This window comes from Hyperolius riggenbachi, chromosome 1 (genome assembly GCF_040937935.1).
Source record: "Hyperolius riggenbachi isolate aHypRig1 chromosome 1, aHypRig1.pri, whole genome shotgun sequence".
NCBI lineage: Eukaryota > Metazoa > Chordata > Amphibia > Anura > Hyperoliidae > Hyperolius > Hyperolius riggenbachi.
In genome coordinates, this window is record NC_090646.1 from 50,815,804 (window position 1) to 50,959,982 (window position 144,179).

The 144,179-nt window shown below is 45.4% G+C and overlaps 2 protein-coding genes across 2 annotated transcripts; both read left to right on the forward strand.

The window, feature by feature from the left end:
• The first annotated feature begins 40,074 nt into the window (after window positions 1–40,074).
• LOC137551286 (vomeronasal type-2 receptor 26-like) lies at window positions 40,075–102,884 on the forward strand. Its single transcript, XM_068271336.1, has 5 exons — window positions 40,075–40,311; window positions 48,774–49,064; window positions 59,878–60,105; window positions 73,942–74,065; window positions 101,980–102,884. The coding sequence occupies exons 1-5, from the start codon at window positions 40,075–40,077 to the stop codon at window positions 102,882–102,884; spliced, it is 1,785 nt and encodes a 594-aa protein (XP_068127437.1).
• A 17,894-nt stretch (window positions 102,885–120,778) lies between these two features.
• On the forward strand, window positions 120,779–121,582 carry LOC137551444 (vomeronasal type-2 receptor 26-like). Its single transcript, XM_068271345.1, has one exon. The coding sequence runs from the start codon at window positions 120,779–120,781 to the stop codon at window positions 121,580–121,582; it is 804 nt and encodes a 267-aa protein (XP_068127446.1).
• Window positions 121,583–144,179: the final 22,597 nt, after the last annotated feature.

A 144,179-nucleotide genomic window follows, 5' to 3' on the forward strand; every position in this document is an offset into this window, starting at 1 on the left:
GTCCACCTAAACTCACAGGCCGAACAAGGAGAGCGCTGATCAGAAATGCAGTCAAGAGGCCCATGGTGACTCTGGACGAGCTGCAGAGATCTACAGCTCAGGTGGGAGACTCTGTCCATAGGACAACTATTAGTCATGCACTGTACAAAGTTGGCCTTTATGGAAGAGTGGCAAGAAGAAAGGCATTGTTAACAGAAAGCATAAAAAGACTCATTTGCAGTTTGCCACAAGCCGTGTGGGGGACACAGCAACCAGGTGGAAGAAGGTGCTCTGGTCAGATCAGACCAAAATGGAACTTTTTGGCCACAATGCAAAACGCTATGTGTGGCGGAAAACTAACACTGCACATCACTCTGAACACACCATCCCCACTGTCAAATATGGTGGTGGCAGCATCATGCTGGGGGGGGGGGGGGGGGGGTGCATCTCTTCAGCAGGGACAGGGAAGCTGGTCAGAGTTGATGGGAAGATGGATGGAGCCAAATACAGAGCAAACATGGAACAAAAAACTTCTTGGAGACTGCAAAAGACTTGAGACTGGGGCAGAGGTTCATATTCCAGCAGGACAATGACCCTAAACATAAAGCCAGTGCACCAATGGAATGGTTTAAAACAAAACATATCTATGTGTTAGAATGGCCCAGTCAAAGTCCAGATCTAAATCCAATCGAGATTCTGTGGCAAGATCTGAAAACTGCTGTTCACAAACGCTGTCCATCTAATCTGACTGAGCTGGAGCTGTTTTGCAATGAAGAATGGGAAAGGATTTCAGTCTCTAGATGTGCAAAGCTGGTAGAGACATACCCTAAAAGACTGGCAGCTGTAATTGCAGCAAAAGGTGGTTCTACAAAGTATCGACTCAGGGGGCCGAATAATTACGCACACGCCACTTTGCAGTTATTTATTTGTAAAAAATGTTTGGAATGATTATGATTTTTAATCCACTTCTCACATGTACACCACTTTGTATTGGTCTTTCATGTGGAATTCCAATAAGATTGATGCATGTTTGTGGCAGTAATGTGACAAAATGTGGAAAACTTCAAGGGGGCTGAATACTTTTGCAACCCACTGTACAGGGTCAAAGTTGACCCTAATGGTGCACTATGGGGGTGAACTAAACTTCCGGGAAAGTTCGTGTTCCACCCAAAGTTCGTCTGGAACCGTTCGCCGGTGAACCTTTTGGGTCATCTCTACCTGGCGCGCACACACACACACACACACACACACACACACACACACACACACACACACACACACACACACACACACACACACACACACACACACACACACACACACACACACACACACACACACACACACACACACACACACACACACACACACCTATATTTTCAAATAATATATTGTTGCCGTACATTGTTATATGGACATGATTTGAATGGTGTAATAATTGGGACAAATGGTGAAATAAAACATGTGGGTTTTCATTATGGTAACATTTTTTTTTTTTTTTGAAAACTATAATGGCTGAAAACTGAGAAATAATATTTTTTTTTCATTTTATTTATATTGTTTCCCTTAAAACGCATTAATAAATAAATAATTCTTAGCAAAATAGCAAAATGTACTACCCAAAGAAACCCTAATTGGTGGCAAAAAAAGCAAGGTATAGATTATTCTATTGTGATAAGTAGTAATAAAGTTATTAGCAAATAAAATAGAGGAGTGCTGAAAGGTTAAAATTGTTCTGGTCCGTTAGTATACAAACCCCTTGGGGGGGGGTGAAGTGGTTAAAATACCAGATGAAAAATTACCTCCTAGTAGAAAACTTAGGACTAGAGGAAAAGTAAATTGCATATGGACCCAATGTTATGATCATGTCTGCAGCATGTATTGTTGGCTGCAGTTTGACTGAAGACAAGCAGTTTTTGATGTCATTACATGCATTTGCTTGCATAGTTTGGTTTGCACTTAAACTAGTTGCTGACTCTATCTGCAGTGGCTCTGCAATGCTGGCCAGCTCAGGATTGAATAATTACCATTCACCTGTGTGGGAATCTGCATGTCTGCTCCCATTGGATGACCTCAGTATAAAGATCTGCTTCCTGCAGGGCTCTTTGGGCTATCATAACTTCAGTTAAGCCTGTCTTGCTGTTGCTTCAGCCCCAGACCGTGTTTCTTGTTCCAAAGATACTTTGCTGGTCTTGCATCATATATTGGTTCATTGCCAATATATATGCATACCAGCACCTTTGTTATTTTCCTTGTATTTGTGTTACGTTGATACATCAGTGACGCTGATATATACGTACACAAACTGTTTTTATCCTGTGTTCAGTTAGTCAGCTTTTCAGCACGTTTTGGTAGTTTGCGCGTATCGTGATCACCCATGCTGAGTTAGTTATCCTGCTCCTGGTTCTGTTGTGGATTGCATTCATCTCTGCGAAGAGATAACGAATCCTTCTGAATCCTGGTCTGTTACCGTTTGTGGATTGCGTTCATCTCTGCGAAGGGATAGCGAATCCTTCACGCCATCGCTGCAAACGCATTGGCTGCCTCATTCCAGTCTGTCTTGTTGTGGACGCTTGCTGTCACTAAGTAGTGGCTGGTTAAGCAAGCATTCATTCTGTCTACCTGCCCTGATCTCCTCAGTTCTGGTTTATGCGCTCAGCGCTTCTTTGCGCTGAGACGTTATCACAAAAGTATTGTTTGTGGCTGTTCGGATCTGCACCGGCTCTGTGCGCCACAATCTCCTATTTGAGTCAGTCCTCTCCTCCACTAAACTGGGGATATCCTGATTCCTTGTGCTGGTGTGTGTACCTCCTTCACGTCAGCTTATGTGTTGCATGCTGACTGTGGAGAATACACCACCAAGCCTAACATTAAGATAGCCCCATTACCAATCCCCATTGTGGGGGGGATTTCCAGAAATTATGACACTGTTTGTCAGGGGTCCTGCTCCTTTAAAAAATTTGAAAAGCTTGGTCCTGAAGTTACAGACACATTTATATCAGAATTGGTTAAAGTTCTGGCCAATCCCGACTTTCGGGCTTCTGCAATTTCTACCTGGTCTGATTGGATCGTTTGCGCTCTTTTTAAGGGCAAGCTTTTTGATTGGGCAATCGATGTCTTAGATCACACTCAGTTTAGACAAAGTCCTTTGCAATTTATAGCTTTTGTAATTCACAATTGGTTGCGCATAGATCCATTGCCTTTTCCTCTTAATGAACTCCTGGCAGCAGGCCAATCAGCTGCTCCTTCAATTGCTTGCAAAAATGATCAGCAAGCAGAGAGTGTTACTGATAATTTTCCTGCAGCTTTGAATAAATCACCAAAGGCAGCAGGGTCTAAGGCAAAACGCAAACGTTCTAAGAAACGTGTCCAATCAGCAGAATCGTTATTTTTAGCGACTGGATAATGAAATGCAATTGTCTTTCAGGGGAGTTAAATTGACTTATGAAACTACTAATGAACTTTCATCACTGGCTAGGGAAAATAAAGATTTTTGTTTAAAAGAATTATCTGAGTATGATTATGAGGATATATTACAGAGTATTGAACAGATCAATCTATTCGTGCAGCAAGGAACATTTGCATACACTACAGTCCAACACTTGCTACAGGTATTGGAGATCCTTAGGAATAAGAAATCTGCCAATCGCCTGCTAATTAACCCAATACATGTTTCTGCCACAACCACATTTGCAAACTGTGATCAGCCTGTTAAGTATGCATGGGATCCCCCATTCGAGAAGGAAGAGATGGAAGCCCTGGTCTGTGAATTGAAGAATGATTCAAGTTCATTTTGTCAATTTTACAGTGCAAAAAGTGAATTAGTATTGAATGCATGCATTAAGTCTGCCTATAACCTAATAAAAACTGGTGTGTGTGGGTATGACTTTGTGGCTCCATTGATCGATGTGTGGAAAATGATTTTGGACGATTTTTATGTGATTCAATCAGTTGATACCAGGGAAGACACACTGTCAATTGGAGACTGTCCCACTTCTCCAGTTCCTGAGTCCCTACCTTGTCTTGTGAATGTTCCTGTAACTCCACCCTGTACCATGGATAACTCAGTTTTACTTCCCAGTAAAACAGAAGCCACTGATACTTTCTTAACCTTGCCCTGCACAAATTTCTCAGCAGAGAATCCAGAGGTCCTGCTGACTTCTGAGTCTAGCCTAGCCAGTACTCATGAGTCTTTGTTCAGTGAAACAGACACCAGAAAAATCTTGCCTGCCTCTGCAAACACTTCTGCAGAAATTACCTGTGTTAATAAAGTTCAACTCCTGTCTGATCCAGCAGATGCCAATAGATGCACTACATCAGTTTCCGAGTCCCAGCAATCCTGTCCAGAAACCTCAGAACCCCAGCATCTGAATTTTCCAATTTTACAATTGAATGGTGATTCAGATGCGCACACATTGTGTCTTGATCTTCCTGTTTCTACACCTCGCTCTAGTTTCGTGAATAGCTCAGAGCGTCTGCTATGTGAATCCGAAATCGCAGCATTATTACCGTGTTCAGAAAATGTTCCAGTAAATTTGCCCTGTACCATGAATTGTGCAGTAGATCTCTCCAATGAAACTCAGGTCACAGAATCATTATGCTGTCCAGTAGGTGCTTCCATGGTTTTGCCCTGCAATATGGACTGTTCAGTGATCCTGTCCAGTGAAGCTGTGGTCGCAGAGTCTTATGCTTCACCCAGTACTTTGGATACTTCAGACCCTCTAGTAGAGGAGTCTGAGGCACTGCTTACTTCAGTGGGTGTTGTAGTAATATTCACTTGTTTAGCAGCTGTTTTGGAATTACAGTCTGCTCTAATAAAACTTGATGAATCTCTGCCCAGTGAAGCAGAAGCCATTGAGACATTGTCTTTGTCAGCAAGTGTTGTTGATACCTTGCTCTGTACACAGTCTGATTTAGCTAATGATGCTGAGTCCCTCTCTGATATTATAGTAGCTAGGAAACTTCAGCCCTGTCCTCTGAATGTTTCAGAAGTCTTGCCCTGTAACATGGATGATTCTGATTCTCTGGAAAGGGTAATAGAAATCTCAGAATTTCAGTCCGGTCTGATGAGTGTTCCTGAAACCCAGCCCTGTATCCTGAAAGATTCTGGTTCTCTGGCCGCTGTGGCAGAGGTTCCAGAGTCCCCTTCCTGTCCAGGGAATTCCTCAGTTTTGCCTAGTCCAGTGGGGGCTGCTGCAATACTGACTTGTTCTGCAGCCCCTCATGAGCTCCAATCCAGTGTATTAGATGAGTCTCTGTCCAGTTCAGAGGTAGTTGTGGAGTCCCTGTCTGGTTCAGTGCATACATCAGAAGATTTGTCCTGTCTTGTTAGTGCCCCTGAACCTGATTTGTTACTGACTTTGCTGGAATCAGCGACATCTAAGTCTGATCCTGCATTCTTGTGTTAAAGTCCAGTAGTTGCGAAGTCTAGTCATGATGATTTTTTTTTGGCCAGTCCTGGTTTCGGTCCTGTCTTGGCTGACCCTGAGGCTCACAGTTCCTTGACATGCCCAGAGGTTTCTCTTGTGCCAGTGTGCCCAGATGTTCTTTGTGTGCCAGAGTGCCCAGGTGTGTCTAAGGTGTTAGCATGCTCTGATGCTTCCTTAGTGGGAACATGTTCTGATGTTGCCAGTTTGCCTGCATGCCCAGAGATGGTTCTGGTCCCTGAAAGCCCTGATCTTGATGTTTGTCCTTGTGGCCCTGACTCGGGAATTGCTCTAGGTTCCATAGGGGTTCTTGATAGTTCTCCATGTGAGCCTAAGGGGCGTTCTGACCTATGGGGATCTCTTTGGAGCTTCGAAGTGTTCTGGGAAATCTCTGAGGAAACTTGTCCTGGTGCCTTGGACTGGTTCAACAGTGGGTTTTGTATTGGTAAAGACAGTTCCGGTGGGCATTGCAAAGGCTTTGGCATTTTTGAACGGTTCCTGGAAGGCGGTGTTTATCGCTCAGAGAGTTTCGGAGGGCTTTCTTCTGGAAATCATGGTTCTGATGGGTGTCACACTGGGACTTGTAGTACTGATGGGCATGGTTCTGTAGGTTCTGGTTCTAATGGGTCCAGTCTTGTGGGGACTGATTCTGGAATTTGGTCTTGCCGGACTGTCCCGGTCATCATGAATTATCAGTCAGATTGTTTTGTTGGGAATTTCAGTTTTGAAAAGCGTCTGGTATCCGCTTTTAAGGGGGGGGGGGGGGGTAATGTTATGATCATGTCATCTTCATGTCTGCTCCCATTGGATGACCTCAGTATAAAGATCTGCTTCCTGCAGGGCTCTTTGGGCTATCATAGCTTCAGGTAAGCCTGTCTTGCTGTTGCTTCAGCCCCAGACCGTGTTTCTTGTTCCAAAGATACTTTGCTGGCCTTGCATCATATATTGGTTCATTGCCAATATATATGCATACCAGCACCTTTGTTATTTTCCTTGTATTTGTGTTACGTTGATACATCAGTGACGCTGATATATACGTACACAAACTGTTTTTATCCTGAGTTCATTTAGTCAGCTTTCCAGCACGTTTTGGTAGTTTGCGCGTATCGTGATCACCCGTGCTGAGTTAGTTATCCTGCTCCTGGTTCTGTTTGTGGATTGCGTTCATCTCTGCGAAGGGATAGCGAATCCTTCTGAGTCCTGTTCCCCGTATTGCTCCAGTCCTAGTCAGTGTTCCTGCTTATGTCATATATCGGTTCATTGCCGATATATACATATGTTAGTCAGACGTTACAAATAGTTTCATTGATAGCTGTAATTGTAATACGCTAGGAAGACATACTTATTGTATATTTGTCTGTGTTATGTTCATCTACCTTGATCCTGCTATTTCCTGACTATCCTGTCCTGTCTTTGTGAGGCACGCCATCGCTGCAAACGCATTGGCTGCCTCATTCCAGTCTGTCTTGTTGTGGACGCTTGCTGTCACTAAGTAGTGGCTGGTTAAGCAAGCGTTCATTCTGTCTACCTGTCCTGATCTCCTCAGTTCTGGTTTATGCGCTCAGCGCTTCTTTGTGCTGAGACGTTATCACGAAAGTATTGTTTGTGGCTGTTCGGATCTGCACCGGCTCTGTGCACCACAATCTCCTATTGGAGTCAGTCCTCTCCTCCACTAAACTGGGGATATCCTGATTCCTTGTGCTGGTGTGTGTACCTCCTTCACGTCAGCTTATGTGTTGCATGCTGACTGTGGAGAATACACCACCAAGCCTAACACCCATGTTTTCATCATCATTACAACTTTGGATGAGTGCAGTTTCACTCTTCCCCTCCCCCTCTCTGCAGCAAGGTCAGACACCTCCAGCTCGTACTCCACCACCTGCAAGTCCTCCTTCTCCTCAGAGGGGTGCCTGCCCACTCTGCTGATCTAGCTGTTCCAAGGCTGCCTCTCCCTGTTTCATCAGATCAGACAGTGCCCTGTCCAGTAGGAAAACCATGTCCAGCCACCCGCAGATGGACACGCTCTTCCAGCTCACCATGTTGGTTTCTTGTGTATCTCCCTTAAATTTGCAGCCCTCAGCACCCACAGCTCTGGGATGTCGGCAACATCTTCCTCCAGAACATACTTATTCACAGGCCTCCTGTACTGGATCATTCACTCTAACATCACCAGGGTGGAGTTCCAGCATGTGGGGCAATTGCTCATGAGCCTGTTGGATGGCATGCTCTGGTGCTGCTGCAGCTTGGATGACAACATACTGGCAGTGGGTGAATGGTGGAGATGAGCCACAACCTTTTGTGCCTTTTTCAGGCTATGTTCCAATCATGGGTAGGTGCGCAGGAAACACTGCACCACCAGGTTCAGTACATGTGCCCATGTGCCAGACAGGGCACATGACTGAGGTTTTCAATGTGGAGAGTGTACACCAATTTTGCGCTTTTGTTGCAAACCACATTACCAATCTGGAGGCCTCAGGAGGTCAGCACCTGCTCTGGTTAGTCACCAGAGGCCATCAGTCTCTCGGTCCCCAGGGTCATCACCAATTCTATCAGCACTTGGCAGTGGCGATGCTTCACACTGCTGCTGAGGTGGGCATGCTTGCAGGGTATGCCCATGCTTGCGGAGGGAACAGGATCAGAGAAGGCTGTTGGTTTCCCTTGACCATGCGGGGTGCCACCACCAACTGTGCTGCTGCTGCTGCTCCAATAGTTGCTGTGGCTGAGGCCACACCTCCTTCCACTATGGTGACTCAGAGACAGGAAAAGGACAGGTAGTGGACTTGTTCATAGCAGCTGCTCCAGGGCTCCATAGTCACATGGACCCTTTCACCCACAGAGTGATCAAGTGCACACTTCCCATTCTTCACTACAAACTTTTGCAGATTGTTGGGATCGTCGTGCAAGAGAAGTAGTGGTGGCTGGGGATGCTCCATTCTGGAATTCCATACTGCAGCAGCGCACACATGTCACCCCCTCCTGCACAAGCAAGTATGGGAGGAGCTGGGTGCAAATGGCATGTGCCAGCATCTCGTTCAGCTTCCAGATGCACCTAGTGCTGGAAGTCAGAGCTTTGGTCACACCCACAAATGTGTTGAAGATCATAGCCTGCCGCTTAGCTGAATGGGAAGCTTTGGAGGGTGCTGAGGAAACCAATGAGGAGAAAATGAAGGACTGACTATCCTCAACAGCTTTCATTTCTGGGGGAGCTGTGGAGGGAGCACTGGAGGGTTGGATCCTTTTCCTCGCTCCTGCTGCTGGACGAGCATGGGGAAGGGATGCAGCAGCAGAGGGCCGTACAGTGGTACTGCTGCTCTGACTACCATGCCGCAGCATCTGAAGATGCTGGTGCTCCCTCAAGTGGTAGATCTTCAAGTGGGAATGGAGGCCTCCAGTTCCCAGCCTGGCACTATCTTTCCCTCTCTACACAGGCACTTGGTATGCATTGAAGATCGCAATGCATGGGTCTGTGCCATGGAAGATTGATGGAAAAACTGCCACACAGGTGCCATGAAAACCCCTTATGACCTGAAGGGGGTTGTGTGGTGTTGGTGGTGTCTTCAGCAGTGGGCTGCAGCTGATGGCTTCCAAGCCCCCTGCTCTGGATGCCATGGTGCACTGCCCCACCTTCTGGCAATTTGCTTTCTGTGCCTCCTCCACTTCTGAGAAATCATTGGAGAATGTAAGAAGGTTCTGTACACTCATCCTCTAACAACTCCTCTGACCCCTCCTCCTCTTTTCTTCCAACTTTTCCTGCCGCCATATGCTCCTCCCCTTCCTCAAAGAGAGGAGAACTTGAGGGAGGACCTCCTCCTCCTGCACTTCCGCAACCTGCACATCCTTGCCACCAGACCCCAGCATCAAGTCCACTTTGTGCATTGCTTCCCACAGCATACTCCCTGACTCTGGGATGAAATCTTGTTGACTTTTTGTCCAGCGAGCTGTGCACCATTGGGGTAGATGTGAGTTGCTGGGGTCGTTGGCTGCTGCTGATAGAAGGAGAAGAAGTCATGGTGGAGGACGGTGTGGCACTGCCCTGCAGTGTCAGCAGCTACACAACAGCCTCCACCTGCCTCTTCTAAAAGGGCCAATGACCCTGGGGGCAAAGTAGGTTGCAATCTCTTGCGCCTCTGTGCCTCTCCTCTCAGCTTCCACCTCAGTGGACACTGGCTGGAGGAAGACCAACCAGGGAACCGGAGACAACACTGCCCCTCCTGCCTCTGCCTTTGCCCCTGTCAGACATCACAAAATAAATAAATAATTGTATTAAAAAATATATATATATTGTTTGTGTGGTTCTGTTTTTCATGGTAAATGTACTGCTGAGTTTTTTAAACTTTTTTTTTAACAAGCAAACACAGAACCTACCTTGCTAACATGACCACTAAGCGCAGGTTGCTAACTTACTAACTACACTATAACGCTAGTATGTAATGCTGGCTAAGCTATCTCTCTGAGACAAAGGGAAAAAAAAGAATATAACAGACAGTATGGGCTTGATTCACAAAAGCGTGCTAACACTTATCACGCCCATGCAAAGCTGCTTTGCTCGTGATATCATGCGCGCAACGCTTTACGCGTGAAAACTAATGAATTTGTGTGAAGTCGATAGTTTGTGCACGTAAAACTTTGCGCGCATTACATTGCGTGCAAACCAACTTAGCACGGGCATGCTAAGCATACACTCTAATAGGTTAGCACGCAAAGCGCCGTAGTTATCACGTGGAAAGTGCACTTATCGCGCTTATGACACAACGCCGTACATGCGATAAAAGTTAACACGTGAGCGCTAAAATTTTGAACGCACAACACGCGCGCAAAATGGCTTGCACGTGCAAAGCTTTTAGGCGTGATAACTCAGTTATCACTGTTTTGTGAATCAAGCCCTAAGTGTCTTAAATAAGTTGCTCACTGTCACAAATAACGGCTGCAGTGACAAACAAACTGGCTACTAATAGTAAATGACAGACCAGTGACACTAGTAATAACTAGAGGTGTCGCAAAAATAGAATTTTCCATTCGCAAACAGCAAACTCGAATTTTCTCTGAAGTTTTAGACCCGGCTGGGTGCATTGGGTGCCAGCTTGGGTGAGGGTGATAGGTGTGGGCAGGTGGAGAGGACAGCGGGGGCTGAAGGCAAAGCTTCCTCCAAGGCTTCCCATTAGTTCCTTAACCAGCCTGGCGGTATGGACGAGCTCAGCTCGTCCATCACCGCCGGAGGCTGCCGCTCAGGCCCTGCTGGGCCGATTTTCTTCAAATAAAGAGCAGCACACGCAGCCGGCACTTTGCCAGCCGCGTGTGCTGCCCGATCGCCGCCGCTCTGCGGCGATCCGCCGCGAGCAGCGGCGAAAGAGGGTCCCCCCAGCCGCCTGAGCCCAGCGTAGCCGGAACAAAAAGTTCCGGCCAGCGCTAAGGGCTGGATCGGAGGCGGCTGACGTCAGGACGTCGGCTGACGTCCATGACGTCACTCCGCTCGTCGCTATGGCGACGATCTAAGCAAAACAAGGAAGGCCGCTCATTGCAGCCTTCCTTGTTTATTCTGGGCGCCGGAGGCGATCGGAAGAACGCCTCCGGAGCGCCCTCTAGTGGGCTTTCATGCAGCCAACTTTCAGTTGGCTGCATGAAATAGTTTTTTTTTTATTAAAAAAAAACCCTCCCGCAGCCTCCCTGGCGATCTTATCAGAACGCCAGGGTGGTTAAAAGACCAATGGGAATCCTCCTGATCTCCATTGGTCTTTTAATGAAAAAATGGGGAGCCTCGGAGGGAAATTTAAAGATGCTTTTGCTCTCAGCTACTCAGCTATAGTATGGCTGGGAGCAGTGCTTGGGGGAGGGACGTGTGTGTCCGTGGTGCACGGCGATCTTCAATCAACTTAAAAGGAGGTTGCAAGTTAGAGGATATTGGTGTGGGACCTTTTCCGAGGATGTTGGCGCGGGAACTTTTTTTAAAGGTTCAGGTAAGTATTTCTGGTTAATTGAGATTAATAAATGACTTTTTCATTGTTGTGTTTTTTTTTTACTTAACCCTTTGTGGAAATGGGTAAGGGGTACTTTGTACTCCTTATACTCATTTCTCCTGGAAGGGGGGTGGGCATCTTGGGATCCCCTGTTTAAAGGGGACTCTCAGATGCCACCATGAACCCTCCCCAGGGAGTCGTCGCCTCCACCTCCTCCTGGGTCACCGGAGGTGGAGAAGATCCCCCTGTCCATAGATTAGACAAGGGCTTGGGGGGGGGGGGGGGGGTCCTTGGCTGCCCCTCCTGCCCCAGAGCCCCCCCATACCATGGATAATGTGGGCTGGTATAGCTCAGGGTGCGAAGTCCCACACTCAGCCGGAGCTCCCCATTCTGGCTATCCCAGCCTGCATGGGGGACAAAGGGTTATCCACTTGACCACTGAGGGGTTTCAAATAAACTTTATTTATTATCTTAACATCCTACTAATCCTACTAATATTATAAATTGGAAAGTTTGGATGTTTGGATGTTTGTTACTCGATCACGTAAAAATGGTTGAACGGATTTGAATGAAATTTGGCACACACATAGTACATTACCTGGAATAAAGTATAGGATACTTTTTATTCCCATAACCAAATACTGGGTGGAGAAAAATACAAATTTCACTGGAAAAATATAAACAGCAGCCATTCTTACACCGTTATTGGTAGGTTTCTCAAACTTTGCACAGTTGGTTACTGGGTGCCTGGGATTAATATTCAGAAAAGTGGGTGGAGCCTACAAAAGCCAATCAAAATTCACCTATTGATTTTCAAGGGGAATATTTAATTGCGGCAATTCTCGCACTGTTATTGGCACACGCCTCAAACCTGGTACAGTTGGTCATTGGGTGACTGGGGTTCAAATTCAGAAAAGGGGGTAGAGCCACAAACAGCCAATCAGAATTGTTTCATTTCAATGCAAATTATTAATGCCAAATAATTTGGCATCAATAATTTAGCATCTAACAAACTTGGACATTCAGTAATTGAGTAATTGTGTGTTAGGGTTAAAAAAAGTGGGTGCAGCCAAAACCAGCCAAATACATAAGCGGGCAAAGCTGGCTCATCTGTGGGTGGGGGCAAATACAAAATTCACTGGCAAAATGTAAACGGCAGCCATTCTTACACTGTTAATTGTAGGGTTCTCAAACTTTGCACAGTTGGTCACTGGGTGACTGGGATCAATAATCAGAAAAGTGGGTGGAGCCTACAAAATCCAATAAAAATTCACAGATTGATTTTTAAGGAGAATATTGAAACTGCTCCCAACAGTTGCTGTCATGCAAGGAGAGTCCATACTGTTTCTAATGTGCGCAGTATGGATGTACACCCAAGCAATGCCAAGAGGAATGCCATTAATCTAATAGTTGGCTATGAACAGGGCCGTTTCTACCCCCGTGCGGGGCGTGCCGCCGCCCGGGGCGCTGTTAGGAGGGGGGCGCTATAATGGAGGGGGGAGCCGGAGCCGCGGGGAGGGCAGCCTGACCTCTCCCTCCCTCTCCCGGGCGCCCTCCGTGCTCCCCCCTCAGATGCAGAGCGAGCAGCCGGGAAGCGCTGTTTGCAACTCACCTGCCTGGCTCCAAGCGCTGCTCTCTCGCCGCTGGTCTGTCTCCTCTCTCTGCATACTGCGGATACACGCGGCTTCCTGTTTAGCCGGAAGCTGCGTGTATCAGCATGTATGCAGAGAGAAGAGACAGACCAGCGGTGAGAGAGCAGCGCTTGGAGCCAGGCAGGTGAGTTGCAAACAGCGCTTCCCGGCTGCTCGCTCTGCATCTGAGGGGGGAGCACGGAGGGCGCCCGGGAGAGGGAGGGAGAGGTCGGGCTGCCCTCCCCGCGGCTCCGGCTCCCCCCTCCACTATAGGGGACAGCTAGCTATCTAACCTATCCTGGGGGCACCTACCTTATCTAACCTACGCTGGGGGGCACCTACCTAATCTAACATACACTGGGGGGCACCTACCTAATCTAACCTACACTGGGGGGCACCTACCTAATCTAACCTACACTGGGGGGCAGCTACCTATCTAACCTTCACTGGGGGGCAGCTACCTATCTAACCTTCACTGGGGGGCAGCTACCTATCTAACCTTCACTGGGGGGCAGCTACCTATCTAACCTACACTGGGGGGCAGCTACCTATCTAACCTACACTGGGGGGCAGCTACCTATCTAACCTACACTGGGGGGCAGCTACCTATCTAACCTACACTGGGGGGCAGCTACCTATCTAACCTACACTGGGGGCAGCTACCTATCTAACCTACACTGGGGGGCAACTACCTATCTAATCTATACTGGGGGGGCACCTACCTAATCTAACCTATGCTGGGGGGGCACCTACCTAATCTAACCTACGCTGGGGGGCAGCTACCTATCTAACCTACACTGGGAGGCAGCTACCTAATCTAACCTACACTGGGGGCAGCTACCTATCTAACCTATACTGGGGGCACTTATTTAACCTGTATTGGGGGCACCTACCTAGCTAGCCTATACAGGTGGCCACTATACTGGCTACCTATATTGCAGGCACCTACCTAAATAACCTGTACTGGGGCACCTACCTATCTAACTTATACCGGGGGCGCCTGCCTATCTAACCTATACTGGGGGCAACTATACTGGCTACCTATACTGGAGGCACCTACCTGGCTAACCTATAGCGGGGGCAACTATACTGGCTCACCTATGCCTGGCTACCTATACTGGGGTACCTATTCTTGGCTACCTATACTGGGGGGGGGGGACCTATACTAAGTTAGAGTGACCAGACGTCCCGGATTGCCCGGGACACGTCCCGGATTCGGGGTCCGCTGTCCCAGGCTTAATGAGGTCCCGGGAAACGTCCCGCTTTCAGCAGCGGGACGTCCCGGCCTCGGGACTCTGGCCACTCTCTCCTCAATGAACTGGCAGCGGCGTCTATAGACGCCGTGCCAGTTCATTGCCCGCAGCCCCGCTCCAGCCTCCTCTTCCGGTGTCTGTTTCCGACACCGGCAGGCGAGCAGGGCTACGGCAAGATGGCTGCCGAAGCCCTGTACTGGAGACCTATTTGTGTCACTAGTACAGGGCTTCGGGCGCCATCTTGCCATAGCCCTGTCAGCGCGGGAGAGAAGAGCAGGAGGAGGAAGACGGTCCCGGGACGGAGCAGCGCGCCAGAGGCCGGACACTTCTGCCAGGTGAGTAAATGCTTTCTTTTCCAGGTGAAATGTTTGCCCGCATTGTTTCTTTTCCAGGTGAAATGTTTGCCCGCATTGTTTCTTTTCCAGGTGAAATGTTTGCCCGCATTGTTTCTTTTCCAGGTGAAATGTTTGCCCGCATTGTTTCTTTTCCAGGTGAAATGTTTGCCCGCATTGTTTCTTTTCCAGGTGAAATGTTTGCCCGCATTGTTTCTTTTCCAGGTGAAATGTTTGCCCGCATTGTTTCTTTTCCAGGTGAAATGTTTGCCCGCATTGTTTCTTTTCCAGGTGAAATGTTTGCCCGCATTGTTTCTTTTCTGGCGAAATGTTTGCCGCAGTGCGTTTCTTTTCTGGCGAAATGTTTGCCGCATTGCGTTTCTTTTCTGGTGAAATGTTTGGCCACAGTGCGTTTCTTTTCTGGCGAAATGTTTGCCCGCAGTGCGTTTCTTTTCTGGCGAAATGTTTGCCCGCAGTGCGTTTCTTTTCTGGCGAAATGTTTGCCCGCATTGCGTTTCTTTTCTGGCGAAATGTTTGCCCGCAGTGCGTTTCTTTTCTGGCGAAATGTTTGCCCGCATTGCGTTTCTTTTCTGGTGAAATGTTTGGCCGCAGTGCGTTTCTTTTCTGGTGAAATGTTTGCCCGCAGTGCGTTTCTTTTCTGGTGAAATGTTTGGCCGCAGTGCGTTTCTTTTCTGGTGAAATGTTTGCCCGCAGTGCGTTTCTTTTCTGGTGAAATGTTTGGCCGCAGTGCGTTTCTTTTCTGGTGAAATGTTTGCCCGCAGTGCGTTTATTTTGTACTGACATGTTGCCCGCATTGCGTTTATTTTGTACTGACATGTTTGCCCGCATTGCATTTATTTTATACTGACATGTTGCCTATTGCGTTTATTTTCTGGTGTCCGGGGTAACTGTTACTGCATTTATTATTTAATGGTCATAGATGGCTATGTTTGCTGCTTTGTGGTTACGGTATACTATTAGCATCACACAGTTTCTGCACACCAATGATACAAAGTCTCGTTTGTCCACATCATGGCGTAAACACTGCTTTCTTATGCCTCGCTGTTACATCATTACGTTAGCTCCGCCCATACAATGTCATGGCCACGCCCATTTTTTCGGCGCGGCGCGCTGCGCGCGCCGCAGCCCCCCTCCCCCAGTCTTCGCCGCTGCGTGCTCCTCACTCCTTCCCACTGTTCGACGCGGCGCGCTACGCGCGCCGCCCCCCCCCCCCCCACGCCCCCCCCCCCCCCCCCCGTCCCAGGTTGGACCCACAAAAATATGGTCACTCTAACTAAGTGCAACTAGACCTGGCTAACCTATACTGTGGGCACCCATACCTTGCTCGCGGGGGGGGCGCAATTTTTACACCCTCGCCCTGGGTGCATTATAGCCTAGAAACTGCACTGGCTATGAACCACACCTGAGTAGGGATGGTCGATGAGAAGCAAATAATTCTGACTTTATGTAGAATTATTTATGAATTCTTTTTTGGTTAAAAAAAAAAAAATTACAGCAGGAGGTTCCAGGCAGCTGTCATGAAGCTGCACTTGGACCTCCCCATAACTTGGACAGCTCTGTTTTCAACCCTGACATCCCCAGAATTAATGCAATACATTTATTATGTCTGCAGAAGCAGGGAATGGCTGCAGCAGAGCAGGTTGTGGACCCTGCCGGTTTAAACACAGCAATAATTACACTACATTTTATAATCAGCATGATAAGGAATTGGTGGCAGCAGAGTAGGCTGTAAACCCAGGTGGTGGAAACACGGCAATAATTACACAAAATGATATAATCAGTAGGAGGAAGTACTGGTGGCAGCATAGTAGGCCGTGGACTCTGGTGGTGGGAACACAGCAATAATTACAACAAAGCATGTGAGTTTTGGGTATTGTTGGCTGCTGCTGCTGGTAGGAGGAGGAGTAGTCATGGTGTAGGACTGTGTGGAACTGCACTGCTGTGACAGCAGCTCCACAACTGCCTCCTGGGGGGCAAACCCTGGGGGGCTAATCAGGACACAATGTCTTGAACCGCTGTACCTCTCCTCTCAGCTCCCTCCATAGCTGAGTGGCCACTACCTGGCAGTGGACCAGCCAGGGAGCCAGCAATAGCACTGCCCCTTCTGCCCCTGCATCTGCCCCTGTCAGACATCATGCAAGAAATAAACAACTTTATTAAAAAAAATAAAAAATCTTGCATGAGTGGTGTTTTTTTCAGGGTAAATGTGCTGCTGAGGTGTTTTTTTTTACTTTTTCCTTAACAGACATAGAACCTGCCTTACTCACTGACATGCTAGTCACTAACTTACTAACTACGTTATAACGCTAGTATGTAATGCTACACTATGCTGGCTAAGCTACCTCACTGACACAGGGGAAAAAAAGAATATAACAGACTGTCAGGGCTCGTTCACAATAGAGGCTTTTTTTTTGGGGGGGGGGGGGATTTTTAAGCGCAGGTGATTTGTACAAATCGCCCTAAAAGCGCTTACACTATGCTTTCCAATGAGATAGTTCTCATTGGGGCGTTCTATTTGCTTGCCGCTGACAAAACCGATGCATGTACTATTTTCAGGGTGATTTGCCCTGAATGGAATGTATAGGGAAATCACAAAACGCGTGAAAAAGCGCTTTGTATAGCAATTTCCCCAGCTCTTTCATGAATAAATGCATTGTATTTATTCATCTCAGGGACAAAGTAATCGCTTCCTGACTGACGCCAGGAAGTGATTTAAATAATTGCTCTGCTAAAGTGCTTACAAAATAACATGCAGAGCAGAGTGATTAGGAAAAAAAAAATAATAATCGCTCAACACGGGCGATAGCGCGAGCGCGACACAATGTGAACAAGGCCTGAGTGTCTTAAATAAGTCTCTCACAGCCACAAATAATGGCCGACCAGTGACATTAGTAATAGCTAATTTACTCACAAATAGCGGCTGGAGTGACACACAAACTGTCTGGCAAGGCTACTAATAGTGAGTGAGTGAGTGACAGCAGTGACTGAGGAGTGACAATAGTAATAAGAACTAATTTGCTCACAAATAACGGCTGGAGTGACACACAAACTGAAAAATGCTTCAGAAGCTTCAGTTAAGTAAAGAAAAAAAAAATATTTTCCTGGTTTAGGCATGCTTTTATGATTAGCTTCTGTATAAAATACAAATTACAATCATATTGAAAAGTTAAAAATATTATTTTAAAGGGGCACTTAAGCCAGGAATAAAAAAAACAGTTTTACTATTCCTGGGGCTTCTACCAGCCCCCTCCAGCCGTCCGGTGCCCTCGCCCTCACTCACAAAGCCTCCGGCCACCAGCTAGTTTCGTTTTCTCTGACAGGCCCGACAGGCCTGGCCACACGTATTTTTCTTTGCGTTCCTGTCCGCAATAGAGTCCTGCACCTGTGCAGGATGCTACTGAGGATGGGAACATGAAGAAGGAACCGCTTGGCCATGCCTGTCCAGTCGCAGAAAGCCAGCCGACTCCCTGTCAGGGCCTGTCAGCAAAACAAAACTATCTGGTGGCCAGGAACCGGAGGTTGCGTGAGAGACTGCAAGGGCATGGGACGGCTGCAGAGGTCTGGTAGAAGCCTCAGGCAAGTAAAACTGATTTTTTATTCCTGGCTTAAGTGTCCCTTTAAGTCCATCTTTAAGGCTACTTTCTCACCAGGACGTTGCGTTTTAGGGGGCGTTATGGTCGCATAATGTGCCCCTAATGCAACGCCTGGTGGTGTTGGATGTGGACGTCAGAGCGAGCCGCGTTGTGCAGCTCACTCTGGTGTCCGTGATGCGTACTCTTGGATGCATGCGGCATCACGTGGTCCTGCCAGACAATCGCCGCACAGAGCGGCCACTCCAGGAAGTAAACACTGCACACGTCACAAAGTGCAGTGAATATTAATTAGCCATGTGCCTGGCCGCTCTCCCCTCCTCCCCGACATTACTGAGCATGTGCAAGCAGTATAACGCGGCTTAGCCGTGTATAAAGTACTCCATGCAGTTCATTGTCTTGACGTCTTGCGTTACAATGTAACGCAACGTGGGCACTGTGAACAGCCCATTGATTTTTCATTACTGTGCGGTGGGCTGCGTTACAGGCTGCTCTAACATGTGCCTGTAACGTCCCACTGTGAAAGCAGCCTAATAATTGTACATAAAGAGTAAAACGGTACTTTTCCTTTAGCCGGGTGCATCCGGCAGGTGGCGCTAATTACATTAAAACTTCACATTAAAGAGAACCCAAAGTGGGGTTCTGGGAATGAAATCTACATACTGAGGCTGGGTCTGTCTATAGAGCCCAGCCTCTGTTGCTGTATAGATTGCTCCTAAGCCCCCCCCCCCCCTGCGGTCTGCAATACCCCATAAATCACAGCCGCGCTGTGCAGGCTGTGTTTACCTCGCTCCTGTCAGTCTCGGCGCTCCCCCCGCCTCCTGCAGAGCTCCGGTCCCCGCCTGCATCCCTTCCCTCCAATCAGCGGGGAGGGAAGGGACGCAGGCAGGGACCGGAATTATGCAGGAGGCGGGGGGAGCGGCGAGAGTGACAGAGGTAAACACAGCCCACTCTGACAAGCTGCGTGTCAGCAGCGCGGCTGTGTTTTATGGGGTATTGCAGAGCACAGGGGGGGCTTAGGGGCGATCTAGATAGCAACAGAGGCTGGGCTCTATAGACAGACCCAGCCTCTGTATGGGGATTTTATTCTCAGAACCCCGCCTCGGGTTCTCTTTAACCTCCTTGGCGGTCTATTAAAACCGGCAGGGGGCAGCGCAGCACTCATTTTTTTAAAAAAATCATGTAGCTAGCCTAGCGCTAGCTAAATGATAGCCGCTGTGCAGCGGCATCCCCCCACCCCCTCCGATCACCTCCGGCGATCAGCGCAAACAGGAAATCTCAGAAAGGGATTTCCTGTTTGGCTTCCCCCATCGCCATGGCGACGATCGTCATCGACGTTGTGACGTCATCGGGAGCCCTGATCCACCCCTCAGCGCTGCCTGGCGCTGATAGGCCAGGCTGCGCAAGGGATCTGGGGGGGCAGATAGCAGCGAATCGTCGCGGAGCGGTGGCGATCGGGAAGTACACGCAGCTAGCTGCGTGTACAAAAAAAAAAATATTTGCAAATCAGCCCAGCAGGGCCTGAGAAATCCTCCTGCGTGCATAGCCCGACCTGAGGTCGGGCTTACCGCCAGGGAGGTTAACACAAAAGTGTTAATGACACCGCTTGTCGGCAGGTGGCGCTAATTAAATGAATACTTCACATAACATAAAATATTAATGTCACCGAATGTATTGTGTTTGAAGTGGCCGGCTCGCTGCGGCCAAATGTATATTAAAAAGTGAGTGAATTGAATTAAAAATAAGCCGGCGGCAATGTAACAGATCAAGCCGACGGCTTCAGCTCTCGCTCTCCTCCCCCTTGCCCTGTCTCTTCTATACAATACTGGCAGCCCTGGGGGGAAGGGGGGACACGCGTGTCGTTTGTCGCTGCAGGGAATCCTGGTTGTTTTATTGCAACGAACGACTCTGGGGGGACACGAGCAGGGCAGCCATCAGGGGGGACAACTGACACTGCAGTGAGGGGCCAAGGGCTTCTGGGGTAACACAGGGGGATAAAAGAGGCACAGGGGGAACAGAGACAGACAAAAGAGGCACAGGGAGAAAAGAGATGAGACAGGAACATGAGGTCACACAGAGGGACACAAAAGAGGCACAAACTGAGGTGAGACAGAGGGGGACAAAAGAGGCACAGGAAGAAAAGAGGGGGACAAAAGAGAACTAATAAAGGATAAGAATGGACCTACAAGTCCCTATCTCATTTGTTAACCGGGGACAACCTGTATTTTGCTGGTATTTGGCTCCACCCACAACATGCCATGGTTACGCCCACTTTTTTGCCGCATCACGCTGTGCATGCTGCTTTCTTCAGTGTCAGAGCCATGCACATTTTTTGCTGCAGCGCACTTCGCGCACGGACACAGGGGTGGGTGGCTAGTGGGCGGGCACAGCAACCAGTTGGTGGGCCCAGGGAGGGGCCCCAACATTTCTGATGGCGGCCCTGGACACGAGTGTCCCCCCCCCAAGGGCTGCCAGTGTTCTACAGGAGAGAGGCAGAAAAGTGTCACTTGTACCAAATAGGCAGAACGAACGACTCTGGGGGGGACACGCATGTCCCCGCCAGCTGCCAGTATTGTATAGAAGAGACAGGGCAAGGGGGAGGAGAGCGAGAGCTGAAGCCGTCGGCTTGATCTGTTACATTGCCGCCGGCTTATTTTTAATTCAATTCACTCACTTTTTAATATACATTTGGCCGCAGCGAGCCGGCCACTTCAAACACAACACATTCGGTGACATTAACATTTGATGTTACGTGACGTATTTATTTAATTAGCGCCACCTGCCGACAAGCGGTTACATTAACACTTTTGTGTTAATGTGAAGTTTTAATGTAATTAGCGCCACCTGCCGGATGCGCCCGGCTAACGGAAAAGTACCAGTAAAACAAAGGTAAGTAAGATGTACAATGATTTTGCTCAGCATCCTATTTGGGTTGTTTTTTATTTATTTTATTTTACTTTTTCTGGTATGCAGTTCTCTGTAAATTTATCTTCTTTGTCTTTATGCTATGAATGTCCCATTTTACATGATATAATCCCCTCTGCAGACAGGCAGAAGCTGTCACTGGCACTCCTGTCAGCAGACTGCAGCACAGCATCCTCTCTACAATGGTATTAGAAAGTAATCGAGACAAAGATACTGACACCTCTATGATTCAAGAATTTCAAGACTTCTCCAGCAGTTTGCTCTCCATAGTATTCTGGATGCTGATCCTGTGTGTCTCTCCGGCTACATCTAAGCTGCAGAACTCTGCTGAGCAGTGTCATCTCACTATGAAGAATTACACATTTGAGTACAAATATTCCCAGGATGGTGATGTCATTATTGGGGGGATTTTCACTGTAAACACTGGCGTGCAACGGTGGTACTGGCGTAAACCTACTGATTATATATTCTCAAACCAGATGTGTTCTGCGTAAGTCGTCAAAACACAAGAATAATATATATTATGCTAACTTGGCCCTAACACCTATAGACAATATTGTTGTTTATTTACCTGAGTTTAATCTACTTGGATCTGCTTGCAGTTGCAGGCAAGCTCAGTCTCACACCTGTAGTCAGTCAGCTTGCATTTAGGTCTGCTAAGCAGAGGCTAGCAGCATTAAGGGCTCGTTAAGCACTCACCGCTCTGAAAAACGCTAGAACAGAGTTGTTTTCCAAGCGTTTTTGTTACAAAAGCTGTTGAATTACAGCTTTACTGTAACAAAATATAAAATCTGCTACACAAAATAACGCTCCAAAAAATGCTAGGCATGTTTCACTCTAAACATGCCTAGAATCGCTTTGAAAACAGCATCAAAAACTATTAGCGTTTGCGGTTCTGCTACTGCTAGCGGTTTTGGGTGTACACTGGCCCTCACTATATAAATGAGGTTTAGGCTTAAAGGGACACTTAAGTCAAACAAAAAAAATGAGTTTTACTCACCTAGGGCTTCCAATAGCCCCTGCAGCTGTCTGGTGCCCTCGCCGTCTCCCTCCGATCCTCCTGGCCCCGCCAGCAGCCACTTCCTGTTTCGGTGACAGGAGCTGACAGGCTGGGGACGCGAGTGATTCTTCGCGTTCCCAGACACATTAGCACCCTCTATGCTGCTATTTGGTATATGATATATGCTATAGCAGCATAGACGGCGCTATTGTGGCCAGGAACGCGAAGAATCACTCGCGTCCCCAGCCTGTCAGCTCCTGTCACCAATACAGGAAGTGGCTGCCGGCGGGGCCAGGAGGATCGGAGGGAGACGGCGAGGGCACCGGACAGCTGCAGCGGGCTATTGGAAGCCCCAGGTGAGTAAACCTCATTTTTTTTGTTTGACTTAAGTGTCTCTTTAAGGCCGGGAACCCACTAGAGTGCTTTTTGAGCGTTAAGGGAGCGCTTTAAAATGCTAGTGATTTCCCTCAGGCTGCTTTCACAGTGAGACATTACAGGTGCACGTTAGAGCAGCCTGTAACGCAGCCCAACTCACAGTAATGTAAAATCAATGGGCTGTTCACAGTGCCCACGTTGCGTTACAGTGTAACGCTGCATGGTCAAATAAAGTGCAGCATGCTATGCGTTCTACATGGTTTTAGCCGCGTTAGACTGTGTGCACATGCTCAGTTATGTTTTTTTTTTTTTAATTTTTGGGCCGGAGAGGAGGCGGGGGAGTCTGCTATTGTAGCCAGCCACATGGCTACTTAATATTCACTGCACTGCAGTGTTTACTTCCTGGAGTGGCCGCTGATTGGCTGGCGGGACCACGTGATGCGGAGTGCTCCGATCACATAGTCTCTGCAGCGCATAGGACACAAAAGGCACATCAAGAGCTGCATAACGTGGCTCTTGGTAGCGTCCTCCTCCAACACCACCAGGCGTTGCGTTAGGGGCACGTTATGCGACCTATAACGTCCCCTAAAACGCAACATCCTGGTGGTAAAGAGGCCTAAATACTCTGCCGATGTAGATAAATGTAACAAATTCCACAGTAGCGATTGCGATTAGCAAAATTGCGATTGCAGGACATGCAGCATTTTGGGAGCGTTTGCACTTCAACGTAAAACATTGAATTGCTGGCAAATTGCTCATGAATCGCTACACATAACGATTTGTGTGCAATTTTAAATTACTGCAAACTGTAAAAAAAAGTTATAATAATTTGAAAGGACCAATCAGAATTAAAATTGCTACCCGCAAATCGATATCACAATCGCTGCCATTAAAGAGAATCTGTATTGTTAAAATCACACAAAAGTAAACATACCAGTGCGTTAGGGGACATCTCCTATTACCCTCTGTCACAATTTCGCCGCTCCTCGCCGCATTAAAAGTGGTTAAAAACAGTTTTAAAAAGTTTGTTTATAAACAAACAAAATGGCCACCAAAACAGGAAGTAGGTTGATGTACAGTGTGTCCACACATAGAAAATACATCCATACATAAGCAGGCTGTATACACCCTTCCTTTTGAATCTCAAGAGATCATTTGTGTGTTTCTTTCCCCCTGCAGCTATCTTCCACTGAAGTGTCAGGCTGTTTCTTCCTGCAGAGTGCAGACAGCTCTGCCTGTATGTAATTCCTCAGTATGTGAAAGCCCAGCCAGCTCAGAGGAGGATTTATCCAGCTTGTAAAAGATAAGAGAGAAGAGAGAAGCTGCCCTACTCTAAATAAAACACGCAGGGCCTGGAGGGGGGAGATGCATCACAGAACCACAACACTGAAGAACTTGGCAGCCTTCCAGACACAGGCCTGACAAGTCTGACAAGAGAGAGATAAGTTGATTTATTACAGAGATGGTGATAGTAGAACGTGCTGCAGTAAGCCAGAACACATTAGAATAGCTTTTGGAAGTTGTAGGATGATAAAAAACAGGATGCAATTTTTGTTACGGAGTCTCTTTAAGCTTACACTTTTTAAAATCATTCCCAAAATCGCTGGAAAACACTCATGAAATTGCTTACAAGACATTACTGAAAAATGCTAGTGATTGCGCTAACGATTTGAGATTTGCAGTGGGTTCCAGGCCTGAAAGTTGATTGGACCTTGGTCTGTGAAACATCTGTGCATCTTATGGACCAAATAATGCATTAAGGCTACTTTCCCACCAAGACGTTTCGTTTTAGGGGACGTTAAGGTCACATAACATGCCCCTAACGCAACGCATGGTGGTGTTGAAGTTGGACGTCAGATTGAGCTGCGTTATGCAGCTCTCAAAGCAGCCGCTCCAGGTTAGTGATAGGAAGTCCGGATCTTTTTAAGGATTCGGATCATTTGAATCGGATCATTGAAAAGATCTGGATCTTTGAACCGAATCTTTTGAATCATTTTACTAGGTAAGCAGACTGGGTGAAATGACTAGCAGGACAGGACTTTCCCTGCACTGTACATTCTGTATGTTCCTGTTTCTTCCAGACTGACATCCACTGTGAACCGAATTTTTTATTGTGATGATCCGGATAATTCGACTCACAAAAAAGATCCGGATCAAATGAACGATTCGTTCATAATCCGGACAACACCTCGAGTCCTACCAGCAGTCACCACAGTGCAGTGAATATTAATTAGCCATGTGGCTGGCTGCAGAGGAGTAGGGGAGACCTCCTCCTCCAACATTACTGAGCATGTGCAAACAGTCTAACGTGGCTTAGCCCAGTATAACATACAGCATGCAGCACTTTGTTTAAACGTGCTGCGTTACCATGTAACGCAACGTGGGCACTGTGAACAGCACATTGATTTTACAGTGCTGTGAGTTAGGCTGTGTTACTGGCTGCTGTAATGTGGGACTTTAACGTCCCACTGTGAAACCAGCCTAAAGGACCACTCTCGCAAAAAAATGTAAACTTTAAAAATACATGTAAACACATACAAATAAGAAGTATGTTTATGAGTAAAATGAGCTATAAATTACTTTTCTTCTATAATTCTGTCACTTACAGTAGATACTAGTAGAAATTTGACACAACCAACAGGTTTTGCACTAGTCCATCTCTTCATAGGGGATTCTCAGCAAGGCTTTTATTCTTTACTAGCTGGTCGCACGGCATTGCCCAGGTATGTATTTGGCTGGTGTTGGCTGCATCCACTTTTTCTAATCCTAACACATAGTTAATCAATTACTCAATGACCTTGTTTTTGAGCTTTGTGGTCTTTGGCATCAATGATTTGCATTGAAATGAAATAAATCTGATTAGCTGTTTGTGGCACCACCCCCCTTTCTGAAATTGAACCCCAGTCACCCAATGATCAACTGTACCAGGTTTGAGGCTTGTGCCATTAACAGTGCAAGAATGGTATTAATTACATATATCCCTTTAAAATCAATAGGTCATTTTTGATTGACTTTTGTAGGCTCCACCCACTTTTCTGAATATTAATCCCAGTCACCCAGCAACCAACTGTGCAAAGTTTGAGAACCCTACAATTAACAGTGTAAGAATGGCTGCTGTTTACATTTTCCTAGTAAAATGTGTATTTGTCTCGGCCCACTTATGACCCTGAGTTGCCCGCTTATGTATTTGGCTGGTGTTGGCTGTGCCCACTTTTCTAACCCTCACACACAATTAATCAATTACTCAATTACCAAGTTTGTGAGCTTTGTGGTGTTTGACATCAATAATTTTCATTGGAATGAAACAAATCTGATTAGCTGTTTGTGGCTCCACCCCCCTTTCTGAAATTGAACTCCAGTCACCCAATGATCAACTGTACCAGGTTTGAGGCTTGTGCCATTAACAGTGCAAGAATGGCAGCAATTACATATACCCTTTGAAAATCAATAGGTGAATTTTGATTGGCTTTTAAAGGCTCCACCCACTTTTCTGAATATTAATCCCAGTCGCCCAATGACCAACTGTGCAAAGTTTGAGAACCCTACCATTAACAATGTAAGAATGGCTGCAGTTTACATTTTCCAGTGATATTTGTATTTGTCTTCGCCCATTTTTTTGGTTATGGGAAAAAAAGTATCCTATACTTTATTCCAGGTAATGTAATATGTGTGGCAAATTTCATTCAAATCTGTTCAGCCAGTTTTGCGTGATCGAGTAAACTTTCCCATTAGTAGGATAAAGACATTCCCTAAAAAGGCTTTATACAGTCCTGCTCACTACACACTATTTTGGCAGTTGGGCAGAGTGTCTGCCAGTCACTAAGTGCTTTTGAAACTAAGGAAAACCCTGAGAATCCCCCACAAGAAGATGGGCTAGTCCAAAACCTGTCGGTAATGTTAGATATCTACTACTTACTGTAAGTGACAGCAACATATGAGACAAATAATTTATGGCTCATTTTACTCTGGAAGAAATGTACTTCTTATTTGTATATGTTTACATGTATTTTAAAGTTTGCGATTTTCACGATAGTGGTCCTGTAAGTAGGGCCAGCATAAGGTCTCTCCCTAGTCTTTCTACCCCTCAGCTATTAATGATCATCTGGGGCCCCCATAGAGTAGTGGCAATAGAGAGCATGCACCTCTCCAGCCAAAAAGCTCCTTCCTTCCTGTGTCATTCTGTCGTTATCTTCACTGGTGGCCATTCCACAGGGCACATGTGTATAGTACTAGTGTGATGCGGAGGCTGTTTATTCATTTCTACCATTTATATCTGAAATATTGTTATATTGTTTCCTCAACTAGTTGTTTGGATTGCTACCCGCACATGTCAACTCATGGGGATGTTAACCAGTTTTAACTAGTTAAAATTCTGCATGTCAGGCATAAAGCACAGCTCATCCTGGTGCAACTTCCTCCCTCTAGCCAATCACAGAGCATGGAAGAGGGTGGGACTCAGGAGGTATATAAGAAGTAGCAGCCATTGTGTTGCTCTCTTCCGTCATGAGATACCAAGCTGTGAGGATTGAAAAGACCTATGCTGTTATTTGGAGCCATTGAGTTTCTTTAATTTGACCAGAACATTGGGCATTTACTAGCTGATTGCGCGGCGTTGCCCAGTTATGTATTTGGCTGGTGTTGGCTCCGCTCACTTTTACTAATCTTAACCCACAAACACTCAATGGCCAGGTTTATGAGCTTTGGGGATTCTTGGCATCAATACATTGTATTTTCACTTTGAAATTAAACAAATCTGATTGGCTGTTTGTGGCTCCACCCCCTTTTCAGAATTTGAACCCCAGTGACTAGAGATGGCCCGAACGGTTCCCGGCGAACTTCCGTGGTTAGCGTTCGCGGAGAGCCGCAAACTTTTCCGGAAGTTCGGTTCGCCCCCATAGTGCATCATGAGGGTCAACTTTGACCCTCCACATCACAGTCAGCAGGCACATTGTAGCCAAGTAGGCTACACTCCCTCCTGGAGCACCACCCCCCTTATAAATGGCAGGCAATGTCAGGCTTTTCACTAACTCGTGTGCCAGTAATTAGAGTAGGGAAAGCTGCTGCAGACTCTCATAGGGAAAGCTTAGTTAGGCTCTTGTAGGCTTCTTAGCTTGCTCCTTGCTGATTCTTATTGCTAAAAGAGCACCCCACAACAGCTCTTTTGAGAGCTAATCTTGTTCTTGTGATCTCTTTTTTTCTCTGTGTGTCCCACTGACACTTGTGTTATATAGACAGCCTTGATAATTCATACTGTGTGTGCCACTGTCAGGCCCAGCACATTCAGTGACTACCTGTGTGTGTGACAGGCAGCTGCACATTGTAATACCCACTGCATATACCTACCTGTTGTTAACTGTGCACCCACCCACTTACGTGAGTGCACGCAGTGTCACTGTGCCTGTCCGCTACCTGTCTGTGTGTGACAGGTGCACATTGTAATACCCAGTACTGCATATACCTACCTGACAGTCACTGTTGTTCTATCATTGAGCAACCACAGCCCGGCGACCATATGGGCTTGAAAACTGCCACGGCCTGCACTCTGGCCATGGTGCGCACCAGTCCAGCACGGCCGTCACTACGCAAACAGCTGTTTGCGGTTGCGTTACACAGTGAGTTTGGTGTGTCAGTGTGAAGCAGTACTCTAATTACACTCCCTGATTAATGTATATGTTACGGCCAGAACCCGAAGTTTGGCCAGAACTAGAAGTGGCCGGCCACTTCGGGTTCTGGCCGGCCAATGCGCGAACTGGCCGCTGCGCTGCGGCCAATGTGAGAAATGAAACAATTCCTGTAAGGTTAACGTTATGTTGTGGCCGCAGCGCAGCGGGCAAATGTATCACACATCTTTACTTTATTCAATGGCATTAAGCCGCCCGGCTTTTTCCTCCGCCTCTCTCTCCTCCTCCCCCCGCCTCTCTCTCCTCCCCCCGCCTCTCTCTCTCTCCTTCTCTTTATGGGCACAGCCGGGCGGGGACACGCGTGTCCCTCCGGAGTCGTTCGTCGCGGCAGGGGAATCCTGCCGTTCTTGCAGAGCGGGTGCTGGCAGAAGCGATGTCTGCAGCCTCCCCGCTCTGCTCTCCTGCCGCGACGAACGACTCTCCTGGACACGCGTGTCCCCCGCCCGCTGCCCATAAGAGAAGGAGAGAGAGGCGGGGGGAGGAGAGAGGCAGAGGGAAAAAGCCGGGCGGCTTAATGCCATTGAATAAAGTAAAGATGTGTGATACATTTTGCCCGCTGCGCTGCGGCCACAACATCACATTAAACCTTACAGGAATTGTTTCATTTCTCACATTGGCCGCAGCGCAGCGGCCAGTTCGCGCATTGGCCGGCCAGAACCCGAAGTGGCCGGCCACTTCTAGTTCTGGCCAAACTTCGGGTTCTGGCCGTAACATATACACATGCAAGATGTTTTAGGGTTCTTTCACACTTGGACGTTGCGCTGCAGGGGACGTTAAGGTCGCATAACGTTCCACTAACGCAACGCATGGTGGTGCTAAAGGTGGATGCTACATAGAGCCGCATTATGCGGCTCTTGGTGCGCCGTTTTCATTCGATAGTGATAGAATGAAAACGGTGCATGCATATGAATCATTGCTAGCAGACAAGCAGACACAGAACCGGCAATGATTTATATGAATCACTAGCTGATTGCCCGGCGTTGCCTGGGAATATATTTGGCTGGTGTCGGCTCCACCCACTTTTTCTAACCCTAACAATTAATCAATGACCAACTTTGTGAGCTTTGTTGTCTTTGGCATCAATAATTTGTATTGAAATTAAAAAAATCTGAGTGGCTGTTTTTGGCCCCACCCCCTTTTCTGAATTTTAACCACAGCTACCCAATGACCAACTGTACCAGGTTTGAGGCCTGTGCCATTAACAGTGCAAGAATGCTAGCAATTAAATATTCCACTTGAAAAGCAATAGGTGAAGCTTTATACACTATTGTAGGCTCCACCCACTTTTCTTAAAATAATCCCATTAAGTGAGTGAGCAACTGTGCAAAGTTTAATAACCCTACCATTAACAGTGTAAGAATGGCTGCAGTTTACATTTTCCCAGTGAAATTTGTATTTGTCTCCACCCACTGATGACCCGGCATTGCCCGGGTATGTATTTGACAGGTGTTGGTTCTGCCCACTTCTTCTAACCCTAACGCACAAACACTCAATGACCAAGTGTGTGAGCTTTGGGGTCTTTAGCATCAATCATTTGTATATTCCCATAGAAATTAAACAAATCAGATTGGCTGTTTGTGGCTCTGCCCCTCTCCAGCATTTGAACCCCAGTCACCCAATGACCAACTGTAGCAGGTTTGAGGCATCTGCTATTACCAGTGTAAAAATGGCAGCAATTTAAATATTCCCCTTAAAAATCGACAAGTGAATTTTGATTGGCTATTATATGCTCCACCCACTTCCCTGAATATTAATCTCAGTCACCCGGTGACCATCTGGGGCCTGGGCAAAGTTTGGGAACCCTGCCATTAACAGTGTAAGAAGGCCTGCAGTCTACATTTTCCCAGTGAAATTTGGTTTTGGCTCTGCCTTCTTTTTGTCACCTGGACATACAGTCACTCAAGTACCAAGTTTATGAGCTTTGGGGTCCTTGGCATCAATAATTTGTATTTTCCAAGAAATGAAACTGTTTGTGGCTCTGTCTCCTTTTCTGAATTTGAACCCCAATGACTAACTGTGCCAGGTTTGAGGCTTGTGCCATTAACAGTGCAAGAATGGCAGCAATTGTAATATTCCCCTTGAAAATCAACAGGTGATTTTGATTGGCTTTTTTAGGCTCCACCCACTTTTATGAATATTAATCCCAGTCACCCAGTAACCAATTGTGCAAAGTTTGAGAACCCTGCCATTAACAGTGAAGAAGGGCTGCAGTTTACAATTTCTTGACTTCACCCACTTTTTGTAACCTTGACACACAGTCACTACTCAATGACCAAGTTTGTGAGCTTTTGAGTTCCTGGCATCAAAATTGTGTGAATGGAAGCAGTTTATCCAAAAAAAATCAAATCTGATTGGATTTTTGTGGCTCCACCCCTTTAGTGAATTTGAACCACAGTCACTTGATGATCGACTGTAGCAGGTTTGAGGCCTCTGCCATTAACAGTGTAAGAATGACAGCAGTTTCAATATTCCCCTTGAAAATCAATAGGTGAATTTTGATTGGCTCTTGTAGGCTCCACCTACTTTTCCGTATATTAATCCTAATCCCCCAGTGACCAACTGTGTCAAGTTTGAGAACCCTGCCATTAACAGTGTAAGAATAGCTGCAATTTATATTTTCCCATGTAAAAAGTTGTTTTTGGCTCTGCCCACTAACCTTGACATACAGTCACTCACTGACCAAGTTTATGAGCTTTGTGGTATTTGGCATCAATAAGTTGCATGTTACCATTGAAATTAAACAAATCTGTTTGGCTGTTTTTGGCCCACTCCCATTACAGAATTTAGACCCCAGTCTCCCAGTGACTGACTGTACCAAATGTGAGGCCTCTGCCATTAAGAGTGTATGAATAGCAGCAATGTAAATATTCCCCTTGAAAATCAAAAGGTGAATTTTGATTGGCTGTTGTAGACTACACCCACTTTCCTGAATATTAGTCCCAGTCACCCAGTGGCCAGCTGTGTCAAGTTTGAGAACCCTGCCAATAACAGAATGGCTGAAATCAATTTAAAGAATCTGATTGGCTGTTCGTGGCACGACCCACTTTAGTGAATTTGGACCCCAGTCACCCAATAACTGACTGTATCAGATTTGAGACCTCTGCCATTAAAGGATACCACAGCTGAATAAACAGATAACTCCAGTGTGTGGGGGGTCAAAAGTACATACCGTGACCTCCTCCTTCCCCCTCCGTCTGCCGCTGTCCGTGCACTATTCATGCCGGTGTCCCGGCGACTTGCTTGACCCTTGACCTGGACATATTTCTTCCCTCTTCACTTCTGGCCGGCGCATAGCTTTCGGCTCAGAAGCACGCTGTCCTCTCCGTCTAATCTGGGCTGCGTGTGCGCTCTATTACACCAAGCGTCACATGATTAGCATGTGATGCTTGGTGTATTGGAACACACACGCAGCCCAGATTAGACGGAGTAAAATGTAATGTAAATGTAACCCTTGAAAATCAATAGGTACATTTTGATTGGCTGTTTTAGGCTCCACCCACATTTCTGCATATTAATCCCAGTCACCCAGTGGCCAATTGTGTCAAGTTTGGGAACCCTGCCATGTAAAAAATTAAGTTGTTGGCGCCGCACAATTTTTCTAACCTTGACATACAGTCACTCTATCAAGTTTATCAGCTTTGGGGTCCTTGGTATCAATACTTTGTATATTCCCATTGAAAAATAAACAAATCTGATTGGCTGTTTGTGGCTCCGCCCCTTTCTGATTTTGAACCCTAATCACCCAGTGACCGACTGTACCAGGTTTGAGGCATCTGCTATTAACAGTATAAGAATGGTAGCAGCTTAAATATTCCATTTGAAAATCGAAAGGTGAATTTCTATTGGCTGTTATAGGCTCCACCTACCTTCCAAATTCTTAATCTCATTCACTCAGTGACCAACTGTGCAAAGTTTGAGAACCCTGTCATTAACGGTGTAAGAATGCCTACAGTTTATATTTTCCTAGTCAAATTTGTTTTTGGCTCCGCCCACTTTTTGTAACCTGGACACACAGTCACTCAATGACAAAGTTTGTGAGCTTTCAGGTTCCTGGCATCAAAAATGTGTGAATGGAAGCAGTTTATCCACCAAGGAAATCTGATTGGCTGTTTGCAGCCCCACCCCTTTAGTGAATTTGGACCCCAGTTACCCAAAGACACACTGTAGGAAGTTTGAAGCATCTGCCATTAACAGTGTAAGAATGGCAGCAGTTTAAATATTCCCCTTGAAAATCAATAGGTGAATTTTGATTGGCAGTTGTAGGCTCCACCCACTTTCTTTAATCGCATTCACCCAGTGATCAACTGTGGCAAGTTTGAGAACCCTGCGATTAACAGTCTAAGAATGGCTGCAGTTTACATTTTCCCATTGAAAATGAACGGCTGAAATTTGATTGGCTGTTTTATGCTCCGCCCACTTTTCCTAGATTTGTAACCTCAGTCACCAAGTGACCAACTGTGCCAAGTGTGGGGACTCTGGCACACTTGGCACAGTTACTGGCAGAATGGCAGCCTTTTACATTTTTTCCATTGACTTGAATGGGTGAAATCTGATTTTCTGTTTGTAGCTCTGCCCACGTGTGCAGGGGGGCCGCGAGACCCTCAGAACATATCATCCCAGGTAGTAAGGGATCTGTGTACCAAGTTTCATTAAAATCGGTCAAGCCGTTTTCGCGTGATCGCGGCACATACACACACACACACACACACACACACACACACACACACACACACACACACACACACACACACACACACACACACACACACACACACACACACACACACACACACACACACACACACACACACACACACACACACACACACACACACACACACACACACACACACACACACACACACACACACACACACACACACACACACACACACACACACACACATACATACATACATCCGATTTTATATATATAGATTGCTAGCAGGCAGAGAGCCGGCAATGATTTATATGAATCATTGCTAGCAGGCAGAGAGCCGGCAATGATTCATATGAATCATTGCTAGCAGGCAGAGAATCAGAATCACTTTATTTCGCCAAGTACAGCAGGAGCTGTAATCGGAATTATTTGTGGTTCACATGGCATAGACAGAGTATAAGACAGACGCACAGCACGTACAATGTAAAAAATGCAGTTATCAGATCATATTGTCCATTTCACTGCGGTGCAAAAAAACGCCCAGAAAATAATAACAATAATAATAATAATGATGGTAATAATAATAATGATGCAGGTAGTAGCCCGAGTCTATCTGGATAGGCCAGGCAGGCCGCAGCGGGGACCTGTCGATTGACCCAGCTAGAGCCCGATGGTATGCGGGCCCAACAGGGGGAGGTTGGAGTTCAGTAGCCGAACAGCTTGGGGGAAGAAGGTGTTCTTCCGCCTGGTGGTTTTGAATGGTATAGTCCTGTAGCAACGGCCCAGCGGGAGGAGCTTGAAGTAGTGGCTGCCTGGGTGAGAGGGGTCACGGGAGATCATGGTGGCCCTCTTCCTCATCCTAGCGGAGTGGAGGAGATCGAGAGGTGGAAGAGGAGATCCGATGGTCTTCTCTGCGTCCTTTATGACTCTCTGAAGTTTGTGTTTGTCGCTGGCCGTCGCACCAGCATACCAGACAATAACTGAGGAGCAGAGGATGGATTCTATGGTGGAAGTATAGAAGCTGGTCAGCAGCTCCCTGGGCATGCCAAATCTCTTCAGTTGGCGCAGGAAAAACAGCCTCTGCTGAGATTTGTTCTGGATTTTGGAGGTGTTTTGCTCCCACTTCAGCTTGTTAGTGAGAGTTGTGCCGAGGAACCGAACAGATGTCACCTTATTCTGTACCCCAATGAGGACAGGTGGGAGGGGGGTAGGGTTCCGCCTGAAATCTACCACTAGTTCAACAGTCTTTGCTGCGTTGAGGACTAGGTTGTTGTCTTTGCACCAGTTGCATATTCTCACGACTTCGCTGCGGTACTCCTGCTCCCCGTTGCTACCAATAAGGCAGACGATAGTGGTGTCATCTGCAAATTTGATGACTTTCACAGAGTCAGCGGATGGGATGCAGTTGTTGGTATAGAGGGAGAACAGTAGAGGTGACAGAACGCAGCCTTGTGGAGCCCCTGTGTTGGTGGTTCAAACGCTGGAGAGGTGGTTGCCGAGCTTCACCTGTTGTGTTCTGTTAGTCAGGAAGTCATTGATCCATGCGCGAAGAGTGGGGTTAACTCCGAGCTGCGACAGATTGGCGAGCAGCAAAAAAGGGAGGAAGTTCCGCACGAAATCCTAGGTAGAATGTAGTCCCAATTTTAGTCCCAATTTTATTAGAAAAATATAAAAGCTGAACAGCCTGGTAGCTGTTGGCGAGCAGGATGTCTGGGCAGATCGTGTTGAATGCTGAGCTAAAATCCAGGAACAGGATCCGAGCGTAGGAGGCAGGGATGTCTAGATGCTCAGTGATGTATGCCACGCTGGCATTGATGGCGTCCTCCACGGATCTGTTAGCCCTATATGCAAATTGGAGTGGGTCTAAAAGGGCGTCCGTGGACCTCTTCAGGTGGGTAAGAACCAACCGCTCGAGGAGTTTCATGATGTTCGAGGTAAGGGCCACTGGTCGGAAGTTATTGTGCTCGGTACTGCCTGTTTTTTTTAGGACTGGTACAATGATAGACTTCTTAAAGCAGGAGGGGACTATACCATCCGATAAAGACTGCTTAAATAAGGAGGTGAGCACCGGGGCTAGCTGATTGGTGCAGGATCTCAGGCAGGTAGACGACACTCCATCTGGGCCGGAGGATTTCCTGGGGGTCAACTTATGGAGGTGCCTGAGTACCTCTGATTCCAGAACAGCGACAGGAGACCAGGCGGCAAGTTCACCCGAAGGGGGGGGGGGGGGGCTGGCACCAGAGTCGATGCTGTTTGGCCCACGGGCTGGTTGGGATGATGCTTGAATCTGCAGTAGAACTCGTTGAGCTCCTCCGCCAGTAGAAGGCTCGGGGTCGCCGTTTGGGGTACTGGTTTGAAGTTCGTGGCTGCTCTCAGGCCCTTCCATACCTCCCATGTGTTTGATGACTGGAGGCAGAGCCTCAATTTATCGGCGTAGGCCCGCTTTGCAGATCGCAGTTCTTTTTTCAGGGCATACCTGGCCTCTCTGAATTCCTCTGAGGAGCCCGACCCGTAAGCTTCCTCTTTGCGTTTCCGAAGTCGGCGAAGCCTGTCGTTGAACCAAGGCTTGTTATTGGGGTAGACTCTGAAGGTCTTGGATGGGATACACGTTTCTTCGCAGAAGCTAATGTAGGAGGTGACATTCTCGGCCCATTCATCAAGGGTGGGTGCCTCCAGAGTCGTCCAGTCAGTGGTTTCAAAGCACGCTTGGAGCTCCAGTTTGGCCTCTGCAGTCCATTTTTTAGTGGTTTTGATGATGGGCTTAGAGGTCTCCAGGAGCCTCCTGTAGGTGGGGATCAGGTGTATTGTGTTGTGGTCAGAGTTCCCCAGGGGGGCGCCTTGGATGGCCTTGTAGGCATTCTTATAGACCGTGTAGCAGTGGTCCAGGGTGTTACTGTTCCTGGTAGGGCAGGTGATGTGCTGCTTGTAGCGGGGCAGCTCGTGCCGAAGGTTCGCCTTATTGAAATCGCCCAGGATGATGAACAGGGCCTCCGGGAGGGCAGTTTCCCACCGCGAGATGCAGTCGCTGAGTACATGCAGGGCAGTCCTGGAGCATGTGTCGGGAGGGATGTAGACCCCAACGAGGACAAGGGAAGAGAATTCCCTTGGGGAGTACTGAGGCCTGCAGTTTATGGCAAGGAGCTCAACATCTGGGGTGCAGGCCTTGTGGAGAGTGGTGGTGTTGGAGCACCAGCAGGTGTTTATGTAAAAGCAGATACCGCCACCCCTCGTTTTTTCGAGAGGGCAGCGTCCCGGTCTGCTCTTAGGAGGGTGTAGCCTGGAACATGTAGAGAATTGTCGGGGATACTGTCGCACAGCCAGGTTTCGGTGAAACAGAGAACAGGGGTGTTCTTGCTGATCTGGGGTTTGCTGTTGAGTAGGAGAAGCAGCTCGTCCAGTTTGTTGGGGAGTGAGCAGACGTTTGTAAGTAGTATGGCAGGGACAGGCGTAGGCCATTCCTTTTGAGACGGGCCTGGGCCCCCCCTCCCTCCTTCCTCTGTGGCGGCATTTGCTTGGTGCTCGTTTGGTGGCGAGGTAATTGATGTGTGCGGTGACAGCATACCACAGGGAAGAGCACGGAGAGGGCTTTGGGCTAACCGGGGGTTCCCATTTGAGAAGGGCCTGTGTGCTGATGGAGAGGGTAGACCGTCCGAGGAGGTTGCAGCACCCCTCAAGATTGGAGCAGGGAGGCAGTGGGTAAGAGGCAGAAGTGCCTCACCTGATGGCGCTGTAGTGGGGGGCTCTGTGTGCTGATGGTGGGGACGATATCCCGTGCGCATGTCCGTGAAGGGCACGTGGAGACCACGTGGGCTTCGGCCGACGTGGCGGAGATCAGTAGTCTGCAGCAATGGCCCCTGGAGATCCTTCATCTGCCGGCTTCAGCAGCGGCCTTGCCAGACAGCTGGGCAGGTGGCCTTTTTGCGGTGGCTGTGTGGGCAGCCCTGTAGTCCTGAGGCGGCAGCAGCAGAGAGAGTCCCAGCTTGACCGGAGGCAGGCCAGGCAGAGCGGACAGAGCGGAGTCTACCTAACCTCCTCGCTGGGCGGGGTGTTGACCCGGAGGTCAGGTTGAAGCTGAGCAGGCCGGCCATGTGGGAGACGTACCTCGGGATGGGAAGGGATCCGAGCGGCGGCAAGGAGCAGTAGGGCCCGTGGCAGTGGGCCCCACTGCCACGCAGCGGCAGGCTGTGTGAGAGTGGTCCGAGGGAGCATTGGCAGTCGGGGCCCACGACAGAACGCCCGAGGCTGGGGTTGCAGCGGCGGCCTGGATCCGGGGAGTAGTGGCCGGACAAGTGTGCTGTGGATGGGAGACGCCGTGGAAGTGAGATGGATGCAGGCCGGAGCGGGGACCTGAGCAGCAGGCTGTGTGAGGGCGGCATCAGGCAGTCAGGCAAGCATCAGGACGCCAGAGGCTGGAGTTGCAGCGGCAGCCGCCTGAATCCAGGGGTTTGCAGCCAGGCGGTCTGTGGACAGGACAGCTCCTGTGTGTCCGAATGTGGAAGGCAGGCAGGAGCGGCAGTCGGGCGGAAAGCTGCTAGATGGGAGCTTTCCACCTACATACTCAGGTATAGAGGGCTAATTACAACTATCACTAAAAATGCTAAAGAGAAAAACGCTAAAAAACTATAAGAAAAACACAAAAAACTGCCTAGATGTGGGAGCCATGTGACAGAGGCGACCTACGTGGGCGCCATCTTGGTCTCTAGAACCGTCAATGATTCATATGAATCATTGCTAGCAGGCAGAGAACCGGCAATGATTCATATGAATCATTGCTAGCAGGCAGAGAACCGACAATGATTCATATGAATCATTGCTAGCAGGCAGAGAACCGGCAATGATTCATATGAATCATTGCTAGCAGGCAGAGAATGATTCATATGAATCATTGCTAGCAGGAAGAGAACCTGCAGTGCAGTGAATATTAATTAGCCATGTGGCTAGGCAAAATAGCGGACTCTCCCCTCCTCCTCTCCTGCACACAAAAAACAATAAAACAACATTACTGAGCATGTGCAAACAGTCTAACGTGGCTAAAACTGAGTGTAACACACAGCATGCTGCACTTTCATTGAACATGCAGCGTTACACTGTAACGCAACGTGGGCACTGTGAACAGCCCATTGATTTTTCATTACTGTGAGTTGGGCTGCATTACAGGCTGCTCTAACGTGCGCCTGTAACGTCCCACTGTGAAAGCAGCCTTAAAGCACTGTGCTTGAAAACCGCCACAGCCTGCACTCTGGCCATAATGCGCACCAGTCCAGCATGGCTATCACTACACAAACAGCTGTTTGCTGTGCGTTACACAGTGTCAGTGTGAAGCAGTACTCTAATTACACTCCCTGATTGATGTATACACATGCAAGATGTTTTAAAGCACTTTAGGCCTGCAATTTAGCCAGGGACGGCACTAGACTTTTTGCCGCTTGAGGCAAACTTAGAAAAAATCGGCGCCCCCCCTCTCTCCTCAAGCCATGGGTGGGGGGCCGCAGAGCTGGAAGGGGTAGCAGGCAGGAAGGGGGTATTGGGCAAAGTGGCGGGGAGTGGGGTTGGACCCCCCCTCCCTCGCCAGGGTCCCCTGATCTGCGCTCCCCATCTAGCTTTAAAAAGTTAAGTAGCAGCAGCTACTAGTAAGAGGCAACGGGCGGGGATCACTCACCTCTTCTGCGTTCCAGCGTGCGTTCCACTGTCGTCACTTCCTGCAACGCCGTCCACTGTGTTGTAAGTGGACGGCGTTGCAGGAAGTGACGTCAGTGGAGCGCACGCTGGAACACGGAAGAGGTGAGTCATCCCCGCCCATTGACTCTTACTAGTAGCGGCTGCTACTTAACTTTTTAAAGCTGGAGGGGGATCGCAGATGGGGGACCCAGGTGAAGGAGGGGGTGGGGTCCAACCCCCTCTCCCCGCTGCTAGGCCTAATACCCCCTTCCTGCCCGCTACCCCTCAAGCTCGGTGGCCACCCCCCCCCCCCGCACCCACGGACAGGTGGGTGCCGCCCCCCCAGAAGTGCCGCCTGAGACAAATGTTTCACCCTGCCTCATGAACGGGCCAGCCCTGAATTTAGCATGCAATGTGATTTCTGCCCTTAAAACGCTGCTTTGTGTCAAATCCAGATTTTTCCCCGGGACTTTTGGCGTCCATCCCACTCATCCATGCCCCCCTCCAGGTTTTAGACACCTTCAAACATCTTTTCCATCACTTTTGTGGCCAGCATAAATGTTTTTAGTTTTCAAAGTTTGCCTCCCCATTGAAGTCTATTGCAGTTTGCGGACATTCATGCGAACCAAACTTTTTGCGGAAGTTCGCGAACCCGGTTCGCTAACCGAAAATCGGAGGTTCAGGCCATCTCTTCCAGTGACCCAATGATCAACTGTACCAGGTTTGAGGCTTGTGTCATTAACATTGCACGAATGGCAGCAATTTGAATATGCCCTTTGAAAATGAACAGGTGAATTTTGATTGGCTTTTTTTAGACCACACCCACTTTTCTGAATATTAATCCCAGTCACCCAGTAACCAACTGTGCAGAGTTTGAGAACCCTGCCATTAACAGTCAAGAAGGGCTGCAGTTTACATTTTCCAGAGGAAATCTGTTTTGACTCCACCCACTTTTTGTGACCTTGACACATAGTCACTCAATGACCAAGTTTGTGAGCAGTTTATCCAGCAAAGAAATCTGATTGGCTATTTGTTGCCCAACCCCTTTTCTGAATTTGAACCCCAGTCACATAATGACCAACTGTAGCAGGTTTGAGGCCTCTGCCATTAACAGTGTACGAATGGTAGCAGTTTCAATATTCCCCTTCTATTGTTAAATTACATAACAATTTTTAAAGTAAATATCTTTTCGTTATTATTTCCTGGCTGTTTTAAAATGATATTTATAGTTAAACAAGTTTGACAACAATGTTTATCATTATCAGATTTCGTTATCCACCAGCGCCATTTCGTTATCCAGCCGGTCCCTTTTTTCATGCACGCCTTTGATTAGCTAATTGAACGCATTCCTGTAAAATTTAAAAACTGCTCATGTTCCTCAAATGTCACTGCTAGCAATCAACAAAGTTAAATGTTGCAATATTACTACTATATGTATGGTAGGGCTTATAGTAGTTATTCATTAAAAAAGTCATTGATTTATATTTTCTGTACATACTGTACACAGCTAGTATGACAGTATCATTTTTTTTAGTGTCAGCAGGAAAGAATACAGGAATCTTCTTGCATTTAAATTTGCCATTGATGAGATGAACAGGAACCCAGATATTCTGCCCAATATGACTCTGGGATATCATGTGTATGATTCCTGTGGAAGTGTGAATAAGGCTATAAAAGATGTTCTGCAGATCCTGTCTGGACACAAGATGACGGCTCCTAATTACTCCTGTATGGAACATGGAACAGTAGCTGGATTTATTGGTGATCTCCAATCTTCTACCACTCTACGCATAGCACAGTTACTGAGTTTATTTAAATATACACTGGTAAGTGCAACCTGGTGTCTATTGCAAGTGTTAGAATCGCCAACACAGGGGTTCCTCCAGAGTTGAACAACTGGGTCTTAGGCCCCGTTCACACTTGCGTTTTTGAGAAAAATGGACCGGAAGTCCGGACCGGATCCGGACCGGACCGGACCCGTACGGTTCCTATCCGGATCCGGTCCGTTTGCATATGTATTTCATCAGGTATGAATACGGCTATGAATACGGCTGCGATCCGGATCCGTTTTTTTAAAGAGATAACACACTATATAAATTCCTGGGGTCTGGGAGGTCAGCAGAAGCGCAGGGGTCATTGTTGGAGAGAGCTTGACGTGTGTAACGATCGGTGAAGCACAGAGATGATCTGATTACCGGTGATCTGCAGTATCACTGGGAATACAGGTGTATACCAGATTATACGTGATCTGCAGTATCACCGATAATCCGATATACCAGCTAACCTCTGTTCACCTGAGTAGAGTGTAGTGTTTGGTGTAACAGTAACACTTAAGAGGACTAGGCCTCAGAGCAGTGAGGAGTACTGCACGGATTCCTTCCGCAGACCTGAACTCTCCAAGGCGGGAGGAGTCAGGCTGAGAGTAGGGAGGATTACCTGAGAGTGACCCTATGGAGGGAGTGTCACTAACAGGACAAGGAACCGCCTCTAATAGTAAGGTCGGTTCTCGAGGTCGGACAAGCCAGGTCGTTAACACACGGACAGATAAAGTACAGATACAGTAGGTGAAGGCGGAGTCTTAGGTACAGGCAGGGTTCAGCAACAGGGTATCAGATATATCGGGGTACAAAATCAAGAGGCAGAAACAGAGTCTAAGGACGAGCCGGGGTTCGGCAACAGAGTATCAGAATGGCAAGGTACAAGATCAGAGTTCAGGAGGATAGTCAGGCAGGCAAAGGGTCATAACAGATAATCACAATAAAACTAGTACTTTAAGATAACAGAATCTAGCTAAGTGTAGGATTACAGCTCCAGCTGGGCCCGGCACACTTAAGGATCTGACTACAGGTCTGAGTGCTCCCACATATGTGATCGCAATGCCAGACACCAGAGAAATGACCAGCCAGCAGTATATATACACAGGCATCTCTCCAGCACCACCCCAAGTGCTGGACCAATGAGGAGTGGAGCCAGAGTCAGCTGACCAGCCTGGTCAGCTGACTCACTTCTGGCTGTCATATAATCCCTGCCTGAGTGCGCGCGCGTCACTCTAAACCTAGAGGGACTACGTGTCCCAGCCACACCAGCACCGCTTTGCGGAGTCTCCGCATTGGGGCCATGCGCGCTAACCGCCGCGTCCAATGCGGCGGTTTCTCCGTGCTCCGCCATGCCTTGCACGGAGACAGCCGTCTCACACTGAGAGGAGGCGGCTGCCTCTCCGTGCCCTGCCACACCATGCGCGGAAAGAGCCGCCTCCTGCTGAGTCATGGCGGCGGCTCTTCCGCGCTTCTTTACAATGTGAAAACCATAGAAAAGGTCAAGGGTCATAAAACAGGTCATAAAAACAGGTGACAGGTCATAGGTCATACTGACTTGTGACAGGTCATAAAACAGGTCACAAGGGTCATAAAACAGGTGTGGCCTATGCGTTTTACCATAGAAAACGCATAGGAAGTGGAGTTTAGAATGTCCTGTTTTTATAGCCAGTGTGTTCTGTGCTTTCCGTTTCCCATTGGTTTCTATTGCCGGATGGTGCAGTCAGGCTCCGGTCCGGGTGCGTCGGCCGGATGATCCGGACCTACAAAATAGAGCATGTTGGAAAAGTGTCCGGAGTCCGGATCCGGTCCGGCTCCGGTCCGTACGGAACGGACGCGTGGGTACGGCCGCATAGACTTTGCATTGCTATGCCGAACGTCCGTTCCGTTTGTACAGTATACGGTCCGGATTCAGCACGGCGAATCCGGACAGCGATCGCTAATGTGAACCGGGCCTTATAGCTGCACAGAACAAAGTGAAACAATGTAACTAATTTACTCAGGATTGCAAAATGAATATACAGCATGATATGGCATACATACAATTAAGCCACCAGGAAAAGAAAGGCTTTAAAAATACTATGCGTGGCACGTAAGGGTAATTTGGGGCCCTGGAGGTTGCTGGACCCCAAATTACATCTCCGAGTATTTAACGCCACTGGGGAGTTTTGCGGCAGCATGGAGAGCTGTCATTCGGCTTGCCCTGCGCCCAACTCACCGGCGACACACATATACGTACACATATTTTCAGCCAAAATTTATTTTAAAAAGGGGCCAAAATTGTATAAAAAGGCATTTTGAACGGAGTCAGAAAAAAAAGTCAGTGGCATGGCAGAGGGGCCTCAATCTCAAACTTCCCCCCCCCCAAAATACTTTTACTTTTATGTAGAGGCTTTTTTAAAAGTGTAAATGTAAAAAAAAAAGAAATGCTTCTTGCGCAGTGTCAGCCTTACACTGCAACACTAATTTAACAGTGATGTAAAACCCTTATGACAATGGCTGGTGAGGTGACAACATTTTTAAAGTGGAATGCAGTCACAAAATATGCTGTTTGTGCAGTGTGGAGCTGGCATTAACACTGCACTGCAAAGACAGTGATGTTTTGTAAATGTTTTGTGTATAAAGTCAGGAGACAGTACTAGTGTTGGGCGAACACCTGGATGTTCGGGTTCGGGTCCGTTCGCCGAACATGGGCCAGATGTTCGGCATGTTCGGCCCGAACCCCGAAATCCCCCGAACATCCCGCTTTTTGGGGCCCTATGGGGTCGCAGGCATAAGGGGGGAGCATGCCCCGGTCGCGGGGGGGGGGGGGGGGGGGGGCGGAAATTCCCCCCACCCCCTCCGCTAGCGCTCCCCCCTCTGCCCGCTTCCCCATACAAAAATTTTCCGTAAAGTTCAATAGTACCTTCAGTGGCTGGCTGGCACTGTGGTGTGAGCGAGTAGGAGGAGTCCGAGTAGGACGCGTTGAGGCCGGGCAGCGGGCGATTCAGCGGTAGTACCCTTGTGGTACTTCCGCCCTTTCTCTGACCTCACGTCCTCTGCATACGAGGGTACGCGTCACGCGTACCCTCGTATGCGTCATCACGTAGAGGACGTGAGGTCAGAGAAAGGGCGGAAGTACCACAAGGGTACTACCGCTGAACCGCCCGCTGCCCGGCCTCAACGCGTCCTACTCGGACTCCTCCTACTCACTCACACCACAGTGCCAGCCAGCCACTGAAGGTACTATTGAACTTTACGGAAAATTTTTGTATGGGGAAGCGGGCAGAGGGGGGAGCGCTAGCGGAGGGGGTGGGGGGAATTTCCGACACCCCCCCCCCCCCGCGACCGGGGCATGCTCCCCCCTTATGCCTGCGACCCCATAGGGGGGCAGTATTCGGCCGAACAGGGGCCCTGTTCGGCCTGTTTGGCTGGGCATTGAGCTGTTCGGGCGAACCCGAACTAAAAAGGCCGAACACCATGAGGTGTTCGCCCGAACTCGAACATCACCCGAACAGGGTGATGTTCTGCAGAACCCGAACAGTGGCGAACACTGTTCGCCCAACACTAGACAGTACCAAAGACGGGACAAGGTCCTCCAGCACCCAAGGCTGAAACACCAAAGTGTGCCCCACCATCCCTCCCACCCCAGCCGTCACACACTGATTGCTATTAGACTAAGAGGCGCTCCAGTACCCCCAACACCTTAATCTCTAATTATCTGGCTTGCAGTCATTGCCATGTATCCCTTTTTCTTATTTCTCTCTGCTACAAACACAATAGGGGAATGATAGCTGAGTGAGTTGTGCGCCCCCTCCTACACTGTGCCCTGAGGCTGGAGCCTCTCTCACCTCTGCCTCAGTCCGGCACTGGACAGTTCATTTTTAAAATGCAGTGCGAGAGTGGAGGTTACTTTGGATGCTGAGGATTAGGCTGCGGCAGGCACCAGAACTTGGGTTGTGAGTAAAGCTGGGTCTTGGGTGTTACTTCTTGGGTGTTACTTAGGGTGCTTAGGCTTCAGCTGCACCAGACACCAAAGATTTAAGAGTTTGTGTTAGGTGTACATAGGAAAAAAGCTAGTGTGAGGCATAGTTAGTGTGAGGTATCGGTGGGGGAAGGTAAGCCTAGATTGTAAATCTTCGGGCAGGGCCCTCCTCCTTATGTTTCCTACCTGTTCACTAGAGATGGCCCGAGCGGTATGAACATGAACTTGTTCTAGCAAACAATACGGATTCGTGTTCGCGGTCGAACGCAAACTTTATGTGAACTCGACCCAGCCCCTATACTACATCATTGAGCTAAACTTTCACCCTCTACATCACAGTCAGCAGATACATGGCAGCCAATCAGGCTGCACTCCCTCCTGGAGACACCCCCCCCCCCTTATAAAATGCAGCAGCATCTGCCATTTTCTCACTCAGTATGCTGCTGATATTAGTGAGAGAAGGGAGAGACATTGGAAAGATAGGGAAAGCGATAGTTAGGAGGTCTGTTAGCTTGCTCCTTGCTGATATTTATTGCTGAAAAGCACCCCAAAACAGCTCTTTTGAAAGCTAATGTTCTTGTGATGTGTGTTTTTTTCTTTGTGTGGCCCACTGACACTAAATATACAGCCCTGTCTGTCGCAGCTGGCCCTTACTAATTGCTATACTGTGCCAGGCCCAGCACACATTTAGTGTCTACCTTTTCACTGCACCTGTGTGACTGCTGCACATTGTATTATAATACCAGTCACTGCATAACTTTCACTGCATCTGTGTGACCGCATGCTGTTTTATATATCAGCAGTCAGTGCATCCATTTTTACTGCACCTGTGTAACTGCACATTGTTATACCAGCAGTCACTGCATACCTTTCACTGCACCTGTGTGACTGCACATTGTTATACCAGCAGTCACTGCATACATTTTCACTGCACCTGTGTGACTGCACATTGTATTATACCAGTCACTGCATACCTTTAACTGCATCTGTGACTGCACATTTTATTATACCAGCAGTCAGTGTATACCTTTCACTGCACCTGTGTGACTGCACATTGTATTATACCAGCAGTCAGTGTATACCTTTCACTGCATCTGTGTGACTGCACATTGTATTAGTCAAGTCAGTGCATACCTTTCACTTCATCCCCCCCCCCCAATATGGACAAAACAGCAGGCAGAGGGAGAGCCAGAGGCAGGCCCCCCGACAGGTCTGTTCGAGGTTGTGCTGTTGTGATTCCGTGTTCAGAAGGCACGTGCTATCAACTCCCAAGATTGTAAGGACATAGTTGACTATTTAACACAGAACACCTCATCTTCCGCAGCCACCAGTGCTACTACTAGCACCACATCCGCTCCATTTGACACTTTGCAGGAGTTATTTGATGGGGAATTAACTGATTCACAGCCATTATTGTTACAACAAGATGAAGGCGCTAAGCAAGTTACACCACCTCATATGTCTGCGTTAGGCGTCAGTATGGACGTAAGGTGTGAGGATGATGATTTACCTGCTGTTGGTGCAGTTTGTGAGGTGTCTGATACAAGCGAAGCTGTCGAAGATGATTATGATGATTATGATGATGATGATACTATCATGGATGTCACGTGGGTTCCCAATAGAGGAGATGAACAGGGGGACAGTTTGGAGGGGGAGTAAGAGAGGAGTAGGAGGAGACGAGTTGCTGAAAAAAGCAGGGGAAGTTCGTCGTCAGACACAGCTCGTTGCATGTATCGCCACCTATGGACAGCCAGCCAACATGCCCTTCAAGGTCAGCTGCTGCCGCAACTACCACAATGACATCATCCCAGGGCTCAACGGTGTGGACCTTTTTTTTGTGTGTCTGCCTCAGATGAGAGCAATGCCATCTGTACTCTCTGTCACCAAAAGTTGAGCCGTGGAAAGACCAAGGCCTGCGTAGGGACAACTGCCTTAGGAAGGCACATGATAAAAAAGCACAAACTGCAATGAGAAGACCACCTGAGGAAAAGCAGCTCACAAAAGCAAAGCCACCCTCCATCTCCTCTTCCTCCTTCAGGTTCAGCATCTTCAGCCACTTTATCCCTTGCACCTTCACAGCCACCCTCCTCCACTCACCTTGAGCGGTTCCTGCTCCTCTGCCCACAGCAGCCAGGTGTCCGTGAATAAAATCTTTGAGTGGAAGAAGCCTATGTCTGCCAGTCACCCCCTTGCCCAGTGTCTGACAGCTGGGTTGGTGGAACTGTTAGCTCACCAGCTGTTACAATACCGGCTGGTGGACTCTGAGGCCTTCTGAAAATGTGTTGCGATTGGTACACCGCAGTGGAAGATACCAGGCCGCAATTATTTCTCAAAAAGGCAAAACCCAAACTGTACCGTGATGTTGAAAGGCAAGTGGTGTCATCTCTGGCAAGTGGTGTCATCTCTGGCACATATGCTTTCTTCCTGGAGCGTGCCGTGTGTAGAGTGGTGGATCAAGCTGTGGAGGAGCGTAAATAGGAAGAGGCGGAAGAGTGGGAACAATCATCAGCAGAACCAGATGTTTCCTCAACACCTGCAGCAGCACAGAGGAGGGGGGAGGAGGAGGAAGAGTCATCTGGGGAAGAGAAATCAGATGAGGGATGCGTTGTTGTTTTTTTAGGAGGAGGAGACGGAAGAACAACAGCAGCAGGCATTGCAGGGGGCTTGTGCTGCTCACCTTTCCTGTGGTATTGTTCATAGCTGGGGGGAGGAGGAAAACTTACCCGACATCACTGAGGAAGAGCAAGAGGAGATGGATAGTACATCGGCATCCAACTTTGTGCAGATGGCATCTTTCATGCTGTCCAGCCTGTTGAGGGACCCCTGTATAAAAAAACTCAAGGGGAATGACCTGTACTGGGTGGCAACGAGACCCTCGGTATAAGCACAAAGTGGCAGAGATGTTACCAATCACCAGAAGGCGGAAAGGATGCAGCACTTGCACAACAAGCTGGCAAGTAAGCTTTACAGTGTGTTTAAGGGTGATGTCACAGCACAATGGAATAAAGGTGCCACAGCCAGTAATCTTCCGCCTCCTTCTTCAATGTCCACACAGGCAAGGACAGGACGCTTCAGCGATCTCATGGTGATGTTGGACATGCAGACATTCTTTAGTCCAACTCCTTGCCTTAGCCCTTCCTGATCCACCCTCCACCAACACCTCGACTGGCAGGTAGCTGACTACCTGGCCTTTACTGCAAACCTAGACAACAGCGATGAACCCCTGGACTACTGGGTGCGCAGGCTTGACCTGTGGCCAGAGCTGTCACAGTTTGTCATCCATCTTCTGGCTTGCCCTGCCTCAAGCGTCCTGTCAGAAAGGACCTTCAGCGCAGCTGGAGGCATTGTCAGTGGGAAGAGAAGTCGCCTAGGTCAAAAAAGTGTTCAGTACCTCACCTTTATCAAAATCAATGAGTCATGGATCCCGGAGGTCTACTGCCCACTAAAGACTAAGTCAGTCCCCACACACAGCATCTCTGCCTGCACACCGTGTGACTGCCTGCCCCAAGACTAAGTCGGTCCCCACACAGCATCTCTGCCTGCAGGCGGCTTGACTGCCTTCTCCGCCACCACTAACAGGGTCCAGGGTGGATTCCTGAATTTTTAAGGCCGCTGCTAGCAGCAGCCGCTAACAAAAACAATAATAATTTTATCTGGTTTGTGTACATGCCTGCCTAATTTTTTCTGGCTGCACTGAGGCTGCAACAACAAAACAAAAGGCATGTACATGTTTCAATTCCCCTTTGTAATTGTTACCTTGCCACCGTGAAGGGGCTTGTGTATCACAATGAAGCAATGAACGCCAGCTATATGAATGGTTTGGGGGGCACACCCAAGATAATAAGGTCGTTGCTTCATTGTGGACAGACCAAATTCGATCAGCTGGACATTCACTGTTGTTCTATCATTGAGCTACCTCAGCCCGGCGACCATATGGGCTTGAAAACCGCCATCACCTGCACTCTCGCCATGGTGTGCATGCAGTGCATTACACAGTGAGTTTGGTCTGTCAGTGTGAAGCAGTACACTAATTACACTAACTGATTGATGTATGGACACGCAAGATGTTTTAAAGCACTTTATGCCTCCAATTTAGCAATGCAATGTGATTTCTGCCCTTAAAACCCTGCTGTGCATCAAATTCGGATTTTCCCCGGGACTTTAGGGTGTGTATCCCACTCCACCGTGCCCCCCTCCAGGTGTTAGACCCCTTGGGTCTTTTCCATCACTTTTGTTGCTAGAATAAATGTTTGAATTTTTGAAAGTTCGCCTCCCCATTGAAGTCTATTGCGGTTTGCAAAGTTTGCGCGACCCCAAACTTTTGCGGAAGTTCGCGTTCGAGGTTCGCAAACCTAAAGTCGGAGGATCGAGCCATCCCTATTGTTCATTAAATGTGCAAAGAGAACATTTTTTACTGTCCAGTGAAGAAAAGGGATTATTGATAAGTGATAGCAGTAATAACATAGAACCAAGGTGACAGTGTATAATGAATGTAACTTTGCTCTACCAGGTGAGTTACGGAGCCCGGGACATCTTGCTAAGTGACAGAAAGCTTTATCCCAACTTTTTCAGAACAATTCCAGATGATAACATTCAATATAAGGCAATTGTAAAGCTGCTGGAGGCATTTAAGTGGAATTGGGTCGGGATTTTGGCATCAGATGATGATTATGGAGAGAGGGAACTCCAGCAACTGAGCAAGTATCTGGCCAATCAAAGAATCTGTATAGCATTTAAGATTCTTGTGTCCATTAAAAACTATAACCGGATACCTCCAGAATATCAAACTTCCACCACAGAAGTCATAATTATTTGTGGAACCTTTAGCAGAACTTTTTACACATTTCTGTATAATGCTGTCAGCCATTATGTAAGAAAAACATTTATCTTTCCCAATTCTTGGTCAGCGGATGATGACTATTTTTATTTCTGTAACTGCAGTTTGGCATTTTCATTCCCAACATTCTCTGTCCCTGGAATGGAGGAATTTATCAGCAGCTATGTGTCAAATACTAACAAGGATGATCTCTTGCAGGAAGATATATTGATGATTTATTATGGGTGTCTATCAGGAAATACACTGAAGGACAAACTGATCCCACTGACAACTAGACGGTCACTACATCACTGCCCCACAAGGGAGAGGATACAATTGGATTTTTCTGCTAAAATGACCTCACATAAAGTGTACATTGCAGTGGGTATGATGGCCCAGGCTTTGGAAAATATGTACATTTCACTAGTTACAAGTGAAACAATAGATACTTTGAGCGTGTATAAACAACCACACAAGGTAAGCGATAAGTAAATATACTCTGTAATATTTGGGGAAGTTAGGAAGTGTAAAGGTCCGTACACACGCCGGACTGGAGGCAACGACGGGTCCGTCGTTGCCTCCTGCTGGGTGGGCGTTTCAACGACAGTCGGGCGTGTGTACGCACTGTCGGCGGACTGATACGGCTGCTACTGAGCGATCCGACGTGTGTACGGACCTTTAGATCCTCTGTTGGTCCTTTGTTGCTTTTTTTGTCCCTCAGATGACACCCGGAGCATTGTTATGCACTTAAAGAGGCTCTCGAGGTAAGTATGCCCTCTGGGGGATACTTACCTCGGGAGGGGGAAGCCTCAGGGTCTCAATGAGGCTGCCCCAACCTCTTAAGCCTGCAGGAATCCAGCACTGGCTCCCACGAAACCTCCCCCGACAAGCTTGACAAGAGAAAATGTATTTACCTCTCCAGGATCCTGCACAGGCTCTTCAGGATCTTCATTCGGGCTAGGCAGAAATAGCTGAGCCTGATTGTATCTGCTCTACTGTGCAGGTGCAAAGGACTCACACCTGCTCAGTAGGGCAGATACAATCAGGTTTGGCTATTTCCTCCTTACCCAAATCAAGAGCCTCTAGTGCACCTGCGCAGAAGTAGGCAAATATTGACCCCGCTACACTTTGGGGAGGAGAGGGGGACAGCACTGGATTGCTGGGCCAGATGGGGGAAGCCTTGTTAGGATCCAGAGGCTTTCCCTTCTGAAATAGCTATAACAGTGAGCTTTGACCTGCGTGTGTCAGCTGCTTGTCTTACCATTTAATCTGTAGTAGAGATGGCCCGAACTGTTCGCCAGCAAACAGTATTCTACGAACATCCGCTGTTCGCATTTGCAGCCAACAGCGAATATTTGGCGTGTTCGACCCGCCCCCTATACATCATCATTGAGATAAACTTTGACCCCTTACCTCACAGTCAGCAGACACATGGCAGCCAATCAGCTAGCACCCCCTCATGGAATCTCCACCTCCTGTAAAAATGCAGTTGCAGTGGTCATATTGGATTCATTCCCTGGCTTCAGTGATAGTGAAAGAAGGGTCAGATTTGCTGCAGATAGGTAGGGAAAGCATTTGCAAGTCCTGTGTTCTTGTTCCTCACTGACTACTTGCTGAAAGCCCCCCAAATAGCCCTTTTGAGGGCTAGTACATCGGTCTCCTGTTTTATTTTTATTTATTTTTTTTTTGTCTGTGACACTCCACAGCCCACTGACACCCATAGCTGTGCACACTCTTGCTATTTGTTGCCACATTAAAGGGAACCTAAACTGAAAAGAATTTTGATTTTTCCTTTTAAAATAATGCCAGTTGCCTGACTCTCCTGCTGATCCTGTGTCTGTAATACTTCCAACCACAACCCCTGAACAAGCATGCAGATCAGGTGCTCTGACTGAAGTCAGACTGGATTAGCTGCATGCTTGTTTCTGGTGTATGATTCAGCCACTACTGCAGCCAAAGAGATCAGCAGAACTGCCAGGCAACTGGTATTGTTTAAAAGGAAACATCCATATCCCTCTCAATTAAGGTTCACTTAAAGTTGTAGACACAGAGTACCACTCCAGTGCATTATTTGTAGGATTGTAATGTGATTTCTACCCTTTAGGGATTAAAATACAACTTTGCGTTTACTCTGTAATTTTCGGTGGAACTTTTGGCATGGACCCTTCTCTGGCTGCCACGGCCCAGGTGTTAGACCCCTTGAAACAACGTTTCCATCACTTTTGTGACCAGAAACAGCCTTTGTAGGGTTTAAAATTCGCCTACCCATTGAAGTCTATGAGGGTTCGCCGAGTTTGCATGTTCGCAAACATTTAAGTTCGCGTTTGCTGTTCGCGAATGGAAAATTTGCCCTGTCCTGCAGCACATATCAGACTATCAGTGCAGTTCATTAAGACTAGTGTTGAGCAGAAATTTTCGTAATTTTGCGTTTACTTAGTTATGGATGTGAATACGAATTTGTAATTTCGTAATTGCCATACAAACCATAATTTGAAATTCTGTAAGCAAAATTTTGGTTTCATAATTTTGCGTTTCAGCGCAAATTCGCGTCTAATGCAAAATTTCATAACTTTGTGTTTTCTATACAAACAAAGTTATTTTAATTATGAAAATAGACGTAATTTCGTTTCTAATAGTAACTATGCACATTTAGGTACTGACTAAACTCAGGAAAGTCACTCATTGATTGCAATTACTGATTGCAATTACTGATAATGCAAAGGCCCCTGTACGTGCTGTCGCTTTAAATTTATCAGTAGGCTCTACCTGCAGCCACTTCTAAGACAGGTGTACTTTGTCAAGGTGCACTTAGCGGTCATACTGAGACACTTGGTTTTGGGCCTTGCAATAGTTGATTATGCAAAGGTTCCTGCAAGTGCTGTCTCTTTAAATTTTTTCATGAGGCTTTACCTGCAGCCACTTCTAAGACAGGTGCTCTTTGTCAAGGCGCACTTAGCGGTCATGAATGCTGAGACACTTGGTTTTGGGCTCCCGCCGGCGGCCGTTAGCCCAGCAATCATTGAAAGGGATTATAGATCCCTTTCAGTGATCAAAGCCCACCGCAGAAAAGCCGACAGCGTCTCATCAGAGATTTTTTGACTGTGGCCATCGTGTGGCCAAATAGTAAAACTACACCCACATCTGTTTTTTATTAAACAAATACATTATTTTATATTTATAATTAGCTGTTTACCTCCCACACCAAAAATTACCCAAATAAAATTTTTAATAAAAAAAAAAAATATATAATTAAAAAAAAAAAAAAAAACGATATAAATAGTTACGTGAGGGTCTGAACTTTTTAAATAAGCATGTCAAAGGAGTACATTAATATAATTTTTTAAATTATGGGCTTGTAAATAGTGATGGACGCAAATTTAAAAATGCACCTTTATTTCCAAATAAAATATCGGCGCCATATATTGTGATAGGGGCATAATTTAAATGGTGTAATAAGTGGGACAAAATGGCAAATAAAATACATGGGTTTTAATTACGGTAGCATGTATTAATTTCAAACTATAATGGCAAAAAACTGAGAAATAATTATTTGTTTCCATTTCTTTCTTAATATTCCTGTTAAAATGGATTTAGAATAAATTAATTCTTAGCAAAATGTATCACCCAAAGAAAGCTTAGTTGGTGGCGGAAAAAAACAAGATATAGATCAATTCATTGTCATGAGTAGTGATAAAGTTATTGGCAAATGAATGGGAGGTGAAAGTTGCTCAGATGCAAAAAATAAACAACCCATCGGGCTTAGTGGTTAATGACCAAGTTTGTGAGCTTTGCAGTCTTTGGCATCAATCATTTGCATTGAAATAAAATAAATCTGATTGGCTGTGGCTCCACCCCTTTTCTGAATTTGAACCCCAATCACCCAATGGCCAACTGTACCAGGTACAGGTGATTAACAGTGCAAGAGGCTTGTGCCATTAACAGTGCAAGAATGGCAGCAATTAAATATTTCCCTTAAAAATCAATAGGTGAATTTTGATTGGCTTTTATAGGCTCCACACACTTTTCTGATTATTGATCCCAGTCACCCAGTAACCAACTGTGCAAATTTTGAGAACCCTGCCATTAACAGTGTACGAATGGCTGCAGTTTACATTTTCCCAATTAAATTTGTATTTTTCTCCGCCCACTGATGTCCTGACATTGCTCGGGTATGTATTTGGCTGGTGTTGGCTGCGCCCACTTTTTCTAACCCTAACACACAATTACTCAATGACCAAGTTTGTGAGCTTTGCGGTCTTTGGCATCAATAATTTTTTATTGCAATGAAACAAATCTGATTTGTGGCTTCATCCATCTTTCTGAATTTGAACCCCAGTCACCCAATGACCAACTGTAACAGGTTTAATGTTTGTGCCATTAACAGTGCAAGAATGGCAGCAATTAAATATTCCCCTTGAAAATCAATAGGTGAATTTTGATTGGCTTTTGTAGGCCCCACCCACTTTGCTGAATATTAATCCCAGCCACCCAGTGACCAATTGTGCAAAGTTTGAGAACCCTACCAATAACAGTGTAAGAATGGCTGCAGCTTACATTTTCTCAGTTAAATTTGTATTTGTCTCCACCCACTGATATCCCCACATTGCCCAATTATGTATTTTGCTGTTGTTGGCTGTGCCCACTTTTCCTAACCCTAACACACAATTAATCAATTACTCAATAACCCAGTTTGTGAGGCTTGCGGTCTTTGTCATCAATAACTTGCATTAAAATGAAACAAATCAAACTGGCTGTTTGTGGCCCCACCCCCTTTTATCAATTTAAACCCCAGTCACCCAATGACCAACTGTACCAGGTTTGAGGCTTGTGCCATTAACAGTGCAAGAATGCCAGAAATTACATATTACCTTGAAAATCAATAGGTGAATTTTGATTGGCTTTTATAGGCTCCACTCACTCTTCTGAATATTAATCCCAGTCACCCAACAACCAACTGTGCAAAGTTTGAGAACCCTACCATTAACAGTGTAAAAATGGCTGCAGTTTACATTTTCCAATGAAATTTGTATTTGTCTCCGCCCCCTTTTTGGTTATGGGAATAAAAGGTAACCTATACTTTATTCCAGGTAATGTACTATGTGTGTGCCATATTTCAAACATCCAAACTTTCCCATTTATAATATTAGTAGGATTATAAATGGGAAGAAGAACAAGTACTTTCCATGAGAAAATGTATGCGTGATCAAACATCAAGTTTAACCCTAGCAAGTCTGGCTTTTCAAATCTGGCCTAATTGGCTATTCATGAGGCAATGTGCCTCATAGATAGATAGATAGATAGATAGATAGATAGATAGATAGATAGATAGATAGATAGATAGATAGATAGATAGAAAATGGATGCCGCTTTACATGTCTTTCATGGAAACAACGTTTCCTTCAACGTTATGCAAATTCCTGCGTCAGGTAACTGTTTGTTTCTGTCGGTCATATAGTTCCGGAAAAATGTCAATGAGGAAACTGTTGCTCTCGAACTTCACAACATGGCTGTGAACTATGTTTACCAGCATTGGGATACTTCGGCAATGTGCTGTCCGTTGTTCTTAGCCACGGAAACGAAACATAGTCATACAGTCTGCGCAGCACTATGCTGACTACATGAGCACTTCTGGTGTTTATGGTGGGGTGGCAGAAATTGTCGCTATGTCCCAAATACTTCCTGCAACTATCACCATTCACTTCAGAGAACGTCCTCATGCCTCTCCTCGAGTTTACAATCCCGGCCAACGTCTCTCCATCTCCCGGCTCTTTTGCGGCCTGTTGGATCATGGCCATTACGAAGTTCTCTTGCCTCTTACAATCACACGTGATGACGTTCTGCTGCCATCTATTGACAACATCGGTACTGAACAAGCACATTTCACACAGGACTTTCAATGCACCATTTGTTTAAAAACTTTCCGATTGCAGAGATATCTCAAAGCACATTTAGAAACTCATTCCACTGAACAAACACATGAATGCACCATTTGTTCCAAAACCTTCCGACAACAGAGATATCTCAACGCACATTTCAAAACCCACTCCACTGAACACACGCATATTTCACGTGATGACGTTCTGCTGCCATCTATTGACAATGTCAGTACTGAACAATAGGCATGGGCTTAAATTTGGTTTCGGGTGATCCGGATAGTAACTATCCGGATTTCACCCAGTAATGCTGTGTGGGCTGGGCAGGGGGGTCAAGCTTAACTATCTGACGTCTTCTTCGCTCGTCCCTCGGCACCTCCCACGATGCGTTCTAATGCACCGTCACGTGATTATAAACACTTCCTCCTTCAACCTGGAAGGAGGAAGTGTTTGTAGTCATGTGACGGCAGATTGGAACGCATCGTGGTAGGCACCGAGGGATGAGTGAAGAAGACGTCAGATAGGTAAGCTTGACCCCCCCTGCGCAGCCCGCACAGCATTACTGGGTGAAATCTGGATAGTTACTACCCAGATCACCCGAATCCGAATTTAAGCCCATGCCTGCTGAACAACCACATTCCACACAGAACTTTCAATGCACTATTTGTTCGAAAATCTTCCGACTGTAGAGATATCTCAACGCACATTTAGAAACTCACTCCACTAAACAAACGTATAAATGCACCATTTGTTCCAAAACATTCCGACAGCAGAGATATCTCAATGCACATTTCAAAACCCACTTCACTGAACGATTGATACAATGTGAACATTGCCACCAATGCTTTAAAACTACTCGCTCTCTCAAGAACCACTTACAAACTCATTCCAGTCACACCTTCTACCGCACATTCTGTAACAAACACTTCACAGCTCACGTGGATCTCCTCAACCATGTCAAAATACATATAACAAATATATTGGTAGGCAACATTTGCGACAAACACTTTAAAGAGGAACTCCAGTGAACATTTTTACTGTTGGCAGGTGATGTAGCTGCTCCATGGTTTTTTGGCAGTTGGAAACAGCTGTAAACAGCTATTTCCCACAATGCAGCAAGGTTCACAGACAGGAAACTGCCAAGAGTACGTATTTTTCTTGTGGGAGGGGTTTCACCACAATATCAGTCATACAGCCTGATGGTCTGTTTGTGAAAAGGAATAGATTTCTCATGTAAAAGGGGGTATCAGCTACTGATTGGGATAAAGTTAAATTCTTGGTTGGAGTTTTTCTTTAACGCACGCACATCTCTTACCAAACATGTCAAAACACATTCTGTGACTAAGTCCTTTCAGTGTGAACACTGCAGTGCTTTCAAACATCATTTCTTCTCAACAAACATACGAAAACACATTCCCAAAACACGATCTTTCAATGTGTACATTGCAAAACTTCTTACAAAAGCTGACATCTTCTCGCAAACCACATGCGCAGTCACCGCATTCAACTTTCTGCTGCTTTCCAAGAAGATACCGCCATTCCCGTCCAGGAACATAACATTGGCCTACCTACCGCACTATGTACTTCTTGCAATGCTCTTCATTGGCCATCAGAGGTCAACAAATCGGGACATTACACTAAGTGTTGTCATAACGGCAAGGTGTGTTTGCCATCCCTATCGCAACCTCCTGTTTTATTACAGACCTCTTGACTGGCAAGAACCCGCTGTCCTGAAATTACTGTGATTATATCAGGGAATACAACTATGCTTTAGCTTTTGCTTCAATGGGCGCCCACATCGCTCAACCACCTGGCCTTGGACCAGTTTTCAGAATCCACGGTCAAATTTATCACCAAGTCTCTCCTTTATATACCAATCCTAAAACGTCACCACAATACGGTCAGTTATATATCTTCAATTCCGCTAAGGCTACCACTCAACGTTTGCGAAACGAATGCAACAGCGCTTGCAAGAACATTTTGTTGATGAAACTAGACAAAATGATACCACAGATTAACCCCTTCGCTAAGTCTTACATGCAAATGCATGACATTATCAGTCACAGTAACTCTGTTGCTGCTGTATGAATGGTATTCATGGAAAAACAAAGTCTGGATATCAGAGGGTATAATGCCCCAGCAAAACACGTCCCCAGGACTTGATGCCAATTGGTGTTACGCGGTCCTGGGGCTGCCACCCTCCCAACGCCAATTGGTGGGGGACTGATGGCGGAGCAGAGCTCCATCATCCAAGCAGAGATGCTCCAGCAAAACACGCCCCAGGACTGCATGTGGAGCAGCCAACTGGCATGGAGTGGTCGTCTAATGGTTAAGGGCACTCTTTTAATTTTAATGTGATTTTTATTTTGAGTTAAACCCCACTTTAAGTAATGAATATGCCTTTCAAGCATCCAGAAAGCTAGACATTGCTCAGAATAAATTAGACACTATATTTTCGATCGTAGAGTGCTGAAAAGTTAATTTGAACAGAACGATGAAAAATTAATTCCTAGGAGAAAAGTTAGGAGAAAATGTGAATAAGGGCTTTCATTTGTTGACCTGACACAGTCATTCACCGATGTGCCTTGTCTAAAGACACATGTCTCTTTTATGCAATTCTGTCCTGTTTCTCACCATCAGCTGCTGTTTCTCACAATCAGCTGCTCTAGTGCCCCCACCTGGCTCTTGGTAGCGCTCACTGCAGACAGTTGAGACGCCTATGTCTCCTGAAGTCACATCCAGGTGTGGCTGCAGTCGAACTAGGCTGCTGGTAACTGCAAAGTGTGTCAAGCACTGATACAGTGGCTTACAAAAGTATTCGGCCCCCTTGAAGTTTTCCACATTTTGTCACATTACTGCCACAAACATTAATCAAATTTATTGGAATTCCACGTGAAAGACCAATACAAGGTGGTGTACACGTAAGAAGTGGAACGAAAATCATACATGATTCCAAACATTTTTTACAACTAAATAACTGCAAAGTGGGGTGTGCGTAATTATTCAGCCCCCTTTGGTCTGAGTGCAGTCAGTTGCCCATAGACATTGCCTGATGAGTGCTAATGACTAAATAGAGTGCAGCTGTGTGTAATCTAACGTCAGTACAAATACAGCTGCTCTGTGACAGCCTCAGAGGTTGTCTAAGAGAATATTGGGAGCAACAACACCATGAAGTCCAAAGAACACACAGACAGGTCAGGGATAAAGTTATTAAGAAATTTAAAGCAGGCTTAGCTACAAAAAGATTTCCAAAGCCTTGAACATCCCACGGAGCACTGTTCAAGCGATCATTCAGAAATGGAAGGAGTATGGCACAACTGTAAACCTACCAAGACAAGCCTGTGTACTTAAACTCACAGGCCGAACAAGGAGAGCGCTGATCAGAAATGCAGTCAAGAGGCCCATGGTGACTCTGGACGAGCTGCAGAGATCTACAGCTCAGGTGGGGGACTCTGTCCATAGGACAACTATTAGTTGCGCACTGCATAAAGTTGGCTCTTATGGAAGAGTGGCAAGAAGAAAGCCATTGCTAACAGAGAAGCACAAGAAGTCCCGTTTGCAGTTTGCCACAAGCCATGTGGGGGACACAGCAAACATGTGGAAGAAGGTGCTCTGGTCAGATGAGACCAAAATGGAACTTTTTGGCCAAAATGCAAAACGCTATGTGTGGCGGAAAACTAACACTGCACATCACCCTGAACACACCATCCCCACTGTCAAATATGGTGGTGGCAGCATCATGCTCTGGGGTTGCTTCTCTTCAGCAGGGACAGGGAAGCTGGTCAAAGTTGATGGGAAGATGGATGGAGCAAAATACAGGGAAATCTTGGAAGAAAACCTCTTGGAGTCTGCAAAAGACTTGAGACTGGGGCAGAGGTTCACCTTCCAGCAGGACATCGACCCTAAAGATAAAGCCAGGGCCACAATGGAATGGTTTAAAACAAAACATATCCATGTGTTAGAATGGCCCAGTCAAAGTCCAAATCTAAATCCAATCGAGAATCTGTGGCAAGATCTGAAAACTGCTGTTCACAAACGCTGTCCATCTAATCTGACTGAGCTGGAGCTGTTTTGCAAAGAAGAATGGGCAAGGATTTCAATCTCTAGATGTGCAAAGCTGGTAGAGACATGCCCTAAAAGACTGGCTGCTGTAATTGCAACAAAAGGTGGTTCTACAAAGTATTGACTCAGGGGGGCTGAATAATTATGCACACACCACTTTGCAGTTATTTATTTGTAAAAAATGTTTGGAATGATGTATGATTTTCGTTCCACTTCTCACATGTACACCACTTTGTATTGGTCTTTCATGTGGAATTCCAATAAAATTGATGTATGTTTGTGGCAGTAATGTGACAGAATGTGGAAAACTTTAAGGGGGCCAAATACTTTTGCAAGCCACTGTATGCATGGAGTTAGAAATGCTACCATTTGGGTAGATTCAATTGGAGGCTGAACTGCCAGACGAGTACACAGCTCAGCTCCTCATGTGAAAAAAGATGGAAAAAAAAATAAAAACAAACGGTTTCTATAAAATGCAATACCAGAAAGCAAGGTCTAATGAAAGCTGTAAGTAGAGTTGAGATGCAGGCTGGGACCGAGCTCTTCTTTATAATCATTTCTGTACTTTTTAAAATATTTTAATTCTCTGTTCTCATTAGTGGCTGTAAAATAATCCTCTCACACTCCCAACTTGTGATGCGCCTGTGTTTGAGACCTCAGGGAGAAGCATGTGATCAGTTTGATCATCTAACAAATTTTCAAGGTTCTGATTTGCTAGGATCGCTTTCTGCATTAGCACAGGAATGTGACCAGCAAATCAGAACCTTACTAATGTATCACCTGATCAGTCTGATCACATGACTTGTCATATAAATGGGCATGAGATAAATACGCTTATATTCTCTTTCTCTTCTTTCCTTAAGCTCATCGGCTATATGAAAAGAGTTAAATATAAAGATCACAACAACAAGGAAATATTTTTTAATGAGAAGGGAGAATTACCTAGTCCTTTTTATATTGTAAACTGGATAACATATGCATACACACAGAACTTTACAATCGTTAATGATGTTGGTAAATTTGATGGAGCAGCACCTGATAATAAGCAACATAATATTTCCCTGGAGTTAATTTCATGGAAAAACGACCAGGTGAGTTACTATTTTGAAAGCTGTGGAAGTGCGTCTTTCTTTTGGTGGCAGCCTACTTGCCCAACCAGCAGGCATGGTATTACGGTGCCACTAAAAGGTCAGCACACCTGTAGTTCTATGACACACTGTTTGTACACAATCAAAGATAACAGCCACACTGCACAACAATTAGTTAATTAACCACATATAACAAATGTATAAAATGAACCTCCACCTAAGGGAGGTTTATGAATGCTGAGGGCTCTTGGGGTGTGCAGCGTGGATTTACATACCTTTGGTGGGATTCTCTGTAGCCCACCCACCTATAAAAGGAGATCCATCTTGCTGTTTCCTGTGTCACAGAATTTCAGGTTAAAATACCTGCACTGATTACCCAACAGTGCATACCTTGGTAGTAGTATACCATTCATATGGCTGGGAGATGTAATCACATGCCCTCGACATGCACTCCGGTGGCACCTCCGAAGGTTGAATTAGCCGTGATGTGACATCATCACGGGTACTTCAACCTTCAATTCTGAAGTACAGGGAGAGTGAAGACTGATGCCCTCATATAGACAGGGGGCTACGAAGCAGCTTTGCATAGGTACGTAAACACACACTGACAACACCAAAAGGCTGCAGCACTTGACAACTGCTCTTTCGGGAGATTTATTTTATATATTAATTTAGCTCAAGAGCACCCAGTTACTTTTATGCCTTTAACCTCCTTGCCGGTTATCCCGAACTCAGTTCGGAGTAACCTGCGCAGGAGGATATCTCAGGCCTCGCTGGGCCGATTTGCATAATTTTTTCTTGCACGCAGCTAGCACTTTGCTAGCTGCGTTCATTTACTGCTCCTAGCCGCTGATTCACCGCTAACCGTCGCATCGCACCGCCCCCCCCCCCCCCTCCAGACCCCTTGCGCAGCCTGGCCAATTAGGCCAGGCAGCGCTGAGGGGTGGATCGGGATTCCCTATGCTATGACGTCCCGACGTTGATGACGTCATCCCGCCCCGTTGCCATGGCGACCGGGGAAGCCCAGCAGGAAATCCCGCTCTCAACGGGATTTCCTGCTTACTCCGATTGCCGGAAGCGATCGGAGTGGATGCGGAGCTGCCGCTGCTCAGCGGCTATCATGTAGTGAGCCCTGGGCTCGTTACATGATTTAAAAAAAATAAATTAAAAAAAATGTGCTGCGCTGCCTCCTTGCCGGAGGAATTAGACCGGCAAGGAGGTTAAATCACACCTGAACTCTTGCACAGCACACAGTGAAAAGTCTCTATATCACATATAATTGCTAAAGATATTCACTGCATTGTGCTCTGAGTCTATTCAGCTAGACCAAAGGGTCAAATTAGCTTTTATCATTAGTTGTGAATCAGAGCACAGGGTTCTCTGCCTGTACAGGAAACACTGAGGTTTAACCCAGTGGTCCCAGGAAAGTGATACTAAATTGAACCTTCCATTTTTTTTTTTTTTTTTTTTTTTTTTTGGTTTCCCATAAATTGTATTGAAGATTTTTTTTACCCTAAAGTTTATAATGCTGTGTTGAATCTTTTAGGGCAAAGAGGAAATTTTGAGTGTAGATCCACTTTAAAGTGCATTAGTGTTTAAAGATCTCTAGACAGCTCAAAAAACATCCAAGTCTGCACAGCTGAAGTACCAGGATATTCTGATAATAATAATAATACCAATAATAATAATAATAAATTAATAATAATAATACTAATAGCCACATAAACTAGACCAGCTTGTAACTGTGTTCTCAGAGGCAAGTGTTACCAAGAGCAACTTACACCAGTCAACATTCCACAAAGATTGCAACCTGGCCTATACCAAATAGAATATTTGAGACATTTTTTCTCTTTTTTCTTGTTCGATGAAAAGCTTTATGAATGCATCTGGCAATACCCAAAATAATACATACATCTATGGATGAGCAATCGGAGAATTCCATCATCTACATATAAGTCAATACTGCCAACTTTACCGGTTTACTGCAAAACCCACATACCGGTACATGTTATCTTGTAAGAATAATGGTTTTAAATTGGTAAAATTACATTTTGTTGTGGTTGAAATTAATTTGTATTGAGTTTCCATGTTTTGTATAAATTAAAAAAAAAACTGATAGCAGGGGGTCCCCTCACCCAAGCCTCTTTAAAGCTCTTACAGGGTAATATAGGCACAATTCTCATTATATTCATCTTTATTAACAATTTTGAACAAGGTTTAGCCACAATTCAGAGCCTGGAATGCTTGAGGCTCAACTCCCTGAGGTACACCAGCATGAATGGTCCAAAAATGAAATGGGGAGAGCCAGTTCCAAGAAAAAACTCCATGCAGATGTTTAAAGTTGGGAGAATGTATGCAATATAGATGTGCAATATGTTTTTATGGTTCAATAAATGTCATATGGTTTTATGCTATGAGAGGCCTTTTTATTGAGGTTTTATGTTGACTGCGAGGAGGAGGCTAGCCTTCAAGAAGTGAAAAAGAGCTTGCCAGAGAGGTGGGGGATGACCCGGTAACTGTCCCAAAGCTGCATCTGACCCGCCAGTGGGTCTGAGTGGACGGTGATTCCAGAACCAAGGGTGTGGTGGAGGCTATATTATCTGGAGAAGCTATTTGGATTGTGCAATAAGGATTGTGATAAGACCTGTATATTAACCGTCCATATTGCATATTGCTTCCTGCAACTTATACTGTATACTGAGTGTGGCAAATTGAAAGAGATTGGTGGTGTGTGATCACACCTGTGTGGCTCTACCTCTGTGTGTTGGCTTATGTTTTTGAAAGAGGAGGCGAACCAAGGGATCACACCATACACGGACAGTGTATACGCATATTATATATGAGTAGAGAAGCTTGCACACCCTCCATTGTTAGCGCGCTTGTGTTGAGTATTATGTCTGAAACTGTTCAGTTTTGCAGGAGTTACAGTTTTTTTTTTATCAATACATTTTTTTTTATTGAAAAACGTCTAACGTACAGAAATGCATAAAACAAACATTTTGTACATGCATATATAAAAAAGCACAAAAACAGCTTTGTTGACAGTTGACCTTATTTTGTAACAATCAACTAGTTATATTTATATAAATGCATTGTAAGAAAGCAGTATAGTATATAAGCCATACAATAGTACTATGACCAGGTTTAGGTTGACCATTTCCTTACCATTCACTTGGCCCTATGGGCTGGTAAGGCGAATTAGTCATATCTGGTACCTGTGGATGCTCAAATCAGTGAGTCTCTATGCCCTTGAGGATTCTTGTTGATGATTTATACTACACAAACAATTGTGGCTGAGGAAATATACCAACATCAAAATAAGTATCAAGATATTATGATATATTGCTTATTTGTAGAGATTTTAAACCAGCTTAACTTAAACCTTAATTCTACCTTAGCAAATGGTAGATAAACACATATAAAGTTACAAACACTATAAACTATCTTTACTGCAGCTCTCATAGTTAAATTGTTATCACTTGCGCAGTCATGTCTAAAAATTGTTTCCAATTTGTTACAAAAAATTCAGATTTAATTTTAGATAAGGCGGCCTTTTATTTTAGTTTTAGTTCTAATGACAGATTTTGGAATGCCAATGATTTAAGATATTCAATCGATAAAGGTTCCTTGTTTTTTACAATTACTAAGATTTATGTGTTGGGCAGATAATATTATTTGACATACTAATGGTCTATTTCGTGAGTGAATCTGTTAAATTTTTAGTAGTAGGATGGCTAAATGCGGGGTTAGTTTGAATCTTGGACTACACATACGTTGGATTATAGAGTCTACTTCTCTACAAAAGCTTGACACGATAGTGCATTCCCAAAACATGTGGATCAACATATCGACTTTTTCAGAGCCTTGTCAACATAAAGGAGAAATGTGAGAAGGCTGCAATTTTCCGAGGTGTTAAATACAATCTTGTTACAATTTTCTGAAATTGTTCCCAGTGGAGTATGCTCGCAAAAAACCCTGTGGGAATGGAGTATTTGTGAGACTTCTATTGGGCATTGTAGGTCATGTGACCATATGTGTATGTACGTCATTAATGTAGATATTTTAGGTGTGTTTATTTCATTATACCATTGGGATCTGCTACATTTACTAATTCCTTTAGTATTGAGTAAAATAAGGATTTGGCTATTTTTTTCAAGCATTTGTATTCTGTTTTTCTTGCGCAGATTGGCTATTCTAAGATGTGTAAATATTAAGTTACCCTCTAACTTATAGCAAGATTTAAGATTTTGGTATGTTTTAATTTTGTTGCCATCAAATAAGTCATTGACATGTCCAAGACCTGCTACTACTAAAGATCTTACATTAATGTCCGGTATCTCTGACATTGTTAAAGGAATTCTAGGGGAGATAGTTATAGAGGCATGGTGAGGATGCTTCACATAATGTTCCCAAGCCATCAATGTTGTCTGAATAGAGGGTAAAACTGTTTTGGGTGGTTTGTAACCTAATAAAATACTGCATAAAGTGTTCCTTGTAGAAAATTTAAGACATGTTTGTTCAAGAGAGAACCACTTTTTATCTGAGGGGTTGGGCCACCATGTTTTAACAAAGTCCAAATTTGCAGCATAATAGGCCTCCATATTTGACAGTCTCATAACTCCATACTTTTTTGGTAATGTCATTGTTTCATATGCTACACCTTCCAAGAAAAAGAAAAAGCCATCCAGGGCAAAGTATAAATAATCAAAAATAAGAAATAAACACTGAATCGGATCTCCAATGAAATAATCCAAATCTTTATTACAACAAGCTAGGTAAATTAAAAACAGTTTAAAAAGTGAAAAAAAAACCCCAGAGGCTGCCATTTATAATGGTTAAAAACCCCCACTATGAATAATTAATAAATAGAAATTACAATACAGACTGAATCTATATCTTCCTGGTCACTACAGGCGCTCAACGTGACCAATACAGACCCCTAAAAGTGCTCAGAGTGCTAATAACAAAAGTGCCAGTGCTTCAAATAAATTAATACAGGAAGTACAGCAATCTTGTGTGCATGCCCACGCCCCCACAAAACCATGCGGGCGTGTGCATACACACATATGCGTGAATCAATACCTACACTACCATACCATCACTCAGTGATATATATACAAAAATACAAATAATAAAAAGGAAGAGCAAAGGGGCACATGTGTGCATGTCCACCCCAGCACAAAAAAGCTGGGCATGTGCATACACACCGGTCCCCAATTGCAAAAACCCCAACAATATGTGCAATATAAAAAAATCCCCAACACAAAATAAAAACGTTACAAGATGTGTGCAAAACTGCATATGTGCAAACAAAATCATTCACATATACTAAGAATCAATTAATCCCGCCCTACACTTTCAGTATCCAATAAATAATGTGCCATATACCTGTGAATCGCCTGCTTGCCAGTAGGAAGATGCGTAGGGAGCCCGGGGAGATGCCATGCGCGGCCGCTGCTTCTATTGTTGTGGTTTTTGCAATTGGGGACCGGTGTGTATGCACATGCCCAGTTTTTTTGTGCTGGGGTGGATATGCACACATGTGCCCCTTTGCTCTTCCTTTTTATTATTTGTATTTTTGTATATATATCACTGAGTGATGGTATGGTAGTGTAGGTATTGATTCACGCATATGTGTGTATGCACACGCCCGCATGGTTTTGTGGGGGCGTGGGCATGCACACAAGATTGCTGCACCTCCTGGGTATCGGTTGAAAAGGGCGCCTGAGCTGCCTGTATGAAAAGGGCGCCGCCATAGACATCAATGTTATTTCTGGAAATATGGGTTACAAGGTGTAGAAAAGGGCACTTGAGTTTTGATATGGGCTATGCCAGGCGCCTTTTTTTGTAGCCGAAGTTTATATGGGCTACACCAGGCGCCTTTTTTGTAGCCGAAGTTTATATGGGCTACACCAGGCGCCCTTTTTTGTAGCCGAAGTTTATATGGGCTACACCAGGCGCCTTTTTTTGTAGCCTAAGTTTTTATATGGGCTACAAGCGCTGGAAGCCGAATTATTTCATTCCCTCACAATCCATGGCGGCATGGAGGGGGAATAGTAATTAACACATCCCGGAGTTTTTTTGTAGCCAAAGTTTTTATATGGGCTACACCAGACGCCTTTTTTGTAGCCGAAGTTTATATGGGCTACACCAGGCGCCTTTTTTGTAGCCGAAGTTTATATGGGCTACACCAGGCGCCTTTTTTGTAGCCGAAATTGGTATATATGGGCTACACCAGGCGCCCTTTTCATATAAACCCACCTCCTGTATTAATTTATTTGAAGCACTGGCACTTTTGTTATTAGCACTCTGAGCACTTTTACGGGTCTTTATTGGTCACGGTGAGCGCCTGTAGTGACCAGGAAGATATAAATTCAGTCTGTATTGTAATTTCTATTTATTAATTATTTATAGTGGGGGGGGGGGGGGAGGTTAACAATCATTATAAATGGCAGCCTCTGGGGGGGTGGTAACTTTTTAAACTGTTTTTAATTTACCTAGCTTGTTGTAATAAAGATTTGGATTATTTCATTGGAGATCTGATTCAGTGTTTATTTCTTATTTTTGATTATTTATACTTTGCCCTGGATGGCTTGTTCTTTTTCTTGGAAGGTGAAGTGTATATATGAGTGATTGTCACAGGGCCCAATAGAGGTGCACATAGATGCAAAGATATGGTAGTGCTCATTTTTTGGTGTGTATTGTTTCATATGCTATTCTTGGATATCTCTCTTTACGTATAAATTTGCTTATTACTCTTTTGAGCTCTTTGAAGTACTTTTTTTTCAAGGGGATATTTAGGGTACGAAAATAATAGAATAATTTCGGAACAATATACATTTTGAAAGTGATCCTTCCTGACCATGACAATACGAACTTAGACATACTTTGACATTCTTTTTTGATCTGCTATCAAAAATTATTGCTGTTAATATTGGGACTTGTAAACCAAATGTGGATAAGGTGTTACATAGAAAACCCCGGTGTACTCTGCCGAATGCCTTCTCAGCATCCAAGGTTAGGAGCAGAGAAGGTGTCTGACAGAGCTCAGCAGACAACTGAAGTGACATGTGACATGATGAGATAGACAGGTGTATATACAGTGTCAAATACACAAATAACTAGGCTGTGTTCCTTTTTTTCTTTCTCTGCCTGAAAGAGTTAAAAATCAGGTATGCAAGTTTCTGTCCGGGTCAGACTGGGTCAGATTATAGCATAACCCTCACTGATAAGTAATTACAGCCATAAAACACTTTTCTGTCAGTAAATGGCTTCTGAGAGCAGGAAAGAGATAAAAAGGGTCAATAATTCTTAGATTTGAGCTCTGACATACTACAATGAAGGCATCATTGAGCAGAGACAATGAAACAGTAAAAACTTAAAAGCTAGATTTTAATATAAAATACAACTTTGGGATATCTAAAAAAAGTCATTTTTAGGAGACTGAGGATAGATACAATTGTTTTTCTCAACAGTTTATTTTCACCTCGGTTGTCCTTTAATGATATTAATCATGCCTCTGGTACCATCAGGCGCTTGTCTTCCCCTAGTGAATCCTACTTGGTCCTCAGAGTGTAAGTCAGGTGTAACCTGCATCAATCTATACTGGCTAAAAAATTTGCATATAGTTTGATGTCTGTGTTTAGCCAGGATATTGGCCTGTAATTGGAAGGGCATTTGGTAGCGTCAGCCTGTTTGGGAATGGCTGTAATCGTAGCTTCAAGAAATTCTTTCGGTATAGCAGCCCCTGTTCCTAAGGCATTAAATAACTGGCATAGATGTGGGGCTAGGGACTCTGCAAATGTCATGTACTATTCATTATTAAACCCACATGGTCCTGGTGCTTTATTCCTTTTGAGTGTCTTGATGGTTTTCAGAATTTCATTAAAGAGACTCTGCAACAAAATTTACATCCTTATTTTTTCTATCCTTTAAGTTTCTATACCTGTTCTAATGTGCTGTGTCTAACTGCAGCCTTTCCTATTTGCACAGTGGCTGTATTATCTCTGTTATATGATCTAATCTTCTCTCCTCTGTCGGCTCTGTCGGGCTGAGGCTGGAATGTGTGGAATGTGATGTGCTGCTTGTGATTGGCTAGAAGCTATACACACCCTTTCCAGGCCCCCTGCACACTCTGCATGACTCACACACTCGGCTCTTCTCAACGTATCACTTGCTTTGTCTTTTGTTTGTAAACACTGGATAAAAATGGCAATTACAAGCCAGGATTGCAGCAGGGGGAGGCAGACACAGCACAGAGGGGCCCAGGAGAACATAATTAATAGAATGGTATGCTTTTTATTGTAAGAATTTTAGAGTACAGATTCTCTTTAATTGGAGCATTATGTTTTTTTAATTGGGCAGGACTCACGCAGGGCAGGTCTATGCTTGCTAGTTATTCTTGTGTGGGTTATGACTCATATGCAATTCACTTTTCTCCTGAGTTTTCTCCTAAGTGATCATTGTTTAACTTCTTTTTCAAATAATTTTTCAGTACTTTGTAAATTCAACCAAAAAGTAGATAAAACATGCCATAAAAATTATTCTGAGCATTTTCTTGCATGCTGGTGGTTTTAAAAGCCTTTTATTTATTTAAGGTGTAAAACTATCACCTAGGACAACAAAAATTAGAAGACAAATTGAATTGGATTGTGTCCTTTGGCCCATATGCAATTCATTTTTTCTGCAGAGTTTCCTCCTAGGGGATCATTTTTCATCTTCTATTGAAAATAAATTTTCAGCACTTGGCAAATAAATAAAAGTACAAAAAAGTTGGCGAACAAGTACTATACAAATTATTTTGAGTATTTTGTTTGTAATTCATTTAAATTGCATTTTATTGACAAGATTTGATAATATTACCGAGCAGAAAACTCAGAAGTAGAGGTGAATTTCATATGGGCCTACGGCCTATATGAAATTCACCTTTTCTCCTGAGCTTTCTTCAAGTTGATATTTTCACAACTTGTCAACAAAAAACTTTTTAAAACACCAACAAGCAAAAAAAACACTCAAAATAATTGTGATAGTTCTTTTTCACTACTTTTTGGTACTTTTTCAATCAAAAAGTGCTGAAAAATAATTTTAAATACAAGATGAAAAATTATCTCCTAGGAGAAAACTCAGGAGAAAAAGTTAATTGCATATGGGCCCATGTGTTATTTTTCTAGGTGCATCCTTTCACTCAAGTTGATGTTATGGCAATTGAAAAGGTACCACAAAAGTAGGAGAAAAAGTACTATCAAAATTATTTTGAGTATTTTCTTACTTGCTGGTGATTTAATTTGTGTTTAACTGAAAAGTGTAAAAATACTGTGGCCCATATGCAATTCACTTTCTCACCTGATTTTCATCTAGGTGATATTTTCACACCTTGTCATAAAATGCCCTTTAACCCTCCTGGCGGTTTGCTAAAAAATCGCCAGGGGGCAGCAAATTTTGTTTTTTCATGTAGCGAGACAAAGTCTCGCTACATGATAGCCGCTGCTCAGCGGCATCCCCCCAGCCCCTTCGATCGCCTCCGGCGATCGGCGATCAGGAGATCCCGTTCAAAGAACGGGATCTCCTGGAGGGCTTCCCCCGTCGCCATGGCGACGGGGCGGGATGACGTCACCGACGTCATCGACGTCGTGACGTCAAAGGGGATTCCGATCCACCCCATAGAGCTGCCTGGCACTGATCGGCCAGGCAGCCCACGGGGTCTGGGGGGGGGGGCGGCTGCGGCACGACGGATAGCGGCGGATCGGCGGGTAGCGGCGGCGATCGGGCACTGCACGCAGCTAGCAAAGTGCTAGCTGCGTGCAGCAAAAAAAAAAATTATGCAAATCGGCCCAGCGGGGCCTGAGCGGTGCCTTCCGGCGGCATAGCCCGAGCTCAGCTCGGGCTTACCGCCAGGAAGGTTAAACCCCCTAGCAAACAAGAAAATACTCAAAAAAAATTGTTAGTACTTTTTCAACAACTTGTAGGTACTTTTTCAATTGTAAAATGTTTAAAAGTTATTTTAAAGAGAATATGAAAATTATCTCCAAGGAGAAAACTCAAGAGAAAAATTAAATTGCATACGGGCCCTAGTATGTCCATCTTTTTTTTTTTCTCTCTCCTATCAAATGGCTAACCTTAACCAATCAACCATAATGGAAACCCCCTTTTCAAAAGCCAGCACTGCACTTTCCCAATAAATTCTTATTCTTCCTAGTAGAACAAGTGCCCCAGTAAAAGATTAATCCCTCCTAGAATTCCTGTTTCTGTGGTCTGCCGGGTTATGTGCAAAATATGTGACAAAATATTTATTTTTATATATCTTTAAAGGAAATCATCTTTCATGAAAATCTTACAATTTTAAATACATGTAAACATATACAAAATAAGAAGTATATTTCTTCCAAAGTAAAATGAGCCATAAATTACTTTTCTCCTATGTTGCTGTCACTTAAGGTGGCCACTAATGATCCAATCTTTTTCCTCCAATCCTACCAGATCTATGTAGTAGAAGAGTAAACTGAGTGAATATATTGTATAGATACTATAGGCAGTCTCTTATATTACATAGAAATGGTAAGATTGGATGAAAAAGATTAGATTGTTAGTGGCCACCCTTACAGTAAGTAGTAGAAATCTGACATTACCGACAGATTTTGGACTAGCCCATCCTCTCATGGGGGGGGGGGGGGTTCTCAGGGTTTTTTTAATTTTATTTTTAAAAGCACTTAGTAAATGGCAGTTGCTCCGTCCATCTGCCAAAAAAGTGTGCAGCCAACACTGAGGCTAGAAAAAAATGGGCGTGGACAGAACCTGCGGCGCGTAGCGCCGCGGCAAAAAATGGGCGTGGCAATGACCGGATAAGGGTGGAGCTAACTGTAATTTAAAGTGATCCCGGGGTGAGAGTGATATAGAGGCTGCCATATTTATTTCCTTTTAAACAATACTAGTTGCCTGGCGGCCCTGCTGATCTATTTGGCTGCAGTAATAAACTGAATTACACCAGCAACAAGCATGCAGCTTAATCTTCTCAGTTCTGACAATATTGTCAGAAACCCCTGACCTGCTGCATGCTTGTTCAGGGTCTATGGTTGAAAGAATAAGAGGCAGAGGACCAGAACGGCAACCAGGCAACTGGTATTGCTTAAAAGGAGAGAAATATGGCAGCCTCAATATTATTCTCACCTCAGGTTCCCTTGAAAAGTGCAACGCAAAGACAGTGGGCCCAAGTTTTGGTGACCCTTTCCCCAGAAAATTCACATAATTGTGCAGGTTTTCTCAAGAAAATACACATAATGTGAGCAGATTTGCCCAGAAAATACATTCAATCATGTCGGCAGATTTGCCCAGAAAATACATTCAATCATGTCGGCAGATATGCCCAGAAAATACGTGCAATGATGTCGGCAGATATGCCCAGAAAATACGTGCAATGATGTCGGCAGATATGCCCAGAAAATACGTGCAATGATGTCGGCAGATATGCCCAGAAAATACGTGCAATGATGTCGGCAGATATGCCCAAAAAATACCTGCAATGATGTCGGCAGATATGCCCAGAAAATACGTGCAATGATGTCGGCAGATATGCCCAGAAAATACGTGCAATGATGTCGGCAGATATGCCCAGAAAATACGTGCAATGATGTCGGCAGATATGCCCAGAAAATACGTGCAATGATGTCGGCAGATATGCCCAGAAAATACGTGCAATGATGTCGGCAGATATGCCCAGAAAATACGTGCAATGATGTCGGCAGATATGCCCAGAAAATACCTGCAATCATGTCGGCAGATATGCCCAGAAAATACCTGCAATCATGTCGGCAGATATGCCCAGAAAATACCTGCAATCATGTCGGCAGATATGCCCAGAAAATACCTGCAATCATGTCGGCAGATATGCCCAGAAAATACGTGCAATCATGTCGGCAGATTTGCCCAGAAAACACATGCAATCATGTAGCAAATTTGCCCAGAACATACATGCAATCATGTGGCAGACCTGCCCAGAACATACACGCAATCATGTGGCAGACCTGCCCAGAACATACACCTGCTAAAATAAATAATAAAAAAAAACATTTACTCACCTGCAGCAGCAGACCTCCTGTCCCAGCCTCCATCCGGCGCGCAGCTCCCATGGGTGGTTGGGTGGATAGGTAGCCTGGTGGGTAGGTAGGTAGGCAGCCGGGTGGGTAGGTAGGTAGCCCTTAGCCGGGTGGGTAAGTAGCCTGGTGGGTGGCTGGGTAGCCGGGTGGGTAGCCTGGTGGGTGGCTGGGTAGGCGGGTGGGTAGGTAGCCTGGTGGGTGGGTAGGTGGGTGGTTAGGTAGCTGGGTGGGTGGGTAGGTAGCCTGGTGGGTTGGTAGGTAGCCGGGTGGGTAGGTAGGTAGGTAGCCTGGTGGGTAGGTAGCCGGATGGGTGTGTAGGTAGCCGGGTAGGTAGCCGGGTGGGTGGTTAGGTAGCCGGGTAGGTAGCCGGGTGGGTGGTTAGGTAGCCGGGTGGGTAGGTAGCCGGGTGGGTGGGTAGGTAGCCGGGTAGGTAGCCAGGTGGGTGTGTAGGTATCCGGGTGGGTAGGTAACCGGCAGGGTGGTTAGGTAGCCGGGTGGGTAGGTAGCCGGGTGGGTAGGTAGGTATCCGGGTGGGTAGGTAGCCGGGTGGGTGGTTAGGTAGCCGGGTGGGTGGTTAGGTATCCGGGTGGGTGGGTAGGTAGCCGGGTGGGTGTGTAGGTAGCCGGGTAGGTAGGTAGCCGGCAGGGTGGTTAGGTAGCCGGGTGGGTAGCTAGGTAGCCGGGTGGGTAGGTAGCCGGGTGGGTGGGTAGGTAGCCGGGTAGGTGGGTAGGTAGCCGGCAGGGTGGTAAGGTAGCCGGGTGGGTAGCTAGGTAGCCGGGTGGGTAGGTAGCCGGGTGGGTGGGTAGGTAGCCGGCAGGGTGGGTAGGTAGCCGGGTGGGTGGGTAGGTAGCCGGGTGGGTGGTTAGGTATCCGGGTGGGTGGGTAGGTAGCCGGGTGGGTGGGTAGGTAGCCGGGTGGGTGGGTAGGTAGCCGGCAGGGTGGTTAGGTAGCCGGGTGGGTAGCTAGGTAGCCGGGTGGGTAGGTAGCCGGGTGGGTGGGTAGGTAGCCGGCAGGGTGGTTAGGTAGCCGGCAGGGTGGTTAGGTAGCCGGGTGGGTGGTTAGGTAGCGGGGTAGGTTGCCGGGTGGGTGGGTAAGGTAGCCGGGTGGGTAGCTATCCGGGTGGGGGGCCCGACTCCTATCCTCCCTCACTCACCTCGGGGCCCCCCTCCCGGTATGCGCGGCGGCCGGCGGGAGAGCAGAAAATACAGGAAGTCTCCGGCCGGGGCTGCAGCAGACGCTAGAGGCAGCTGCTGCTTAGTTTCCGATATGTCTCCAAGTTGGAGACCAAGCGGCAGCTGCCGCCCCGGCCGGAGACTTCCTGTATTTTCCGCTCTCCCGCCGCATGAGGGGGGGGGGGGCCCGAGGTGAGGAGGGGGGGGGCCGAGGTGAGGGGGGAGGACAGGAGTCGGGGCCCCCCAGGTTAAAAAATAAAAGATAAAAAAAAAAAAAAAAAAAAACCTGCAATACTTAATGGGCCCCTGAAGCAGCGGAACTTCAGGGGCCCTCGTGCGGCGGCACGGCCTGCACGGCCGTATGTCCGCCACTGGTCAGATTTCTAATACTTACTGTAAATGACAGCAACATAGGAGAGAAGCAATTTATGGTTTGTTTTGCTCTGGAAGAAAATAACTTCTTAACTGTATATGTTTTAAATGTTAAGATTTATGCGGCAGTTCCTCTTTAAGCAGCTTCCATTTCTCTTTATTGAAGTGTCATCCTTTAATTTACATTGCACCTTATATTATCTTAGGTACCACAAGGCCGCTGTTCTGAACCTTGTCTCCCAGGGACCAGGAAAGCACTGAGGGAAGGATATCACATCTGTTGCTATGACTGCGTGCCATGTTCAGATGGAGAGATATCAGTCACTATAGGTATATGTCTGCATTTATTTATTTTTTCATTTGTTCGATGACATATTGATTAGATTGCTGCTATGCATGAACTTATTCTACTTCCAGTCTGTTACAGTAACACAATATAAGCAGTGGTGGTGGCTGGAAGATTAACGCTAATGGAACATGAAAGCCTCAGTGAATTTTCTAATACTTCTTTGACCAGCTAATAAGTTTATTGGAATGGCAACAGAAAACAGGAGTGGCAATGCACACCGATTTTATTAATCACAAACAGATACACAGGCAAGGTGCATGGCCTGGCAGTCGTTTTGCAAGTGACTCTCGCTTCTTCAGAGACCAACACCAATATTAAAATGGAGCACCAGTTTACAGGTTTAAATAGCCAAGAAAAGCAGAGGACTTATCCCTTGAAACCCGTCCCACTACCGGACGGAAAGTGCATAGTGAGCACCTCCCTGAGCCACCCGACACCCATCAAGAAAGGGGACCGCCCCTTCCAGGATCCATCCCACTGGGGTATCCCTGCCATAGACAGGCTCTCATTTAATCCCACCGTGATCTCCTCTGCACTTCCTGAGAAGGCAGTAGCAGTAGGAAGCAGTTGCATGTCAGCTTGGTTAAGGTAACAATAACTACACACCATCAAGCCAGAAATCCCCTGTATGGAAGGTACAAAGGCACACTTATAAAACAAAGCAGAACCACTGACTTTTACAGTTAAAAACAATAGAGATGACAACAATTAAACACATTCTCACTAAGCTGTCAATTATGAATTGTGCAGTAGTACAGAGGTGCCAGTAGTGTAAAATTCAATAAAAGTTTTAAAAATAGGGAGGTTAGTGGTGAACAGAGGCGCTTAGCTGATCTACCTAAAACACAAGTTGTTGTACTCCTCCCTATAGCCTGATGAAGTGGGATATGCCTACGAAACGTGTTGCACTATTTTGGAGTATGTGAATAAATTATTTTTGTTGAAAAAAAATCAACATTATCTTGTATCTGCATTGGGGAGGTAAGTCCACCACTAACCTCCCTATGTTTAGACCTTTTATTGATTTTTACACTACTGGTGCCTCTGTACTACTGTACAAAGTATTGAATCCACCCCTGGTGGAGGGGATTTGGACTACAGGGAGAAACTTCTTAATACTGAGTGGGGACAGGTCTAATATGCCCTACCTGCCTATACAGTGGTTACCTGGATGGTAACCCAGACTTGTGAGTATAATCTTATACTTACCTTTCATCTCCATAATTTCCAGTACATACTACACTATACCAGGCTCTCTGTGTCTCCCTCCCTTATCGGTGTAACAAACGGTGTCAGCAATAACAAGGTTCTGATTATTTGGTGATCTGCAGTATCACCAATAATGCAGATACTATATCTGATTATATGGTGATCTGCAGAATCACCAATAATACAAATATAGCAACACAGAGAATACCTTAGTCACACTTTATTGCACTGAGTGTAGTGATTGGTGCAAACAGTAAGTACTGATAGGTTTAGCAACACCTCACCAGAGGAGCTGGTGGGCACTAACAGTACTGAGCCCCTCACCAGAGACAAAGGTTCTCTGGTGAGAGTAGAGAGGTCAGACTAATCGATTCGGCAACAGACAGGCAGATAAGGTACAAAATCAGAAGGCAGATCGGAGTGAGGGTAAAGGTAGCCATACACTGGTCGATTTGCCATCAGATTTGACCAACAGATAGATCCCTCTCTGATCGAATCTGATCAGAGAGGGATCGTATGGCTACCTTTACTGCAAACAGATTGTGAACCGATTTTAGCCTGAAACCGTTCACAATCTGTTGTGGTGGCGGTGCTGCCGCCGCTCCCCCCCCCCCCCCCGCATACATTACCTGCTCCGCCGGTGCGACTGCCCCCGGTCACCGCTGCTCCGTCTCCGCTCTGGTCTCCAGGTCCGGCATGCTTTACTTCTTCCTGCCCGGCAGGAAGTTTAAACAGTAGAGCGCCCTCTACTGTTTAAACTTCCTGCCGGGCTAGAAGAAGTGTTGCGGGAACGATGTGACAGCAGATTTGATCCCAGTGGTCGAATCTGCTGTCGATCTGGTGGGAATCGGCCTAGTGTATGGCTAGCTTAAAGCAATAGTTGGCAACGATATCAGATAGGCGGAGGTACAGAATCAGGAGACAGACTCAGAGTAATGTTCAGGCAGAGGTCGGCAATAGAAATCAGATGACTGAGGTACAGAATCATAGAGCAGATAGAATGGTCAGAAACAAGCCAGAGTCATACACAGAAATACAATCGTAACAATAATTAAGCTATCAAACAGATCCTAAGCTTAGTGTGAATTCCCAGCTCCTGCCGGTTCTAACACACTAGGGAACTAACTAAGGTCTGAGCGCTAACACGAAGTATTCGCAACAGCAGACAAGGAGCATCTGACAGCCGGCCCCCTTTATGCTGAGGATCACTCAGCAGCGCCGCCCAGCCAATCAGCGGCGAGGCGCGTCCCCCGTGATGTCAGCCGACCCGCAGGTCAGCTGATGCGTCTACGGGACGCATAAAGGTCTCGCCGCTGGACGCGCGCATGCGTAGCTCTGATGCTGTGTGCGGGCGAGAGTCCCATGCACGGCGTGTGCAGCGGATCGGCGGGGATGGCGGTGGCGGTCAGGCTGCATTCCGAGACCGCCATATCCCCGCCACTCATAACAATCGGTCAATTATGAAGCACCAGGAGCAGTGAAGGGGGAGGAGCAGGAACAGCCCCCATCTGCAAAACCTTACATTAGAACTAGCAAGGGCAGAAGGAGGAGAAAAAAACAAAGAATAAGAAAAATGAGGGAAAGGAAGAAAGTCCCAGAAAGAAACCACAGAAAACAGAAGAAAAGAGAGTCCACACACAAAATAATCTGTGCTTCTTCCTTTAGAAGATACTGATCCCTGTTGCCTCCCCTATGAGTGGTAGCTACCTGTTTAAGGCCCATAAACCGAAGCACATTAGGATTGGCTGCATGATCTCCCCTAACATGAGCTATCAATCTCCCTGCTCCTTTCTCTGTTTCAATCGATTTGAAGTGGTCCTGAAAACTTGTACACCTCTGTCTTGTCATTTAACCAATGTAAAATCTCCCGCATGGACAGACAACCACATACAGTAGACCATGTAAGGTCTGCTGTGCCCAGTCAGCGACGAAATGCCGAGACCTGGGCTGCAGCTCAGACTTCCGAGTCTCGGCAAGCCGCTGACATCGGTGGAACGCAGGAGACCCCGCAGACCTCATTGGAAAGGTGGAGGATGCGCTCTCAGTACACGGTCCGCCGATGTAAACAGTGACACTCATGTGCATACTTGTGTGTCAGCTGATTAGCTGACACACTGAACTTATTGGTTTGCTTTCAATTCTGCCTTTTGTTTTTTTTATAATTTGTTTTTTTTGTAAAGTTTTCAAAACCATACAGAAATAGTAGCAACATTTGAACATATATGACCAGCTATTTCCAATACAGACATCTTAAACAGCGACTATGTTAATACAGAGTAAAAAGGTATTGTGGTATAGAAGGCATTGGGTTAATGTCAGCAATTGTTCATTATCATGGCCACTCTGGGCTGAACCATCGCTGAGTATAAGGGCCTTGGTGTTTCCAATGTCAGACAGTAAATTGGAAAAAAAAATCTGCCTTTTGTTGATTGGTTAGTCCTAGTATTTTAACCTGGTTTTTGCCCCCAGTCATCACCTGTGATAGTATTTAGCTTTGGCTTGTTGCTGAGTAGTGCTCACTGTCTTGCTTGCTTCCTGCTGCCGACTATTGCCTTGTACTTTTACCACGATTAACCTCTGCTTGATTCCTGTTGCCGACCACTACCTTGAACTGACACACACTATACCTGCTGGATTCCTGTAAAGGTCTCGCCGCTGGCCGCGCGCACGCGTAGCTCTGATGCTGTGCACGGGCGAGAGTCCCGTGCGCGGCATGCACAGCGGAGTGGCGGGGATGGCGGCGGCAGTCAGGCTGCACTCCGAGACCGCCGTATCCCCGCCACTCATAACTGTACCTCCCCCTTGAGGCGTTGACTCCGGAAACGTTTTACACGGTTTCTCCGGATGTAATTCATGAAAGCTATGTCTCAACTCCTCCGCATGAAGACGATGGCCCGGTACCCACGATCTCTCCTCAGGCCCATACCCCTTCCAGTGGACCAGATACTGCACTGAACTCCGAACCCAACGGGAATCGAGAATCTCCTCAATCTCGTATTCAGGCTCTCCATCAATTTAACAAAGACACATGAAAAGATTTTGTACCTCTCATACTAGCAGGCAGTGCAATCACATATGTCACATCATTGATTTTTTGGGAAACGGGGTACAGGCCTATAAATCTGGGGCCCAATTTGGCCGAGGGTTGTTTCAATGCTAGATGCCGGGTTGAAACCCACACCATGTCCCCAGGAACAAATTCCCATTCCACAGATCGCTTCTTATCAGCCTGTCTTTTCTGGGTTAAAAAGGCCTTTTCCAGATTTCTTTTAACCATAGACCAGATGTCCCTAAAAGATCTCTGCCAATCTTCCATTGCCGGAAGAGAAGAGGACACCACCGGTAACAGGGAAAATTTAGGAGATCTCCCCGAAACCACCTGGAAAGGAAAGAAGCCTGAAGAGGCACTTTTTAGATTGATTAGAACTCCGCATACGGCAAGAATTTTGCCCAATCCAACTGAGCATCGGCCACATAGCACCTAAGGAACTGTTCAAGTGACTGGTTGACCCTTTCGGTTTGTCCATTGGTCTGTGGGTGATAGCCGGAGGAGAATGACAAGTTCATTCCCAGATGATGACAAAACCCTCTCCAAAACCTGGACACGAATTGGACTCCCCTATCTGACACCACATTTTCCGGTATCCCATGCAACCGAAAAATGTGCTGGATGAAGAGATCTGCCAGTTTCTGTGCTGAGGGGAGTCCGTCCAGAGGGATAAAATGAGCCATTTTGCTGAACCTGTCGACTACCACCCAGATGACCGTTTTACCCTCAGATCTAGGAAGTTCGCCCACAAAATCCATGGACAGATGGGTCCATGGTTGCTCAGGCACCGGCAATGACTGGAGCATGCCCACCGGAGCCTGTCTGGAAGGTTTACTTCTGGCACAGACCGAACAATCTCTGATGAACTCCTTACAATCTGAGACCAGGGACGGCCACCAGACGCATCTAGTCAGCAAATCCTGCGTTCTAGCCACCCCAGGATGCCCTGCATTCTTATGTGCATGAAACAACTGAAGAAGTTGCAGGCGATAATGCAGTGGCACAAACAGAACCCCATCGGGTTTCCCTTCGGGAATGTCCTGTTGATAGGGACCCAAAGTAGACAACCAGTCCTCCCATGTGTTGGTGGCTGCTAAGACAACTTTCTCGGGCAGGATGGTCTCAGGGGTTGGTGGCTGTACTGTCTCAGGCTCAAAACATCTAGACAGGGTATCTGCCTTGATGTTTTTACTTCCTGGTTTGTAGGTAATGATGAATCTAAATCTTGAGAAAAATAAAGACCATCGAGCTTGTCGGGGGCTAAGTCTCTTGGCCCCCTCTATGTATTCTAAATTTTTGTGGTTGGTGTAGACCGTAATCGTATGTTCTGCCCCTTCGAGCCAATGGCGCCATTCCTCGAACGCGAGCTTGATGGCCAACAAGTCTCGGTTTCCAATATCATAATTTCTCTCGGCGGGAGAAAACTTCCGAGAGAAAAAGGCACATGGATGCAATCTGCCCTGAAGACCAGAGTGTTGAGACAGCACCGCCCCAACCCCAACCTCTGATGCATCCACCTCCACAATAAAAGGAAAAGTGACATCAACATGCCGCAGAATGGGGGCAGAACAAAACAACTCTTTTAACGATGAGAAGGCAGAATGCGCTTCAGCTGACCAATTATAAGTGTCTGCCCCCTTCTTGGTAAGTTCCGTGAGAGGTGACACCACAGAAGAAAATCCCTTGATAAATTTTCTATAATAATTGGCAAAGCCAAGGAACCCCTGGAGTGCCTTCAGCCCTAAAGGTTGTGGCCACTCCAGCACAGCAGATGCTTTTTTGGGGTCCATGGAAAGTCCGGCAGTAGAAATGATATATCCCAAAAAGGGAACCTCAGACACTTCAAAGAGACATTTCTCTAACTTGGCATATAAAGAGTTCTGCCTTAATTTCCTTAAGACGAACCTTACATGCTCCGTGTGTTCATTCAAATTGGGTGAGAATATAAGTATGTCGTCCAAGTAAACCAGGACAAACTGCCCTAAGACTTCTCTGAAGACCTCATTAATCAACTCCTGGAAGACGGCGGGAGCGTTACACAACCAGAAGGGCATGACCAGGTACTGGTAGTGCCCGTCGGGTGTGTTTAACGCCGTCTTCCATTCGTCACCCTCCCTTATGCGAACCAGGTTGTATGCTCCCCGTAGTTCGAGTTTGGAGAAGATACATGCATCAGTAACCTGGGAAAACAAGTCATCTATTAAAGAGAGTGAATGACGATTCTTTATAGTAATCTTGTTTAGCCCTCTGTAATCAATACATGGCCGGAGGCCACCATCCTTCTTCTTTACAAAAAAAAATCCTGCTCCGGCCGGAGACTTTGAAGGACGGATGAACCCCTTGGCCAAGTTTTCTTTAACCACTTAAGGACTGCAGTCATAAAACCCCTTAAGGACCAGAGCCTTTTTTTCCATTCGGACCACTGCAGCTTTCACGGTTTATTGCTCAGTCATACAACCCACCACCTAAATGAATTTTACCTCCTTTTCTTGTCACTAATACAGCTTTCTTTTGGTGCTATTTGATTGCTGCTGCGAGTTTTACTTTTTATTATATTCATCAAAAAAGACATGAATTTTGTAAAAAAAATGACTTTTTTAACTTTCTGTGCTGACATTTTTCAAATAAAGTAAAATTTCCTATACATTTGAGCGCAAAAGTTATTCTGCTACATGTCTTTGATAAAAAAAAAACATTCAGTGTATATTTATTGGATTGGGTAAAAGTTTTAGCGTTTACAAACTATGGTGCAAAAAGTGAATTTTCCCATTTTCAAGCATCTCTGACTTTTCTGCGCACCTGTCAGGTTTCATGAGGGGCTAAAATTCCAGGATAGTACAAATACCCCCCAAATGACCCCATTTTGGAAAGAAGACATCCCAAAGTATTCAGTGAGAGGCATGGTGAGTTCATTGAAGATTTTATTTTTTGTCACAAGTTAGCGGAAAATGACACTTTGTGACAGGAAAAAAAAAAAAAGTTTCCATTTCTTCTAACTTGCGACAAAAAAAAATGAAATCTGCCACGGACTCACTATGCTCCTCTCTGAATACCTTGAAGTGTCTACTTTCCAAAATGGGGTCATTTGTGGGGTGTGTTCACTGTCCTGGCATTTTGGGGGGTGCCTAATTGTAAGCACCCCTGTAAAGCCTAAAGATGCTCATTGGACTTTGGGCCCCTTAGCGCAGTTAGGCTGCAAAAAAGTGCCACACATGTGGTATTGCCGTACTCAGGAGAAGTAGTATAATGTGTTTTGGGGTGTATTTTTACACATACCCATGCTGGGTGGGAGAAATATCTCCATAAATGACAATTTTTTTTATTTTTTTTACACACAATTGTCAATTTATAGAGATATTTCTCCCACTCAGCATGGGTATGTGGAAAAATACACCCCAAAACACATTATACTACTTCTCCTGAGTACGGCAATACCACATGTGTGGCACTTTTTTGCACCCTAACTGCGCTAAGGGGCCCAAAGTCCAATGAGTACCTTTAGGATTTAACAGGTCATTTTGAGAAATTTCGTTTCAAGACTGCTCCTCACGGTTTAGGGCCCCTAAAATGCCAGGACAGTATAGGAATCCCACAAATTACCCCATTTTAGAAAGAAGACACCCCAAGGTATTCCATTAGGAGTATGGTGAGTTCTTAGAAGATTTTTTTTTTTTGTCACAAGTTAGCGGAAATTGATTTTAATTGTTTTTTTTCACAAAGTGTCATTTTCCGCTAACTTGTGACAAAAATAAAATCTTCTATGAACTCACCATACTCCTAACGGAATACCTTGGGGTGTCTTCTTTCTCAAATGGGGTCATTTGTGGGGTTCCTATACTGCCCTGGCATTTTAGGGGCCCTAAACCGTGAGGAGTAGTCTTGAAACCAAATGTCGCAAAATGACCTGTGAAATCCTAAAGGTACTCATTGGACTTTGGGCCCCTTAGCGCACTTAGGGTGCAAAAAGGTGCCACACATGTGGTACCGCCGTACTCAGGAGAAGTAGTATAATGTGTTTTGGGGTGTATTTTTACACATACAGATGCTAGGTGGGAGAAATATCTCTGTAAATGACAATTATTTGATTTTTTTTTACACACAATTGTCCATTTACAGAGAGATTTCTCCCACCCAGCATGGGTATGTATAAAAATACACCCCAAAACACATTATACTACTTCTTCTGAGTACGGCGATACCACATGTGTGACACTTTTTTGCAACCTAGGTGCGCTAAGGGGCCTAACGTCCTATTCACAGGTCATTTTGAGGCATTTGGATTCTAGACTACTCCTCACGGTTTAGGGCCCCTAAAATGCCAGGGCAGTATAGGAACCCCACAAGTGACCCCATTTTAGAAAGAAGACACCCCAAGGTATTCCGTTAGGGGTATGGTGAGTTCATAGAAGATTTTATTTTTTGTCACAAGTTAGTGAAAAATGACACTTTGTGAAAAAAACTATAAAAATCCAATTTCCGCTAACTTTTGACAAAAAATAAAATCTTCTATGAACTCATCATACACCTAACAGAATACCTTGGGGTGTCATCTTTCTAGAATAGGGTCATTTGTGGGGTTCCAATACTGCCCTGGCATTTTAGGGGCCCTAAACCGTGAGGAGTAGTCTTGAACCCAAATGTCTCAAAATGACCTGTGAAATCCTAAAGGTACTCATTGGACTTTGGGCCCCTTAGCACAGTTAGGCTGCAAAAAAGTGTCACACATGTGGTATTGCCGTACTCAGAAGAAGTAGTATAATGTGTTTTGTGGTGTATTTTTACATATAACCATGCTGGGTGGGAGAAATATCTCTGTAAATGACACATTTTTTATTTTTTTTTACACACAATTGTCCATTTACAGAGAGATTTCTCCCACCCAGCATGGGTATGTGTAAAAATACACCACAAAACACATTATACTACTTCTCCTGAGTATGGCGATACTACATGTGTGACACTTTTTTGCAGCCTAGGTGCGCTAAGGGGGCCAACGTCCTATTCACAGGTCATTTTGAGGCATTTGTTTTCTAGACTACTCCCCACGGTTTAGGGCCCCTAAAATGCCAGGGCAGTATAGGAACCCCACAAGTGACCCCATTTTAGAAAGAAGACACCCCAAGGTATTCCGTTAGGGGTATGGTGAGTTCATAGAAGATTTTATTTTTTGTCACAAGTTAGTGAAAAATGACACTTTGTGAAAAAAACAATAAAAATCCAATTTCCGCTAACTTTTGACAAAAAATAAAATCTTCTATGAACTCATCATACACCTAACAGAATACCTTGGGGTGTCTTCTTTCTAAAATGGGGTCACTTGTGGGGTTCCTATACTGCCCTGGCATTTTACGGGCCCAAAACTGTGAGTAGTCTGGAAACCAAATTTCTCAAAATGACTGTTCAGGGGTATAAGCATCTGCAAATTTTGATGACAGGTGGTCTATGAGGGGGCAAATTTTGTGGAAACGGTCATAAGCAGGGTGGCCTCTTAGATGACAGGATGTATTGGGCCTGATCTGATGGATAGGAGTGCTAGGGGGGTGACAGGAGGTGATTGATGGGTGTCTCAGGGGGCGGTTAGAGGGGAAAATAGATGTAATCAATGCACTGGGGAGGTGATCGGAAGGGGGTCTGAGGGGGATATGAGGGTTTGGCCGAGTGATCAGGAGCCCACATGGGGCAAATTAGGGCCTGATCTGATGGGTAGGTGTGCTAGGGGGTGACAGGAGGTGATTTATGGGTGTCTCAAGGTGTGATTAGAGGGGGGAAATAGATGCAAGCAATGCACTAGCGAGGTGATCAGGGCTGGGGTCTGAGGGCGTTCTGAGGTGTGGGCGGGTGATTGGGTGCCCGCAAGGGGCAGATTAGGGTCTAATCTGATGGGTAACAGTGACAGGTGGTGATAGGGGGTGATTGATGGGTAATTAGTGGGTGTTTAGAGGAGAGAAGAGATGTAAACACTGCACTTGGGAGGTGATCTGATGTCGGATCTGCGGGCGATCTATTGGTGTGGGTGGGTGATCAGATTGCCCGCAAGGGGCAGGTTAGGGGCTGATTGATGGGTGGCAGTGACAGGGGGTGATTGATGGGTGGCAGTGACAGGGGGTGATTGATGGGTGATTGACAGGTGATCAGTGGGTTATTACAGGGAATAACAGATGTAAATATTGCACTGGCGAATTGATAAGGCGGGGGTCTGAGGGCAATCTGAGCGTGTGGGCGGGTGATTGGGTGCCCGCAAGGGTCTAATCTGATGGGTAACAGTGACAGGTGGTGATAGGGGGTGATTGATGGGTGATTGATGGGTAATTAGTGGGTGTTTAGAGGAGAGAATAGATGTAAACAATGGATTTGGGAGGTGATCTGATGTCGGATCTGCGGGCGATCTATTGGTGTGGGTGGGTGATCAGATTGCCCGCAAGGGGCAGGTTAGGGGCTGATTGATGGGTGGCAGTGACAGGGGGTGATTGATGGGTGGCAGTGACAGGGGGTGATTGACAGGTGATCAGTGGGTTATTACAGGGAAGAACGGATGTAAATAATGCACTGGCGAATCGATAAGGGGGGGGTTTGAGGGCAATCTGAGCGTGTGGGCGGGTGATTGGGTGCCCGCAAGGGTCTAATCTGATGGGTAAAAGTGACAGGTGGTGATAGGGGGTGATTGATGGGTGATTGATGGGTAATTAGTGGGTGTTTAGAGGAGAGAATAGATGTAAACAATGGATTTGGGAGGTGATCTGATGTCGGATCTGCGGGCGATCTATTGGTGTGGGTGGGTGATCAGATTGCCCGCAAGGGGCAGGTTAGGGGCTGATTGATGGGTGGCAGTGACAGGGGGTGATTGACGGGTGATTGACAGGTGATTGACAGGTGATTGACAGGTGATTGACAGGTGATCAGGGGGATAGATGCATACAGTACACAGGGGGGGGAGGGTCTGGGGGGGTCTGGGGAGAATCTGAGGGGTGGGGGGGTGATCAGGAGGGAGCAGGGGGCAGTTTAGGGACTAAAAAAAAAATAGCGTTGACAGATAGTGACAGGGAGTGATTGATGGGTGATTAGGGGGGTGATTGTGTGCAAACGGTGGTCTGGGGGTGGGCAGGGGGGGGTCTGAGGGGTACTGTGGGCGATCAGAGGGGAAGGGGGGGCAGATCAGTGTGTTTGGGTGCAGACTAGGGTGGCTGCAGCCTGCCCTTGTGGTCCCTCGAACACTGGGACCACCAGGGCAGGAGGCAGCCTGTATAATACACTTTGTAAACATTACAAAGCGTATTATACGCTTCCTATCCGGCGATCGTCGGGTTAACAACCCGCCGGCGCTTCCGATTGGCCGGCGGGTTGACGTCGCGGGTGGGCGGAGCCTATTGCCGGCGGATGCGCGCGCATCCCAGCGCGCGATCCCCGGCCAGAGAGTGCCCCAGGACCTGACGCCAATCTGCGTTACGTGGTCCTGGGGCTGCCACTTTGCCGCCGCCAATATGAAGTAGGCGGTCGGCAAGTGGTTAATATAATCCTGCATAGCAAGCTTTTCAGGACCGGAAAGGTTATATAAATGGCCTCTAGGGGGCATACAACCTGGTCTCAACTCAATGGGACAGTCAAAACTTCTATGTGGAGGAAGTTTGTCTGCCGCTTTGGGACAAAAGACATCAGTAAACTCAGTATAAGTTGCGGGCAATCCTTGCATTTGAACCTTGGTAATGCACATGGTCACTTTCTCCAAACAATGATGATGACAGTAGGAGGACCAGCTTAAGAGCTGCCTGGAACTCCAGTCAATCTGAGGAGAATGCTTTTGCAACCATGGCATACCAAGGATCACGGTGGAAGTGGCCATCTTGAGCACAAAAAATTGTATTTGCTCCCTATGCAGCACCACCACCTGACATAACAATACAGGAGTTTGAGACAGAGGTTGTTTCCCCTGAAGTGGAGAGTCATCCACTGCAGTAACAAAAATCTGTCTGTCCAAAGAAACAAAGGGAACTCCCAACTTCATAGCAAAATCATAATCTATGAAATTGGCTGCTGAGCCCGAATCTATGAATGCCTGGGTGGACAAAACTCGATCCTCCCAGGTAATAGAACACGGGAGAAGTAAACGATTCTCATTTAGAGGTAACACAGGCTCGCCTAGGGTAGTACCTCTAGCTACACCTAGGCGGCAGAGTTTTCCGCCTTCTTGGGACAATTATGTACCACATGGCCCTTCTCTGCACAGTATAAGCAGAGCCTCTCTGTTCATCTCCGATTTTTCTCTACCTCATCCTCAGACAACTTGGATTGTCCGATCTGCAACAGCTCATCTGGAGGAAGAGAAGGAGATGGAGAAGATGAAGTGATAGGACCGGGTCTCCCCGCGAATTTACCTCGGGTTTGTCTTTGGTACCGAACCCGGCGATCTATTTTAACGGCTAATGAGATCGCATCATCAATAGTCTTGGGTTCCGGATGGCTTAACATAAGATCGGCCACTGCAAACGGTCCCCATCTAGCCGACACAGCTCACCTTCTAAATTTTGCAGGGTATGTCTCAACGTTGTTATGCCCCTGCCTGAGAGTTTTGAGTTTCCTCTGAGCCGTAACTGCCAAATCGGGATCGTCATATATAATCGCCATAGTTTTAAAAAATTCCTAAACAGACGTTAAAGCTTAATAACCAGTAGGGAGACTGTAAGCCCACGACTGTGAATCCCCAGATAATAGAGTTTTAATGAAAGTCACCCTCTGACCCTCAGACCCTGATGACGTAGTTCGTAACTCAAAATACGAAAGGCAATGGTTTCTGAAATTCTGAAAGTCAGACCTGTGCCCTGAAAACTTTTCAGGGAGAGGTATCCTGGGCTCCATAACAGGGGATGACACTGGTGCATTAGTTGCCTGAAGGGTGCGTACTACCTCAGACAACTGGTTGATCTGTGTCTGTTGAGCGTTAAGTTAGGCCGTTAACATTGGTTAGGTCGTTAACGGCCATGGTTAACAGTTCAACTTGACTGCACAGTGTCTCCATAGACATTTTTTGGTCTGCTGTTCTGTAACAAATGGTGTCAGCAATAACAAGGTTCTGATTATTTGGTGATCTGCAGTATCACCAATAATGCAGATACTATATCTGATTATATGGTGATCTGCAGAATCACCAATAATACAAATATAGCGACACAGAAAATATTGAGACCTTAGTCACACTTTATTGCACTGAGTGTAGTGATTGGTGCAAACAGTAAGTACTGATAGGTTTAGCAACACCTGACCAGAGGAGCTGGTGGGCACTAACAGTACTGAGCCCCTCACCAGAGACAAGGGCTCTCTGGTGAGAGTAGAGAGGTCAGACTAATCGATTCGGCAACAGACAGGCAGATAAGGTACAAAATCAGAAGGCAGATCGGAGTGAGGGTAAAACAATAGTCGGCAATGATATCAGATACAAGTACAGAATCAGGAGACAGACTCAGAGTAATGTTCAGGACGAGGTCGGCAATAGAAATCAGATGACTGAGGTACAGAATCATAGAGCAGATAGAATGGTCAGAAACAAGCCAGAGTTATACACAGAAATACAATCGTAATAATAATTAAGCTATCAAACAGATTCTAAGCTTAGTGTAAATTCCCAGCTCCTGCCGGTTCTAACACACTAGGGAACTGACTAAGGTCTGAGCGCCAACATGAAGTATTTGCAACAGCAGACAAGGAGCATCTGACAGCCGGCTCCCTTTATGCTGAGGATCACTCAGCAGCGCCGCCCAGCCAATCAGCGGCGAGGCGCGTCCCCCGTGACGTCAGCCGACCCGCAGGTCAGCTGATGCGTCTACGGGACGCGTAAAGGTCTCGCCGCTGGCCGCGTGCACGCGTAGCTCTGATGCTGTGCGCGGGCGAGAGTCCCATGCGCGGTGTGCGCAGCAGATCGGCGAGGATGGCGGCGGCGGTCAGGCTGCACTCCGAGACCGCCATATCCCCGCCACTCATAACAATCGGTCAATTATGAAGCACCAGGAGCAGTCAAGGGGGAGGAGTAGGAACAACCCCCATCTGTAAAACCTTACATTAGAACTAGCAAGGGCAGAAGGAGGAGAAAAAAATAAAAAATAAGAAAAATGAGGGAAAGGAAGAAAAAGTCCCAGAAAGAAATCACAGTAAAGCATCTAGAGAGAAGACAGGGAAAAAAGAAGAGAAAACAGGAGAAAAGAGAGTCCACACACAAAATCATCTGTGCTTCTTCCTTTAGAAGATACTGATCCCTGTTGCCTCCCCTATGAGGGGTAGCTACCTGTTTAAGGACCATAAACCTAAGCACATTAGGATTGGCTGCATGATCTCCCCTAACATGAGCTATCAATCTCCCTGCTCCTTTCCCTGTTTCAATTGATTTGAAGTGGTCCTGAAAACTTGTGCACCTCTGTCTTGTCATTTTACCAATGTAAAATCTCCCGCATGGACAAACAACCACATACAGTAGACCATGTAAGGTCTGCTGTGCCCAGTCAGCGACGAAATGCCGAGACCCTGGCTGCAGCTCAGACTTCCGAGTCTTGGCAAGCCGCTGACATTGGTGGAACGCAGGAGACCCCGCAGACCTCATTGGAAAGGTGGAGGATGCGCTCTCAGTACACGCTCCGCCGATGTAAACAGTGACACTCATGTGCATGCTTGTGTGTCAGCTGATTAGCTGACACGCTGAACTTCAATTGGTTTGCTTTCAATTTTGCTTTTTGTTTTTTTTATAATTTGTTTTTATTGTAAAGTTTTCAAAAACATACAGCAATAGTAGCAACATTTGAACATATATGACCAGCTATTTCCAATACAGACATCTTAAACAGCAACTATGTTAATACATAGTAAAAAGGTATTGTGGTATAGAAGGCATTGGGTTAATGTCATCAATTTTTCATTATCATGGCCACTCTGGGCTGAACCATCGCTGAGTATAAGGGCCTTGGTGTTTCCAATGTCAGACAGTAAATTGGAAAAAAAAATCTGCCTTTTGTTGATTGGTTAGTCCTAGTATTTAAACCTGTTTTTTGCCCCCAGTCATCACCTGTGATAGTATTTAGCTTTGGCTTGTTGCTGAGTAGCGCTCACTGTCTTGCTTGCTTCCTGCTGCCGACTATTGCCTTGTACTTTTACCACGATTAACCTCTGCTTGATTCCTGTTGCCGACCACTACCTTGAACTGACACACGCTATACCTGCTGGATTCCTGTTGCCAACCTTGCCTTGAACTTGGACTACACTTTGCTTGCTGCCTGAATTGACCCTTGCTTGGACACGGATTGCATGAACTTTTCCAGGACTGACTTTGGCCTGTCTTGACTACGATAACTCTTGAAAGCCCTGTCTTGGACCTGCTTACCGTTTCCTGGAGCTCCTGGCTTCCCTGCCTCTGGATTCACTCATCTGGATAGCCTTATTCATTAGGACTCAGATGACTGTCTTATATATACATATATACATCTTGTGTGCCCAAATTGCATTGCTAAAGTATTCAGGTTCTGTCTGGTAATTGGCTATCTGTCAGCCTGTATGCTACATCTGCCTGCAGGGTATTGTTAGTATTGTGTTAGGTAGGAGATTCCACAGGTGTTATGGGCTGGGCTCTGGGTCAGTCATACGGGCATACAGTCTGAACTGTGGTTATTGACAAGACTAACCTGACAGACCACATATTTTGATCTGCAATGCAAAAACTCCCTTATTGCAATCCTCTAGCCACCCAACTGTATTATTTTACTTAAGGGTAAATTGGTCACAGTTATTGCAATTGCGACATTTGAAATTGCCCATTGGACGTGATCTATCTTGTCAGTACAATGTACATGGTACCCTGAACTCACTACACACCCCCAGATCATCAATCATACGTGTTCAATTGAACAATATCAGTGGTTTCTCACTAACCACTGTTTTAAGTTTAGGGCTTTCCTTCAAGTGATTATTTGTCAGGTTTGTCTGGTCAACCACTATAGGTCAGGCCGTATGTCCATATGCCTGACCTATAACCCAGCCCTAACAACTGCAACAAACTCCTACCTAACATAAACTACAACACACCCTGAAGGTAGATGTGGCATACACAATGACATAAAGTGACTCACCAATAACACCTGAGACAGAGTAAGCAATGAGTACAGTACAATATAGGGTGATGTACAGTCACCTAAGGCCTAGTAGTGTGGGCAGTCCAGATGACTGAAGCAGGACAGGACTAGAGGTATAGAAGTCCAGATTAATCGTAGTCGTGGAAGTCAGTGCAATGTCCAGTAACAATCCGAGGTCAGCAACAGCTAATCAGGCAGAAGTGTGGTCAGGATAAGCCGAGGTTGGCACCAGATAATCAGGCAGTAGCGTGGTCAGGAATAAGCAGAGGTTAGCAGCAGGTAATCAAACAGAAGCGTTGTCAGGAACAAGCAGAAGTTGGCAACAAAGTTTCCAATATGAGAGTGCATACCCAGCAACAAGACAAAAGCAGAATGCTATCACGGGCGATGACAGGGGGCACTCTCAATGCTTAAATATATAAAGTAATCAATCAGAACTGAACAGAATACAAAAATCTGCTTCCAGTGTGTCAGCGATTAGCTGACACATGTGCATCATTGTAAACAGTTTACATCTGCAGAGTGCGTATTGAGAACCCATCCTCCGCGTGCCCAATGACATATAATGCGAGAATCACCCTGCGTTCCAATGACATCAGCCCCCCGTTGGGACCCGGAAGGCCGGGTATCGGCGTGCTGACGTCTTATAGCAACAGACCATACATTATTATTTAGCATTTATATAGCACTAACATCTTATGCAGCGCTGTACAGGATATATGTATATATATTGTCTTCTCTTGTCATTGACTGTCCCTCAAAGGAGCTCGCAATCTAATTCCTACCATAGTCATATGTGTATGAATGTATTATATGTATTATAGTCTAGGGTCCATTTAGGGGGAGCTAATTAACTTATTTGTATGCTTTTGGGATGTAGGAGGAAACCGGAGTGCCCCCACAGGAAACCCACGTAGACATAGGAAGAACATACAAAGTCCTTGCAGATAGTGCCCTGGCTGGGATTTGAACTGGGGACCTAGCGCTGCAAGGTGAGAGCGCTAACCACTACACCACCTTGCTGCCCACTACGCCACCATGCTGTCCATTAGACCAGTTGTCCAAAATGCTAGTTCTTTACCTGTCAGACTTCGGGGAGAAAGCAAAGATGAAGGGCGTATTTTGATTTTTACTTTGATTTTGGGCGACAGAACCTTCTCCCTTTTGATTTCTATCTTCTCCACCCTTCCTTTTTCAGAGAGACTTTCAAGGTCTGGCATTGGCCCTATTAAATGCATCTGCTAGGACAGATAAGGGGTACCCTCTTGCCATTAGTCTATACCCCAACTCATTGCTTTAAATTTCAAAGTGCCAAAGTGCTCCTGTCTACAATTATTTCAATACATGATGGGGGCGATTACTGGAGTAAGCAAGTATAAAATTGGTGGCCATGGACTTCCTAACCCACCTACTCAAAAGCTTATCATCCATGAGGAAGATGATCAGATCGAGGAATTCAAGGCGATCACCACCACACACCCATAAATCTCATGTTCAAATCATTTGCACAGAGCCATTGCACAAAACTCCTGAAAAAGTGCTTCCCCTCCTTTCCAGATCATAAGGGGAGGTCACAGAGGAATTGGCTGAGAGCCTGTCTATGGCGGGGTTACTCCTATGGGACAGACCCCGGAAGGGACGTTCCCCTTTCACCCTCAGTGTGGGTCAGACAGCTTGGGGCGGCACTCAGTATGCACCACTCGTCCGGAAGTGTGACAGGTTTCAAGAGATACGTCCCTGCTTTTCTTGGCTATTTAAACCTTTAAAATGGTGCACCTTTTTATTATCGGTGTTGGTCTCTGAAGGAGCAAGAGTCACCCACAAAATGGCTGCCATGCACCTTACCTGTGTATCTGTTTGTGATGAAGATGGACTAAAATCGGTGTGCATGCAACTCCTGATCCCCAATATCTGTTTTCTGTTGCCATTGGAATTGACTTTTTGTATGTCTGGAGAGACAGGAAGACATTGTTCCCTTAGTTAGCTGCCTTGTTACCATCTGGTTTCAACCCTTTTTTTTTTTTTTTTGCTACTTTTGTATTGTATTGAAAATAAGCTATTGTATAACTATAGGACCCTGTCCATGCTGCCTTAGAAGAAAATAGACTGGAAAATCTCCAATAGGGATGAGCGAGAATGCCTCATGAGAATTTTCTCGAGAACACTCAATGGTTACGCACATTTTTGACAAAATAGTTTAGCACATTACATTGATTACACTGATGTCAAAGAGACCAACGTTTTTAAGGGTTAAAAACAAAGCCTCAATACATCTTACAATCACCAAATGTTCTAGGTATGTTGGGGAAAATAGCAAAAGCAGTGAATGTGCAGCCAGTTTGGAGGGACCACCTAACCTGTTTATGGTATATGGAACTGGAATGAAACTGGAGTAACCATAAGAAAGTAATACACACATGGTTTGGAATGTACAAACTGTGGCATACAGATGGTATACATGAAGCATAACTTTTGTAACCCAAAAATATAAAAAAAAAAAAAACATAAAGAAAAAGATGGACAGGACAAGTGAATTGCTACCTTGAGGTTTGTTGATAGCATGAAAGTCAGTAAAAAAGGTTTTAGGTACATGAAGCTTTCAGGGCCGTAAGCATGACCTGAAATTGTGGTGGCGGTGGTGATAAGTAGTGTTGGGCGAACAGTGTTCGCCACTGTTCGGGTTCTGCAGAACATCACCCTGTTCGGGTGATGTTCGAGTTCGGCCGAACACCTGATGGTGTTCGGCCTTTTAAGTTCGGGTTCGCCCCGAACTACTGAATGGCCGCCGAACAGGGCCGAACAGGGCTCCTGTTCGGCCGAACAGGGCCCTGTTCGCCCGAACATGCCGCAATACGGCCCCCCTATGGGGTCGCAGGCATAAGGGGGGAGCATGCTCCGATCGCGGGGGGGGGGGGGGCGGAAATTCCCCCCACCCCCTCCGCTAGCGCTCCCCCCTCTGCCCGCTTCCTCATAAAAAAAGTTTAAGGCAAGTTAAATAGTACTTGGTGGCTGGCCTGGCACTGGCAGTGGAGTGAGGAGGAGTCCGAGTAGCAGAGTGACGCGTTGAGGGCGGGCAGTGGGCGGTTCAGCGATAGTACCCTTGTGGTACTTCCGCCCTTTCTCTGACCTCACGTCCTCTACGTGATGACGCATACGAGGGTACGCGTGATGCGTACCCTCGTATGCAGAGGACGTGAGGTCAGAGAAAGGGCGGAAGTACCACAAGGGTACTACCGCTGAACCGCCCGCTGCCCGGCCTCAATGCGTCACTCTGCTACTCGGACTCCTCCTCCTCCTCACTCCACTGCCAGTGCCAGGCCAGCCACCAAGTACTATTTAACTTGCCTTAGCTTTTTTTATGGGGAAGCGGGCAGAGGGGGGAGCGCTAGCGGAGGGGGTGGGGGGAATTTCCGCCCCCCCTCCCCCCCCCCGCGATCGGGGCATGCTCCCCCCTTATGCCTGCGACCCCATAGGGCCCCCAAAATGGGCATGTTCGGGGGTCCCATTGACTTCCATTGAGTTCGGCGTTCGGGCCGAACATGCCGAACATCTGGCCCATGTTCGGCCTGTTCGGCCCGAACCCGAACATCCAGGTGTTCGCCCAACACTAGTGATAAGTGTCAGCTCAGGACACTAGTAGCCGTGTGGGCCATAGAACCAACAGGAGACCACATTGGTAGATAACATCATGGACTGGATGAAATCAGGAATGTTACCCGTAAAGATGTATAAAAAAGTGGAAACTTTCAACCAAAAAAAAAGTGGACCTCAGAAAAAGTGTGTGAAAGAATAATGCAGTAGCAGTGTGGCCTCAAACAAGCTATTGCAAGGTAGACCACATTAACAGCAATGTTGAAAAATTAACTGCAACTTTTTTTAACTTTGGAAGTAAAAGTAGGAGAACACAGAACAGATGTACAGCATATGTCACACTCAATGACTACCATTTTTTTTGAAAACGGGGTAAAGCATTAAAGAGGAACTCCAGTGAAAATAATGTAATAAAAAGTGCTTCATTTTTACAATAATTATGTATAAAGGATTTAGTCAGTGTTTGCCCGTTGTAAAATCATTCCTCTCCCTGATTTACATTCTGACATTTATCACATGGTGACATTTTTACTGCTGGCAGGTGATGTCAGTGGAAGGAGATGCTGCTTGCTTTTTTGGCAGTTGGAAACCGCTGTAAATAGCTGTTATTTCCCACAATGCAACAAGACTCCCACAGTGTGATGTCAGAACAATGGTCCTGACATCACACTGTGGGAGGGGTTTCACCACAATATCAGCCATGCAGAGCCCTATGATGATCCATTTGTGAAAAGGAAAAGATTTCTCATTAGGTTAGGCCAGGCATGGGCAAACTCGGCCCTCCAGCTGTTATGGAACTACAAGTCCCACAATGCATTTGCCTTTATGAGTCATGACTGTGGCTGTCAGACTCCTGCAAAGCATTGTGGGACTTGTAGTTCCGTAACAGCTGGAGGGCCGAGTTTGCCCATGCCTGGGTTAGGCTATAGTAAAAGATTGGTAAAGATTACCAATTTCCAGTGCCCTTTTTATGGGGGCCTTTTTTACATGTACACGGATGGCATTGCAGTGGCACTGCACCCAGTATAACAAATGTTCTGTTGCTGCTAACTTAGACAATATGAATGATAATACACTCAAAAAACACAATTGGCCCACTGTGTGCATGTCAAGTGAAGCAGACATTACAATCCTTGTTTAACCATTTCTGCTGCTGGGAAATGAGCCTCGCCACCTTCATTTATAGTTTCAAACCAATTTATAAATGTAGTCCCTTTTTTTTTCATCTTTGTGTGGAGCGCAGTGCAGGTTACTTTCACTTGTAGTGCAAATCAGGGTGTGCCTACTCGCTGCAAAACTAAGGAGTGTGGTGAGAAGAGTTTTAAGACCCGCCCACAGAGGCTTTGGAGCCACTCACATTACAGATGTTAGTGGCTTAACATGATTGGCTGAATTTTTAAGAGCAGCTTCATTATTGGCTGAAGTGTGAGCAGAAAGTTTTGCAGGACACATGCTGCAATCCTGCTTGCAGACGTATCGGGGCCACGTACATGAAGCAAGTACCTTTATTCAGTGACAGCTGCAATTTTAACCACTTAACATCTCAGTCGTTTTCAGCTTATGCATCCGAGCAATGTTCACCTCCCATTCATTAGCCTATAACTTTATCACTACTAATCACAATGAACTGATCTATATCTTGTTTTTTCCGCCACCAATTAGGCTTTCTTTGGGGGGTACATTTTGCTAAGAGCCAATTTACTGTAAATGCATTTTAACAGGAAGAATAAGAAAAAAAATGAAAAAATTCATTATTTGTCAGTTTTCGGCCATTATAGTTTTAAAATAATACATGCCTCCATAATTAAAACCCACGTATTGTTATTGCCCATTTGTCACGGTTATTTCACCATTTAAATTATGTCCCTATCACAATGTATCGCGACAATATTTTATTTGGAAATAAAAGAGCATTTTTTCCGTTTTGCATACATCACTATTTACAAGCTTATAAAAAAAAAAATAGAGAGAAATATTTCATCTTTACATAGATATTTAAAAAGTTTAGACCCTTAGGTAAATATTTATGTTTTTTTTTTTTTATAGTAATGTTTTTTTTGTTTTTTTTTATTAAACATTTTATGTGGGCATTTTTGGGAGGGTGGGATATAAAAGTGTTTTATTTGGGGAAATATTGGTGTAGTGTAATGTTTTTGGGTATTTGCTTGTAGTTTTACTTTTTGGCCACAAGATGGCAATCTCGATTTTTTTTACATGACGTCACTCTAAGCGTACAATGTACGCTTAGAGGGACACAGCTTCAGAAAGAGCGAAGCTTCCGAGAGAAGCTGTCGCTTTTTCAGCGGGGGAGAGGAATCAATGATCGGGCTCCCCAGCCCGATACATTGATTCCGTGGCTACCAACTCCGCGGCCGGGAGTGCGCGTGCACGCGCGTGATCGGCCGCGGGAGCGCGCGGGAGCGCGCCTGTCCTCCTTGACGTTTTTATACGTCAAGGAGGACAAAGTGGTTAAGGAGCCCTGGATACTGTACCATCAATTTGTTCAGCCTGGCCTAAGATATACTTAACCTTGTAGTACACCATGGGCTTGATTCACAAAGCGGTGCTAACTGTTAGCACGCCTGTGAAAACCCCCTTAGCACGTCTAAACGAGCTTTTCGCGCGCAAAACTGTACGCGCGCAAAACTTTACGCGCGCACTGCACAGTGCCCATTAAAGCCTATGGGACTTAGTGTGCGCATAGGACTTTGCGCGCCTAAAACTTTGCGCGCAGTACTTAGTGCGCGATCTGATTGAGAAAACCGGTGCTAACCTACTTAGCACCCTGGTTAGCGCGCCTAAAGACTTTAGACATGCTAAGTAGGTTAGCACCGCATAGTGAATCAAGCCCCAAATGTGCTTGTACTGTATCTCCAATGGGAGGACAGAGTGGTCTTTTTGCAGCATGCTGGGCCATTTCTAGGGCATGCTGGGCCACTGCTAGGACATTTTCTGATAAAATAAACTTCTGGTAAAGTAAATCACTTTTCCAGGTCCCTTGCATTTACTCTAACGAGATTATACTGTATTTTACTTTTGGAAAGGACCACTATTTACAGAAAATGGGAGTGGCAAAGAGATCACTATTTGCACCACAGTATTCAAAATTATTTATTGCAGAAAGCAAAGAAGAATACCTTAATACATGTCAAATAAAACCAGGGCCTACTATTGTAATTATATGGTCTGCAAGTGAGGAGGATCTCCTATTCCTTTCATCCTACAATCAAACTGAAACTGAGTTACTCTCAAATGGAGATTTACTTTCTTGACACTTTCTTGAACCAAACACAAAGGCTATACAGCTGAAAGCTTGCTTACTTCTATTCTTTTTATATGACAATAAATGGTATCATCCTGATTCAAAACTTCTTGCTTTTCTTGACACCACCATTTACATTGGGTGGAAACCTACAAATGTCTATGCACCACAAACCACCAGACCGTCCCTCATACCTCAGGTAGGACAGTTTCCACCCCAAGCATTTAAAAAATTCCATAATTTACAACCAAACCATAAGATGCAATTGGATCTGTTCTGACAGGGGTGACAGAGATTAACACCTGAGCTACCCGAAGAAGAACTTTATTAAACAAGGGTACAATATTCTAATGGGGAAGCTCAAATCCAGAAGGTTAACATCACCCCTAGGATTCAGCTCCTGAAATACAAGCAAAACCAGGAAGAGATCCATATCACACTGGTGGCCACCTGCAACCCACACTTGGAAATATTAAGAAAGATTGGAAAAAAAATGTCACCCTCTTTTACACAAGGACCAGAGACTGAGAAAGATATTCCCTGAACTTACCTTCCTATTTTTATACAGCAAAAAGAAAAGGATCTCCCCAGATAATCAATACATTGACTGAATTGTGATGCATCCAAAACTAAGGTATAATAGTAATCTATATATATATATAATAGGCTAAGTGCCTCAACATTCAAGCAAGAAGAAGGCCGGTCCAAGCAAGAAGAAGAAGTAGCGCCCTGCTACTGCCCAGGGGTGGTCCTACAATTGCCGACGAGCTGGAGGGGTAGCGGGCAGGAAGGGGGTATTGGGCACAGCGGCGGTGAGGGGGGTCGGACCCCCCCTCCCTCACCTAGGTCCCCCATCTGCGCTCCCCCTCTGGCTTAAGTTCAGCAGCAGCTGCCACTATTAGTAAGAGGCAGTGGCCCGCCCACTGTGACGACAGTGGAACGCACGCTGGAACGCGGAAGAGGTGAGTCATCCCCGCCCGCTGCCTCTCACTAATAGCGGCGGCGGCTGCTGCTGAACTCAAGCTGGAGGGGGAGCGCAGATGGGGGACCCAGATGAGGGAGGGGGGCCCGACCCCCCTCCCCGCCGCTGTGCCAAATACCCCCTTCCTGCCTGCTACCCTCTTATGCGGCTTATGCTACACTGCGGGTCCACTAGTAATCTTTATTGGAACACTGAACTACAATAAAATAATTTAACTACTTGCCGACCGCTCCATGCCAATTGGCATGAATACAGCGGCAGCCCCAGGACAGCTCAACACCAACTACCATGAAGTCCTGGGGTGGGGTTTGCAGGAGATCACGCATGCCAATGCCCGCGCATCTCCGCTTGAATGTCTCTCAGCGGTGATCGCCACTAGGAGTCTGTTAGACGGCAAAACTGCCATCTATTTACATTGTACAGTGCTGCGATCTATGGCAGAGCTGTATTGGGGTCACACGGCTGTTCCCTGGGAGGCACAGGAGCGATTAGCTGTCATAAACTGATGCCTATGACAGCCGATCACTGTCATTAGCGGGTGGGGGGGATAAGAAAAAAAATATGAAAAAAAAATAGATATTTATTTAAAAAATAAATAAAAAACACAAATATATACAAAGAAAAATAAACAAACATTTTAGGAGTGATCAGAGCCCACCAACAGAAATCTCTGTTGGTGGGCAGAAAAAGGGGGTGGGGAAATCACTTGTGTTCTGATTTTTACAGCCCTGCAGAGAGTCCTTAAAGTGGATCCGAGATGAAAAACTAACTATAACAAGTAACTTGTCTATATATCTTATGTACAGTTTAGATGGTTTAAACAGCAAATCTGTCTGCATACTGCTTTAATAGAATATGATTATTTCTTCCTGTGATACAAGGGGCTTGATTCATAAAGCGGTGCTAACTGTTAGCACGGCCGTTTTCACGCGAATTTTCGCATTGCGCGCGATCGCGAATTTTCACGCGAAACGATAACGTTTTCGTGTGCAAACGTGAATTTTACCGCGAAATCAATATCATTTTCATGCGAAAATTTGCGTTTGCGCGCGAAAACTTTATCGTTTCGTGCGAAAATTCACGATCGCGCGCAATGCGAAAATTCGCGCAAAAACGGCCGTGCTAACAGTTAGCACTCTTTTGTGAATCAAGCCCAATGACAGCAGCCATGTTGTTTGTAAACATTACACAGAGGCAGGCTTATCTGCACCATCAGCACTCAGACTGAAAAAAACCTAATCCTTCCTCCTCCTCTCTCCTCCCCTCTGAAATCTCTGGCTAGTAATACCTCCCCCTCCTCCTTCCCAGGCTGAGCTCCCATGAGCCCTTGCTACTGCCAAGGCTCTCTGAAAACTGTGGGTGGGACTTATTTAGTTTATAGGGAATTAGAGTATTAAAACAAAAACAAAAAAGTATTTGGCTTGAGGAATGCCCTATAAACAATAGGAAAGGAACACAATTATGCAATGTGTAAAAGTTTATCTCGGATCCACTTTAAAGCTGCAGTGGCCTGAATTGTAAAAAAATAACCTGGTCACTAGGGGGGTGTAAGCCTATGGTCCTGAAGTGGTTAAAAACAAGGCATGGCCTGGCAGACTCCCTCAACCATAATGTAGTCACCACATATACAGACAAAATACAAATAGTATCAACCAGAGTCATTGCATATATTACAAATGATGTAGTCAATATGCAATATAAATATGATATTCAGGGATGAGCAGAAACGATGCCAGTGCGAATTTACGCATCGTAGTTTGCATCTATGCATCGTAGTTTGTAGGTGAAGTTGCAGAACTACGCTTACGAATTTACGCGTAGCGAAGTACCGCTACGCGTAGCTTACGCTTACTATGCGTAGTTAACATGTGTATTGCGTAGTGAACTACGTATACATTACTTGCGTCTATTTTTACGATTGTATGCATACAAATTTACGCATTGGAAAGGGGAATGTACGCATAGAAGAGTTCACGGGATAAGCAGCTAAAGAGGAATTAATGCGTAAAATTTTCTGCATACAGGCATAAGCATCTGTATACAATACGCTTCGCACTAGGCGTAATTGCGTATTTTCACGCGTATTCTACGAAATGCATACGAATCGAATATTTGATTTCGAAGCCGCAGTTTGGCGAAGTGTAATTGCGTAAAACTACGCGTAGTTCCAGCGTAGCAAAGTTGGCTGACTACGACCATCCCTGAATTGATATTGATGCTAAAAAATTATGTATATGTATATATATGTATACTATATAACCGATTTGGATAAAAAAAATGGGTGGCAAAAGGAGCTGAGCAATACAAAAGATTATAGTGTATAAATACATATAAAACCCCAAATGTACCATATTGATCAGGAAAATGAATATGGTCCCGACCATCATTAGATGTCAGAAAAATTGTAGCCGCATTTAATTAATGTATGTGGTACATTCATTGGGGTATTCATACAATCGAGGTTGATCTAATCACAATGCCACCAAATATACCGCAGTATATAATAAAGTGCAAATAGAAAACTATCATATATTTGATCTCACCTGGCACAAAATAAAAAGTGCAAAAAGTGCAAGTGCAATAAATATAGAAAGTGCTGTTGCATAATATAATGCTATCATTTTGGCATCAGCAGATGTGACTATAAGGTGCTAGTGCTTATAGTAAAATTGTAAAGGTAGATTCCACCACTGTCTAACAAATAAAACCCAAGGGTGCAAGAAAGTGAAGTGAAGTTAAAAGAAACCAAATGCCAAAAGCAAAAACCCGCAAACAATGTGAAGTGTAACAACCAATAAATCACCAGTAAGAAGTAAATACACCGTGCAAGCAGCAGTAGTAATGGAGAAGATGTCCAGAGGAGACATAAATATCAGCGCAAAAGAGTTAAAGAGGACCTCCAGTGAAAATAATGTAATAAAAAAAGTGCTTCATTTTTACAATAATTATGTATAAATTATTTAGTCAATGTTTGCCCATTGTAAAAGCTTTCCTCTCCCTGATTTACAATCAGACATTTATCACATGGTGACATTTTTACTGCTGGCAGGTGATGTCACTGGAAGTAGCTGCTGCTTCCTTTTTTTAGCAGCTGGAAACAGCTATACCCCACAATGCAATGAGTTTCACAGACAGGAAACTGCCAAGACCATGGTCCTCACAGTTTCCTGTGGCAGGGGTTTCACCACAATATCAGCCATACAGAGCTCCCTGATGATTTGTTTGTGAAAAGAAATAGATTTCTCATGTAAAAGGGGTATCAGCTACTGATTGGGATGAAGATCAATTCTTGGTTATGGTTTCTCTTTAAGATATTGCTGTTCGGTATCCAAGGTCATTTCTTGCCCACTATGGTGGAGGGGTCGAATCCGGCAGGCCACGCTGCGCTACTGTGTGGCCCAACTAGTTTTGCCGGAAGCTGCGTCAGTGGCTGATGTGCGTATATGTGTGTGTGTGTGTGTGTGTGTGTGTGTGTGTGTGTGTGTGTGCCTGTGTGCTTCTGCATGTGTGTGTGGGGTGTGTGTGTGTGTGTGTGTGTGTGTGTGTGTGTGTGTGTGTGTGTGTGTGTGTGTGTGTGTGTGTGTGTGTGTGAGTGTGTGTGTGTGTGTGTGTGTGTGTGTGTGTGTGTGTGTGCCTGTGTGCTTCTGCATGTGTGTGTGGGTGTGTGTGTTTAAATCACCTTTACTTTTTTTTTTTTTTAGACAGTGAGAGTTGCCAGGCATGTCTGGATGATGATTGGCCAAATGAAGCAAAAAATGTATGTGTTCCCAAACCTCAGGAATTTCTATCCTTTCAAGACAATGTGGCCATATTGTTTATTGTAAATTACCTAGTATTTTCTGTGGTATCAGTTTTGATAACTGGACTATTTGTTGTTTTCCGGGACACTCCCATAGTCACTGCTAACAATCGCAGCCTCAGTTTTGTTATTCTCCTGTGCCTTGTGCTGAGTATATCAAGCATATTTATTTTTCTTAGTCGTCCAGTGGATATGACCTGCTTGCTACGCCAAGTGTATTTTGGGATCTCTTTCACTATTGTTCTATCATCAGTCTTGGCCAAGACTATCATGGTTTGCATTGCCTTCAAAGCCACCAAACCCGAATCTGTCTGGAAGAAGTGTTTGGGAGTCAAATTTCCAATTACAGTGGTGTTAGTCTGCTCATCTGTTCAGGTGATCACTGGAATTACTTGGCTGTCAGTTTCTCCTCCATTTGTGGAGTACGACATGCACTCTTTTCCTGGGAAGACCATCGTTCAGTGTAATGAAGGCTCTGTTCTGGCTTTTTATATTATGTTGGGTTACATGGGACTTCTGGCTGCAGTGAGCTTTGTTCTGGCCTTCATGGTGAGGACATTACCTGACATATTTAATGAGGCCAAATACATCACCTTCAGCATGCTGGTGTTCTGCAGCGTGTGGATTGGTGCCATCCCGGCATACCTGAGCAGTAAGGGGAAACAAATGGTCATTGTGGAGATATTTGCTATACTGGCCTCAAGTATTGGAATATTAGGATGTATTTTTATCCCTAAATGCTACAAAATATTGCTGAGGCCTGCAATGAATCACAAAAGACATTTATTATATAAGCACTCTTTGTAGGTTAAGAAATTGCTCTTAACTATGTTCTTTAACCTCAGTGGTAGTGCATTTCTGTCTGAAATTAGGAGTCAAAAGCAGTACATCTTTTTCAACAATTTTAGGCCTCCAATTCCTAAGTCATAACGCATCAAAATATGTCAGAATAAAAGCCTGATAGATATTCTGCAGATAAATAAAATACTAGAACTCCAATCTGTTGAATTAATTACATTTATGAATAAACTGAAAAAAAAATGCTAAAACTGTACAAATAGTGCAGGCAGAGAGTAGTCAAAATCCAGGCAGAGGTCAGTGCAGGCGGCAGGCAGAAAGCAGACAAAATCCAGGCAAAGGTTGGTGCAGGTGGCAGGCAGAGAGTAGTCAAAATCCAGGCAGAGGTTGGTGCAGGTGGCAGGCAGAGAGTAGTCAAATTCCAGGCAGAGGTCAGTGCAGATGGCAGGCAGATAATAGACAAAATCCAGGCAGAGGTTGGTGCAGGCAGCAGGCAGAGAGTAGACTAAATCCAGGCAGAGGTTGGTGCAGGTGGTAGACAGATGGCAGGTTACCAATTGTACAAAGATTGAGAACCCTACCAATAACAGTGTAAGAATGGCTGCAGTTTACATTTTCCCAGTGAAATTTGTATTTGTCTTCACCCACTTATGGCCCGGCGTTGCCTGCTTATGTATTTGGCTGATGTTGACTTTGCCCACTTTTTCTAACACTAATACAGAATTAATCAATGACCATCAAGGGTGCTCGGATAACCCTTTTCAAAATCTAAATTGATATCTGGGTATCCGGATCCGGACCGGATATCTGAATCCGAACGTTCAGATATCCGCGTACCTGCGGATATCCGAATGCATTATCCGGGATATCTGTGCGGATTCGGATGTCTGCATAGAAAATTGGAAGTGGCCTTTAAATTACATTTAAAATGGTGTTTTTTTTAGGGTAAATGAGGCATGTAGCATCATGTTTTTTTTAAATGGAAACACTAATTGATAATGTGGGGACTTAAAATCCCCCCCCCTAAAAAAATGGCTGTCAATTAATATCAGGACTAGATTCCAGACAGCAGTCGTGCAGCCCACATTGTGTCCAAAGTCCAACAGCACAACTGGGACATGGCAGTTTTCAGCCCAGACACCTCCCAAAAATTACGCAGCAATTGTGTTTTGGGTAAAATATAGGTGGTATCAGCACAGCAGCAGTGGCCTGTGACACCCTTGCGGTGGGAGCAGCAAAGGCAGCAGAAGCAGGGCAATGCAGCAGGTGTAACGTCTGCCAGGAGCATGCCGGACGTGGCACTTGGCACGTGGCATTTGGCACTTTGCACTTGGCACTTTGCATTTGGCACTTGGCACTTTGCATTTGACACTTTGAACTTGGCCCTTTGCACTTTGCATTTGGCACTTGGCACTTTGTGCTTTGCATTTGGCACTTGACACTTGGCACTTTGCATTTGGCACTTGGCATTTGGCATTTGGCACTTGGCACTTTGCATTTGGCACTTTGCAAGTGCAAAGTTCCAAGTGCCGAGTGCAAAGTGCCAAATGCAAAGTGCCAAATGCCAAGTGCCAAATGCAAAGTGCAAAATGCAAAGTGCCAAGTGCCAAGCTCCAAGCGCCAAGTGCCAAATGCAAAGTGCAAAATGCAAAGTGCCAAATGCCAAGTGCCAAGTGCCAAGTGCAAAATGCAAAGTGCCAAATGCAAAGTGCCAAATGCAAAGTGCCAAGTGCCAAGCGCCAAGTGCCAAATGCAAAGTGCAAAATGCAAAGTGCCAAGCTCCAAGCGCCAACTGCCAAGTGCCAAGTGCCAAGCGCCAAGTGCCAAACGCCAAATGCAAAGTGCCAAGTGCCAAGCTCCAAGTGCCAAATGCAAAGTGCCAAGTTCAAAGTGCCAAATGCAAAGTGCAAAGTGCCAAGTGCAAAGTGCCAAGTGCCAAGTGCCAAATGCAAAGTGCCAAGTGCAAAGTGCCAAATGCAAAGTGCCAAATGCAAAGTGCCAAGTGCCAAATGCCAAGTGCCAAGTGCAAAGTGCCAAATGCAAAGTGCCAAATGCAAAGTGCCAAATGCAAAGTGCCAAGTGCCAAATGCCAAGTGCCAAGTGCAAAGTGCCAAATGCAAAGTGCCAAATGCAAAGTGCCAAGTGCAAAGTGCCAAATGCAAAGTGCCAAATGCAAAGTGCCAAATGCCAAGTGCCAAATGCAAAGCGCCAAATGCAAAGTGCCAAGTGCCAAGCTCCAAGTGCCAAGTGCCAAGTGCCAAATGCAAAGTGCAAAATGCAAAGTGCTACATGCAAAGTGCCAAGCTCCAAGCACCAACTGCCAATCGCCAACTGCCAAGTGCAAAGTGCCACGTGCCAAGCTCCAAGCGCCAAGTGCCAAACGCCAAGTGCCAAATGCAAAGTGCCAACTGCAAAGTGCCAAATGCAAAGTGCAAAGTGCAAAGTGCCAAATGCAAAGTGCAAAGTGTCAAATGCAAAGTGCCAAGTGCCAAATGTAAAGTGCCAAGCGCCAAGTGCCAAATGCAAAGTGCCAAGTCCAAAGTGCCAAATGCAAAGTGCAAAGTGCCAAATGCCAAGTGCCAAGTGCAAATTGCCAAGTGCAAAGGGCCAAATGCAAAGTGCCAAATGCAAAGTGCCAAGTGCAAAGTGCCAAATGCAAAGTGCAAAGTGCCAAATGCCATGTGACAAGTGCCATGTGCTGAGTGACAGTCAGACATCAGAGAAGAAGACACTAGTGCACACTAACTGTCACACTGGCACTGCTCAGCAGCACAGCAGTTCTGTAGTAAGCTAACACAGTAGTACTACTACTCTAACAACTAACTAGCACTGACTGCAGTACTACAGTACTAACTACACATTAACACAGTAATCCTATTCCCTAACCTAACCTACACTGTAGCTAAAGCTAGCAGGCCAGCAGGCAGCAGTTGGCCTGGTCTGTGCACAGCACACACAGAGACACATAGCAGCTGCAGCAGCCCTGCAGCACACACTCTGACTGTCACTGAATGAAATCAAGCTAGCTACCTAATTAAAAATACAATAGTGTAGCAGTGATAGTGAAGGCGTTAATCACTGAACAGCTTTAGGTTTATCACTGTATACAGCACTTGCTAGGCCAGCAGCACTGGAGCATGTCTCTCAGTGAGCAGTGACAAGCAAGGACAATATTTCTCATCATGGCAGCCCTCCTTATTATACAGGGGTGCCTGGCCAGGGTTCCTTTCTGTGATTGGGTGCTAGGGCTTAGGCTGGGAGCCCTGTGATTGGCTCAATGAGGTCAGGTGGGGCTGGCCAGGGCTCCCTTCTGTGATTGGTTGCTAGGGCTTCTGCTGGGAGCCCTCTGATTGGCTCAATTATGTAATCTCCTTAGTTACAGTATTCGGATTTGGATAATTTGTATTTGTCTCCGCCTACTTTTTGGTAATGGGAATAAAAAGTATCCTATATGTTATTCCAGGTAATGCAATTGTGTAATGTGTGTGCCAACTTTGTAACTCTGTTCAGCCATTTTTGGGTGATCGAGTAAAAAACGTCCAAACATCCGAAATCTCCCATTTATAATATTAGTAGAATATATAGTATGTATATATATATATATATATATATATATATATATTCCCCTGTGAGCGTGCATAACCACGCCCACCTCTAGCACAGTTAAGCATATAAATTAGCGGTGCTCATAGTTCAGTTAGTAGCTAGTAGAAGGTGAGGTGTTTTTAATTTCATTTCTCCCATTTAGCTGACCTCCGGGCTTTTGGTATGGTTCCCACTAGAATGCTGATAAAAACTAGCATTATATATATATATATATATATATATATATATATATATATATATATATATATATATATATATATATATATATATACATACTGTGTAGCCTACTAATATTATAAATGGGAAAGCTCGGATTTTTGGGATGTTTGGATGTTAGTTACTCGGTCACGCAAAAATGGCTGAATGTTTTTCAATAAAATTTGGCAAACACATGGAAAATTACCTGGAATAACATATAGGCTACTTTTTATTCCCATAACCAAAAAGTGGGCGGAGACAAATACAAATTTCACTGGGAAAATGTAAACTGCAGCTATTCATACACTGTTAACGGTAGGGTTCTCAAACTTTGCACAATTGGTCACTGGGTGACTAGTATTAATATTCAGAAATGTGGGTGGAGCCTATACAAGCCAATCAAACTTCACCTATTGCTTTTCAAGGGGAATATTTACATTGCTGGCATTTTTGCACGGTTAATGACACAAGCCTCAAATTTGGTACAGTTGATCATTGGGTGACTGGGGTTGCAATTCAGAAAAGGGGTGGAGCCACAAACACTTCATCAGATTTATTTTAACTGGTTCAGCACCGCAGTCTGGAAAACCTCATGCATCCGAGCAACGGTCACCTCCCATTCATTCGCCAATAACTTTATCACTACTTATCACAATTAATTGATCTATATCTTGTTTTTTCCGCCACTAATTAGGCTTTCTTTGGGTAGAACATTTTGCTAAGAATTATTTTTTTCTAAATCCATTTTAACAGGAAGCTTAAGAAAGAAATGAAAAAAATTCATTATTTCTCAGTTTTTGGCCATTATAGTTTGAAATCAATATATGCTACTGTAATTAAAACTCATGTATTTTATTTGTCCATCTGTCCTGGTTATTACACCATTTAAATGACGTCCCTATCACAATTTATGGTGCCGATATTTTATTTAGAAATAAAGGTGCATTTTTTCAATTTGCGTCCATCACTATTTATAAGCTTATAATTTTAAATAATATAATAACATGCTCTCTTGACATGCATATTTAAAAATTTCAGACCCTTGGGTAACTATTTATGTTGTTTTTGCTTTTTTTTTAATTGTATTTTTTTCTTTTTTTTTTATAAAAAATGTATGTGGGTAATTTTTGGTGTGGGAGGGAAACTGCTATTTTTAAATGTAAAATAATAGAATTGTTTAATTAAAAATGTATGTGGGTGCAGTTTACAAGATGGCCACAGTAAAAAAAGTCCTGGATGCGAGCGATCTCGCATCCAGGAACTTAAAAGAAGAGGAGAAGTTTCCTGGGGGCAGAAATACCGCGCTCTCTGAATAGAAAGCGTCGTTTTTTCTGCGGCAAAGTTAGATCGGTGAATGGGAATTATATTCACTGATCGGGGGGCTATCGGCGGGCAGCAGGAGCGTCCAGACGAGTAAGTGGCAGGAGCGTCTGGACGAGTAAGCTCGTCCAGATAGGCCGAACTGGTTAATTTCAATGCATATTAGTAATGCCAAAGACTGCAAAGATCACAAACTTGGTCATTGAGTAATTAATTAATTGTGTGTTAGGGTTAGAAAAAGTGACTGGGCAACAATGGGTCATCAGTGGGCGGAGACAAATACAAATTCCACTGGGAAAATGTAAACTGCAGCCATTCTTGTTAATGGTAGGGTTCTCAAACTTTGCACAATTGGTCACTGGGTGACTGGGATTATTATTCAGAAAAGTGGGTGGAGCCTACAAAAGCCAATCAAAATTCATCTTTTGATTTTCAAGGGGAATATGTAATTGCTGCCATTCTTGCACTGTTAATGGCACAAGCCTCAAACCTGGTACAGTTTGTCGTCAGGTGACTGGGGTTGAAATTGAGAAAGGGAGGGGGGTGGAGCCACAAACAGCCAACCAATCAGATTTGTTTCATTCCAATTCCAAATATTGATGCCAAACACCGCAAAGCTCACAAACTTGGTCATTGAGTAATTGTGTGTTAGGGTTAGAAAAAGAGGCCGCAGCCAACACCAGCCAAATAAATACCCGGGCAACGCTGGGTCATCAGTGGTTGGAGACAAATAAAATTTCACTGGTAAAATGTAAACTGCAGCCATTAAAACTTTGCACAGTTGGTCACTGGGTGGCTGGAATTAATATTCAGAAAAGTGGGTGGCCTACATAAGCCAATCAAAATCCACCTATTGATTTTCAAGGGGAAAATTTAGTTGCTGCCGTTCTTGCACTGCTATTGGCACAAGCCTCAAACCTGGTACATTTGGTCATTGGGTGACTGGTGTTCAAATTCAGAAAAGGAGGTAAAGCCACAAACAATCAGAGCAGAGCCAACACCAACCAAATACATTCCCGAGCAACGCCGGGCCATCAGCTAGGATATATATATATATATATATATATATACATATATATATATATATATATATATATACATATATATATATATATATATATATATATATATATATATCCTAGCTGATGGCCCGGCGTTGCTCGGGAATGTATTTGGTTAAACAGCAAATAGTGGCGATCGGCTGTCATAGGCTGTAGCCTATGAGAGCCGATAGCTCTTCTGTGTCCCAAGGGGACAGCTGTGTTACACGGCTTTCCCCAGTACAGTGCTGCTGTGGATGGCAGCGCTGTACTATGTTAATAGATGGCGGTCTAACAGTCTCCAAGCAGCGATCGCCGCTGGTAGACTGAAGGCGGAGCCCAGCAAGCGGAGATGTGCGTGCATTGGCATGCGCAATCTCCTGCAAAAGCCAGCCCCAGGACTTGACGCCAATTGGCGTTAGGCGGTCCTGGGTCTGCCGCCGCGGTCACACCCATTGGTGTGACGCGGTCTTTAGATAGTTAATAGGTAAAAGTCCTTCTTTAAAAACCTGTGCATTAATAGTAAAACAAAGATAAGTAAAATGTACAGTGGTTTTGTTCAGCGTCCTATTTGTGTTGATTTCATTTATTATATTTTACTTTTTCAGTTATGTTGTCGACTGTAAATTTATCTCCTTTGTCTTCATGCTATGACTGTCCCATTCTACATGATATAATCCCCTCTGCAGACAGGCAAAGGCTGTCACTGGCACTCCTGTCAGCAGACTGCAGCACAGCATCCTCTGTACAATGGTATTAGAGAGGAATCGAGACAAAGATACTGAAACCTCTATGATTCAAGAATTTCGAGACTTCTCCAGCAGTTTGCTCTCCATAGTATTCTGGCTGCTGATCCTGTGTGTCTCTCCGGCCTCATCTAAGCTGCAGAGCTCTGCTGAGCAGTGTCATCTCTCCATGAAAAATTACACATTTGAGTATAAATATTCCCAGAATGGTGATATCATTATTGGGGGGATTTTCACTGTAAACACTGGTGTGTCAGAGTGGTACAGTGGTAAACTCACTGAATATATATTCCCAAATAATATGTGTTCTGCGTAAGTCATACTTGTTACAGATGTGCTTATTTTTTTTATTATTATTATTATTATTATTGTTTTTTGTTATTATTATTATTTCTAGGAAGCAAAATAAGTAACATATCTAGTGACTAAGTAATCAAAATTGCAAGCAATTACAAAAAAAAATCTTCTTCTATACATCTCGAGTTCTTTAAAGGGAACCAGAGATGTTGGGGGAAGGCTTTTATACATACCTGGGGCTTCCTCCAGCCCCATACGCACGGATCTCTCCCACACCGCCGTCCTCTGCTGCCTGGATCCACCGGTACCGGGTCCCATCATTACCACCAGTCGGCCGGCAGACGCGGCCAATTGTCCGCATCACACGGGGCTCCCTCCATATACGTACGCGTGAGGCTGCCTACTGTGCAGCCGCATGCGTACGGGTATGGAGGGAGACCCTGTGATGCGGACAATTGGCCGCGTCTGCCGGAAGTGACGGGACCCGGGACCGCCGATACAGGAAGCGGAGGATGGCGGCGTGGGAGCGATCCAGGCTTATGGGGCTGGAAGAAGCCCCAGGTATGTATAAAAGCTTTTTCTATTTTTTATGTACGTTCCTCTCTGGTTCCCTTTAAAGAGACTCAGAGACTAAATAGGAGAATAGATTGATACATACCTGCGGTTTCTTCTAGCCCCATCCACACGGATCACTCCAGCGCCGCTGTCCTCAGCCTTTTCTATCGCCAGTACCGAGTCCCGTAACTTTAGCAAGTCGCGGCCAGTTTTACGCATGCGAAGTGACTCCCTCTGTCTCTCCGGCGCCTGCCTTATGCATGCACCTGCGCAGTATGGAGGAAGTGCACTGCACTTGCGTCGACTGGCCCTGACTGGCCAAAGTTACGGGACCCGGTACTGGCGACAGAGAACGCTGAGGATGGCGACGTGGGTGCGATCCATGCGGATGGGGCTGGAGGAAGCATGGGGTATGTACAAATCTAGTATCTTATTTCATCTCTGAGTCTCCTCCTTGGCGGTTACCCCAAGTCAGGCTCGGGTCAGAAATCTGTAGCTCAGAGTGGTAATCCCAAGTTGGATCCATGAAAGGTGTGTAATGTGCAGGGCTGTCACAGATCTATCTAGCAGTATGATTTTTGGGAGTCAAAAAGTTTGTGAAAAAATTGCACCGCTGTTAAATAATACAATATGGAAAAAATCATACCGTCAGGGAAATTAAGCCATATTTAACCTTTTTCCCCTCTCCTCCCCGCTTCTTGCTCTGCCCAACTTGAGTAAAGTTAGAAAACAAAAAGTGTGTCCCAAATAAAATAAAATTGACGCTCAGCAGCAGAAGTTCTTGTATCTTAAAAAAGTCTGAAATATAAATTTGCCCTTTTTTTGCATCCAATGGTAAGGATTGCCCTTTGACTTGCAAATATGCTGCATGATTAGGTCAGGGCTCTTTCACGCGTTTTCTACGGTTTGACGCAAAGTCAATACTTTGCGTTAACCAAGGTAAGATGAAAGTCCATAGACTTTCATTTTACTTTCACATGCGACGCTGCGTTTTGGTGCATTGCGGTTGGACGCACACTGGAGCTTTTAATCGTCGGTTGCCGGGGTTTTCCCGTCGGGTGAATTAATAGCTACTGCCGCTGACTGCGTCGCACTGCATCATCCCGACGACATGCCACAGGCCATAATGCATGCAGGAGAAAGGCTCCTGTGTTGTTAGATGTGAAAGAGCCCTAAACATGCAAAGATTTCGTGTCTCATTTTCAGCACATATAGGGGAACAAAAACCCTAAGGCCACGTTCACCGTGAGATGTTGCATTATGTGCCCTGTATAACAGGAACCCAACGGAATGAAAAAAGGCATACTGCACCTTACAGCCTGTTTGCATTGTATACAGTGAAGCATATAGTTAATTAAAAGTATATTTTACTGTACCTGATAATAGGCCCACTTAAAGGTAACACATTTCATGCAGTGCATTACCATATTTCCATACTGAGAGCATTGGGGTAGTGCTGTGTGACAAGCAGCATTACAAAGCAGCTGTTATGCCACACCACAGCACAACACTGTGAACAAGGCAAAAATTGCTGTAAAATCCCGTTTATAAATACAAAACAGGATGTCCATGGTTTAAAATGTTTTATCACATAAGTACACCTGACCTGAAATGGATATGGAGGCTGCCATATTTATTTCCTTTTAACCTCTTAAGAACTAGGTTAATTGAAATCTACGCCCTGTTTTGATGGTTACCTGGCTGGCAGGGCATAGATTTCAATTACCTCCGCAGTGCGCATCCGCCGTTTCTGTAGCTACCGCTGATCTCGCCGCTGAATCCCTGCCGTGTCCCCTTCGCAGCTCACTTGCCCTGTCTGCCATTATGACGGCAGAGCCCTATGAGCCGGTCTGGAGCTGATTTTGTTGGCTCCTGGCCATGTCTATCAATGTAAGCAACTCCCATAGGTTTACATTGATAGACACGGTCAGGAGCCAATGAAAGCGGCTCCTGACTGGCTCACATGACTCTGCCGTCATAGAGACAGCAGAGTGTATGTCCTCGGGCTCCCAGCGTTGATGGCGGTTGCGGCGGGTATGTGTGGCGATTCATCTGAATTTCCCCGTTATTGTACCAGGGGTCTCTGGTCTCTAAGGGGGCAGAGACTGCTGGTACTTAAAGAGGAACTGTAATGATCAGTAACAGCTCTAACAGCACGAAAATCAGTACTTTATTCAGAGTGTGATCACACGTGTATTCAGTGCACAGTAACACAGGAGTACTCCTATGTGATAGCCCTTAGCTGTAGGAACTATCACTAGGTAGAGTGGTCATACAGGCAATATCAGTAACAAAGAGGTCAGGAGGCAGTACAAAGTCGTCAGGCAAAAGCGTAGTCAATAGAACAGGAAAAGGTCGGTAACAGATCAGATGAGCGAAGGTACAGAATCAGGAGGCAATATCTGAGTCAGGGTCGGCAACAATCAGATAGGCAGAGTACAGAATCGAGAGGCAGAGAGCAGAGTCAAGGGTTCAGGCAAGAGTCATACACAGATAATCAATACAATGATAATGATAATTATTTTTTACAAGCATCAATAATTCCTAACTATGTGTGAATCCCCGGGGTCCTGCCGCCTCAAACACACTGGGAACTGACTAAGGTCTGAGAGCTTAACTGTAAAGTATCAGCAACAGCAGACAATGAGCTACTGAAGGCTCGGGTCTTAAATACAGACAGGTAATCCCGCAGTTCTGCCCAGCACACTTCAGCCAATCAGGAGCGGTGATTGGTCCTGCCATGTCAGCTGACCGGCTGGTCAGCTGACCCGTCTCCTCAAAGCATAAAGGTCCTGTCGCCTGGCGCGCGCGTGCGCTGCTCTACTGAGATGTATCCTGGAGAGACCTGTCCTGCCTGACGGAAATGAATGAGAAGATTCGGCGAGATCCGCGGTCGCGTCAGACGCGGAAGCGGCAGCCTCACCGCTCCCTTCTGCAGAGGTAACTACCAAACTCCTAACAGGAACTGTCGCAAAAATTTTAAAATTTAAAACACATACAAATAAGAAGTACATTTCTCCCAGAGTAAAATGAGCCATAAATGACTTCTCTCCTATGTTGTTGTCACTCACAGTAGGTAGTAGAAATCTGACATTACCGACAGGTTTTGGGCTAGTCCATCTCTCCACAGGGGATTCTCACCATGGTCTTTATTCTTTATAAAGACATTCTCTGAAAAAGATTTATACAAATTTGCTGACCAGCCTCCTGTCCCTGCTTGCTGCACACTTTTTTGGCAGTTGGACGGAGCAACTGCCATTCATTAAGTGCTTTCAAAAATAAAGAAAACCCTTAGAACCCCTCTATGAGAAGATGGGCTAGTCCAAAATCTGTCGGTAATGACAGATTTCTACTTCTTATTGTAAGTGAGAGGAACATAGGAGAAAAGTAATCTATGGCTCATTTTACTCTGGGAGAAATGTACTTCTTATTTGTATGTGTTGTAAATTTTACGATTTTCGCAACAGTTCCTCTTTAAGTGAATACCAGTTACCTGTCATCCTCATGATTTGTTTGGCAATAGTAGTGTCTGAATCACACATCTAAAATGAACATGCAACTAATCCAGTCAGACTTCAGTCAGAAACACTTGAACTGCATGCTTGTTCAGGGTCTATGGCTAAACGTATTGGAGGCAGAGGATGAACAGAACAGTATGGCAGTTTGCATTAATTAAAATGAAAAAAATGTCAGTCTCCATATCTCTTTCAGTTCAGATGTGCTTTAAAGGACAATTTTCACACACACAAAAAAAAAATGAAATGGTTTTAATGTATGAGTTTGTTGTACATTGTTTCCATACTATAAATGTGTTTTTGCCCATATAGCTGTCACTTACAGTTGATAATAAACATTTGATAAATCTGACAGGTTTGGAACTAGTCCATCTCTTCATGGGTAATTCTCAATGTTTTGTTTATTCTTTTTAAGAAGGAAGTAAGAAGTAGTTTTTTTTTCCCCCATATATTTAGCTTCCTATGTTCGGCATATTGACTTAATTTTTTTACCAGTCATTTTTCACATTTAAATTTGTGCTTTTGCCTGACCTGAACCCTTCTTCTCAAAAAATAAAATTATTTTTTTAAATAATACACATTTTTGTGTAAATGAGAACTTTCTCAAAAATGTATTTTCTAATGTCAGCTGACTTCAATGCATTTGCTGAAACTGTGCTTTGGTGCGCATGTCCATACATGTCTGCACATATTCCCATCCCTGAAAAATATGGTTTCCGACAAACGTCACATCTCAGTTTTCTTCAAACCCAGAGAAGAATCATTGAGGGAAAAAAAACTACTAAAACCTCCAGATCCAACCCCTAAACACAAAGTAACTTTGTGTATGTATTCCAGTGTACTGAGGAGTGCATGTGTTTGTACATTGGCCCAATACCTGAAAACTAAACAAGTAAGCTGAAGTAATGATAGTAATTATACCTTGCTAATTCTTCCAAATCCACTGCCCTCCCAGTTAATCTTTTCCCACACACGCTGAAATTGTTAGAAGAAGCAAATTTTGACTCTACTTGGTGTAAATCTAAATTTAAATATCTTGGCATGTATCTTACCCCTCGATATTGCAACCTGTATGAGGCCAACTTTCCCTCTACTCTTTAGCTGATTTGCCAACTTTTAAAAAACTGGTCCTCATATAAGGTCTCTTGGCTAGGTAGGTAGATGTTTGGCTAGAAAATGACCATAATCTATTGTATTTATTTTGCGTGCTTCCTATTACTCTCAGGAAATGCTCTCTGTCAGGCCTGCTTTCTCAGCTGAACAGATTTGTTTGGAATAATAAACCGGCCAGGGTTCTCACGTAATATATAAACATTCGCTACAGGGTGGTGTGGGCCTTCCTAGTCTGTGGCACTACTATTTGGCAGCTAAATTGGGTCAGATATTGGATTGGGGCCTAGAATCTACACTTCCTCTATGTCTATGGTATCATTTTAAAGCGTCATCTATTTTCCCTTTTTACTTGCCCTCTTTAGTCACAGTGGTAACTGGTTGTGACATACGCGATGGACGTATGTCTCTCGATGGACGTATATCTTTTTTCAACCCAAATAACTGTGTAACTATGTAACATAGTTTCCCTTTCCCACAAAAACAGTAGTATCATCATTAGATAAACTTTGGATGTCTATAGCCCCTCAATTTGATTTGATATCCCCTCCTTCCTCTAGGTTATCCTTTTTGGGGAACCCTTAATTTTCCCCTGCTTTTAATAGTACTCAGGTATTCTCCTGGTTGAGAGAACGGGGGTTAACCTCAGCTAATAAATTTTGATTGGGAGGGAAATGTATTTCTTTTTCTGTGTTCAGATTTGGTAGAGATGCCCTCTTTAGTGAAACATTGCGGTATTGCCAACTTCGATATTTTTTTTCTTCCCAATTCCCTTCCACTCCCAATAATGAACTAAAAACATTTGAATCTCTTTATTTTGGGTCTTCTAGATGTAAGGGTCTCATTTCACTACTCTACGCTCTGCTTCTTGGACATAATCCTTATGAGAAGATGCTATATATAAGAGCTTGGGAACGTGAATTGGGAATTCAGATTTCATTATCAGACTGGTCAGTTTCATGGGGCTTAATTTCTAAGGTAGTAAAATCTAATATTAAAGGACTTACGAGGCCAAAATATAAAAAAAAAAAAAAGTAAAAAAAGTTAAGTACATGCATCTCTTTAAAAGTCACGGAGGACGCCATCCGCGCCCTCCGTGTCGTTCCACCAGGTCCCCGCTGCTCAATAGCCCCCCTGGCCGGTCTCTTGCCTCTGCCAATATGGCCGCCGGAGCTGACCATGGCTGCGCAGTCCGCACAGCCGCTAATGCGGCTGCGCAGCTCTAGGGCCCAACCCCCCGATCCACGCTACTGTAGCGTGGATCGGGGGGTTGGCCCGAGAGCTGCGCAGCCGCACTCGTGGCTGTGCGGACTGCGCAGCCGCGGCCAGCTCCGGCTGCCATATTGGCAGAGGCTGGAGAGCCCGACCCGGGCCGTGTGGTCGTGACCATCCGGGGGGGCTATTGAGCGGCGGGGACCTGGCAGAACGACACGGAGGGCGCGGATGGCATCCTCCTTGACTTTTAAAGAGATGCAGGTATTTAACTTTTTTAACTTTTTTTTTTATATTTTGGCCTCGTAAGCCTTTTAAAGACACAACTGTTAAGCTTCTTTTCCGATGGTACTACACCGCAGCCAAATTACATAAATTCTATCCTTCTGTGTCTTCTCACTGCTTTTGTGGATGTGGATCTGATGGCAGCACGCTTATACACATTTTTTAGGCATGCCCCGAGGCTTTTAAATTCTCGGATAAATGGAAATCTATGGCCCGCCAGGTTTTTGGATTTCTGATTTTTTTTGACAGTTTCTCAAGCTCTCTTATATATTACCAATGACAATGTACCTGGTATTCTTTGCATCCTGTATATATACAGGATCTTTTCAAAAAATTTGCATATTGTGATAAGGTTCATTATTTTCTGTAATGAACTGATAAACATTAGACTTTCATATATTTTAGATTCAAATACACACAACTGAAATAGTTCAAGCCTTTTATTGTTTTAATATTGATGATTTTGGCATACAGCTCACGAAAACCCAAAATTCCTATCTCAAAATATTAGCATATTTCATCCGACCAATAAAAGAAAAGTGTTTTTAAAACAAAAAAAAGTCAACCTTCAAATAATTATGTTCAGTTATGCACTCAATACTTGGTCGGCAATCCTTTTGCAGAAATTACTGCTTCAATGTGGCTTGGCATGGAGGCAATTAGCCTGTGGCACTGCTCAGGTGTTATGGAGGCCCAGGATGCTTCACTAGCAGCCATAAGCTCATCCAGAGTGTTGGGTCTTGCGTCTCTCAACTTTCTCTTCACAATATCCCACAGATTCTCTATGGGGTTCAGGTCAGGAGAGTTGGCAGGCCAATTGAGCACAGTAATACCATGCTCAGTAAACCATTTACCACTGGTTTTGGCACTGTGAGCAGGTGCCAGGTCATGCTGAAAAATGAAATCTTCATCTCCATAAAGCTTTTCAGCAGATGGAAGCATGAACCAACTTTTGAACCAGAAACAGCGGCAGAAGCGCCTGACCTGGGCTACAGAGAAGCAGCACTGGACTGTTGCTCAGTGGCCCAAAGTACTTTTTTCGGATGAAAGCAACTTTTACATGTCATTCGGAAATCAAGGTGCCAGAGTCTGGAGGAAGACTGGGGAGAGGGAAATGCCAAAATGCCTGAAGTCCAGTGTCAAGTATTCACAGTCAGTGATGGTCTGGGGTGCTATGTCAGCTGCTGGTGTTGTTCCACTGTGTTTTATCAAGGGCAGGGTCAATGCAGCTAGCTATCAGGAGATTTTGGAGCACTTCATGCTTCCATCTGCTGAAAAGCTTTATGGAGATGAAGATTTCATTTTTCAGCATGACCTGGCACCTGCTCACAGTGCCAAAACCACTGATAAATGGTTTACTGACCATGGTATTACTGTGCTCAATTGGCCTGCCAACTCTCCTGACCTGAACCCCATAGAGAATCTGTGAGATATTGTTAAGAGAAAGTTGAGAGACGCAAGACCCAACACTCTGGATGAGCTTAAGGCCGGTATCGAAGCATCCTGGGCCTCCATAACACCTGAGCAGTGCCACAGGCCAATTGCCTCCATGCCATGCCGCATTGAAGCAGTCATTTCTGCAAAAGGATTCCCGACCAAGTATTGAGTGCATAACTGAACATAATTATTTGAAGATTGACTTTTTTTGTTTTAAAAACACTTTTCTTTTATTGGTCGGATGAAATATGCTAATTTTTTGAGATAGGAATTTTGGGTTTTCATGAGCTGTATGCCAAAATCATCAATATTAAAACAATAAAAGGCTTGAACTACTTCAGTTGTGTGTATTTGAATCTAAAATATATGAAAGTCTAATGTTTATCAGTACATTACAGAAAATAATGAACTTTATCACAATATGCTAATTTTTTGAGAAGATCCTGTATATATGCTTCTCGCTGCTCAGTGGAGTATTGCCTTCAAATGGAAATCCTCTACCCTTGATATCTCTTTGGTTGCTCAGAGATTGAACATGATTATGTTAATGGATAGAATGTATTATTATAGTATAGAGAATCTAACTAAATTTGATCTTATCTGGGAAAACTGGAAACACTACACAATTATAATGGGCCTACATGATTATCTTATTATAGATATTTCACATCCCCTAGATTCTCTCTTTTTTATGTATTTTAAACCCTTCCTTGGTTATCAGGACCCATATTTGATGCTACTTGACGTGACATGGTTTGTCTTTTTTTGTAGTGTTTGTTTTTTCTTTTTGCTTTTCTTTTAAATACAGGTTCGGTGAGCTTACGGACTATATTGGACTTTACTGTATGTTTGAGATGATCCCTGGAATCTCAGAAGGGTGGTTTTAGTACCCATTTTCCAGGTGGATCAGATTTGTACTTTACTTAAGTTGTATGTGTATGCTCTACGTTTTTTTTTTTTTTTTTTTGTTCAATATTGTACTGTTAATTGTTAGTCTGTTTGTATATCGACTTTCTTTTTTTATGCTTCAATTAAGCTTCCCTTAATAAATAAAAATCAGCATTTAATGTAAACGGTATATCAGACATATAAAGTAAATGTCAATACTAGCTATACACCATATGTTTATACGAAATTAATGCAACATCAATTCATATTATTATTTCGTATTTATATAGCACTGACATCTTCCACAGTGTTGTGCAGAGCATATATTGTCATGTCACTTAACTGTCCTTCAGAGGGGCTCACAATCTAATCCCTACCATAGTCATATGTCTATGTATGTATTGTGAAGTGTATGTATCATTGTCTATGGCCAATTTAGGGGGAAGCCAATTGACTGATCTGTATGTTTTTGAGATGTGGGAGGAAACCGGAGTGCCCGAAGTAAACCCACTCAGACACGGCAAAACCATACAAACTCTGTGCAGATAGTGCCCTAGCTGGTATACAAGTAGGGCCAGCATCAGGTCTCTCCCTAATCTCTTCAACCCCAAGCTAATAGTGATCACCTGGGGCCCCTGTAGAGCAGTGGCAGTAGAGCGTATGCACCTCTCCAGCCAAAAAGCCCCTTCCTTTCTCTGTCATGCTGTCTTCATCTTCACTGGTGGCCATTCTGCATGGCACATGTGTATAGTATACACAAGTGTGATGTGGTGGATATTTAGTTTTCACTGCCAATTAAATCTGAAATATTGTTATATTGTTTCCCGAACAGTTTTAAGATAGCCACCCGCACGTGTGAACTCATGGGAATTTTAACCAGTTTTAACTAGTTAAAATCCTGCATGTCTGGCAGAAAGCACAGCTCATCCTGGTGCAACTTCCTCCCTCTAGCCAATCACAGAGCATGGGAGAGGCTAGAGGGTGTGTGTGGGTGTGTGTGGGTGTGTGTGTTTAAATCACCTTTACTTTTTTTTTAAGACAGTGAGAGTTGCCAGGCATGTCTGGATGATGATTTACAGTGTGTGGCATGTGTGTGTATGTGTGCCTGTGTGTGTGTGTGGGTGTGTGTGTGGCATGTGTGTGTATGTGTGCCTGTGTGCTTGTGCATGAGTGTGTGGGTATGTGTGTGTGCATGTGTGTGTATGTGTGCCTGTGTGCTTGTGCATGAGTGTGTGGGTATGTGTGTGTGCATGTGTGTGTATGTGTGCCTGTGTGCTTGTGCGTATGTGCGTGTGTGTGTGGGTGGCATGTGTGTGTATGTGTGCCTGTGTGCTTGTGCATGTGTGTGTGGGTGTGTGTGTGGCAAGTGTGTGTATGTGTGCCTGTGTGCTTGTGCGTGTGTGTGTGTGTGTGTGGGGCAAGTGTGTGTATGTGTGCCTGTGTGCTTGTGCGTGTGTGTGTGTGTGTGTGTGTGTACAGTGTGTGTGTGTGTGTGTGTGTGTGTATGTGTGTGTGTGTGTGTGTGTGTGTGTGTGTGTGTGTGTGTGTGTGTGTGTGTGTGTGTGTACAGTGTGTGTGTGTGTGGCATGTGTGTGTATGTGTGCCTGTGTGCTTGTGCATGCGTGTGTGGGTATGTGTGTGTGGGTGTGTTTAAATCATCTTTTCATTTTTTTAGACAGTGAAAGTTGCCAGACATGGCCATATTGTTTATTGTAAGTTACCTAGTATTTCCTGTGGTATCAGTTTTGATAACTGGACTATTTGTTGTTTTCCGGGACACTCCCATAGTCACTGCTAACAATCGGAACCTCAGTTTTGTTATTCTCCTGTGCCTTGTGCTGAGTATATCAAGCATATTTCTTTTTCTTAGTCATCCAGTGGATTTGACCTGCTTGTTACGTCAAGTTTATTTTGGGATCTCCTTCACTATTGTTCTATCATCAGTCTTGGCCAAGACTATCATGGTTTGCATTGCCTTCAAAGCCACCAAACCTGGTTTGGTCTGGAGGAAGTGTTTGGGAGTCAAATTTCCAATTACAGTGGTGTTAGTCTGCTCATCTGTTCAGGTGATCACTGGAATTACTTGGCTGTCAGTTTCTCCTCCATTTGTGGAGTACGACATGCACTATTTTCCTGGGAAGACCATCGTTCAGTGTAATGAAGGCTCTGTTCTGGCTTTCTATATTATGTTGGGTTACATGGGACTTCTGGCTGCAGTGAGCTTTGTTCTGGCCTTCATGGTGAGGACATTACCTGACATATTTAATGAGGCCAAATACATCACCTTCAGCATGCTGGTGTTCTGCAGCGTGTGGATTGGTGCCATCCCAGCCTACCTGAGCAGTAAGGGGAAACAAATGGTCATTGTGGAGATATTTGCTATACTGGCCTCAAGTATTGGAATATTAGGATGTATTTTTATCCCTAAATGCTACAAAATATTGCTGAGGCCTGCAATGAATCACAAAAGACATTTATTATATAAGCACTCTTTGTAGGTTAAGAAATTGCTCTTAACTATGTTCTTTAACCTCAGTGGTAGTGCATTTCTGTTTGAAATTAGGAGTCAAAAGCAGTACATCTTTTTCAACAATTTTAGGCCTCCAATTCTTAAGTCATAACGCATCAAAATATGTCAGAATAAAAGCCTGATAGATATTCTGCAGATAAATAAAATACTAGAACTCCAATCTGTTGAATTAATTACATTTATGAATAAATAAACCCCCCCCCCCCAAAAAAAATGGCTGTCATTTAAAATATCAGGACTAGGTTCCAGACAGCGGTCGTGCATCCCACATTGTGTCCAAAGTCCAACCGCACAACTGGGGCATGGCAGTTTTCAGCCCAGACACCTCCCAAAAATGATGCAGCAATTGTTTTTTGGGTTAAATATAGGTGGTATCAGCAAAGCAGCAGTGGCCTGTGGCGCCCTGGCGGTGGGAGCAGCAAAGGCAGCAGAAGCAGGGCAATGCAGAAGCAGCAGGTGTAACGTCTGCCAGGAGCATGCCGGACGCGGCACTTGGTAATGGCACGTGGCACTTTGCATTTGGCACTTTGCACTTGGCACTTGGCATTTGGCACTTTGCACTTGGCACTTTGCATTTGGCACTTGGCACTTTGCACTTTGCATTTGGCACTTTGCATTTGGCATTTGGCACTTGGCACTTGGCACTTTGCATTTGCCAAGTGCCACGTGCCAAGTGCCACGTGCCAAGTGCCACGTGCTAAGTGCAAAGGGCCAAGTGCCAAATGCCAAATTCCAAGTGCCAAGTGCCAAGTGCCAAATGCAAAGTGCCAAGTGCAAAGTGTCAAATGCCAAGTGCCAAGCGCCAAGTGCCAAGCGCCAAGTGCCAAATGCAAAGTGCCAAGTGCAAAGTGTCAAATGCAAGATGCCAAGTGCCAAATGCCAAGTGCCAAGCTCCAAACGCCAAGTGCCAAGCGCCAAGTGCCAAATGCAAAGTGCCAAGCTCCAAGTGTCGAGTGCCGAGCGCCAAGTGCAAAGTGCCAAATGCAAAGTGCAAAGTGCCAAGCTCCAAGTGCCAAGCGTCAAGTGCTAAGCGTCAAGTGCCAAATGCAAAGTGCCAATTGCAAAGTGCCAAATGCAAAGTCCAAAGTGCCAAGGGCCAAATGCCAAGTGCCAAATGCTAAGTGCCAAGCTCCAAGCGCCAACTGCCAAGCGCCAAGTGACAAATGCAAAGTGCCAAGAGCAAAGTGCCAAATGCAAAGTGCCAAATGCAAAGTGAAAAGTGCCAAGTGCCAAGCGCCAAGTGCCAAGTTACAAATGCAAAATGCCAAGCTCCAAGTGCCAAGCGCCAAGTGCCAAGTGCAAAGTGCCAAATGCAAAGTGCAAAGTGCAAAGTGCCAAGTGCCAAGCTCCAAGTGCCAGGCGTCAAGTGCCAAATGCAAAGTGCCAAATGCCAAGTGCAAAGTGCCAAATGCAAAGTGCAAAGTGCAAAGTGTCAAATGCAAAGTGCCAAGTGCCAAGCGCCAAGTGCCAAGCTCCAAGTGCTAAGCGTCAAGTGCCAAATGCAAAGTGCAAAGTGCCAAGTGCAAAGTGCCAAATGCAAAGCGCAAAGTGCAAAGTGTCAAATGCAAAGTGCCAAATGCAAAGTGCCAAGTGTCAAATGCAAAGTGCCAAGTGCCAAGCGCCATGTGCCAAATGCAAAGTGCCAAGTGCAAAGTGTCAAATGCAAAGTGCCAAGTGCCAAATGCCAAGTGCCAAGTGCCAAGCTCCAAGCGCCAAGTGCCAAGTGCCAAGTGCAAAGTGCCAAATGCAAAGTGCAAAGTGCCAAGCTCCAAGTGCCAAGCTCCAAGTGCTAAGCGTAAAGTGCCAAATGCAAAGTGCAAAGTGCCAAGTGCAAAGTGCCAAATGTAAAGTGCAAAGTGCAAAGTGTCAAATGCAAAGTGCAAAGTGCCAAGGGTCAAATGCCAAGCTCCAAGTGCCAACTGCCAAGCGCCAACTGACAAATGCAAAGTGCCAAGTGCAAAGTGCCAAATGCAAAGTGCAAAGTGTCACATGCAAAGTGCCAAATGCAAAGTGCAAAGTGTCAAGGGTCCAATGCCAAGTGCCAAATGCTAAGTGCCAAGCTCCAAGTGCCAACTGCCAAGCGCCAAGTGACAAATGCAAAGTGCCAAGTGCAAAGTGTCAAATGCAAAGTGCCAAGTGCCAAGTGCCAACTGCCAAGCTCCAAGTGCCAAGTGCCAAGTGCCAAGCGCCAAGTGCCAAGTTCCAAATGCAAAATGCCAAGCTCCAAGCGCCAAGTGCCATACCCGTGGATATCCGGGTATGCGACCAAATATCCGCATAGGGCTATTCAGATTTCAGCCCAGACATCCGGAATCCGAATCCGGTCGGATAGTTGAAAAAAGTTTGGATATCCGGGTTACCGGGTTTTATTCTGCTGGCGCCTCTGTAACTACCACAAATATCATTATCCACCTGGTGGATGGGTGTGTACTAGTGTTGGGCGAACAGTGTTCGCCACTGTTCGGGTTCTGCAGAACATCACCCTGTTCGGGTGATGTTCGAGTTCGGCCGAACACCTCATGGTGTTCAGCCTTTTTAGTTCGGGTTCGCCCGAACAGCTCAATGCCCAGCCGAACAGGACGAACAGGGCCCCTGTTCGGCCGAACAGGGCCCTGTTCGCCCGAATACTGCCCCCCTATGGGGTCGCAGGCATAAGGGGGGAGCATGCCCCGGTCGCGGGGGGGGGGTCGGAAATTCCCCCCACCCCCTCCGCTAGCGCTCCCCCCTCTGCCCGCTTCCCCATACAAAAAATTTCCGTAAAGTTCAATAGTACCTTCAGTGGCTGGCCTGGCTGGCACTGTGGTGTGTTGTGAGTGAGGAGGAGGAGGAGTCCGAGTAGGACGCGTTGAGGCCAGGCAGCGGGCAGTTCAGCGGTAGTACCCTTGTGGTACTTCCGCCCTTTCTCTGACCCCACGTCCTCTGCATACGAGGGTACGCGTGACGTGTACCCTCGTATGCGTCATCACGTAGAGGACGTGAGGTCAGAGAAAGGGCGGAAGTACCACAAGGGTACTACCGCTGAACTGCCCGCTGCCTGGCCTCAACGCGTCCTACTCGGACTCCTCCTCCTCCTCACTCACAACACACCACAGTGCCAGCCAGGCCAGCCACTGAAGGTACTATTGAACTTTACGGAAAATTTTTGTATGGGGAAGCGGGCAGAGGGGGAAGCGCTAGCGGAGGGGGTGGGGGGAATTTCCGACCCCCCCGCGACCGGGGCATGCTCCCCCCTTATGCCTGCGACCCCATAGGGCCCCCAAAAGTGGGATGTTCGGGGAGTTCGGGGTTCGGGCCGAACATGCCGAACATCTGGCCCATGTTCGGCGAACGGACCCGAACCCGAACATCCAGGTGTTCACCCAACACTAGTGTATTTTTCTTCTTCGGAGAGCAAGTTTTTAACCTGAGTGGGGACAGGCTTAATATCCCCATATGCGATTGGAGTGGTTGCCTGAGGTCGGCAACCCAGACTTGTGAGTATTTCCATATCTGCTGTACAAATGGAAGGTTACCTTATATCAACAATAATACACTAAGAACGGCAGTAATTAAAAATAATAAATAATAAAGTATCCTATATGTTATTCCAGATAATCCAATTGTGTAATGTGTGTGCCAACTTTGTAACTCTGTTCAGCCATTTTTGTGTGATCGAGTACAAAACGTCCAAACATCCAAACATCCTAAATCTCCCATTTATAATATTAGTAGAATATACAGAGTATATATATATATATATATATATATATATATATATATATATATATATGTATATACTGTATAGCCTACTAATATTATAAATGGGAAAGTTCGGATGTTTGGATGTTTGGATACTCGGTCACGCAAAAATGGCTAAATCTTTTTGAATAAAATTTGGCAAACACATAGAACATTACCTGGAATAAAGTATAGGATACTTTTTATTCCCATAACCAAAAAGTAGGTGGAGACAAATACACATTTCACTGGGAAAATGTATACTGCAGCCATTCTAAAGGCCCATACACACGTCGGATTTTTGCGAACGACCCGTCGTTTGAACGTTCTGTCGTTCCGTCGTTCGCACGTCAAATCCGGCGTGTGTACAGACTATCGTTCGGGTGATAAGACTGGTTTTCAGCGATCCGCCCGGCGGATCGCTGAAAACCAGTCTTACCACCCGAACGATAGTCTGTACATACGCCGGATTTGACGTGCGAACGACGGAACGACGGAATGTTCAAACGACGGGTCGTTCACAAAAATCCGACGTGTGTATGGGCCTTTACACTGTTAATGGTAGGGTTCTTAAACTTTGCACAATTGGTCGCTGGGTGACTAGTATTAATATTCAGAAATGTGGGTGGAGCCTATACAAGCCAATCAAAATTCACCTACTGCTTTTCAAGGGAAATATTTACATTGCTGCCATTTTTTGCACTGTTAATGACACAAGCCTCAAACCTGGTACAGTTGATCATTGGGTGACTGGGGTTACAATTCAGAAAAGGGGTAGAGCCACAAACACGTAATCAGATTTTTATTTCAATGCATATTATTAATGCCAAAAGACTGCAAAGATCACAAACTTGGTCATTAAGTAATTATTTAATTGGGTGTTAGGGTTAGAAAAAGTGACCGGGCAACAATGAGTCATCAGTGGGCGGAGACAAATACAAATTCCACTGGGAAAATGTAAACTGCAGCCATTCTTACACTGTTAATGGTAGGGTTCTCAAACTTTGCACAGTTGGTCACTGGCACTGCATGACTAGGATTAATATTTAGAAAACTGTGTGGAGCCTACAAAAGCCAATCAAAATTCATCTATTGATTTTCAAGGGGAATATATCATTGCTGCCATCCTTTCATTGTTAATGGAACAAGCCTCAAACCTGGTACAGTTCATCATTAGGTGACTGGGGTTGAAATTGAGAAGGGGGGGGGGGGGGGGGTTTGAACCACAAACAGCCAATCAGATTTGTTTCATTCCAATTCAAATTATTGATGCCAAACACCACAAAGCTCACAAACTTGGTCATTGAGTAATTGTGTGCAAGGGTTAGAAAAAGTAGGTGGAGCCAACACCAGCCAAATACATACCCGGGCAACGCTAAGTCATCAGTGGTTGGAGACAAATAAAATTTCACTGAGAAAATGTAAACTGCAGCCATTAAAACTTTGCACAGTTGGTCACTGAGTGGCTGGAATTAACATTCAGAAAAGTGGGTGGCCTACATAAGCCAATCAAAATTCACCTATTAATTTTCAAGGGGATATGTAATTGCTGCCATTCTTGCCCTGTTATTGGCACAAGCCTCAAACCAGGTACATTTGGTCATTGGGTGATTGGGGTTCAAATTCAGGAAAGGAGGTGGAGCCACAAACAATCAATCAGATTTGTTTCATTTCAATGCAATTTTTTGATTCCAAAGACTGCAAAGCTCACAAACTAGGTCCCTGAGTAATTGAGTAATTGTGTGTTAGGGCTAGAAAAAGGGGGCGGAGCCAACACCAACCAAATGCATACCTGGGAAATGCCGGCCCATCAGCTAGGATATATATATATATATCTTAGCTGATGGCCCGGCGTTGCCCAGGTATGTATTTGGTTAAACAGCAAATAGTGGCGATTGGCTGTCATAGGCTGTAGCCTATGAGAGCCGATAGCTCTTCTGTGTCCCAGGGGGACAGCCATGTTACACGGCATTTCCCAGCACAATGCTGCTGTAGATGGCAGTGCTGTACTATCAGGGCCGAGCCTGGGCGGGTGCTGCGGGTGCAAGGCACCCAGGCGCCTGCCTCTTAGAGGCGCCGCCCGGCCGCCGCTCTCCCCCTGTGGCCGCTCGCTCGCTCGCTCCCTCCCTCCCTCTAGCCGCCGGCGCCGCGTCAGACCTCGATCAGGCGGGCGGGCGCTAGGACCTAGCACGCCGCACTGATATGCGGAAGTGACATCACTTCCGCATATAGAGCGGGTGCGCCTGGCGCCTTCTTACTGGTCGGGTCGCCCGCTGATTGAGGTCTGAAGCTGCTGCAAGGTGAGGGGGGAGCGGCGGCGGCAGAGGCAGCAGCGGCGGGAGGGGAGGGTTGGGTGCGCTCCTGTCACTACCTAAACGGGGACCCTATACCCCCTGGCTACCTATCCTGGGCACATATTACCCCCTGGCTACCTATCCTGGGCACATATTACCCCTGGCTACCTATCCTGGGCACATATTACCCCCTGGCTACCTATCCTGGGCACATATTACCCCCTGGCTACCTATCCTGGGCACATATTACCCCCTGGCTACCTATCCTGGGCACATATTACCCCCTGGCTACCTATCCTGGGCACATATTACCCCCTGGCTACCTATCCTGGGCACATAATACCCCCTGGCTACCTATCCTGGGCACATATACCCCCTGGCTACCTATCCTGGGCACATATTACCCCCTGGCTACCTATCCTGGGCACATATTACCCCCTGGCTACCTATCCTGGGCACATATTACCCCCTGGCTACCTATCCTGGGCACATATTACCCTCTGGCTACCTATCCTGGGCACATATTACCCTCTGGCTACCTATCCTGGGCACATATTACCCCCTGGCTACCTATCCTGGGCACATAATACCCCCTGGCTACCTATCCTGGGCACATAATACCCCCTGGCTACCTATCCTGGGCACATAATACCCCCTGGCTACCTATCCTGGGCACATATACCCCCTGGCTACCTATCCTGGGCACATATACCCCCTGGCTACCTATCCTGGGCACATATACCCCCTGGCTACCTATCCTGGGCACATATACCCCCTGGCTACCTATCCTGGGCACATATACCCCCTGGCTACCTATCCTGGGCACATATACCCCCTGGCTACCTATCCTGGGCACATATACCCCCTGGCTACCTATCCTGGGCACATATACCCCCTGGCTACCTATCCTGGGCACATATACCCCCTGGCTACCTATCCTGGGCACATATACCCCCTGGCTACCTATCCTGGGCACATATACCCCCTGGCTACCTATCCTGGGCACATATACCCCCTGGCTACCTATCCTGGGCACATATACCCCCTGGCTACCTATCCTGGGCACATATACCCCCTGGCTACCTATCCTGGGCACATATACCCCCTGGCTACCTATCCTGGGCACATATACCCCCTGGCTACCTATCCTGGGCACATATACCCCCTGGCTACCTATCCTGGGCACATATACCCCCTGGCTACCTATCCTGGGCACATATACCCCCTGGCTACCTATCCCGGGCACATATACCCCCTGGCTACATATCCCGGGGACACTGGCTGTTTGTCATTATGTGCATTTGCTGGTGAAAAGCAGTCTCTTGTTATGTGCATTTGCTGGTGAAAAGCAGTCTCTTGTTATGTGCATTTGCTGGTGAAAAGCAGTCTCTTGTTATGTGCATTTGCTGGTGAAAAGCAGTCTCTTGTTATGTGCATTTGCTGGTGAAAAGCAGTCTCTTGTTATGTGCATTTGCTGGTGAAAAGCAGTCTCTTGTTATGTGCATTTGCTGGTGAAAAGCAGTCTCTTGTTATGTGCATTTGCTGGTGAAAAGCAGTCTCTTGTTATGTGCATTTGCTGGTGAAAAGCAGTCTCTTGTTATGTGCATTTGCTGGTGAAAAGCAGTCTCTTGTTATGTGCATTTGCTGGTGAAAAGCAGTCTCTTGTTATATGCATTTGCTGGTGAAAAGCAGTCTCTTGTTATGTGCATTTGCTGGTGAAAATCAGTCTCTTGTTATGTGCATTTGCTGGTGAAAAGCAGTCTCTTGTTATGTGCATTTGCTGGTGAAAAGCAGTCTCTCGTTATGTGCATTTACATGGGGAAAAGCAGTCTCTCGTTATGTGCATTTACATGGGGAAAAGCAGTCTCTCGTTATGTGCATTTACATGGGGAAAAGCTGTCTCTCGTTATGTGCATTTACATGGGGAAAAGCTGTCTCTTATGTGCATTTAGTGGGGAATTTTTGTCAGTAAAAATAATCTTTTGTCAGTAAATTTTTAGGTATTTGTAAGTAAAAAATAACGTGAAAGGTTGGCAACACTGGCAGGCTGTGTGGCGCAACGGGAAAGATACAGGCAGCCCACCTTGGGCTTGGCAGGGGGGAGGAGCCGACATCAGCGAGTGAGAGTAGGGTGGCCGCAGGCAGACATAAATACGCAGTGTGTGACTGCGTCGCACTCGCAGAGCCTCTCAGCCTGAGTCAGTCCAGAGACTAGCAGACTCGCAGGAAGCCAAAGCCAGCCAGGAGCAAGCCCATGGAAGAGGGGTAGGAATGGGGTATCACATGCATGCGTAAAGAGGTGGAAGGTGTGGGTGTGATTAGGAAGGACATGGGTGTGGTTATGTGGTTGGGCGCGGTTAATTTAACCACTCCCATAGGCGCCAGAGAAAATCTTGCACCCAGGTGCCAGGCACCCCAGGCTCACCCATGTGTACTATGTTAATAGATGGCGGTTTCACCATCTAACAGTCTCCAAGCAGCGATCGACCCCGGAAGACCGAAGGCGGAGCCCAGCAAGTGGAGATGTGCGTGCATTGGCTTGCGCTAACTCCTGCAAAAGCCAGCCCCAGGACTTGACGCCAATTGGTGTTAGGCGGTTCCGGGTCTGCCGCCGCGGTCACGCCCATTGGTGTGACGCGGTCTTTAGATAGTTAATAGGTAAAAGTCCTTCTTTAAAAGCCTGTGCATTAATAGTAAAACAAAGATAAGTAAAATGTACAGTGGTTTTGTTCAGCATCCTATTTGTGTTGATTTCATTTATTATATTTTACTTTTTCAGTTATGTTGTTCACTGTAAATTTATCTCCTTTGTCTTCATGCTATGACTGTCCCATTCTACATGATATAATCCCCTCTGCAGACAGGCAGAGGCTGTCACTGGCACTCCTGTCAGCAGACTGCAGCACAGCATCCTCCGTACAATGGTATTAGAAAGGATTAGAGACAAAGACACTGACACCTCTATGATTCAAGAATTTCAAGACGTCTCCAGCAGTTTGCTCTCCACATTATTCTGGCTGCTGATCCTGTGTGTCTCTCCGGCCTCATCTAAGCTGCAGAGCTCTGCTGAGCAGTGTCATCTCTCCATGAAGGATTACACATTTGAGTACAAATATTCCCAGGATGGAGATATCATTATTGGGGGGATTTTCACCGTAAACACTGGTGTGTCAGAGTGGTACAGTGGTAAACTCAGTGAATATATATTCCCAAATAATATGTGTTCTGCGTAAGTCAAACTTGTTACAGATGCACTTTATTTTATTTTTTTAATTATTATTATTTTTTATTATTATTATTTCTAGAAAGCAAAGTAAGTAAAAACAAAATAAATCTTCTATACAACTCGCGTTCTTTAACCACTTACTCCACTGCTACAGTATATCTACATCAGCTGTGGCACCCTCTAAGCCACAATGACGTAGATATACTGACTTGTTTGCAGCCCTGCTGTGCACGATCGGTTGCGCTTCAGAGTGCCCCCCCCCCGGCACTGTCAGCTGCATTACTAATTGGCGAAAGGTACATGTTCCCTTATAGCCAATTAGTCCACCCCCCTCCCATGAACGATCGCTGGAATAGTCAACTGCAGGGATCCTTCATCTGTCTCCCTCCCCCTCCGTGCAGCAAGCAGCCTGACTGCAGAGCGAGGATCGGAGGCTCGGGCTACAGAATAGTCGCAGGAATGAGGTAAGGTGAGTGAGGCTGCTTACTGGAGGATTTTTTTTAACTATTTATGCACGGAGGGGGCTGCCTGATGGGGGGGGGGGGCATCTGGCTATCAATCCTGGGGGAGGGGAGGGGGTATTTAAAAGGAGGGGATGTTAAGATCACTGGGGGACATCTAGCTAACTGGGGGGGGGGGGGTGTCTAATAGTAAGGCACATCTGGTTACCCTGGGGGGGATAATCTAATACCGGGGGCACATTTAGCTATGATGGGAGCCGGTGCTAATCCTGGGGGCATATCTGGCTAAAATGGGGGAATTCTGATCCTAGGGGCACATCTGGCTATAATTAGTGGCACTATTCTTAGGGACGCATCTGACGATCTATGCTGGGGGTGGCAAATGCAGGGGACACATCTGACTATACTGGGGGGGCTTATATTGGGGACATATCTGACTATCCTGGGGGGCTGATACTGGGGGACACATCTCGCTATCTATTCTGGGGGACATAATACTATTGGCATGGTTTTTATGACAGTAACACTTTTTATTTTTATGCTGGAACCAATAAAACTGAGAAATCATGCATTTTTAATTTATTTTCTCTTTTTTTCCCATTAAAATAATAGAAAACAACTATTTTCTTAGTACAAAATACCCCCCCTATGAAAGCCTAGTTTGTCTTGAAAAAAAAAGTTAAAGTTATTGCTGATTAACTAGGGTCATGGCTAAAATATCAAAACGGCTCTGGTCCATAAGGAGGAAACAAGGTCTGGATGCGAAGTGGTTAAAGAGACTCAGAGACTAAATAGGAGAATAGATTGATACATACCTGGAGCTTCCTCTAGCCCCATCCGCATGGATCGCTTCCACGCCACCATCTTCAGCCTTCTCTATCGCCAGTACTGAGTCCCGTAACTTTGGAAAGTTGCGGCCAGTTTTACACATGCGGAGTGACTCCCTCTATCTCTCCGGCGCCTGCCTCATGCATGCACCTGCACAGTACGGAGGGAGCACACTGCACTTGCGTTGACTGGCCCTGACTGGCCAAAGTTACAGGACCCGGTACCGGCGAAAGAGAAGGCTGAGGGCGGCGGCGTGGGATCGATCCATGTGGATGGGGCTGGAGGAAGCCCGGGTATGTACAAATCCAGTATCGTATTTCATCTCTGAGTCTCCTCCTTGGCGGTAACCCTAAGTCAGGCTCAGGACAGAAATCGGTAGCTCAGAGTGGTAATCCCAAGTTGGATCCATGAAAGGTGTGTAATGTGCAGGGCTGTCACAGATCTATCTAGCAGTATGATTGTTGGGGTCAAAAAGTTTGTGAAAAAATTGCACCACTTTTAAATAATACAATATGGAAAAAATCATACCACCAGGGAAGTTAAGCCATGTTTAACCTTTTTTTCCCTCTCCTCCCCGCTTCTTGCTCTGCACAACTTGAGTAAAGTTAGAAAACAAAAAGTGTGTCCCAAATAAAATAAAATTAATGCTCAGCAGCAGAAGTTCTTGTATCTTAAAAAAGTCTGAAATATAAATCTGCCCTTTTTTTTTGCATCCAATGGTAAGGATTTCCCTTTGACTGGCAAATATGCTGCATGATTAGGTCAGGGCTCTTTCACGCGTTTTCTACGGTTTAACGCAAAGTCAATACTTTGCGTTAACCAAGGTAAAATGAAAGTCCATAGACTTTCATTTTACTTTCACATGCGACGCTGCGTTTTGGTGCATTGCGGTTGGATGCACCCTGGAGCTTTTAATCGTCGATTGCCGGGGTTTTCCCGTCGGGTGAATTAACCTCTTGACGACCAGCTAACGCCGATTGGCGTAAACTGGTCGTCTGCGGGTTTCCATGGAAACGGCCGCTCGTTCGAGTGGTCTTTCCATGTCCGTTCACGGAGGCTGTCTCCGTGAACAGCCGGAGAGCTGCCGATCACAGCTCGCCGGCAAAATGTAAACACGTGGGGAAGAAATCCCCGCTGTTTACATCATACGGCGCTGCTGCGCAGCAGCGCCGTAAGGCAGATCGGCGATCCCCGGCCTCTGAAGCCTATCCTACAATGCGCAGGACGGATATCCGTCCTGCGCAGCTCAGAGGGGAAGGGAGAGGGAGGGAGAGGGATGGAGCTCCGAAAACGCTGCGGAAGGGGGCTTTAAAGAGCCCCCCCGCAAAGCACAGAGAGCCGGCAGCGATCAGACCCCTCCAGCAGGACATCCCCCTAGTGGGGAAAAAAGGGGGTAAGTCTAATCGCCCTGGCATAATCCTGATCTGTGCTGCGGGCTGGAGAGCTCACGCAGCACAGATCAGACAGAAATCCACTGGTCGTCAAGTGGTTAATAGCTACTGCCGCTGACTGCATCGCACAGAAACATCCAGACGACATGCCACAGGCCATAATGCATGCAGGAGGCTCCTGCGTTGTTAGATGTGAAAGAGCCCTAAACATGCATAGATTTTGTGTCTCATTTTCAGCACATATAGGGGAACAAAAAACCTCTTAGGCCACGTTCACCGTGGGATGTTGCATTATGTGCCCTGTATAACAGGAACACAACGGAATGAAAAAAGGCATACTGCACTTTACAGCCTGTTTGCATTGTATACAGTGAAGCATATAGTTAATTAAAAGTATATTTTACTGTACCTGATAATAGGCCCACTTAAAGGTAACACATTGCATGCAGTGCATTACCATATTTCCATACTGAGAGCATTGCTATAGGTGGGGTAGTGCTGTGCGGCAAGCAGCGTTACAAAGCGGGTGTTATGCTACACCACCACACACCACTGTGAACAAGGCAAAAATTGCTGTAAAATCATGTTTATAAATACAAAACAGGATGTCCATGGTTTAAAATGTTTTATCACATAAGTACACCTGACCTGAAAGGGATATGGAGGCTGCCATATTTATTTCCTTTTAACCACTTAAAGAGATACTGAAGCGAGAATAAATCTCGCTTCAGACCTCAGAGTTAGCAGGGGCATGTGTGCCCCTGCTAAAACGCCGCTATAGCACGGCTTAACAGGGGTCCCTTCACCCCCAAATCCCCCTCCGTAATGCGGGGGAGCGCTTCCTGGTTGGGGCAGGGCTAACCGCCGCAGCCCTGCCCCACGCGCGTCTGTCAGCGCGTATCTCCGCCTCTCCCCCGCCCCTCTCAGTCTTCCTTCACTGAGAGGGGCGGGGGAGAGGCGGCGATGCGCCGCTGACAGACGCGACTGGAGGCAGGGCTGCAGCCGTTAGCCCTGCCTCCAGGAGCGACCAAGTCTGCGACCAAGTGTCGCAGTGGGGGGTTTGAGGGTCAAGGGACCCCCGTTTAGCGGCGCTATTGCGGCGGTTTAGCAGGGACACACATGCCCCTGCTAACTATGAGCTCTGAAGCGAGATTTATTCTCGCTTCAGAGTCTCTTTAAGAACTAGGTTAATTGAAATCTACGCCCTGTTTTGATGGTTACCTGGCTGGCAGGGCGTAGATTTCAATTACCTCCGCAGTGCGCATCCGCCGTTTCTGTAGCTACCGCTGATCTCGCCGCTGAATCCCCGCCGCTGAATCCCCTTGGCAGCTCACTTGCTCTGCCTGCCACTATGACGGCAGAGCCCTATGAGCCGGTGTGGAGCTGATTTCGTTGGCTCCTGTCTATCAATGTAAGCAACTCCCATGGGCTTACATTGCTAGACACGGTCAGGAGCCAATGAAAGTGGCTCCTGACCGACTCACATGACTCTGCCGTCATAGAGACAGCAGAGTGGATGTCCTCGGGATCCCAGCGTGCGGCGGCGACGGCGGTTGCGGTGGGTATGTGTGGCGATTCGTCGGGATTCCCCGTTATTGTATCAGGGGTCTCTGGTCTTTAAGGGGGCAGAGACCGCTGGTACTTAAAGAGGAACTGTCGCAAAACTCTTAAAATTTAAAACACGTACAAATAAGAAGTACATTTCTCCCAGAGTAAAATGAGCCATAAATTACTTCTTTCCTATGTTGCTGTCACTCACAGTAGGTAGTAGAAATTTGACATTACCGACAGGTTTTGGGCTAGTCCATCTCTCCACAGGGGATTCTCACCATGGCCTTTATTCTTTATAAAGACATTCCCTGAAAAAGATTTATACAAATATGCTGACCAGCCTCCTGTTCCTGCTTGCTGTACACTATTTTGGCAGTTGGACGGAGCCATTCATTAAGTGCTTTTATAAATAAATAAAACCCTTAGAACCCCCCTATGAGAAGATGGGCTAGTCCAAAATCTGTCGGTAATGACAGATTTCTACTTCTTGTTGTAAGTGAGAGGAACATAGGAGAAAAGTAATTTATGGCTCATTTTACTCTGGGAGAAATGTACTTCTTATGTGTATGTGTTGTTAATTGTACGATTTTATGTGTAAGTTCCTCTTTAACCCTCTGGGCGATACAATTATATCGCCCAGGAGGTGGCGAAGCACTATTTTTTTAAAATTTTTTATTTTTTAAATAATGTAGCGAGCCCAGGGCTACATGATAGCCGCAGCGCAGCGGCATCCCCCCACCCACTCCGATCGTCTTCGGCGATCAGAGTAAGCAGGAAATCCCGTTCAGCACGGGATTTCCTGCTGGGCTTCCCCGGTCGCCATGGCGACGGGGCGGGATGACGTCACCGACGTCATGGACGTCGTGACGTCAGAGGGAGTTCCGATCCACCCCTCAGCGCTGCCTGGCACTGATTGGCCAGGCTGCGCAAGGGGGCGGGGAGGGGGGGCTGCGCGGCACGGCGGGTAGCGGCGGATCGCGGCGAGCGCCGGCGATCGGAAGTTACACGCAGCTAGCAAAGTGCTAGCTGCATGTAACAAAAAAAATTATGCAAATCGGACCACCAGGGCCTGAGAACTCCTCCTGCGCGACATACCCCGAGCTCAGCTCGGGATTATCGCTCAGGAGGTTGAGTGATTACCAGTTACCTGGCATCCTGGTGATTTGTTTGGCAATAGTAGTGTCTGAATCACACGTCTAAAATGAACATGCAACTAATCCAGTCAGACTTCAGTCAGAAACACTTGAACTGCATGCTTGTTCAGGGTCTATGGCTAAATGTATTGGAGGCAGAGGGTGAACAGAACAGTATGGCAGTTTGTATTAATTAAAATGAAAAAAATGTCAGTCTCCATATCCCTTTCAGTTCAGATGTGCTTTAAAGGATAACTTTCACACAAACAAATTAATGGTTTAATGTATGAGTTTGTTGTACATTGTTTCCATACTATAAATGTGTTTTTGCCCATATAGCTTTCACTTACAGTTGCTAATAAAAATCTGATAAATCTGACAGGTTTGGAACTAGTCCATCTCTTCATGGGGGATTCTTAATGTTTTCTTTATTCTTTTTAAGAAGGAAGTAAGAACTAGTTTGTTTTTTTTCCCATAGATTTATCTTCCTATGTTCGGCATATTAACTTAATTTTTTACCAGTCATTTTTTACATTTAAATTTGCACTTTCGCCTGAACTGAACCCTTCTTCTCAAAAAAATAAATTAATTTTTTTAAATAATACACATTTTTGTGTAAATGACAACTTTCTCAAAAATGTGTTTTCTCATGTCGGCTGACTTCAAGGCATTTGCTGAAAATGTGCTTTGGTGCGCATGTCCATACATGTCTGCACATATTCCCATCCCTGAAAAATATGGTTCCTACAAACTTCACATTTCAGTTTTCTTCAAACCCAGAGAAGAATCATTGAGTAAAAAAAAAAAACTACTAAAACCTCCAGATCCAACCCCTAAACGCAAACAGAGTAACTTTGTGTATGCATTCCAGTGTACTGAGGAGTGCATGTGTTTGTACATTGGCCCAATACCTGAAAACTAAACAAGTACGCTGAAATAATGATAGTAATTATACCTTGCTAATTCTTCCAAATCCACTGCCCTCCCAGTTAATCTTTTCCTACACACGCTGAAATTGTTAGAAGCAAATTTTGACTTTACTTGGTGTAACTCTAAATTTAAATATTTTGGCATGTATCTTACCCCTCGATATTGCAGCCTGTATGAGGCCAACTTTCCCTCTACTCTTAAAGAGACGTAACAAAAATTGCATCCTGTTTTTTATCATCCTACTAGTTCCAAAAGCTATTCTAATGTGTTCTGGCTTACTGCAGCACTTTCTGCTATCACTATTTCTGTAATAAATCAATGTATCTTTCCCCTGTCAGACTTGTTGGCCTGTGTCTGGAAGGCTGCCAAGTTCTTCAGTGTTGTGGTTCTGCTATGAACTCACCCTTTCAGGCCCCTTTATGCACACTGCCTGTGTGTTATTTAGGATTAGAGCAGCTTCTCTCTTCTCTCTTATCTTTTACAAGCTGGATACATCATCCTCTGAGCTGGCTGGGCTTTCACATACTGAAGAATTACAGACAAGGGCAAAGCTGTTTGCAGGAGAAAAACAAGCAGCCTGAAACTTCAGTGCATGAGAACTGCAGGGGGAAAGAAACACACAATGATCTCTTGAGATTCAAAAGGAAGGGTGTATACAGCCTGCTTGTGTATGGATGTATTTTCTATGTGTGGACATACTGTACATCAACCTACTTCCTGTTTTGGTGGCCATTTTGTTTGTTTATAAACAAACTTTTTAAAACTGTTTTTAACCACTTTTAATGCGGCGGGGAGCGGCAAAATTGTGACAGAGGGTAATAGGAGATGTCCCCTAACGCACTGGTATGTTTACTTTTGTGCGATTTTAACAATACAGATTCTCTTTAAAGTGGATCCAAGGTGAACTTTTACTCATTGCATAATTGTGTTCCTTTCCTATTGTTTATATTGCATTCCTCAAGCCAAATAATTTATTGTTTTTGTTTTAATACTCTAATTCCCTATAAACTAAATAAACCACGCCCACGGGTTTTCAGAGAGCCTTGGCAGTAGCAAGGGATCATGGGGGCTCAGTCTGGGCAGGAGGAAGAGGAGGTGTTACTAGCCATTGATTTCAGAGGCAGAGGGAAGGAGGGAGGAGGGGGGATTAGGTTTTTTTTTCACAGGCTGAGTGCTCAAGATACAGATAAGCCTGCCTCTGTGTAATGTTTACAAGCAACATGGCTGCTGTCATTGCATCACAGGAAGAAATAATCATTTTCTATTAAAGCTGTTTGCAGCTAGATTTGCTGTGTAAACTATCTAAACTTTAGATAAGATATAAACAGTAGATAAATTACTTGTTATAGTTAGTTTTTCATCTCGGATCCACTTTAAGCTGATTTGCCAACTTTTAAAAAGCTGGTCCACATATAAGCTCTCTTAGCTAGGCAGATGTTTGGCTTGGAAAATGACCATACTCCCTAAGCTATTGTATTTACAGTATTTTGCACGCTTCCTATTACTCTCACGAAATGCTCTCTGTCAGGCCTGCAGTCTCAGTTGAACAGATTTGTTTGGAAAAATAAACCAGCCAGGGTTAGGTCTCACGTAATGTACAAACATCCGCTACAGGGTGGTGTGGGCCTTCCTAGTCTGTGGCACTACTATTTGGCAGCTAAATTGGGTCAGATATTGGATTGGGGCCTAGAATCTACTCTTTCTCTATGGTATCATTTTAAAGCGTCATCTATTTTCCCTTTTTACTTGCCCTCTTTAGTCACAGTGGTAACTGGTTGTGACATACTCGATAGACGTATATCTTTTTTCAACCCAAATAACTGTGTAACTATATAACAAAGTTTCCCTTTCCCACAAAAACAGTAGTATCATCATTAGATAAACTTTGGATGTCTATAGCCCCTCAATTTGATTTGATATCGCCTCATTCCTCTAGGTTATCCTTTTTGGGGAACCCTCAATTTTCCCCTGCTTTTAATAGTACTCAGGCATTCTCCTGGTTGAGAGAACGGGGGTTAACCTCAGCTAATACATTTTGATTGGGAGGGAAATGTATTTCTTTTTCTGTGTTCAGATTTGGTAGAGATGCCCTCTTTAGTGAAACATTGCGGTATTGCCAACTTCGATATTTGTTTTGTTCCCAATTCCCTTCCACTCCCAATAATGAACTAAAAACATTTGAATCTCTTTATTTTGGGTCTTCTAGATGTAAGGGTCTCATTTCACTACTCTACGCTCTGCTTCTTGGACATAATCCTTATGAGAAGATGCTATATATGAGAGCTTGGGAACGTGAATTGGGAATTCAGATTTCATTATCAGACTGGTCAGTTTCATGGGGCTTAATTTCTAAGGTAGTAAAATCTAATATTAAAGGACTTACGAGGCCAAAATATATAAAAAAAAAAAAAGTTAAAAAAGTTAAGTACATGCATCTCTTTAAAAGTCACGGAGGACGCCATCCGCGCCCTCCGTGTCGTTCCGCCAGGTCCCCGCTGCTCAATAGCCCCCCTGGCCGGTCTCCAGCCTCTGCCAATATGGCCGCCGGAGCTGACCGTGGCTGCGCAGTCCGCACAGCCGCTAATGCGGCTGCGCAGCTCTAGGGCCCAACCCCCCGATCCACGCTACTGTAGCGTGGATCGGGGGGTTGGCCCTAGAGCTGCGCAGCCGCACTCGTGGCTGTGCGGACTGCGCAGCCGCGGCCAGCTCCAGCTGCCATATTGGCAGAGGCTGGAGAGCCCGACCCGGGCCGTGTGGTCGTGACCATCCGGGGGGGCTATTGAGCGGCGGGGACCTGGCGGAACGACACGGAGGGAGCGGATGGCTTTTAAAGAGATGCATGTACTTAACGTTTTTAACTGTTTTTTTTTTTTATATTTTGGCCTCGTAAGTCCTTTAAAGACACAGCTGTTAAGCTTCTTTTCCGATGGTACTACACCGCAGCCAAATTACATAAATTCTATCCTTCTGTGTCTTCTCACTGCTTTTGTGGATGTGGATCTGATGGCAGCACGCTTATACACATTTTTTGGGCATGCCCCGAGGCTCTTAAATTCTCGGATAAATGGAAATCTATGGCCCGCCAGGTTTTTGGATCTCTGATTTTTTTTGACAGTTTCTCAGGCTCTCTTATATATTCCCAATGACAATGTACCTGGTATTTTTTGCATCCTGTATATATATATATATGCTTCTCGCTGCTCAGTGGAGTATTGCCTTCCAATGGAAATCCTCTACCCTTGATATCTCTTTGGTTGCTCAGAGATTGGATATGATTATGTTAATGGATAGAATGTAATATTATAGTATAGAGAATCTAACTAAATTTGATCTTATCTGGGAAAACTAGAAACACTACATAATTATAATGGGCCTACATGATTATCTTATTATAGATATTTCACATCCCCTAGATTCTCTCTTTTTTATGTATTTTAAACCCTTCCTTGGTTATCAGGACCCATATTTGATGCTACTTGACATGACATGGTTTGTCTTATTTTGTAGTGTTTGTTTTTTCTTTTTGCTTTTCTTTTAAATACAGGTTCAGTGAGCTTACGGACTATATTGGACTTTACTGTATGTTTGAGATGATCCCTGGAATCTCAGAAGGGTGGTTTTAGTACCCATTTTCCAGGTACATCAGATTTGTACTTTACTTAAGTTGTATGTGTATGCTCCCCCTGTTTTTTTTTTGTTTTTGTTAAATATTGTACTGTTCATTGTTAGTCTGTTTGTATATCGACTTTCTTGTTTTATGCTTCAATTAAGCTTCCCTTAATAAATAAAACTCAGCATTTAATGTAAACGGTATATCAGACATATAAAGTAAATGTCAATACTAGCTATACACCATATGTTTATACGAAATTAATGCAACATCAATTCATATTATTATTTTGTATTTATATAGCACTGACATCTTCCACAGTGTTGTGCAGAGCATATATTGTCATGTCACTTAACTGTCCTTCAGAGGGGCTCACAATCTAAACCCTACCATAGTCATATGTCTATGTATGTATTGTGAAGTGTATGTATCATTGTCTATGTCCAATTTAGGGGGAAGCCAATTGACTGATCTGTATGTTTTTGAGATGTGGGAGGAAACCGGAGTGCCTGAAGTAAACCCACTCAGACACGGCAAAACCATACAAACTCTGTGCAGATAGTGCCCTAGCTGGTATACAAGTAGGGCCAGCATCAGGTCTCTCCCTAATCTCTTCAACCCCAAGCTAATAGTGATCACCTGGGGCCCCTGTAGAGCAGTGGCAGTAGAGCGTATGCACCTCTCCAGCCAAAAAGCCCCTTCCTTTCTCTGTCATGCTGTCTTCATCTTCACTGGTGGCCATTCTGCATGGCACATGTGTATAGTATACACAAGTGTGATGTGGTGGATATTTAGTTTTCACTGCCAATTAAATCTGTTATATTGTTTCCCGAACAGTTTTAAGATAGCCACCCGCACGTGTGAACTCATGGGAATTTTAACCAGTTTTAACTAGTTAAAATCCTGCATGTCTGGCAGAAAGCACAGCTCATCCTGGTGCAACTTCCTCCCTCTAGCCAATCATAGAGCATGGGAGAGGGTGGGACTTAGGAGGTATATAAAGAGTAGCAGCCATTGTGTTGCTCTCTTCTGTCATAAAATGCCAAGCTGTGAGGACTTGAAAAGACCTGTGCTGTTGGAGCCATTGAGTTCCTTTTATTTTATGAGAAGACTGGACATTGGAAAGTGTTACTTTTTGTTCAAATTATACAGTATGTAGATAGCAAAGTGCATATGCCTCACTAATATTATAAGTGCAAAAGTTTGGATGTTTGTTACTCGATTACGCAGCAATGGCTGATCGAATTTGAATGAAATTTGGCACACAAATAGTACATTACCTGGAATAAAGTATAGGATACTTTTTATCCCGATAATCAAAAAGTGGGCGGAGACAAATACAAATTTCAGTGGGAAATGTAAACTGCAGCCATTCTTACACTGTTATTGGTAGGGTTCTCAAACTTTGCACAGTTGGTCACAGGCTGACTGAGATTATTATTCAGAAAAGTAGGTGGAGCCTACAAAAGCCAATCAAATTTCACCTTTTGATTTTCAAGGGGAATATTTAATTGCTGCCATTCTTGCACTATTAATGGCACAAGCCTCAAACCTGGTACAGTTGGTGCATTGGGTGATTGGGGTTCAAATTCAGAAAAGGGTGTGGAGCCACAGCCAATCAGATTTGTTTCATTTCAATGCAAAATATTGATGCCAAAAATGGCAAAGCTCACAAACTAGGTCATTGAGCAACTGAGTTATTGTGGGTTAGCTTTAGAAAAAGTGAATGGAGCCAACACCAGCCAAATTCATACCCAGGCAACGCCGGGCCATCAGCTAGTATATATATATATATATATATATATATATATATATATATATACTCTTTTATTAGCTGATTAAACACATTACTGTGAATCTTAAAAACTGCTCATCTTCAAACGAAATGTCACTGCTACCTATCAACAGAGTTAACTATTGCAAACCTCAGGTGAGAGATAACAATACAACATGTTACTGGGTCATGGAGAGGGGGCACCAGCAAGGATGAAGATATAATCCAGGCTTGCTATCAGGGATAATAGTGATCACAGGTACGCGTGAATCACGACCATTTTTCTGCATCACGGCCCATGATCCACATGCCGTGATCCGCATGGATCATGGCTATGCGTCAAATCCGGATCACGGGTTTCATACAAAAATCCAGATCACGGCCCGTAATCATGGCCGTGATCGGGAAAATGTAGTGATGACGTCACTGGGCCAATCAGAGGCCCCTAGCGCAGGCTATAGCAACCAATCACAGGAGGGGAGGCTATGCCCTCCCCTCCTGTATAAAACCCGCGGCCATGATGAGAAACTCTGTCCTTGCTGACTGAGTGACTGAGAGAGTATCTCCAGCCATTGTGTCACAAAGCAAGGGCAATTAGTGTTGAAAACACAGCGTTTTAGCTCATTTCTGTACTGTTATACTGCTGTTATTGCTTTTATTTAGCTAGCCAGTGATATAATAGTCATTTAGTTAGTAAAGTCAGTGTAGTTCAAAGTGTACTGTGCTGTCAGTGTCTGCTGCTGTTGGGTGCTTAGTGCAGGCCAGGCAGGCACTGTGTGTGCACAAACTGCACACTGATTTCTATACTGTACTGCATTTAGCTAGCCAGTTAGCCACTAGCCACTGTAGCCAGTGGTTTATTGTCAGTGTAGTTTAGAGTGTAATGTGCTGCGAGTGTCTGCTGTTGGGTGCTTATTACTAGTACTACTAGTGCAGGCCAGGCAGGCACTGCAGTCAGTGCACACAGATTTCTATACTGTACTGTATTTAGCTAGCTAGTAGCCCCTAGCCATCCAGTAATTTATTGTAGACTAGAGTGTACTGTGCTGCTAGTGCCTGCTGTTGTGCTTATTTCATGCAGGCACTGCACACAGATTTCTGTGCTGTAAAAGTAGTTACTTGACGTCAGTCAGTGACCGTCCGCTGCCTGCTAGTCTGACTGGATCCAGTTAATTGGCACTAGTGCCCAATAGTAGTGACTGCCAGTAAAGTTTCAGTGTCCAGTAGTGACTAACTGCTGTTGCAAATTGCGATTAGTCACATCACAAAGTGTGTGTCAGTGACTGACCGTGTAGCATCGTGCTGCTAGTCTGTACTGCAGACAGTTAATTCCCCAGTGCAGTCAGTTTCTACTGTTTACAAAAAGTGTACAAACAAACAATGTCTGGAAGGGCACAAGGGCGACCCAAGAAGAGAGGGAGTGGCATTGCCCTTGCGTCTGTGACTGTTCCACGGCCAGGGAGATTGCACTCAGCTATAGAGGCACATGCGGATGAAGCAGAGAGGCGTCCAGCAGCATCATCACAGCGGACGCCGATAATGATGGCATCCATTTTCAGCACCGTTGGTCGCCGTGGGCCCATTCTGGAGAGGCAGTCAGAGGCAGTGGTGGAGATGATAACAATGGATGAGGAGCCTGATATTTCCCAG

Bases quoted from the DNA above. Each gene is read 5' to 3' on its own strand.
- LOC137551444 (XM_068271345.1), top strand. From the start codon at position 120,779: ATGGCCATATTGTTTATTGTAAGTTACCTAGTATTTCCTGTGGTATCA.
- LOC137551286 (XM_068271336.1), top strand. From the start codon at position 40,075: ATGAACAGGAACCCAGATATTCTGCCCAATATGACTCTGGGATATCAT. The intron at 49,065-59,877 runs GTCATAATTATT...TCTTTCCTTAAG, and splicing joins ATCAAACTTCCACCACAGAA to CTCATCGGCTATATGAAAAG. The intron at 60,106-73,941 runs GTGAGTTACTAT...ATATTATCTTAG, and splicing joins TTTCATGGAAAAACGACCAG to GTACCACAAGGCCGCTGTTC.